General features: G+C 33.7%; 2 protein-coding genes, 1 long non-coding RNA gene and 2 pseudogenes across 5 annotated transcripts; 3 read left to right on the plus strand and 2 right to left on the minus strand.

Moving 5' to 3' along the window:
- The first annotated feature begins 2,063 nt into the window (after positions 1–2,063).
- On the plus strand, positions 2,064–5,805 carry MOL1 (Leucine-rich repeat transmembrane protein kinase family protein). Its single transcript, XM_011080387.3, has 2 exons — positions 2,064–4,894; positions 5,205–5,805. Exons 1-2 carry the CDS (start codon positions 2,326–2,328, stop codon positions 5,546–5,548), a joined length of 2,913 nt encoding a protein of 970 aa, XP_011078689.3. The 5' UTR covers positions 2,064–2,325; the 3' UTR covers positions 5,549–5,805.
- Positions 5,806–52,638: 46,833 nt separating this feature from the next.
- On the plus strand, positions 52,639–59,111 carry LOC105162386 (uncharacterized; annotated as a pseudogene). Its single transcript, XR_016065502.1, has 10 exons — positions 52,639–52,743; positions 52,853–53,245; positions 53,364–53,431; positions 53,782–53,848; positions 53,931–53,982; positions 54,395–54,589; positions 55,201–55,338; positions 55,465–56,050; positions 56,427–56,614; positions 57,731–59,111. The product of XR_016065502.1 is annotated as an uncharacterized LOC105162386 (transcript).
- Positions 59,112–65,704: 6,593 nt separating this feature from the next.
- LOC148788110 (uncharacterized) lies at positions 65,705–68,052 on the plus strand. The gene is made up of 2 exons (XR_016065503.1): positions 65,705–67,363; positions 67,741–68,052. It is a non-coding gene; the product is annotated as an uncharacterized LOC148788110 (long non-coding RNA).
- An 11,315-nt stretch (positions 68,053–79,367) lies between these two features.
- Positions 79,368–98,798, minus strand: LOC105162397 (uncharacterized; annotated as a pseudogene). Its single transcript, XR_016065467.1, has 21 exons — positions 98,689–98,798; positions 98,495–98,579; positions 97,583–97,649; positions 97,449–97,500; positions 96,092–96,229; positions 95,381–95,965; position 95,125; positions 94,822–95,008; positions 90,633–93,707; positions 90,360–90,510; positions 88,772–88,909; positions 86,705–87,826; positions 85,789–85,990; positions 85,341–85,686; positions 83,548–83,881; positions 83,122–83,467; positions 82,712–83,050; positions 82,369–82,437; positions 80,331–80,445; positions 80,040–80,113; positions 79,368–79,698 (listed from the first exon to the last, which is right to left on the minus strand). The product of XR_016065467.1 is annotated as an uncharacterized LOC105162397 (transcript).
- Positions 85,337–87,806, minus strand: LOC148788111 (dnaJ homolog subfamily C GRV2-like). The gene is made up of 4 exons (XM_088880361.1): positions 87,297–87,806; positions 86,709–87,190; positions 85,975–86,036; positions 85,337–85,686 (listed from the first exon to the last, which is right to left on the minus strand). The coding sequence occupies exons 1-4, from the start codon at positions 87,804–87,806 to the stop codon at positions 85,337–85,339; spliced, it is 1,404 nt and encodes a 467-aa protein (XP_088736487.1).
- Positions 98,799–121,896: the final 23,098 nt, after the last annotated feature.

Below are 121,896 nucleotides of genomic sequence, written 5' to 3' on the forward strand. Positions count from 1 at the left end.
TAGCTTAGGGATTAACGTTAAAATTGAGGTCTCATGAATAAATTCGAGGTTATCGGTTCAAGTTCTGACAGGCGTGTGTGTATTTGCCTCATGCTATGTGAGCGTTTATCTTACTTTATGTGGGTTATTGTAATTTATTTTTCGTTGTTAAGTATATTGGTTGAATTAAGGCATTGTTCAATTTATCGAGATAAATTATCGTAATTTATTTACTGTTATTATTTTTTATTTAAAAAGACATTATTAAAATATTGTAATTTATTTATTGTTGTTAAGTATATTGGTTGAATTAAGGTATTGCTCAATCGATCGAGATAAGTTATTGTAATTTATCTACTATTATTTATTATTTTTATTTTAAAAAAGATAATTACACTCCCCTTCCCTGATGTTTGTTGTAATTATACATAGACGTCCTGTAGTTTGCAAAATTATATCTAGCACCTATGAGGTTTGTTTCTGTTTAACAAATAAGTTACTCCGTTAGTTCAAATTCACTGAATTTGCTGGTATTAACAAAAAAATTGAACAAGAATTAATATTTACCCTTGATTAACTGATTATTGACTTATTGCAGGTCAAAAAATTTATTTTTCAAACTAAACTACCCTTATAACGGTGAAAATATACATTTTTACATCCATTAACACGTGAAAACGTGTGAGGGTAATTTATTCATAAAAAGATTTTTAACCTGCAATAAGTCAGTAATCAGTCAGCCGATGATTAATATACATTTTTTTCTGTTTTTTTTTTTTTTTGTAATATCAGTAAATTCGGTAAATATTGACTAATGAAAAAACTTATTTATTAGACAAATACAAGCACAAGAGTGCTAGATACAAAATTTTCAAACTATAAAAAATTTATATATAATAACATCAAATATCAAGAAAGGGTTAGTAATTATCCCTAAAAAAAAAAAAAAAAGGCTTCTATTGAAGGGCACCAAAAGAGGTATAGCTCATGATAAAGCAAACAGAAAGACTACTGCTTTTATCATAATCCTGTCCTTATTTACTCACTCACCCTTTCAAATTCCCCTCATCCCGAAAAAGAAGTTCTACTCACTGCCCACTCTCCTCTGGCTTTGTTTACTGTCTAATTTGTCCGAGCATTACATTCAAATTGAAGGGCAAAATTGTAATTTTTATAATACTTTTTAGATGCCTTAGTACAAGCAGTTGATGAGTGCCATTTTATTATAATTCATACAAAATTATAGCAATGCAAGTTGATATTGAGCAATTGTGGATGTTGAATTTCTTTTTAGAAGTAAATTAGGTTCGCTTTCCATAAAATTTGACATAATTATAAATGCATCACTTTATCTAAAACATTACAAATGTTTTTAAATTTTAAAATCTATTTAGCAACGAATCTATTCCGTTAGCCTCCGTTGTATTCCTTTTGTGAATTGATCAAAATACTCCTTTAAATTATGAATTAGATTCTTATATGTTTTTTAAAACATTTTCATAGATTAATACACTCTACGAATTATTTACTTTATCCCTCATAATTTTTCTTTTGCATTTTTTTAGAAGAAAAATTCAACAAGGTTAAAGCAGTAATTTTCACCTCACTGTTTAGGAGTTACATAATTATTTTTTATTTGAGAGATATTTGTAATATTCCAAACAATAAAATATATTGATAATTATGTCTAATTTACTCTTTGTTTAATTAGGTAAATGTTTTATTTTGAAAATTCTTTTGCAATATAGTTGAAAATGGTGAGCAATGAATGTGGGGAAACTATTAGTTTCTATAACTTAATGGTGAGTGGAATACTTATGAAGGTTATTGTCATTATCATAAGATTTGAATGTAATTATGATGCATAGTTAAAAAAGAAAGGTATGTTTTTGCAGCTTTTGGGTAATGTAATTGGGATTGATGAGGTAGAGAGAGGTATATTGAGATTGTAGAGTGCAGTGTAAAGTGGTTGCGAGTGGGATTCTATTCCCTTTGTTTAAAAGGAGAAAAGGAGATGCTCCTCAAGATAAGAGTGGCAATTATGTTGATAATGGGCAAAAGACATGGGATTCTGGTTAATTAACATTTGTGTCTGGACCCCTCTCTTGCTCCAAAAAAGCACTCAAATGATGCTCTCATTTCAGCTAAAACATCACTCTATTTCTCTCTCTCTCTCTCCATCTTTTTCTTCAATCTTCTCTTTCTCTAGTCCCCATGCATCATTACCACAACAAGAGAAACACACATACACACACATAGTATAAGGTGACACACAGTGTCTTTCTTGGCTCTCTCTCTCTCTCTCTCTCTAGCCAGTTCTGCACTATCTTTCTTCTGCAAGTTCCAATGGGGATTCTTATCCCCCATCCCTTCTGCTTCATTGTACTGATGGTTTCTTTGATGTTGATGGAGCCATTAATCTTGGGTGCTGATCCTCTTTCTGATGCTCTCTTGAGCTTAAAATCGGAGCTTGTTGATGACTCCAACAGTTTGAACGACTGGTTCTTGCCCTCTGAAATCCAGCCCTCTTCCCAAATTTATGCATGTTCTTGGAGTGGAGTGAGGTGCAGTGAGAACTCCTCAAAAGTCATCAGCTTAGACCTGTCAATGAAGAATCTTGGGGGTTCATTATCAGGGAAACAGTTGAGTCTCTTTGTTGATCTTCTTGATCTCAACTTGAGTCACAACTCTTTCTCAGACCAGCTTCCTGCTGCTATTTTCAATCTCACAAGCCTAAGGTCATTGGACATCAGCAGGAACAATTTTTCTGGGCTTTTCCCAAGTGGGATTCCCAATCTCCAGAATCTTGTGGTTCTTGATGCCTTCAGCAACAGCTTCTCAGGCCCTTTACCTGCTGATGTTTCCCAGCTTGAGTCACTCAAAGTGTTGAACTTTGCTGGGAGTTACTTCAGTGGGGTAATCCCATCTGAGTATGGCTCATTCAAGGCTCTTGAGTTCATCCACCTGGCTGGAAATTTTTTGAGTGGGAGTATACCTCCTGAACTTGGAAGGCTGAAAACAATGGCCCACATGGAGATTGGTTACAACTCATATGAAGGTGGGATTCCATGGCAGTTTGGGAACATGAGTGAGCTCAAGTATCTTGACGTTGCAGATGCCAACATTTCTGGCCCAATCCCAAATCAACTCAGCAACCTCACCAAACTTGAGTCACTTTTCTTGTTCAGAAATCAGCTCAGTGGAAAGATTCCATGGGAGTTCAGCAAAATCTTGGCTCTCAAAAGCTTGGATCTCTCGGACAACCTGCTTTCTGGTCCAATTCCAGACAGTTTCTCAGAGCTGAAGAATCTGAGGTTGCTGAGTTTAATGTATAATGACTTGTCTGGCCCTGTCCCTCAGGGTATTGCTAAGCTTCCAGAACTTGATACTCTCCTCATATGGAACAATTACTTCACAGGGTCACTGCCAGAGGACTTGGGAAGATTCTCAAGACTCAAGCATCTTGATGTTTCAACTAATTACTTTGTTGGTAGAATCCCACCTGATATATGTGCTGGAGGTGAATTGCTCAAGCTGATCCTGTTCTCAAATAACTTCACTGGAGGGCTGTTTCCAGCTCTCTCCAACTGTTCCTCCCTCGTTCGCCTTCGGCTCGAAGATAATCAATTTTCAGGTGATATATCTCTACAGTTTGCCAATCTTCCATACATTTCATACGTGGACCTGTCAAGAAACAGGTTTACAGGAGGGATTCCCGCTGATATTGCTCAGGCTTCAGGGCTTCAGTACTTCAATGTGTCTAATAATCCAGAACTTGGAGGGATAATACCAATTAAGATATGGTCTCTGCCTTATCTTGAGAACTTTTCCATGGTTTCTTGTGGTTTATCAGGCAACATTCCGCCATTTCAGTACTGTAAATCAGTTTCTGTTATTGAATTGAGAATGAACAACTTATCAGGAGATATCCCAGAAAGTGTATCCAATTGTAAGCAGCTTCTGAGGATGGACTTAGCTGATAATAACTTGACAGGTCCAATCCCGGTGGAGCTTGCTAGCCTCCCGGTTATTAGCAATTTAGATCTTTCGCATAACAGTTTCAACGGCCCAATTCCAGCAAAATTTGGGAGCTCTTCAAGCTTGAAACTTCTTAATGTGTCCTATAACAACATCTCAGGTTCGATTCCTTCAAACAAGACTTTCAGAACAATGGATCAGAGTGCGTTTTTGGGCAATCCGAAGCTCTGTGGAGCACCTCTGAGACCTTGTCATCATGAAAATGGGATTTCAAATGGGCTGCAACTAGGAAGCAGAAGAGCACAAAAGTTAGCATGGGTTCTCATACTATGTGCAGTCATAGTTTTGTTCATTGTGGCTGCAGTCTTTGGGGTACTATACTTGAAAAGAGGAAGTAAAGGGCAGTGGAAAATGATCGCTTTTAACGGACTTCCTCAGTTTACCGCTAAGGATGTTTTGAGGAGCTTCAATTATGTGGAAGGCCTGGAGACACTGCCCACATTGCCAGACTCAATAAGCAAAGTAGTTTTACCCACAGGAATTACCGTTTCTGCTAAGAAGATAGAGTGGGAACAGAAAGAAATGAAAGTTATGCTGCAAATTTTGACTAGGACAGGGAACACAAGGCATAAGAATTTGACGAGATTGCTGGGAGTTTGCTACAATAACCATGTTGCTTATCTGTTGTATGATTACCTGCCTAACGGCAACTTAGCAGAAAAGATCAGGATGAGGAGGGACTGGGAAACCAAGTGCAAAATAGTAACTGGGATTGCAAGGGCGCTATGCTTCCTTCATCATGACTGTTGTCCGGCTATTCCTCATGGGAATCTGAAGGCAAGCAACGTACTTTTCGATGAAAATATGGAACCCCATTTGGCTGAATATGGACTCACTCTGATCATTGGGTCGAGTAATATTCCTCAAAAGGAGACAGGTAAATGCTTGTGACCATACAACAAACATTGCTTATGCTTCTTGTGCCAAAGAATACCACAAATTTCCATATGCGTTGCTTTGTTGCACGATTCTGATGCACCTGTTCTCTTAATTGCTTGTCTGGTTCTGTGTGAAGGAATGCTATTTCGTTGCTCAGCATATAAAACTTTGGCTTTTCTTAGCTAGCTTACATATTCATGATGGCTTCCTGTGATTGGATTACGACTGACAAAAGTAGTTATCACTTCTAACTAAACCATGAACATTTCTGAAGAAAATCTGCTTATTTTACATTACTACTTGGACAGGCGGATACCGAGCATCCATATCCGTGGAACTTCACATGGATGTATACAATTTTGGAGAACTCATTCTTGAGGTCTTAACAAACGGTAGACTGGCAAATGCATTAGAGACCGCAAGGAACACGCAAAGAGAGGATCTCGTAAGAGAAGTTGCCGTCGAGAATGGCATTGTCCACTCCAGCTTGTTCCAGGACGAGGTGAATTCAGCTATTGAAGTTGCGTTACTCTGCACAAAAAGTAGGCCATCGGATAGACCGTCAATGCAAGAAGCACTAAAGCTGTTATCGACCGGGCTGAAGTCGACGACGAACGGCAGGGCTCTTGGAACACAAGGCCACAAAGCATAAATAGGTGTGCAGCTTCCAATTTCCTCTTGCAAAAGAGTTGGTTTTGGTGTTTGATCGTTTGGTATTTGCTGTAAATTAGAGGAGTATAAGTTGTTTCTATGGTTTTAGCACAGTATTTCTCCTGCTATTTTGTAGTTGATGATCCTTTCTTCTGTGAGGTGAAGAATCACTATGGCTTTGAGTGTATGAACATCACATCAATTATTTGTGATTTTGTAAATTTTTCCCCAAGTATAAAGTTAGACCCCCTTTGATCACATTTTGCAGAAAATGTGAGAGGCTGTTGCTGCAATCACCCACCCCAATAAATGAATCTATCTATGCTAAATATTAGCGCAAATTGCAATTTATCTATATGTGATATAGGAAATAGGCAATTAGTCCCCTTGTGAAAAATAAAATAGAAAATTATTTCTTGAATATTTAATAAAGATACAGAATCCTTCACGTGCACACGTGAATTTTCTTTCTTTTTTTTAATCTTTTTTTTACAACTGTTGGATCTTATATAATATAATATAAATCAACGGTTCATATTTTATCTAATTTACGTTCCAAATCATATGTTACTTAATCTACGTTCAATATCTTATTTTTTCAAATTAGTGATTGAAATTTAATCTCATATTTATTATTTTCATATCAAATTTATAAAATATACAAAAAAATAATTAAAAACGAAAAAGAAAAAAAAGGGCAAAAATCGATCATCTTCCTCACGTAGCCCATCCCCCCCCCCCCACCTCCCCAACTCTGCCACCACCTCTACATCTCCCTCTTGCCACCGCCTCTCCCTTCCCCCTGCCTCCCCAGCCCTGACTTTGTCCCTGCCTTTATTTTTATAATTTTATAAACTTATAGTAATTAGAGCCATTGATCTAATTCAGATGAATGTGAACAATTGATTTGTATATCAAGTATAGACCATTGATTTAAATCACAAATGACCATCGATGTGTTTATTTGATTTGGACCATTGATATATATATAACAAGATATAATGATTTATGATTAAGGGTATAATAGTCATTTTATAATGAAAAATGAAGTAAAATTGCACCCAATGCACGTGCACAAAATCACTCACATGAAGGGGGTGTTTTGTAGCTTTTTTTAGCACTAGAAAATATGACGCGCGATGCACATCTGTAATTATATTTTTACAGGCAAATATATCAATATAGTTAACTATAAAAAATAGTAACTTCATAATATCTGATTTGCATAAAAATAAGTTGGCCCAAATAGACCCAAACGATCCAAAAAGAAGAAAGAAGTGAGAGGCCCGTAACATCCTAGGAGACCCAAGTCATGAGAGATCCAAATCATGAGAGGTTCAAAAACACTTGATAGGTGGCCTTGTCTCACAGGTCGGCTGTGACCTGTGGACGATGTGCGGGTGACTAGGGGATGTCGGCCAGCACGTAGTGATGATGGAGCGCAATCTTGGACGCGAGTAGAAGCTAATGTGCGGAGCAGAGTGCTTATCCTTGGAGATGCGAGAAAAGTGCACTCCTCGGCCCTTTGAGTGTTCTACTCTTGGAACAAGAGATTATTTTCTTAAGCCTATTATAAGGGGGACATGATGCGGTGAGCTCCAGCCAATCCTCCCCGTGCACGACGACAGTAGCATGAGACGACGTCTGCACTAAATGAGCATCTCTTAGGGGCATGATGGGGGTCTTCAAGAACCGGCTCTAGGCAGCTCATGAGAGGAGCGCTAGAGTCCCCGAAGGGCTTGGATACCTGACGGGCAGTGTAGGGCCAGGATGGCCTACATTGGGTGCCGATGCTGCCGAGAGGCTCCATGTGATGCGCAAGGTTGCCCCGCGGGCTGCGAGATATCAGGGGCAACACCTCTCGTGTGAATGGGTGATCGAGGCAAGCATTCGAAGACCTCGTGATCCAACTCATGGAGTGCACTATCGAGTTCTAGCCGTCCATGGGGGTTCTTTGGCTATAGATAGGCGGTCGTGGGATGACGCCGATCTGTAGGCTTATTGAGAAGTCAACGCTGAAAGGCAAGAACGCATGTCGGGAATGCCGTGCGGGAGAACGGCAAGATGTCAGCATATCGATTGGCCTCGGACTTATGATGCGGTCCTACTCGGGCGAGGCATGGAAGGCGGCCATGACGAGTGCGAGCGCCTAGGATGTACCGAGTGAGTGTTAGGCATGAGATGGGCGTTCCGGGCGCATGAGTAGCGCTGTAATGCCAGGCGGAGCGAGGATGCTCCTTGCCATTGAGCAATGCATCGGCAGGTTCCGAGATTGTGTGCGAGATGCAAAGGCACAAGTGCCGAGAGCCTCAGCGAGTGAGTTTCAGTGTCAAGGACACGCGACGGACTGTCGCTATACTCTGATGTGTGAAGGCCGGTCGAAGGTTAGGCGTAACCTTTGAGGCCACACAGGCGAAAAATATATGAGAATTACATTCCGCTGCAATGAAGAAGAGTACGCCTGTGACAAGTGGTATCAGAGCCTCGTTGCCTTCATTGGGGCGAGGTGAGTTGCGAGCCTGGAGGACAAGAACTCCCGGTTGAGAGTTATGCCTATTTGATTGGGCACACGCGTTCTACCTGATGCAGAGGCAAGTTGGCATCAGTTGAGACAAGATCAGTCCTTTTCACAACGTTTGATTTTGGGGGACATCTACTGCAGAGATCATGTTGAGTAGGGTCCTTTGTGCACGTTTAGGCTGCTTCAGAGAGCAAGCGGCTATGGTCCAACTTCGTTGTTGTTGGTTGGCAGATGTGTGACGCAGCAGAAGCGTGAGCAATATGTCAACCGTGGTTCAAAATTTCTTTCGGCTGATTGATATTCAGATTTCAGAGTTCACTTGGCTTCCCTGAGCGAGAGGGGGACATGCCTATACGTCGGGTGGACTGCGAGAGCCATGTTTGTGAGTGAGTGGTAGCAACCATGTGTGCGGCTTGCCGCAAGCCAGGAGGTGTTCTATGCAATGAGGCCGTTTTGGTGGGCGGATACCACCTTGAGTTGAGAGTGGTGGATGAAGGGCCATATTCTCATTAGTCTGAAGACCTTCTAGCAGAGAAGGACTTGCTGAATATTCAGGAGCCGAAGCACAGTGCACATGTGGTGCGTGGAACAAGCCACCCTTGGGGTTGCGAGGAGTGGACGTCGAGACCCCTTACCTTTATGGACAGTTGTGAGTGCGAGCCATGTGTGGCCGAGTATAGTTATGGGATGAAATGCTATTGTGGTAGATGGGGGTGCATTTAGCGGGAGACGACACGCTTCAAGAACCAAGAGCATAGGCCTCCGTTATGTGAGAAAGACAACTTGTCCGGAGCTTGAGTGGGAGCAGCCTACTAAGCCGTGTGTTGGGTGCTCATCAAGAGCACGAGTTTGAGCATAAGTTGGAGAACATTCCTCGACGGGATTCTGACACCATATTATGGGCTCTTTGGTCTAAGGATTTTTGAGAGAGACTACCGTGTGGGTATTCGAGGGGAGCAGCAGGCTTCCTCGATACCAGGAGCAGCGGGCTCCATTGGCACCATGAGGGCATGGTGCGGTCGGCCGGTGTGGAATTCGAGTTTTCAGTACATCGGGATTGGGAGCGAGAAACCCCAACCTTGTTAGTGCAGTCGAGACGGGAGTTGTACATCCCATTCTTGTTTGTGATCGGACCTATGCGAGACTGGCATTTGGAGTTTTGCTGCCGGACAGGGATTCAGAGATCCTATCCTTGCAGTTACAGTCAAGTGCTCAGGACGAGACAACGAGATTGTGTTTTGTGGTCAAGCTAGGAAAGCTTGGTTGTCAACCGGATTGAGGGCAGAGGCCCCATTCTGTGTGGGTTTGAGTGATAACACTTTTTGAGAGACGTTCGGTCCATGAGCGGCGTGGTTCCGACAGCCGGGCATCTGGCCAATTATGTGTTTGCAAGTGTCTAAGTGTGGTCTACCGCAGAGGCAGTTTTGCGTGTTGCCGAGGGCGGCAACACATCGAGTAGGGGAGAGAGTGTGAAGTGTGACGCAACAGAGACTCCACACTTCATCATTCTAAGATCAATTCAAGTGTATTCGAGGTATTGTTTTGAGGGACAACACAGACTCCACACTTCCTTCGTTCCAGATCAATTCAAGTGTATTGAGGCACTGTCTTGAGGAGCATTGGAGATTTCAGAGGCGAACTTGACAAGAATTGGAGCACAGTTGAGAGACTCGGGAAGAGAGTGTAGAGCCAAGCACAGACTTCCGAAGAGAGTGTAGAGAGGCACAAACTTCCGAAAAGAGTGTAGAGCGAGGCACAGACTTCCGACTTCAACAGGCTACATTGAGAAGAGAGTGTAGAGAAGGGCACAGACTTCTAATGTTAGCGACATTGGGGAAGCGAGTGTAGACGAGTACACAGACTTCCAGCTTGAGGCGATCAAGCGGGTATATAAAGCACTGCTTGTTGAGAACTACCCGCCACCATAGGAAGAGAGTGCAGAGAGAGGCGCAGACTTTCGTTCAAGTTTAATGTTGAATGAGTGCATCAAGAGACACTGTGTTTTGTGGAGGAGGAGCTTAGCATCGCTTTGAGGAGACAACGTGTTGTGCTGAAGAGGCACTTCACGATTGGAGCGCTCGAAAGAGCAGGAGATCGGTCTGGTGTCATGAGATACTGAGAGGGTATTGGGCACTGCATACACCTCAATCCTTCGTGTATGTGTTGACGAGGACGTCAACAGATCGAGTGGGTGAGGGTCTCACAGGTCGGCTGTGACCTGTGGACGACGTGCAGGCGATTAGGGGATGTTGGCCAGCACGCAGTGATGATGGAGCGCAACCTTGGGCGCGAGTAGGAGCTTAATGTGCAGAGCAAAGTGCTTTATACTTGGAGATGCGAGAAAAGTGCACTCCTCGGCCCTTTGAGTGTTCTACTCTTGGAACAAAAGATTATTTTCTTAAGCCTATTATAAGGAGGGCATTCAGTGGTGAGCATCAGCCAGTCCTCCCCGTGCACGACGGCAGTAGCATGAGAAGACGTCTGCACTAGATGAGTATCTTTTGGGGGCATGATGGGGGCCTTCAAGAGCCGGCTCTAGGTAGCTCGTGAGAGGAGCGCTAGAGTCCCCGAAGGGCTTGGAAACCTAAAGGGCAGCATAGGGCCAGGATGGCCTACGTTGGGCGCCTATACTGCCGAGAGGCTCCGTGTGACGTGCAAGGTTGCCCCGCGGGCTGCGAGATATTTGGGGCAACGCCTCTCGTGCGAATGGGTGATCGAGGCAAGCATTACAAGACCTCGTGATCCAGCTCATGGAATGCGCAATCGAGTTGTAGCTGTCCATGGGGGTCGTTGGCTAAAGATAGGCGGTCGTGCATTGTGGGCATATTGTGAAGCCAAAGCCGAAAGGAAAGAAGGCATGTCGAGCATGCCGTGTGGGAGAACGGCAAGTTGTCGGCATATCGATTGAGTCTCGGACTTATGATGATGTCCTACTCGGGCGGGGCATGGAAGGCGGTCATGACGAGGGCGAGCGCCTAGGATGTATCGAGTGAGCGTTGGGCATGAGATGGGCGTTGCGGGCGTAGGAGTAGCGCCGTAATGACGAGGCGGAGCGAGGATGCTCCTTGCTATTGAGTAATGCGTCAGCAGGTTCCGAAATTGTGTGCGAGATGCAAAAGCACGAGTGTCGAGAGCCTCAGCGAGTGAGTTTTAGTGTCGAGGACACCCGACGGACTCTGATGTGTGTGAAAGCCGGTCAAAGGTTAGGCGTAACCTTTGAGGCCGCACAGGTGAAAAATATATGAAAATTACATTCCGCTGCAATGAAGAAGAGCACGCCTGTGACACCTTGGCAAGTGCCCCCTAGAAAGTAAATAGGCGGGCGGTCTTAATGGGTGCACCCCTAAAAAATAGATTGGGACGGGGAGGAGGCTGAAGATATTCCCCTACTCGGACCATGATCAAAACCCGACAAACATTCAGCCCAAAAGGCCCACACACATGACATCCCACTTCCCTACGTGGAATCTCGTCAACAGCCACATTGGACCACGTCAGCCCTTGATAGATCACATTTTGTGCTCATTTCATGTGATATTTTGACCTCTATTATGACCAAAATGCTCCTAATTAAATATTATTTTATTAGCATTAGTCTATTTAGGAAAAATAGTATGGAAAATGAAGAAAAGAACCAAAATGGAAATTTGGACAAGACTTTTTGATTTCTAGCAAGAATTTGGAACTGCTTGGACTACTTTTTTGATGAATGAGAAGTTTAATTAGGATAATAATTTTATTTCCATTAGTCTTTTAGTTCAATTAGGAATCTACCTTTTTAATCCTAGTAGAATTAGGTATCTAGTTAATATATATATGTGATGTAATATGAGAAACTTTTTAACTCTTGGGAATTTCAAACCTTGAATTCTCGTTTCTCTATATTATTGCATTTTTATGATATTTTCTTACTTTGCTTTCATGCGTTCTTTCATGAGCATATCTAGCTAGGTCTCTCATCCCGATTACAGACTCGATGAATGCATAGTTTCAACGAGTTGTGAGATCTAACTCATGCTTTCTACGTTCATTAATATCGATATTTGTGTTGTTCTCTGTGCTTTTATTACAAATAGTCTGATTTATGAATGATAGGTACCGTTATTCATTGTCAAAAATATTTTCCTAGCCAATTGAACTTGCAAATCCGTAATTGTTTGTTTAGTTCAATAACTAGTGTTAACATAGCATAATTGATTATGTAGAAGTTTCTGATTATGTTGTAGGGAGTGCACAATCTAACTTAAATAAATTCTCGTAGGAATTTATTGGTTAGAATTTGACCTTTCTAGTTCTTAATATTGTCGGTAAATTAAATCTTGAGAACGTTTCCAAGATTGTTTACTAATTAGGGATTTAGTCAACGGACGTTCCTTAACTATCCACAAGGTAAGAAAAGGTGAGCTCGTTAGGTCGTACCAATTGCCATAACCAATTTATCTATCATGAATGATTGTTATCTTTGCGTCTATGATCGACCGTGGAATTAAGCATGATTCCATCTGTAACTAGAATACTCTTTTCTTATATTTACCTCTTTTAATTTTATTTGCTCTTTAGTTTAATTTAGTTTTTATTTTTATTCTTCTTCACAATCAAAAACCTCCTTATTATTTTTATTTTTGAAGGAATTAATTTGAAACTAATCTCTGTTGATTGTACCCTACTCACACTTCTACAATAGTGTTGTCAGAATTACTTTTGGTGAATTTGACACCCATCAAATTTTGGCGCCGTTGTCGGGGATTAGTGTTTTTAAATTAATTTCTTTGGCTACTTATTCTTGTTACTTGGTTTTTATGCCACATTCTTCTCGTATAGGTGAACTTGAATTTGACCTAGAGATCGAGAAGACCACTCGTAGACTCTGAAAGAAAACCAAGCAATAGAAGGAAGAGGCTTCTACTTCTTTCAAATCAGTAGTAGATTCTGAGTTAGACGTGTCCACGTCTAGCGACTCTAAAGACGAAGTCATGGCCCAAATCCGGAACTAACGATCAAAGAGATGACTTCCTTTGACTTAAATCAACAATGTCTCTGCATTGAATATCCTACTTTAGATGTTAAATTTGAACTTCAATTTGGTCTCATTCACTTACTTCCTACTTTTCGTGGCCTTGTAGGTGAAGACCGCACAAACACCTCAAAGAGTTCCATGTGGTGTGTTCCGGCATGAGACCTCAAGGAGTCACCGAAAACCAAGTCAAGCTAAGAGCCTTCCCATTCTCATTGGACGATAAAACAAAAGATTGGCTCTACCCCTTATCTTCGGGATCTATTGTTAGTTGGAACGAGCTTAAGAAATAATTTCTTGAGAATTACTTCCCCGCTTCAAGGACTACAAACATTCGGAAGGAAATAAGTGGAATACGCCAATTCTCCGTTCTAAGTTTCTATAAGTATTGGGGGAGATTCAAGCAATTGGTTGAGAGTTGCCCTCATCACTAAATTCCCGACCATCTTCTAATTTAATATTTTTATGAAGGGTTGTCTGAGGTAAATAGATGCTTGGTGGATGCGGCTAGTGGAGGTGCTTTGTATGACAAAACTCCTATCAAAGCATGCAAACTAATCACAACCGTGACGGTTAATAACCAACAATTCGGTAGTAGAAATAACAACCTTCCACGAAGGGTAAATGAGGTAAGTATTTCTATTGATGAACGTTTAGATAAACTTACGTCTCTTGTTGAAAAGTTTATTAGGGGAAGCATTCAACAAGTTAAGAATTGTGGGATATGTACATATTCGGACATTGCACCGACGCTTGTCCTACACTTCACGAAGAATCAATTGAACATGCTGACGCCGTCGGTGGATTTTTTAGGCAACAACAAAGGAGATATGACCCCTTTTCAATATCTATAACCCCAGATGGTGAGATCACCCAAATTTGAGGTATGCAATCAACCTCAAAACTTTCAAATGGTTCCAAACCAACAACCACCACCTCAAACTGTATACCTCTAGAGGATATTGTGAAAACACTTGCCTTGAGGACCCAACAACTCCAATAAGAAACTCACAAATTCCAACAAGAAACCCGCTTTAGCATACAAAATTTGGAGTTCCAAATGAGCCAACTGGTCTCCTCTGTTAGCTGTTCGGAGTCTCAAGGTCAGTTCCATTCCCAAACTATCATTAACCTAAGCAAAATGCTAGTGCTATTATTTTACATAGTGGAAAAGAGCTACAGTTCGGAATCAGCACTAAGCATGGGGGCGCACAACAAGGCAAAACAGAGGAAGAACTCAAAATTCCCACCAAACATGCTGAAAAACCCAACCAAGTCAGCAATGACATTCCTAAGGCATTGGTGACCAAACCACCCTTTCCGGAAAGGTTTGCTAAGGGTAAAAAAGAAGAAGAAGCGAGGAAAATCTTCGAAACTTTCCACAAAGTGGAGGTAAACATTCCATTACTTGACGCAATTAAACAAATACCTCGCTATGCGAAATTTCTCAAAGAATTGTACACCAATAAAGAGAAGTTGAAAGGAAATGAAACGGTAAGTATGGGGGAGAATGTGTCTGTAATTTTCCAACAAAAACCACCCCCTAAGTACAAAGTCCCCGGTATATTTTCTATCCCTTGTAAAATTGGTTTAATAGGTATTAAGAGAGCCATGTGTGATTTGGGTGCTTCTATAAATGTCATGCCTCTTACTATTTTTAAATCTTTGAATGTTGGTCCGTTAAAGAAAGGGGTGTTGTGATTCAACTTATTAATCGCTCTATTTTTTACCCCAAATAGATATAAGGGAAGATAACTTCCCCAATTCTACATCTAGTTTGTTAGGAAGGCCATTTTTTAAAACCGCTAGAACAAAAATTGATGTCCATAATGGTACTCTCACTATGGAATTTGATGGTGAAGTTATAAGATTTAATATATATGAATCCGTGCGATATCCTAGTAATGTACCTTCTACTCTCTTTTTAGATGCACTTGACCCTGTTGTGCAGGAATTGGCAAATTATGACAATGAAGACCATACCAAGTTAGTGCTAGAATGGAGCCTCACACCCACACAAGTGAAACTTTTGGAGGACTTTATAGCACTCGATCCAAACATAGGAGAAAGCATCTTCGAATTCGAAGCCCTTCAACCCTTACCCTTCAATCTTGCTTTCATTGAGTCGTCACAATCTCATACTAAACTTGTTCCTTCTATCTTGCAGGCACCTACTTTGGAGTTGAAGGAATTGCCCAAGCATCTCAAGTATGCTTTCTTAGGAGAAAATGACACGCTACCGGTGATCATCTCTAGCAAGTTTTCCACTTTAGAAGAGGAGAAGTTAATCTGTGTGCTTCGAGAGTTCCGAGAGGCCATTGGTTGGGCCATAGCCGACATCAAGGTGCTAAGCCCTTCCACGTGCATGCATAGGATTCTACTTGAAGAAGGAGCCAAACCATCACGAGAGGCACAACGTCAATTGAACCCGCCTATGTTGGAAGTGGTAAAGAAAGAAATCTTAAAACTTCTTGACGCATGTATGATCTTTCCTATTTCTGATAGTGAATGGGTAAGTCCTACTCAAGTTGTGCTTAAGAAAATGGGTATCACTATGGTTGAAAATTCTCTTGAAAATTTAGTACCCACTCGTGTTCAAAATGGTTGGCGTGTAGTGTAGATTATAGAAAATTCAATGCATCCACTAGAAAGGATCACTTTCCACTCCCTTTTATTGATCAAATGCTAGAAACGTTAGCTGGAAGTTCTCATTACTATTGCCTCGATGGCTACTCAGGTTTTCTTTAAATACCCATGGCACCAGCCAGACCAAGACAAAACAACCTTCACGTGCCCCTTTGGCACATTTGCCTACCGACGGATACCCTTCAGTTTATGCAATACACCCGCCACATTCCAAAGATGTATGGTAAGCATTTTTCTGACTATGTAGAACAATTCATAGAGGTGTTCATGGATGATTTCACTATTTATGGTAATTCTTTCAATGATTGTTTGGGAAAATTGACTAAAGTTCTTGAAAGATGCATAGAGAAGAACCTTCTGCTTAATTATGAAAAGTGTCATTTTATGGTTGATGTAGGTTTGATTTTGGGGCGTATCGTATCTTCTAGAGGAATAGATGTCGATCCAGCTAAAATTGATGTCATAAAATCCCTACCTCACCCCTAGTGCGGGAGATTCGCTCTTTTCTTGGTCATGCATGGTTTTATAGACGATTCAGTAAGGATTTCTCCAAGATAGCTCTACCCGTGTGCAAGTTATTGCAAAAGGATGAGACCTTCGAGTTCAGGCAGGTGCAAAAGGATTTTCTCCAAGATAGCTCAAATGTCCAATGTCTGTCACCAATGAAACGCGGGATTCATCCAATGAATACAATACTCAGTGCAAGTCTCAGTAGGAATCTCGATGCCCAATCTTGAGGTCCTCGACTTGGAAGTTTTAAACCAACCCTCAGAAGTTGGTTTCATACATGGGTTATCAAATGATCTGTGGGCATCTATTGTAACATCAAAGCAGTACTTAATGTAATTGGTAAGCACAATAGACACATATACTAGAGACGAATACTTACCATATTCTTTTGGGACAATACTACTTAAATAAAGATTGCTTGAATGATTCTCAATAACCGCAAATCCCAATTGGCTTTTTGATCATGAATTCTAACATGACATCACAACTTAGTTCCTTAAGTAGATATGAAATAAAACCACATAAGTAGAGAAAGTGATTCCATTTTTGTATGATAAGCTATTTCGGTTCAAGCATAATGAATTTATGAGAGGTGCAAAACGAATCATCGAACCAAGCCAATACAAGGGCTATAGCAATCTCACTTAAACTGCACAATGTTCCTTCAAGTGCATAACGTTAACTAGAACGCGTTCACACACACTTCTTCTAATTGTGTGCTCAACGACAACAAACATTTTGGAGACTCGATGTTGTAGTTCTTATGTCTTGCCAGCAGCCACCATTGTTCTCCAAGCACTCAATTGTTTTCACATCAACTCAGAGTTGATGAGAGGTTATTGCTTTTCTTACTTCCTAATTCTATTGAGGTTAGCAGGTTCTCATCTCCCAAGGCATCTTTAAAAAAAAATTATTTTTTATTTTTTTGTACTCTGAATAAATAAAAGAGATCTAATCAGTATCTACGTGAAGAAAAAGTAGAAAGTTAATGACTTTCTCCATAGACAAGAAATGAAAGAAAAGCAATTGCATAGATATAAAATGAACTGAATTCATACAATTTTCTCATTATCAAATAGTCCTTTTAAGTTACATAAGTAAATAGAAATCCATTTATATAGAAATACTATTGAACAACAAAGACTTGAAACCATATTTCCATTAACTTGAAAACTTAATTCTGCTAATGGACATGATGACATATGTAAGTAAACAGAACAAGTCTCTGGGGTTGCATGTGGATATGCTATAATGTACATGACCAAGTGCATGATGTGGAACTTAGAAACATCTTTCAGATCAAAAATTGATGACAACGCTACATGTGTTAGTGAAACAGCTCTCATCCCAAAAACACAAGAGCAATTAGTTAATTTTTCATGGCATAGAACCTGAGAGGATTTCATAACCTGTACCTTATGCACGGACAGAAGGAAGTCTAGTGACGGTCATTATTAAAGGCAAATAGAGATGGTAGGTAAAGAATTATGTAAAACTTCATAATAGGACAAATTATATTTTCCCAACACTCAAAAATAGATTTGTGTTCTCAATTTGACCAAATCAATCTAATTCTTCAATTCATTAAGAATTTATTTGCAACCAACGCAAGCCATTTTAAGAACTTAAAATGTTTCGCCTTCCCTATCTCCATAATGTTAGTGTAAAGATAAGGGAAACATAGTGGAGGTCTATCAAGTTTTATTAATGAGAATCAATGCCATAGGAAGTTAAATAAATCGTAGTTATCAAAACAACAACAAATAGATCTTAAGGTCTCGATTTTGAGCATCAATTGACTTCATTCTTCCACTAATTAAAAAATTCTTTGTGAAACTACCATCACATATTTCATTTGAAGACAAGAATAGTACTGGTTGTTTGTGTCGGCAAAACATGAGCAATGAGACAAGCGAAGCAAGAAAAAATATTGATGGTAATCAATTTCTTTTTCACAATGAATCAACCAAGATGTAAAAAGGAAATGGGTTGTTGGGAATTTGTCAAGTCTAATATTTCAGAAAGCAAAATAAAGGGGGTAACATTTTATAAGAAAGTCTAGGGATGAACAAGTAATTGCAAAGAAAACATAAAGGAGCAATCGAGTAGAGTAAGAGATGCAGTCAGTATTATCTAAAGTGATCAACATGACAAACAAACTAATGGTTGATTAGTTCTCGTAATAAGAATGCAGAAACAAAGAAATCACCTGACATCCAATATATATCTGATTGCAGAACTTGCTCACAGGTGAAAATCTAATACTAACAATCAACAGAACGGAGGTGACACATGCAACATCAATTTTAGACTTGCATTCACTTGGAACATATCAATGCATTGCTTAAAAAGATAAGTAATTAATAATATGTAGCCTTGACCAACTATCCTTCAAGAACTTAGAAGGCCATCATATAACTAAGAAGAGCATCAATTCTTGTAGACACAACAATCAAAAGTGATAATTTTGTAAGCAAGACCCTGGTATTTTTATTGTTAATCGCCCTACTTTAAAATAAATTGCAAAATAGCAGCCTTGGCCTCTCCATCACCTTCCTCTAGTCTTATCAATTTCAAGAAACAGTTTTTTGTGCACCTATCTTTCCTCATAAGTCAACCACAGAAACCACATGATAATTTTTTAGTGGTCTTCTAATGAGGTATCTGAAGAAGGTTATAAGTCTAAAGATTTTCCGAAGAAACGTTACAGTACCACACTATGAAATTACCCTGCCTGAGACAATATCTACAAGCTGTCTATGATGTTTTCCATATTTGTTGATTGAACCAAACTGTTTATATACAGTAACCAGTTTCTGCACTTACAGTGCACTAGATCATGGCTATAAACAAATGGTGCAAGAAATTAACTAAATACTTTCAGCTTAGTTCTACAGTACAACATTGTCTAATAGTTTATGCCATGTGCCCCTCGTTTTTTTGTATCTATTAAGTTAGCAGTGACCAAACATATTCCTCAAAAGGAAACTCCGACACCAGAGCCCTCCCCAAAAGAATGAAGAGTCTTAATTCCAACTACAAGAATGACTTCAGTTGCCTCTGCTCCGTTTATGTCTACCATGCTCACTTCACCATATTCCTCAAGAGACTGAGTGCGAAAAGAAAGCACAAAATTGAAGGTGAATTGCAACATTTAAGAAAAATGATTTAGGAACTCAAAATCCCAGATAACAAACTTAGGGGGAAGTAGTTTGCTTCTTAATTATTATGAATGAAACTAAAATTGTAAAAAAAAAAACTATCAAGACCAAACCCCTTTTTTTTAACTATCAATGGGAAAACCTTCGTTTTACAATTACAGCGTTAGGCAAGATTTCAATAGTTGTGTTCTTCTTACACTTAACAAAGAATAAAACAAGACTTAAAATAGTTGAAAAAATAATTAATCATAGACACCAACTAAGTAATCTCCTAATTTCTAATCCATATGGAATGGAACCATTTTGGTCATTATGTAACCAAACAAATTCCTGTATCAAGCATTAGTGGAACTATGAGCTTAGTTATGTGTTGATTTCTCTGGACCCTATTCATAGGAACAAGTTGTGAGAGATTTAGGAGTTATTAGAGGAGGTTGAAATCTTCCCAAATTTTTTGTGATGTTTATTCTTTTGAGATAGTGTTTATCCTATTGTTGGGCACGAAATATGAAAGATATACCAATGAAAAAAGTCATGTAAGGTCAACCAAAAATCTAAGAATGTACATGCATCTTTGACATGCTGGATCCAGCTGGAAAGGTGTATCTACTAGAGCTTTTTTAAGGTGATGTGGCATAGGATGTAGAATGTGGCTGGTGTAGCCACTAAGGTGGATGGTTTTAGGTCTACTGGTATTGAACTTGGACTTGACTGTCACCTCGTCAGTATGATAGTAGAATCTGAAAGGAGGGGATTGGCCCAGGAAGCGTTGCATAAGCGAGAAAAATAAAAAAATTAAATGATTATAAATAAAATTTCGATCAAGGGGTGTATCCTTAATCTTTTTCAAGCATTCGAAAAATAAAATACATCATGACCATAGAAGCACAAGAAAAACAAAGAGGTAAAAATATAAATAGAAACTACCCTCGTCGTTTTTCTCATATGGCTACAAGCGTTGAATCCTTTATCCGGATCCATTCACGAATAGATTTCAATGATGAGATCCTCTAAAATCACCCACCCTGCCACTAATAGTACATTATCTTCTCGTGCTAGCAAGAATGACCACGAAAGAGACGAGATCAAAACAACTGCTATCAATTAACGTGTTTTGACCTCCTTTCATTTTTCTTTGATCTTTATGACCAAAAGAAGAACTTAGAGATGGAGAGAAGAGAGAAAAGAGAGAGACAACTTTTGGAGAATGTAGAAATTAGTGTGTGTTACGTGTGTGGCTAGATTTTCATGTAGGTATATATATGACCTAGTCACACATATACAAGGTTAGGACTCCAAAAGGGAGAAAGATCATTTTGGTCCTTTAAGTTTCAATGCGGTTAATTTTAGTTCTTTAAGTTTGCGCATTTTCAATTTAATCCTGTAACTTTCAAAATGGCTTAAATCGGGACAATAGACGAATTTTCGAACATTTTTACCTTTGATTTTAAAGAGCTATTTTAGTCCATTTATATTAAAATTTTAATTTTCACACATGCTCGCCTAGAATGGTATCAGAGCCTAGGTTTATTGAAAAAATATATAATTATATTACTTTTTGATATTATTTATCCACTAACCGAAGAGACTCTTTAAGAGAACATAAAGCCGAACGAAAGTTTGAGTTACTATGAAAACAGGGAATATTTTCAGATTCAGAAAATACAAAGAAGAGAATTTCTCATGGAAATTCTTGACAAGTGTTACAACGGTCCCAAGAGGAGTGATCCAAGACTTCTTACGCCAGAAGAAGAACAAGAATGACTGAGAAATTTTGAAGTTCGACAAGAACTATCAGGGAATGCAGTGAGGCGTCTACAGTCCACTGAAATTCATGGTAGAATCCCAGCCAGGAGAAGCGGAACGGGTAAATTCCTATATAGTTATAGTTCTAAAAATTATGATTAAAGGAACCTGACTCAAAAGAGTTCGAACCAGATACATCAAAGATCTATCAAGATCTAAGGGAGATCCAAAAGACAGTTCAAGACTATGGACATAAGTTAATTCATATACCTGAAAATAGAATCTTTGAGCCAAAAGGTGGACGAGATCCTTAAGATCCTTCCCGATCTACATAAGGGTCTTCAGATCTGAAGGTAGAAATTACAGATTTGAAGAAAAACTAAAGGGAGAACCCTGAGACATCAAAATCCAGACAAGAGCAAATCAGTGACGCACTTGGAACAGTACCTCTTCTACACCAGAAGGGGAAGGCCATGGAGATTTCAAATCCGAAGTCCAGAGAAGATCTGATTATTGCATCTATCAGATCTATAAAATAATGGAGGTAATAAGAGCAGATCTATCAATTCTACAAGAATTGGTGGAATCCTTTTCCCAACTTGGGATTGTAGATTTGGTCAATATCCAAACCAATGAAATCACTCCAGCACTACCACCGCCGGAGGGAACTACATGTTCTAATGATCCTCCACAGGATCCAACCAATGAAAGAAAGTGCGGATTTCCACACTAATACCACTCCAACGTTTGTAGAAACCAGGCTAAAGGGAAATGTAGGAAGAAATCCAAAGAGAGCGCCTGAAAATACACCTTGGGCAAGGACCATGCTCCAGCCCTTACATCCATATGGCGCTATACTGAATTTGGATATTATCAATTTTCAAAATACCGAGAAACTGATAGACGAATGGGTTGCAGCCATCAAGATAGCAGCAACTACCCTAGAGCTTGAAAAGAAAAACTTCATAAAGCTTGTGGAGTTGAGCTTAGAGGGATCTGTGAAGATCGGATGGGATAATATCCCAGAAGATACCAAATCCAGAATCCTTGCCGGAGATTCGAAAGGCGCGATAGCAGATCGGCTAGGAGGAAGGCATATCAAGATACACTTCACCAGAGATGGATACTTCGAAGGAAGTAGAGCAGAAAAGGCTAGAAAATATACATAGGCTCTCTTCAGCCTTGAACTAAGGAGTATTTGCACAGTAAATGAATACATCTATTGGTTTCGCAAGATTTCTTCCCGAGTGGAGAGCGACCGAAGTAGCCGCTCCAATGTTCTTTGCAAAAATATGCAGCCCGTGGAGGGAAATGTTAATTCAGTCATACAAAGTACCTGAAGGACAGCTAGATCCAGTTGCAAAGAGAATGTCTTTCTCAAAGACAAACTGAAGGATTGATGTTATCAAGCATCCATCCAGAAAAATATGAAGAAGCTGAGAGGTAAAATTAAACGGACTCCTCTCTGTTGTGATACCAATGATTTTCCGACTGTTATAGGAGAATCAAGCAAACCGAGGAAAAGGAGAAAGCAAAATAGTGACTCCTACCCCAAGAGTTCCAGGAGAACCTTTTCCTGATGAATATCATGGTGGTCCAAGTCAAAAGCCAGATCATACAAATCTAGGTAGAAAACAGGACCAATAAGGTCTTCATCCCAAGAATCTAGACGAACAGATGCAAGATCCACTGAAAAAATCCTCACAAGAAGAACTTTCAGACGGGCCCATACCGAGCCAATAAAGTTTCAAAGACTGTAATTGCTAGACTTGCGAAGCAAAAGGACATATATCTCTCGATTGCCCACAGAAACATGGTGAATTGAGAAAATTTGAAGCCATGGGTAATATTATAGATGCAGTATACTATGGCGATTTGGTACTCATCTACCAATTCGAAGATCTTCCGTCAGACGCAAGCGTCTATGAGGAAGAAATAGAGACTGATTCGGATGGATCTTCAATCGAGTCAGAATAATTACAACGAGGGAGATAAGCTTTAAACTTTCGAGAGCCTATCAGGATTATTTTCCAGAATAACGGTGTCAAATAAAACCATGGAAAGAATCATGCGACAAGATTCCAACCTCAGCCCATACGATGGATTTAGGATTAGAGGAATTGGGAAGGTCCTAAACCAGATAGGACTGAACCAAAGGAAGCATCACATAATCTACAAAGTAAGTTCAGGTGAGTTTGCTATACCCATGGAACTTACTGGTAATGTGATGGAAATGCAACTGATTCCTAAAGAAGAAATTCTTAAAGAATTAAGTAAGCTTAGAGAAAAAGTGGTTGTTACTATGAAATGGATCCACATAGGAACTATTGAAATAGTAATAAAAGCAACTTTTAAAGAAGGAATTGATTCGAAAATACATTTATCGATGATTGATAGAAGAATCAATAACTTTGACTCGGTTGAAGATCCATCTGAGTCAGTTTCTATCTCTTCCTCATAGACACTTTCATCTGAAAGAAGATCTTCCAATGGTATATTGGTACCAAGTCGTCATAGTAGACTGCATCCAGGATGTCATTCATAACTTGAAATTTTCTTACTTCACCACATTTCTGCGGGCAGTCTGGAGATACGTGTCTTTTTGCTCTCCATGTCAGCAGTTGTTGTCTTTAAAAATTTCATTGAGGTATGCACTCTTTCAAAAGTTCTCCTTGTAGGGTTCTTCTCGTGGATCTCGTCTCTATTCATCTTGATCCTTGAGATGAAATCCTTGTTGGTCCGGTCTTTTGTCCAGATTTATATGATTTGGCCTTTAATTTGGACCACCATGATTTGTGCCTAAAAAAGATTCTTCTAGAACTCCTGGAGTAGGAGTCACTGTTTTGCTTTCTCATCTTCCTTGGCTCGCTTGATTATCCTATAATCGTAGAAAAATCATTGTTATCACAATAGAGAGAGTTCTTTTGATCTTACCTCTCAGTCCTCTTCATGTTCTTCTGGATGGATGCTTGATAATACCAATCCTTCAACTTGTCTTTAAGGAAAGACATCATCTTTGCTACTGAGTCCAATTGTCCTTCAGGTACTCTGTATGGTTGGATCAACATTTTCCTCCATGGACTGCAGATCTTTGAAAAGAACTTGGGAGCTGCTACTTCTGTTGGTACTCCACTCTGGAAGAAATATTTGCTAAACCAACATATATATTCATCCATTGTGCAAATACTCCTTAATTCGAGGCCAAAGGCAGCTCGTGCATGTTCTCTAGCTTTCTCTGATCTACTTCCTTTGAAGTATCCATCTCCAATGAAGTATATCTTGATGACCCTTCCTAACCGTTCTACGGCTGCCTACTGACTTTGGTATCTTTTAAGGTATTATCCCATCCAATCTTCATAAAACCCTCCAAGCTTAACTCCAATAGTCTTATGAAGCTTTCATTATCGAGTTTTAGGGTTGTTGTTGTTCCTATCTTCAGGGTTGCAACTATTTGCCTATCAGCTTCTTGATGTTTTAGAAGTCGATAACATCTAGGTTGAGTACAGTGCAGTATGGATGCAAGGGCTAGGCATTGTCCTTTCCCAAGGTGTATTTTCTAGCACTCTCCTTGGTTTCTTCCTAGATTCTCTCCGAGTCTAGTTCCCACAAACGTTGGTGTAGCGTTGGTGTGAAAATTTGTACTTTCTCTTATATGATGATCTTGTGGAGGAATATTTGAACCTGTACTCCACTCTGGCAATGGTAGCAGTGGAGTAATTTTACTAGTTTGAATGTTGACTAAGTCCATAATCCTAAATTGAGAAAATGATACAACCAATACCTATAGATCTAATAGATCTACCCTCGTTACCTCCATTACCTTATAGATTTGATGGCTTCAAGGATCAGATCGTCTCTTGTCTTTGTCTTTGGAATCTCCATCACCTTTCCCTTCTAGTGCAGAAGAGATACTGGTCCGTCGACATCCCCGATTCGCTCTTGTCTGGATCTGGTTGTTGCAGGGTTTTTCCTTTGATTTCTCTTTAGATCTGTAAGATCCTTGTGTAGATTCAGAAGGATTTTAAGGATCTCGTCCACCTTTTGGCTCAAAGTTTCTATTTTCTAGACATATGGATTAACCTATGTCCATAATCTTGAAAGGTTTTTTTTATCTCTTAGATCTTTAGAGATTTTCGAGGTATCCTACTCAAGTTATTTCCAGTCAGTTCCTTTAATCATAAGTTTTAGAACTGTATTGGTGAAGGGATTTACCTATTCTGTTTCTCCTCGTTGGTATTCTACCATGGACTTGATTGAAGTGTAAGCGCCTCATTGCATTCTCTGTTAGTATCTCGCGGACTTAGAAATTTCTCATCCATTCTTGTTCTTCTTTTGGCATGAGAAGAGTCGTGTCAATCCTATACAGGTTGTTGTCAACATTTTCTAAGAATTTCCCTAAGGAAATTTCTCCTTTGTATTTCTAGAATCTGGAAATGTTTCTTGTTATCATCGCAACTCGAACTTTTGATCGGTTCCATTCTCTTGAAAAGTCTCCTCTATTAGTGGACAAATATCTAAATGTAATATAATCACATATAGTTTTTTAATAAACTAAACTCTGATATCATTTTCAAGGCATGGGACTATATCTGTGAGAAATCAAACTCTTTGAGGTTGAAATGATATTTTCAAAAGATAGGGTATGGTATTATAAGTGTCAAAAGATAGGGCATTGTATTAAAAGTGTCAATTCAGAAACTAAGGTGTTATAATTGCAACTTTTGTAAACTATGGTTTCACATCTGGGTATTTTAAGAAGTATGGTACCTAAATCTCAGAGTACGATACCAATTTTGCATTTATCCCATTTTATTGGTTAGAATTTATTAACTTTTTCTACATTCTATGCTTAATATGTTAGCATTTTCACATAAATTAATGTACATTATTAGACATAAGTTTTTATTATTAGTCAATAAATTAAAAATGAATGTTAATACATGAATCAATGAAAAAAATACTTTAATTATTAGTTAAAGTGGAAATAATCGTTATATATTCTTCATTTTACATGAAAACATATAAATTGGATACAAAGTATTTTACAGTGACAAGAATTGAAAAAAATAATTCTTTTTGCATAATAAATGTGTTTTTTTTTTTTCATGACTATAGACTGAAAGCCATAGCAAATAACTATATTAATTAGATCAAATCAATAAAAACTTTTTTTTATACATCATGAAAAATATTTCTTGCCATGGTTATGAGCTATGGCTTTTAACCATAATAAATATTTTAGTCATACTCACAAAAATTATAATTATTTATTATTAATTATTATAATTAATCATAATTAAGTATTATATTTCTTATAATATACGGCAAGAAATATGAAAATTAAACAAGTATGGTTTATAGATGTTCTACATTAAATACAACATTTTATCTAATTCTATCAAACATTAACAAATCATTCATTTATCACATCCATTAATGCAGGCAAACACCTTAAATATACAAATTGTACGTATACTTAAGAGAGTCAGAACACCTTAAATAAAATTGTTTTTTGTATTTAAAATCACTTCAATTATTTAAATTCATTTTTTTACCTAAATTTTAGTTTTTGTCAGTTTGATCCCTTCAACTATTTTCGAGCAAAAATATGGACGAATTTTAACTTTTTGGAAGATAGAATGTTCAAATTAAGTATGATTTTCTCAATTTAATCCGTTTGTAATATTTTCAAACTAGTCCTTTTTTATGAGGAAAAGCAACTTTTTATATTTTTTGTATGCTTTGTAGTTATCTCATGTGAGTAGTAAAAATTTTGAACTTCTTTGAACATAATAATAGATATGTTTAACTTAAGATAGATAGTCTAATTTTAATGTCATTTCTAGAAGTTACTGAAAAAATCAAAATGCTATCACTAAATTCTGTAAAATTTATCTAATCTGCAAATATAATAAAAATATCTAAATTAATAATTTTTAATCTTAGTATTTAAAGATTAAGTATAAGAAAATTAAATCTTAACAATACTTATTAAATGTTAACCATTGAGGTTTCAAACAAAAAAGTTGATGGAATGTACCGTTTTAAGTAAATTGTTTAGTGGATTTCATATATATATCTATCTATATATATATATATATATATACACACACATTTAATTTTAAGATGTTTTTATATAACTTTTTCTAAATTTTGTTCAAAATTACATGCTTATAGACGCTTCAATTTGCATAAGATAAAATATACATTTTTGGATACAAAATTTTAGAAAAAAAGTTATACAAAACCTCTTAACATGAATTATATATATAAATATATATGGATAAATGCTATATTTGGTCCCTTAAGCTTTCGTTTAAAATCACTTTAGTTCCTCAAGTTCATTTCTTAATTTTTAGTATCCCTAAATTTTAATTTTTGTCTTAGTTGGTGCCTCTGATCATTTTCTGGTGAAAATGTGGCCGGAGTTTGATTTTTTTGAGGGTTAAATGGTCAATTTAAATTTGATTTATCACTTTGATCCTTTAAATTTATAAAATTATCAAATTAGTTTTTTTTAGAAAAAAAAAATTTTTTTTATATTTTTATATAATAAATATGATGTAATTATCTTATATGAAAAATAAAAATTTTAAACTCTTGTAAACATAATAATAATATATTACTTAACCTGAATTAAAATAGTCTCCTTTTTATTTTCATTTTCAAAAGTGATCAACAAAATTATGAATAAATTCTATAAAATTATCTAATTTTAAAATATAATTAAAAAATCTAAGTCGGTTTTTTAATATTAGGAGTTAAAGATAAGTTTGATAAACTTAAATCTTAATAATGTTTATTAAATATTAACAGCTACCATTTTGAAAAAAAAAAAGTTGGTACAAAGTACTTTTAACTAGATTATTTGGTTGATTTCAAATATATATAAAATTTAATTTTATGAGATTTTTATAAAATGGAATTATATATTTAGAAAACCCCTTAAAATAAATTATATATATGATGTGATTATAAGTTGATAGCTCGAAATCAAGTCCAATTTGCAGCAAAGAAGGCCTAAGACTAAGAGGAGATGTGGAGGAGGCCCATAGGCATGTCTCCTAGTGGTGGACCAAGAGACACAAGACCTGGGAGAAGGACTTGTGGGCTGGAGGCCCGGAGCCCATGAAGTAAAGGACATTTCGAGAAGATCCGGAAAGGTAGACTCCTATGATGAGAGGACGCCTCTCCCTGGTGAAGTCCCTTGACTGAGATGGACTCCCTTAAAATCCTCCAACCAACAAGATCATATGGTTAGGAGACATATCTGGTGATAAGAATCAGCTCGATATCTGTGGAAGCTAGACTCCCTCATCACTAGGGGGCTTTAGCTATAAAATCAGGTTTCGTCCCCTCTTAGAGGGGAACATTTTTTCTAGCACCCATCTACAAAGTTCATCTTCTACACATACTACTCTCAAATTCTCATCATAATTTGCCATCTTATTATCATGCTATTCTTCATATTGATATTTTCTTTTTCATATTTCGCACTGACTTGGGCATTGGATTGCGAACCTCTTTTTTGCAGATCCCATTTTCATGCTTACAAACACTTGGCCTATCATCGAGCTTGAACCCATACTCAGTTGGACTCCTGTATCTTTTACACGCATCAATAAATATATAAAATCCACCAAAGCATCTAGTCAAAAAGTATAAAGTAACAACTTTCTATTCGAAAATCCAAATATTTAATAAGTTATTTTAAAGTTTAATTTTTTTAGGCTTGTTTTTAACTATTAAAATAAAAACTTACATTTTCATATTAGCTAAGTTTCATAAAATTATTTCATAATTTTGATTCTTTTTTAACTACTAAGAAACAAGAGACTATTTATTTTAAGATGAGCAATTGTTATGTCCACAAGAGTTTAAAGTTTCTATTATCCTAATAAGATAATTACAACATATCAACATAAAAAAAAATATAAAAAACAGTTATTTTTTTGTTTAAGAAAGGATTAAATGACAAGTTTATAAATTTAAGGAACTAAAATGATAAAATTAAATTTATTGACCATTTTACCATCCAAAAAGTCAAAATCTGGCCTTATTTATTATAATTAATTTAAGATTCCAAAATAATATTTATTACAGAATGAGAGCTTATATGCCTTATCTTTTTCTATTTTAAAAGTTTCATTAGTATTATCAAATCAACAATTGAATAAGGAATTGAAAAGTTTTATACAGTTCATTCTTTTATTTGTTTTAGCATACCAAACATGTAAACAATAAATTAAAATTATTTATTTTCTACTTTTATTTTATTTGTAAGTTTGTTCCATCCTCCTTATTAGACATACACATTTTGTTATTGTCCTCTCATCAAATTATTACCATATGACACAATTTTATTGGTTAGAATTTATTAACTTTTTCTGCATTTTATGCTTTATATGTTAGCATTTTCACATAAATTAACGTACATTATTAGACATAAATTTTTATTATTCATCAAAAAATTAAAAAATGAATGTTAATACATGAATCGATGAAAAAAATCTTTTAATTATTAGTTAAAGTGGAAATAATCGTTATATATTCTTCATTTTACATGAACATAAAGTGAATACAAAGTATTTTTACAGTGACAAGAATTGAAAAAAAATATCTTTTTTTTTTTTTGCATAATATATGTTATTGCCTATATTTTTAATGACTATGGGTTAAAAGTCATGGCAAACAACGTAACTATAATTAGATAAAATCGATATAAAAACTTTTGTATTCGTTATGAGAAATATTGTTTGCTATGGTTATGAGCTATGACTTTTAACCATGATAAATATTTAGTCATACTTGCAAAAATTACGACTAGCAACTATTGCGTAGCCGTGATTCACGGCTATTTACCAGAACGATTTATCATTAACCATTATAATTAATTATAATTAAATATTATATTTCTTTTGGTATACGGCAACAAATATGACAAGTAAACAATTATGGTTTATATATGTATTCTACATTAAATACAATCGAACATATTTTTATCTAATTCTATCAGACATTTAATCAGACAAAACCTTAAATATACAAATTGTACGTATACTTAGAGAGACAGAACGCCTAGCATTTTAATAGGTAAATAATATAATTGTCCCTTAAATTTGTATTTAGGAGTTATTTAAGTTTATTTATTGACTTTAAATTTCCTATATTTTAATTTTTATCAGTTTGCTCCCTCTAACTATTTTCCGACAAATATATGGATGAATTTTGTATTTTTGGAGGATAGAATGCTCAAATTAAATTTGAGTTTATCAATTTAATTCCTTAAATTTGTAAAATCTTCAAACTAGTCCCGTTTTATCAGGTAAAACAACTTTTGTATATTTTTTATATGTTGAATATAATGTAATTATCTTATGTGAATAATAAAAATTTTAAACTTTTGTGAACATAGTAATAGATATGCTTAACTTAAAACAGATAGTCTAATTATTATTTCATTTTTCAGAAGTTACTGAAAAATCAAAAAGCTTTGACTAAATTCTAAAAATATAATAAAGAGATCTAAATTAATAATTTTTAATCTTAGTAATTAAAGGTAAGTATAAGAAAATTAAATCTTAACAATAGTTACTAAAACTTAATCATTCAAGTTTTGAACAAAAAGTTGATGGATATCAAGTAAATTCTTTAGTGGATTTCATATATATATATATATATATATATATATATATAACACATTTAATATTAAGATGTTTTTATATAAATGTTATAAATTTTGTTCGAAATTACATGGTTTATAGACGCTACAATTTGCATAAGATAAAATATATGTTTCTCATATCAAATTTTTGAAAAAGTTATACAAAAACCTGTTAACGTGAATTATATATATATATATATATATATTCCTATAAAAAAATAAATTATATATATAATTCACAAATAATGAATTTCTTTACAAGGCTATATCCAGGAGTTGCATGGCTCTGATACCATTTAGTACCAAGATATTACAAATCAAGAATAATTTGAATATTGTAAGGAAACATAAAGATCTTAACAAATAACAATTATAGAAATTGTAACAATAATATATGAAGCAAGAATTAAAGACAATTATAGTTGAAAGAAGACTTATTGGATATCAGAATTTGTGTACAATGAATTTACAGAATAACTGGATGTACAAAGATATTAATTATCAAAGACATCCGATTTTTGTATTCTGGAAGAAGAACTGAAAGAAGAGCTAGATGAAGAACAAGAAGAACAACTTGTGATAAGAAGCAAATGCTAGAGTAGTGACTAGTGAGTGTGTGAGAAAATGCTCTCAAGTGGTTGTGCTTTTTCTCCTTCAATTGCTTCCATTTATAGAAGTGGATGATCCTCCTTTTCTTCATGTGCTCGAGTGATTTTGCTGATCATGGCTGTCATTCAAGTCTCAATATTGCAACTAGTGTGCTGCTAAAGCTGATTTTTTGAATTTTTTATTTTTTTTTCATTTTTAATTCTTTACATCATCATCAATTTTTATGGAATTGGACTAAATATTCCAAAGCAATCATCCTCATTTTCATCTCCAAGGTTGATAGGAGATGGAGAGTCTTCCCCGTCACTCTGTATTTCTTCAAAAAAAATTTGCATTTCCTCTATTCTAGTTGCTTTGGCTATTCTTGCTGACAAATTATTTTTCCCCAGTAGAAATTTCTCTTGCTCTCAATTGATCTCTTTTCCAAGAATTGTTGATATTTTATACATTGTGCGATTTTATTTGAACCATCCAAGAATTGTTCTTGGTTCAAAAGTTTCTTATGTTCATTTTGTCCTACCATTTGACACAATATTTTTTCCCCAAAGAAAATATGATTGTGTCTTCATCAATTTGGAGGGGTTTAAATTATGGTCAATTTTCAATATCCAGGTGAGACTGAATTAAATGTAAAATTTGAGCAAATTGGGAAGGTATTGTCTTGGAAACATACTGATTTTCAGGTTCTTCGAAAAGAATTTGAAGGCTTCTTGAACTGATTTTGGGAGAATTTATGGTTTTGGTCCAAAATAATACCGCATCTAACAAACCAATTTGGAATCTTTTTCAGGGGTAATTTTAACACCAAAAAGGAAATAAAAGGACATTGTATTTTTCTCGTTCTATTTGAGAAAAAAATATTCAAAGACTTTGATATAATCCCAATAAGAAATTAATAGATATTTTTTATTTGGGAAGTTTCTAAGCTCATATGGATTTTTTCCCCAATCCGAGAATGAGAGAATGGAATTTATGAAAATTTTTCTGTAGCCAATTTGTGAGGAGTTGGCTGGGGCTTCTTTGGGAGGCATATTTTAAATGAAAATGGATCTGATTGAGAGAAGAATGTCCTCGTAGAATTGCTGAGTTTTGAGGGGATCTTCATAAATCCTATTATGATTTAGCTAGTTCAATACATTATAGTTTCAATTCAACTTGAAGTAATGTTTCACCTCCACCATTAGTCTTAATACTGTTGCAGGGATTTTCCTATTTGGTGTTGTGGTTCTATTATTATTGTGTTGATGACGTTCATGCCACTTATTTTAGTAGTCTTATTAGTGTAATGAAATTCATTCATTCATCTATAACTTATTTATCTATGTACTATGACGACATACTTATTCAATAGATCAATGATAACAGTTGTTTTACTTGTCTTGAACAAGACTTATGGTGGAATTGGATTTTGTATATAATATTTAATTTGATCTTTTGCTGTGTAATTATTTGTTATTCATGTATTATTAGGGATATTGCCTAACATACAGAAAAGTGTTGTCAATGTTTTTTTATTATTATGTATTGTCCCAACACACTTCTATACACTACATACTTGTGCTAAACATGACAATTTTTGTAATTGCTCCAATATTTAATAGGCTTACTAATGTTGGTGATGGCAACATATGTATTTTGATGGTTGTTGTGGTTTATTTTACATAAGACAAAATATATATTGCTAAATATTTTCATGTGTTTCCAATTCATTTGTGAATCCATACAAGAATCATTGAGCATGAGATTGTGAAGAATTTTCATGTTGGTATTCGTGAAGCGGGTTGGTATTGTGGGCCATGTTGCCATTGTTTTTTTCTTTTTTTAAAAGAATTCGTCTAATATGTTGTTTTCTTACATTCTCATATAGTTTGCGACATATTAATGATGCCGTTACAATTGTATTTTGGCTACATTATCGGTGTTTGGTCGAATCAAGCATGTTTGTAATAATTATCGTTCTATTTTTTACGTAACATGTATTTACATTCATAAGTTCTTTTCGTGATTATACGCTATTTGTAAATCTATAGGGATATTTGCCTATATATTATTGATCCGTTTTTTTGACCTGTTTTGGGTGATTAAATTTAGGTGCTTGCATGTCCATTTTCTTGTATGTCATTTAGTACTATGTTAAACATGGTTAGCATTGTGTTGTATCAATCGAACTACTTAAAAAAAGCCCCTATAGCAATTGTTTTTATGATGGAATATCTAACGACTTGACAAGGCTTTTTCATTTTCAATAGAATTTTTGTCAGCTTTTCGATGGAATAGCATCCATCTAAAAAGTGAGAAAGAAAAAAAAAATCCGACGACATTCCAACGGAATAGCCTTTCATTAGAAAATTCAAAGGAGATTTTTGAATGAGTCTTCTATTGGTAACAACATTTGATAAGTTACCGAAAAGTTTTATATATTTTCCAATGTTGAGCATCTCAAGTTCATCCCTAAAGTTTATCTATTTTTTCATGATTAGGATCGCAAAATTTATCTAAATTTTTTTTTCCCTTATCTTAGGTTGGGAAGGTTTTTCCTGGTGGTCTGTATCCCTAAAGTTGTTGATTATGTAATTATATTTTTAAAAATATATATTATTTGGTTGTATTATTAATTATTTTTTAATATTCTATAGTAAAATATTAGGCATTAAATTTGTATCTACAATTAAAGAAATTCAAGACATTTATTATGGAAACAAATAAATTATAATAAATAAATGTAAAAAAATACATTTCAAAATATAAATAAAACAAAAAATTAAAAAATTCTAATCGAATAGTTTGTTGTCATGCTAGTCAATGGAAGGCTGAGTCTTAGCATGCTTGACCGGTTGCTCAGCTGATTTGTCGGTTGGGGTGTCACTGACGGGATTGGGGACACGGTTGCACATTTAGGAAGAGTGAAGATATACCCATACAAGTGCACATGAAGCTCGAGCAAATGCTTAATTTTTTCGATGTCCGTCTTATGTTTTGGGTCTTGAGGTCGAGGGGAGGGAGGGGAGATGTGGAGATTGGTGGATTTTTTGTCCATAGGTGAGTGGCTTCGAAAGTGTATGCCTAGAGCTAGCCCATGTTTGATAATACACCACGTTTCCTTCCTGTGCAGCCTCGACTCACAACTCTCTTCCTGCAATTGTGAGGTCCTAGAGGTTGATAAGGCAATGTTTGATGATGGTGGTTGTGTGGCACTCTCCTCTATCAGCTTTTGGTAGACCTCCTAAAATAGAGTGAAAGAAATGGTTAAAAATGTACCTAAATCGCCCTTCTCCATTAAATCTAACTATCGGCATTAACTTTTTTATAAAATGATCGTTATACCTTAATATATATTATTTCTCCATTGGATCTTTTTTTATTAAATAGTGATTGCCAGATCTAGTTAATTAATCTCAACTGTTAGATTTTAAAAAAATGAAAGGCCTGAAGTCAACAAACTATTTAACTTATATTATATATAAATAATTCAAAATTATAAAAAGAATATTATTATTAAATATAAAAAAGCAAATGAAAAACAAATCTAACTACCCTGCTGCCTACCCCCTCCCTAATCAACCCCTCCCCCCCCCCCCCCCCCCCCCCCAACCCGGCCTCCCTCGCAGATGGGCAAACGATGTTGGGGGAGACAAAGCAAGGGAGGTTGGGAGAGGGGCGCAAATGGGGGTGATGGCACCCCCATTTTTTCTCAAAATTTTTTAATTAAATTTATTATATTAATTTAAAATAATTTATTTAATTAAGAATAATTTTAAATGATTATAATAATTAAATATATATTAGTTAATTAAAAATTATTTTAGATAATTACAATAATTATTATACTTAAATGAATTTAAATATATGTAAGTAATAAAGAATAATTTTAGATAATTATAAGAAATTTTAGATAATTAATTTATAATTTATAATAATTATAATTATTTAATATATTTAAAAATAAAAGAATTTATATTTTTAGAAGAAAATACAAAAAAATTAAAATAAGTCAATTTAAACATAGTAATTTTAGAAACAATATAGGGATATTTTATTCAATTAATGACAAAATAACATCAAAATACACAAAAGAATCAAGCCTAAACGCACATGAGGTGCGTGCATCCCATTAAAACACAGAGGCCACTTTAACTTATTTCTAAAATATAAAATATTAGTTAAATAATATAAGGACTTTGAGTAGTTAAATATTAGTTAAATAATATATTAATGTTATTTGAGTGGTGAATTTATTAAATGTTACTTCTATTATCTGATTTAATGTTTAAATGATAAATTTTATGAATTTGACTATTTATAAATTTTTGATTGATTAAATTCTCATTTGCTATAAGAATGTTATAGATGATTAATTAAATCACTTAATTTATTAGATTTAAGCACTGCTATAATTTATTTACTCAATTTCATTGGATTTATCAACCAAATGCTTAATTATATGTACTAGTATTTCATCAAATTTAATAGTCGCAAGGAATTGATAGAAAATTTGAAGAAATAAATATTTAAGAAATATTAGAAAATCATTTGAAAAATATTATGGTTATAAAAAGAAGGATGAGATTTTTACAATAATTTAATTCAGGAAAATTATTAAAAACGGTAGCTATAAAAATATAAGGAGTTTGATCAAATAAATTCTTATAAGATAATTAATGAAGGGTTAATTACATGTTTTGCCATCCGAACTAAGACTATTTTTACACTTTGACATCTAAACTTGTTTTTTTTTTTTTTTTTGTCAATTAGCTTACCATTTCAACTTTTCAAAAATTTTCACTTTACTATTTATAATTATTTTTCAATCAAATTTTTTATCGAAAAAATATTACATGTTGTGCACATATGATGTTTAAGGGTTATGTGATGTGATATTTTTGGCATATGCACGGCATGTGATGTTCTTTCGGTAGCAATTTAATAAAAAGAAGATCATATATGGTAAAATGCAAATTTCACAAAGTTGAGATCATAAGTTACACAAAAGAAATTTCGATGGCGAAGGGTAAAAACGGGCATAGTTCGGATGACAAAATATAATTTGCCCATTATAAATTACATATAAACCCAAAAAGTTTAGAATCCTAGTGATTTAGAAGAAAATAGAACGGAGGCTTGAATTTCAATATAAAAGTAACATAAAAAGATTGGCGAAAAATATATGAATATTATTTAATATTTTATTATGAATTTACGATATTTTGAATATATTAATTATACATATTATAGTCTATTATAGGATGCAAAGATAAAATAGAGGGCTGATCAACTCCTGTTACTAAAGTAATCGTTTTGATATTTTGATGTAAATATAGTTAATTGAATTTATATATATGGGTATGCATATACTTGATTATTTATTTGGATTACCTTGTTGATCTGAAAAATCGTTATTATGCATTTATATGTGCTTATGGTGTAAAAAAAACAAATGAATGATTGTGCGATATTGTATTTGATTATTGAATGGAACTGACTGATGAAACTAGCAGGAAATTGATTGGCAAATGAAATTTAATAATGAAGTTATTGATGGGAACATTGTGAATTGAGATAAAGAGATGGCTTATCAACTGGCGGTCATACTTGCAATGACTTATGATGATACGATTGGTGATGAGTTGTGTGCTATCATTTATTAATGAAGATGACCTGATATCATATGAGCTGCATGTTGCGTGATATTATGATAATGTGGCATATCATACAAGTTGTATGTTGTATAATACTGGGAAAAAATGAGATATTATGATTAAAATTATGATAGCCAGCAAAAATCATTGAGTGATGTACTCCAACTTATATAAACAGAACATTAAGAAAATAAATGATAATATCGAATATTATGTTGTGGATTGGAATATGATTGTCAGCATGTGTTAGCTTTAATATTTGTTGTGATTGTATGTTGAATATATGTTGGTTGGTATTATTGCATGAAATTTGTTTTATTGCATGTCTAAAATATATATGTATGTAAGTTGATTAGATATACTTATTGAGTAGACAAACTCAGTTCTTGTCACATATTTTTCAAGGGATAAAAGCAATGATCAAGATGTGCAGTGGGCCGAGCTGGACTAGCCGTGCCCAATACCAAATTGAATCAATAAAAAATGGGTTGGGTTGCTCTAGGCCCTCTTCGATCCCAGCCCAATGCCCCAGGACCACTTGGTCCTAGGTCGGGCCTGATAGACCATTGTTTTAAAAATAATGTATGGTATAAAAGTTTCATTTTATACTCCTAAACTAATTTCTCTAGTAGCATTTTTATACTTTTGAAACTCTAAAAATTATTATTTTTATTGTTCTAATTCTAGCTTTTCTGTACTGTAGTTCATTAATACTCCTTGTTTTTTTTTTTTTTTGTCAAAGTTTATTTTAAATCTTTGTTCAATTTATTATCATCTAATTTTATTATTGTAAGCTTGTTCGTCAAATTATTATTTAACTTCATTATATAATCTTAACTATTATTTTTTTTAATTTTGATTTCTATGTGATTTAATCTATTATTTATTTTATTTCATAATACAACCATAAAGTTAAGTAATTGTTCAAAATAAAACCTAGATTTCATAAAAAAAAAAATAGGCACATTTGGGTTGGATCCAAGCCTCAACCGGGCTAATTTATGGGTTAGTCCTTGGTTTATAAATAAATCCAATTGGGGTCCATTTAAAGGCTCAAAATCGGTATAAAGAGTAGTGAGTTGGTCTTGGGCTGGTATGTGTCGGTCCTAAGTCGACCCGGTCCACTATGCACTTTGCAATAGTGACTAGCCAGATGAAATCGTAAGTCGTGTTGTTAGTCTTATTATGTGGATTACTAGTTCCATCTTATGTTGTATCGAACGAGTCAACAGAAACCTCTAGATGTGTTGTATTGAAAAATAGGATGACTAGATATAGACAATGTCGCTCCAATGTAGCAGGCATGTTTCAAATAAATTTCTCTTGTTCTTGGTTTGTCGACCAATTAGCATTACTATCAAGCACGTCCAACATAATTCGAATGCTAGCTAGGATTGTCATCATTTTGACGCTTTACTTCAATCTCATCTAGTTCAGAGTCCATTGGATCATTATTTAAAAAACTATCAGTTTTAGTCACAATTAGGAGTGGTAGATGAGTCACGAGCCGGCTCAATTTTGAGCTCGACTCGACCTACTCGAGCTCGAGCTCAATTGTTTCTGTTCATAAGCTCAATTGTTTCTATTCAATTAGCTTATGTGCATATTACCTAGGATAATATTGTCTATCTTTCTTCTTCTTCACAGATAAAAAGTAAGCACGATTTTAACATTTTGTCTCGAAATACCAAAGAAGAGATATCAGATTCATGCCACATCATGGCATTGGCTGCATGTTCTTGAACTACAACTTCTTTCAGATGAAGTCCCATGTAGACTACAAATGAAGCACAAATCATGTTCCATAGTCTCATGAATGACAGTCAAGGTACAAAACTATCAAGCCTAGCCTATATTAATTATCTGAACTCGGTTTAAGTGTATGGCAAGTTAACATTTACTAAATGAAACTTAGCAACTTATTTTCTTTTTCCAAGAATGAATCCACCATCATGGCTTTTGTACAATCATCACATTCTGATTTATCAAAATGTAAATGCATGTCATAGTCGAAGGACTTACAAGAAGGCAAATAACTTCATATATTCTGGACAAATGCCCCTATCAATGTGTTGGTTGAGAATGGAGTAATTAATTAGGTATGGTAATATTATTGGCCACTATCAGCAGTTTTTCCTGTTAATGCGCATGAGCACTGATACGCTGGCGTTCAGACTTCCCAGTCAGTTGCCTATTCTTTTATCTCTTTTCTTTACTTCTAAATTAGTTATCCAATTAATTGGTCATGGTGAAGAACCCTTTGTTGTACGCCATTTTGCAAAAGAAGGGGCAAAAGGAGACAAGTTATCTTAGGCACTAGTGTTTAATCAGCTTCGACAGTTGCTGAACCAATCAGATTCTTCATCATTAATCTTGCTAACTTATATTCAATCACAAATATGAAAACTATCACTTAAAATAAACATTTAGTGAGAATTTAACTTTAATAAGAAATGTAAACTAAAATTAGTACCATCTATAAACAAGGATACATATGCAACAACAATCTAATGATAATGCAAATATAAAGGACATTATATTTACTATCATTATAGACTAGTTATTTATCGTTATATTTCTATAACTCTATGTTCCTGAAATATATTGTTAACAATATTGACAATGTTGATATAATCTTGGAATTGTTGACGCATGTTTAAGAATCCAACTAGAAATAGGGCTAGAATCACAACTATCACTGTCTTATCAGTCTATGCATGTTTTTCCTACCTTAAGATAGTTTTATTATTATATAATGATTCTCTTCATACCTAATCAAGTCATCCCACCCGAAAATATGATCCTACCAGGCTACCCCTGCCCCTACCGCATTCAATGGCCATATTTGCCACAAAATCACGAAATATAAATTTAGCTTTGTGTATCCTCGGACTACAATTTTTTTCAGATGATTACACATGGAGCACAAATCATGTTCCATAATTTGATGAATGATATTAAGCCAAGCCAAGCCCATATATAGCATTAACGGCTTCAAAGTCCTGTTAGTTTCCATGTGTATGGTTCCCTAATGCCTTTTTTATTTGGTTGTAATGGTGTGATGGGATATGTCAGAGGTTAATACAGAATTCATCGGACGCCTTGCTTCTCTTTAACTGGATCTATGTTCACTTGCTCTATATTCTAATCTGATGGTGAAACACTTGTTTGCCTTGCCCACTGATTTTTATGGTATAGTATGTTTTATATAACAACTGCAATTGTCCATTACTGAGTTTCAAGTTGTTGCAAACCTGTAAGTTAATGTTACTATAAGAACTTGTTTTCTTAATTTTAGAACAACTACTTTAATCTTGTTTTCCCTAACACTCTGATCCACAGACAAAGGAACAAATGGTATTTCATTACTGTAGCAATTAGAGAATGCTCAAGTTTCCAGAGCACATTTCCCGAGACAGGACCTGTATCTTTAGCATATTCTTAAAGTTTCTTGGATAAAATTATCAACATCAACTCTAATTTCGAGCATAAGGTCCTTTGATTCTGTATAGCTAATTAGCTACTAACAGAGTGGTCTACCCTGCATATACAAGAGTCCATTCATTATTATTTATAGTTCAATCCATATTTAAGACCAGTAAACCATGAATCCAAATCCATGAATACACACAATATTAGTTAGTGTAAATTTGCATAACATGTTAAATGTAGATATAGATGGTGAAGTTTAGAAGAAAAGGCAGACATTTAAATTTTCAAGACAAACCTGAAGGATTGATCTCTCTGGCCAATATGATCATTTTTGCATAACATGGTAAATGTAGATATAGATGGTAAAGTTTAGAAGAAAACTTAGACATTTAAATTTTCAGGACAAACCTGAAGGATTGATCTCTCAGCCTATAGGTTCATCCAGAAATGATCCTATGAGATATGCATTGTCAGAATTCAAGATCTTTGGACCAGGTCCATCGCCTTCATATTTCTCCTCTCACTGAATATGAAAGACTTGTATTCTGACTTAATTTTTACAGGTGGTAGCTTTGGTAAGTCTTCCTTTTGGTTGTCGGATGTAAGATGAATTCTAATGCACCAAGATCTTTTGGCTCACCTCCCTGAGTCTTCACAAAGTACAGAGCTCTTCCCACTTCAGCTACTCTCTCTACGGCTGAATCATTTGACAATTCTTAGATCATACTCGAGCATCTCAGAAATGGCTGCTCCAATGTTTGCACGTGCAGAGGGTAACGAAAGCAGCCAAATACCTTTAGATTTCGTTTCCATTGAAGGATTCTGGTGTTTCTTGATTTCTTTCACGTCATTTTGTTCAAAAGCAGCCAAAATACCTGCTCCCATTGATTTTCTTGAAAGCAGCCAAATACCTACAGAGGGTAATAAAAGCAACCAAGAACAGAAAGAGGAAATGAAGGTAAGAGTGAGGGTGGGAGGTGGGTTGGCAGTCTGATGATGGAAATGGGTAAAATGATGGGGAGAAGACGATGGTTTTGAGGGTTCTTTGGGGGTGGATTTGAGGGTTTTCTCTTATGTTACGTTCATTATAAAATGGGTTTTCTTTTAATAAGAGTTGAAATAACTTATTTTTATTTTCTATCCCTTTTTTTCCTTTACTTTTTTTTTCTTTTCTTCTTCAATCCAATTTTCTATTTCTTTTTGTATTGTTTTTTCTTTCTCTTTATTTTTTTTTCCATTAACCATTGCAATATTACATCATCTTTACCTACATATAATATATAATATTATATTATAAATAAGCATAAAATATGTAAAATCAACAAATCAAAAATAAAAAAACTACTTAAAATTTTATAGACATAAAATATGTGGTGGTTTTAATTGACGTGGAGTCACTTTTGTAAAAAATATATAATTATAATTAATTTTTAAAATAATATAATTAGCAGTATGATTGTCATCTATACTATATTAAAAGAAAAAATCATTTTAACTCAGAAAGAACGGTTACTTATACCGCCAACACCCATTTTTTGAATTTCAATAAATACCAAAAGTACCCTTCTATATTCTTAGAGGTCTTCAAACTCCCTCCCTCTTTCTTTCTTTCTCTTCAACTTCCACATTGCAACTTCCACGATTCGAGAATACACGTTCACCCCATCTCTCCTTGTTTGCACAATCCTACAACGACATCCTCTCAAGAGCATGATAACATACAACCAAGAGCCCATCCCCGTTATTGGAGAAATCGCCGATTCCGAAGACATTGCGAGTGGATACATCTTATAAACCCTCTTTCTTCCACTTCCTTCTAAACCCTCTCTTTTTAGTGTGTGAAATTTATACATATATATATATATATGTTGTTTATATTTTTTGTTGATTTTCTTGAATCAAGAACGTAGCTCTTTGATAAAATTAAAAAATTAAGTACAATATTAACTGTTATAATCAGTTTCAGTTTTCAATTAACTCGATCCCTTTTGCAACTAACGATTCTCCACTCCTTTCCTCATCTTTTTCAGTGCAGTAACCTGCGATGGGGGCACCAACACCGGCAAAATTATGTGTCATTTCTCTTTGGATTCTCTTCATGTTTCCTATGCTTTATGGAATCCTAACTAAAAAATTCATCAATATGGAAGCATGGAGTTTAACTATTGTTGTCAGTTCCAGCCATATTATGACCACTATTAATAGGGTTTTGGGTTTTTTCTTTCTTTAATTTTTTTTTTTTTTTTGGTTGAGTTGTTTAAATCAAGAACATGAGTCTTTTTATTTTCTAAAGACTTGTCGTTTTCTTGATTTCTAACAGTAGACAATGTTAATAAAAAACCATGATGCTCTATCTCGCTTGCAGGCAAGACAATGAACTCTTGCAGATTTTCAAGACAATGTAATCCTAACCTATGCACAGTTTGCTTTTTCTTGGGGGGTTGGTTAGTCTTGAATACTGCTAGATAGTTCAAGAATTCGAATATTTTGAGTGTGATTCATTAGGCTCTTTGAATATTTGGAGTATTTTGAATGTGATTCGTTAGCCTCTTTGAAAGAACCATCTCCTGGAGCTCCATTCATGTCATGAAATCTTGCTCCTCTATTCTGATTCTTTTTCAACCTTCATGAAATAAGATGAGATGTAGTTTTTTCATATCATTCAGTAATCAAAATGTCAATGATCGTTTTTATCGGGCCTTGTACTCAAAACTCTTGCTCCAAGCTGAGATGAATTCTTCCAAGGCGAGTAATATTATCTATCTTTGTGTTCTTAGATCATGCACTTAACAAAATTTCTTTGGTTCCTATAAATACTACTCTGTTGACAGCAAATAGTCTACACTTTGTCTACACTTTCTTTCTTGTCCCCTATGACTAGTTTTCAGTGTTTTCTTGTGTTCATTTTAACTTTTACAGGAGGAAATGTTTATTGCATTAATATTAACGACAATAAAGAATGATATCAATATAAAGCAAGTTTCTACCTACTCCAAGTGTTTGTTGCAAGATTGCATTGAACGTATTTTATCCTTTCTCAGTCATGGTGTGGTGTAGTCTTTGGAAATGTAGTGAAAACCTTTAATCCATCTTGTACACTCATGCAGACATATGTGTTTATATGTCGACCAGACCCGAAATCTAGGTTCTGAATTTTATATAGTGCACTTAAAGGACTATCAATGTTATATATTTATTTAAGCACGATATATGATAAGAATTTCAATAGATTATCCTCGTACTTAAGTTGTTCTTTTTACTATTGCTTTCTGCAAGAGCATATATAGTTTTAGCCCTGGCATGCACCAACGGAAGAAGCAACATGAAGATAAAGTAGACTATAGATGTGTATGTTCTTATTTTGCACTTTATGGAATAGTAATAACGACAAACAATAATAGTAATAGTGGGAGTTTCGAAGCAAAAAAGATAGGTGAGCTGATAGAGATTAACCTTTTATGCCTTAGGTATATCAAGTTGGATGAAGGATAACCTTAATGGTTAGCACTAGCAACATCCATTATTTTGTTATTGGATATTAATTATTACAGACTTGGTTTTATAGTTTAATATTGTCATTAATGCTTATTGTTGTACTCTTCCGACATAATCCTTGCCCCATCGTTGCCTCTACCTCCACCATCCTCTGTCTGGCAGACCTTGACACCATCATAAATTTCAAAACGTGCATTTTTTTCTTTACCTTTTTCCCTTGTTTCAATAGGTCTCCGTGCATACATTGAGGACAATGTATGTTCTTGGTGTGGGAGAGGTATGTTCTACTTTGTGCTTGTAATTGATTCTTTGAGAGATGGTTGGATAGTTATTTTAGCATGATTCTTGCAAAACTGGTTGTTGTTGAACATGTGAATGTTGAAATTTGAATTAATGTTTGGAATATGGATATGTGGGGATTGAAAATTTTTATTTGAGGGTTGACTTCTAGTGAACACCGAAACTTGTGAATCAAATTAGTGTATAAAAAAATTAAGTGCATTATCCCATTGGTAGCACTTGAATTTTCAAATTATTGTCTTGTGATATCCCTTATATTAATAGAATTTTCTGTATATGCCAAAATAAATAGGAGAAACTATCATCAGTGCCATATAAAAATATAAAAAAAATATAAAATTGTGTGCACGTTCCATTGACTTCATCAAATGAGAAATGTACAAGAATCAACACAAAAGCCTTTTGTGTGAGCTTTTTCACCAAAGCAGTTCCATATAAATAGTGCCTCTACATTTCTTCTAATTAAGGACATCAAACTTAGTATGTCCATTCTAGAGCTTACTTGTGCAATACATTTTGAGAATTCCACGAAATTTGACTAAAAAATAAGTCTAGACCCATGCATTTGTATGATAAATTTGCTAAACATAATAATAACTATAAGTTAGTTTGAAAGGGAAGAAACTTTCTTTAATAAAACCGTGCAAAAGAGCTAAATTTTGAACGTTCCCAGAATTCCACGAAACATGACCCAAACGTTGGTCTAGACCCATGCATTTGTGTGGTAAATTTTCTAAGTGTAATAATAACTACAATTTAGTATGAAAGGGAAACAATCTTTCTTTAATAAAACCATGCAAAACAACTAAATTTTGAACGTTCTCACAATTCCACGAAACTTAACCCAATAGTAGGTCTAAACCCATGCATTTATGTGGTAAATTTTCTAAGCGTAATAATAACTATAAGTTAGTATGAAAGAGAAATAAACTTTCTTTAATAAAATCGTACAAAACAGCTAAATATTGAACGTTCTCAGAATTCCACGAAACCTGACTGAAATGTAGGTCTAAACCTATGCATTTGTGTGGTAAATTTGCTAAGTGTAATAATAACTACAAGATAGTATGAAAGGGAAACAAAGTTTCTTTAATAAACCGTGCAAAATAATTAAATTTTGAACGTTCTCAGAATTACACGAAAGTTTACCCAAACATAGGTCAAGACCCATGCACTTGTGTGGTAATTTGCTAAAACGTAATAATAACTACAAGTTAGTATGAAAGGGAAACAAACTTTATTTAATAAAACCTTGCAAAACAACTAAATTTTTGAACGTTCTAAGAAATTTCATGAAACTTGACCCAAACCTAGGTCTAGACCCATGCATTTGTATGGTAAATTTGCTAAGTGTAATAATAACTATAAGTTAGTATGAAAAGGAAATAAACTTTCTTTAATGAAACCGTACAAAACAGCTAAGTTTTGAACGTTCTCAGAATTCCATGAAAGTTGACCCAAACGTTGGTCTTGACCGATGCATTTGTGTGCTAAATTTGCTAAGCGTAATAATAACTACAAGATAGTATGAAAGGGAAACAAACTTTCTTTAATAAACCGTCCAAAACAGTTAAATTTTGAACGTTCTCATAATTTCACAAAACTTGACCCAAACGTAGGTCTAGCTAGACCCACGCATTTGAGTGGTAAATTTTCTATACGTAATAATAACTATAATTTAGTATGAAAGGAAAACAAACTTTCTTTAATAAAACGTTTCGTAGAATTCTGAGAACGTTCAAAATTTAGTTGTTTTGCACGGTTTTATTAAAGAAAGTTTGTTTCCCTTTCATACTAAATTATAGTTATTATTACGCTTAGCAAATTTACCACACAAATGCGTGGGTCTAGACCTACGTTTGGGTCAAGTTTCGTGGAATTATGAGAACGTTCAAAATTTAACTGTTTTGCACGGTTTTATCAATGAAAGTTTGTTTCCCTTTCATACTAACATGTAGTCATTATTACGCTTAACAAATTTACCACACAAATGCGTGGGTCTATACCTACGTTTGGGTCAAATTACGTGGAATTCTGAGAACGTTCAAAATTTAGCTGTTTTGCACGATTTTATTAATGAAAGTTTGCACTAACTTGTAGTTATTATTACGCTTAGCAAATTTACCATACAAATGCATGGGTCTAGACCTACGTTTGGGTCGAGTTTCATGGAATTTTGAGAACGTTCAAAATTTAGTTGTTTTGTAAGGTTTTATTAAATAAAGTTTGTTTCCCTTTCATACTAACTTGTAGTTATTATTACGCTTAACAAATTTAGCACACAAATGCATCGGTCCAGACAAACGTTTGGGTCAACTTTCATGGAATTCTGAGAATGTTCAAAATTTAGCTGTTTTGCACGGTTTTATTAAAGAAAGTTTGATTCCATTTCATACGTACTTGTAGTTATTATTACGCTGAGCAAATTTACCACACAAATGCATGGGTTTAGACCTACGTTTGGCTCAAGTTTCGTGGAATTCTGAGAAAGTTTAAAATTTAGCTGTTTTGCACGGTTTTATTAACAAATGTTTGTTTCCCTTTCATACTAACTTGTAGTTATTATTACGCTTAGCAATTTTGCCACACAAATGCGTGCGTTTAGACCCACGTTTGGGTCAAGTTTTGTGGAATTCTGAGAACGTTTAAAATTTAGCTGTTTTGCACGGTTTTGTTGCCTTTTCATACTAACTTGTAGTTATTATTAGGCTTAGCAAATTTGCCACACTAATGCATGGGTCTAGACCTATGTTGGGGATGGAGGAAAATACTGTATCTCCGCCCTTATCTCCGATCTTTTGTGGATTACCAAAATTGGTAACTGGAGGAGTTTCTATATTTGGCAAGACCCTTGGCATCATCTTAGACCACTTATTGAGCGGTTCCCAAGGGGTGAGAGCCATCTTGGACTTGGAGAATCGGCCAACCTAGCTTGGTGATTTCAGGAGGGGAGTAGCAGTGGCCTCCCGTTACGAATTTTGAATGCTTGGAGATTACTCATAACCTGTCGCGAATTTATGGAGGAGAGAATCGGGTTGTTTGGAAATGTGATAAGGGACAACCCACTATACAGACCCTCTATCGGTTATTTGATTCCCCAGGGCCAAAAGTAGGCTGGTCTTCACTACTTTCGGGCCCTTGAAGATCCCTCGTCACTCGTTCATATTGTGGCTCGCAATTCTTGGCAAGCTTCCCACTATGGACAAACTATGGCTATCCCACCTGGGAGCTTGTACTTTATGCGATGAGGGGGCTACGGAAACCAATTTACACCTTTTCTTCCAATGCAGATTCAGCCGACAGTGCCTTATTGAAATTCGAAGATGGATTCATTTTCATTGGCCCAATAAGGATTGGGCAACAGATATTGAGTGGGCGACGCGGAAATGGAGAGGCAATCACATTGTAAGCATCGCTTACCGTACACTACTGGCATCGTGTGTCTACCACATTTGAAGGGAGAGGAACCTAATGCGATTTGAACACACGGAGTAGCTTCCCAGCACTTTAGGTATCCTGATTGTCGATGATGTCCGACAGAGGATACTTAGCATACTGGTGTTGATATTGTGAATTTCTTGTACAAAAATTGACATGCAAATATATATATATATATATATATATATATGCATGTTGTAGTTTATTTATGATTGCTAGTTGGTGAAATGATTTAATTGAACAATTGATTTTGCATGTTATGAAAATTGATATGCTTGTTGTTGTGAATTTTGATACTCTGATTTAGTCATAAACAATTAAGAAAAATTGAAGAAATTGGTGTTATACTTTTTGCACTTGATGTTTCTTTGACATTTTTGCTCTTAATGTTTTTTCCTGAATTATGTGATAAAAAAGCTTTGGTTCTTGTTCAATTGATCATGAGAAGACTAATAGAAGAAAATTGAGTCTAACTTTTGAAGTTATTATGTTTCTAGATTTGATGTGGGAAATTAATGGAATTAACCGATTTTTCTTTACTGAATATTTCTACTGTGTGTTTTTCGTCTTATTTCATGAATTCAGTTCAGTAGACATTTTTATACAATCATTGTCTGCTCGTACGTTTATAAGCAACCAACAAGCCTGATCACTCTATTACATGTGTCAATTGGCTATTATGTTGCTATATGATTTCATTTGTTGATTATGATGTTTATATTAAAAAGTTTTCGCGTGTTTTATTACCATTTCCATGTATTTATTTATGTCTAAATCATAAAGGGATTTATTTGCTACCATTAATGGAACACATTGTAGCAGTCATTACAACATGAGATTTCCTTTGGTAAATGTAGGACAAGTTTGTTTGTCTTCGTCATGTAATAAAAGCTTCTTATAGTTAATTTCTAATATTTTCAAAGCCTACTGTCCATCTAATATATTCAGTGATTTGAGAAGCTTTTGTTCATTGAGTATATATCGTAAAAGTTATGTTTTCCCTCATTACATGGCGAAAAACTTGTGTTTTTTTTGTACTTATATTTAGAGTTTAGTACAAATTTCAGTCTCATTCCACCTCATTGATCGATTTTGCTTGTCATAACTTAATGATATATCATTTACCTTGGCTATGACAATAGTTTTGTCAGGTTGGTGCATGTATCACTATAAAAATGCAGACCAGATCATTGCAACATAGAATAAACATCTTTGGGTCCAAGGTAGTTCAAAGAGTACCTCTTCTGTCCTTACTAGTGGTATCCTCCGCAACAACAAAACTAAAAGAAATGGTTTTGTTACTGGATTCCAGAAGGTTCTTCCTTCAGCAATCTAAGAGGTTGTAAAGAACGGTAAGGATGATGAAAAGAAAGCCGTATTCAGATTGGTAAGCATATTTTTTTCAAAACTATTCTCATACATTATATATCTAAGTTCTTCACAATGTTGATTTAGATTGACTTAAATTTGCTTGACTGATAATATCTTATTATTCATAGATTTGTATAGGGGAGCGAAAGAAAATTTTTGGCTCTCCTAGTAAGTAGCCTTAAAGATATTATGCTTGGAGAAGGATGTCCTCGGCCTTTGGACCTTGGAAGGAACGTTCTTACTCAGTCAAGATAACCAAAAAGGGACAAACAATCCAAAAGAATGGTGAGTCGATGGTTTTTTCATTTTTATTTGCTTCTATAGCTTAGAAAGACAACTCATTTTCGGTCATTACACTTTGATTCATTCATTTTTCTTGAACTAGAAAATGTGCATTGGAGGTCATGAACATGCTGGTGAAGACAGAGAAATGCGTGAGTGCAAGTTGGCAGTTTATCGTGTTGATGAAGATGAGAAAGATGTCAACAAAGCATTGAAGAAAGGTAAGATGGCCGGAGAGAACAATTTATCTTTTGTCGGTGCAATTCTAAACTAAATTTGTGATTCCAAGTTTTTGCAACTAAGAATTCAATAAAGAGGAATGTTACTAAATGATTGAAGGATGAAGAAGAGAATTTGAAGAAGTCCAACAAACTAAGAATCATTGAAGAATATAGAGTTGCGGTTGTGTTTCAGCGGCAGGATGCAGTTTGTGAGCAGGTATGTGATCATTTCTACATTAGAAGTTGTCTTTTTCTCAATTCTCGGACTTTTTCTGCTATTATATAATGTTCCTATGCTTGTTTCTAATATTTTAGGAATCCAAACTTGAGAACGTTCAGACATAGATATAGGTTTGTGCTTTGTCCATTACCTGTTGCATTTTCCAAAATCTTCATGCATTATATTGCAGTTCCTACATAGGATCTTTGCTGTGGTCTTAGTCTCCTCTATTTCTAATATTTGATCTGCTAAATTCTATTTCATATTACTTTGAAAATCTAGTTGGTTGCTAAAACGTTGTTTGTTATCTATTGAATTGGGCTGATAAGGTTTATTCACAATATGAGAAACTATGAATTGGGGTATAAATGATTCGAGCTTTGCTCAGAGTTGGAGTGTAAACCAATCGAGCTCAAAGCTGAGCTCGTCAAAATTTTTGAGCTCTAGCTCAAGTACATTACAACAATTCGAGCTCTAGTAGATAATAGAAAACCAATATTGTTGAAATGTAAGCTTTATTGATATTAGGGGCCTATATTTTTACGTTGGCATCATATCAGCAACTTGAATTTAGCATCAATCTGATACCTGTGCATCTAAACTATTTTCGGGTAGCAGAGGCACAAACAGAAGAAGTCGCAAATATGCGAGAGTGTGTGAGCTACAAAGAAGATCGTCTAGTTGATGAGCCAGAAACATCAACTGCACTAACATTTCAAATTCAAGACCAACAAACAAGACTATATAAATGGCAATTCTGTTTGCTAACAAGCTTGTAGCTTCAAGATCCTCACAACATATCATTACGTCTGTCCTTCCGAAATCCAAATACACCAAAAAGTACTAGCCTTATAACATCTTTATTCTCTAACTAACTAATTGCAAAGTTCGAAAACCTTCTTACATCAACACACACTGATCCTCCCCAGAACAACCCTTATCAGTTCTGTACAACGTCCTAGCCAGCATTTCACAAAGCTTCCATTGCACAAACCCAACATTAGCTAATTCAAAACTTTGCTCCTTTGAAATTTGTGCAATTGTCGAGCGAATTTGTAAGATTTCATAATTGTGGCAATTATCCTCCTTCGCCGCCTGGACCAACCTAGGTGCTCCTCCTTACATTGAAAACCTGTTGGGACTGTCATAACACCAACCAGTGCAAATGACCACATAGCCATCAGGCATCGTCTTTCAGCAAAAATGAGTGTTGTTTTCTCATCAACTACCACCTCCACCACCTAGCCGTCCTTTAAGGTCAAATTTGATGCTCAGAATGTAGTATATGTCTTATCCTTATTGTCTACAGTGAACATGATAGATGTAAACTGATTAGAACAAACAGTACAAAGGCCTTGTGATTTGTCAGGAACATCACGTTGGGTGTGTGTAGCTATTGTTTATCCATTTCTAGGTTGGTAGAAAGTTTCTATTTGTTTATTGTTATTGGGAAAATAGCATTTTTCGTCCCATAAGTTAGGGCCTTCACGCTCTCGCTTTATTGGTTCTGTGATTATCACATTTGGCCCCTTAACTTTAAAAGTATAACACTTTTGATCCCATAACATATTTTCGTTACATATCTAACATAAAAATGCCACGTGACCGTTAAGTTTTGACGGGCCACTTAATGATCACGTGCCTTTTTTCATTAAATATTTAATTGGAAAGCGTAATGGGACAAAAAGTGTCACTTTTTGAAAGTTACCAACTGAAAGTGAGAATTCCCTAAATAATAGACCAAAAGTGTAAATTACCTAAGTTACATAACGAAAAGTACTATTTCTTCATTGTTATCTCTAATAAAATCTTATTTGTGCTAAATGATATAACTGTATCATGATTGTTGGGAGGAGGTGACTAATTATTCATTATGATACAATTGTGGGTAGGGGACTTAAATAGATATAAAAATGACTATAATCATTATTATTAAGAAATTAATTATAAGAGCACATAAGTTTATTGTTTTTAGATACTTTTGATTATACTGATTATAAGGTGTACGATACGTTGCGCATAGATAATTAATATTTATCTTATTTTTTAATTCATTTTTGTAAAAGATAATTATAAATTCAAAAAAAAATTATAATTCTAAATTGTTAAAAAAAATATAATTTATAATTATTATTTATTAAGTACTAATATAATAATTATTATATGTTAAGCACAAATATAATAATTGTTACATGGCTTATAGTAGCAACAACTATTATAAGATTTTTTTTTCTTTTTTAGGAAATGTCCTTAATGAATGTAGTTGTGTTACTTTGTTTGTGAATTTTGTTGATTCTATTTTTCAATTTCTTTCTCTTGATTGTTTAATTCAGAATGATGTTGATACAATTATTGAGAAATATAGTTCTAATCTTGATTTCTGTTACGAAAAATTTTAAAAAAAATATTTTTTTTAATTGTGTTAATTGTAGTAAATATATATATATATATATATATGCATTTTGCTATCGAACTTATTGTCTTTTTTTTTGCCACTTGATATATTGGGTGTTTGTTTCTCTTTTAGTAACTATAATGATGTTGCATTTACTAATTTGAAGTACTCATTTATAACTTAGTAAATATTTTGAACATTATTGTTTAAATAAAAATCTGAGTAAAAATTTTAAAAGTACTAAAAGTAGTTTTGAGAGAGATCTTTTAATTAAATATATTTAGGAAGTGAAACAAAAAATATAAAAATAAGTTAAAAGGGTGTTTATGTTGTGTTAACATTAAATTATTTGTTTAGGGGGACTTTTGTTATAATAAACATAATTTAGGGGTCAAAATGTATAATAAAAATTTTATAATTTTGTAATAGGTTTATATTTCAACTCTCTCCTCTTTCTCTCTCTCTCTCTAGGGTTTTGTTTTTCATCGATTGCACGAAAAATTCCCCAATTGGTAGTATCTATTCGATCGAAATGGTAAGCAAATGCGCGTTCCTGATTTCCAATTAGCTTATACGCTATTGTTCGCTTAGCCATTTTGTATCTCGTGCTGTGATTTATCGAATGTTTTGGTTTAATTTTGTAGGAAAATGGAGGCGGAGATATGGAGGCGAAAATTGAGATGTTGCTGAATGTGGAGAAGCAGATGAGGCAAGTGGGTGATGTTGCAGGTACGAGGAAGGCCGTCACACCTCTTGCAATTCTTCTTGTTACACCTCAAACAATGCCCCTCATTTTCTCCCTCCAAGAAAGCGAAAGCCGGCGAAGGAGAGACGCCGCAGTTCCGTCCTCCCACCGCCAAAATACCCTCGCCCAACCCCACCATCAAACCATTTCCCTTCTCCTCTTGTTCACTTCTCCGAGGAAAAAAGTTAAAGAAAGCAGGTGAAGTTCATGGTGGTATGGCCGACTCAAGGTTCGAATGTGAGGAGACGCGGGTGCGGATGTGGGTACAAATCCAAGAAAGGAAAACCCCCTGGTAAAAACCCTTAAACCACCGTTTTCTCCCCATCATCAAACTCCGCCCACACTCACATGGTGAAACCCTCTCACCTTCATTTCTTTTTTCTTGTGTTCATTTCTCACCCAAAAAACAGAGTAAAGAAAACCAAGAAAAGCAGTGGGAGGGGGGAGAGACAGAGCGAGAAGGAGGCCTCAAATTATGGTATTGCGAAATGTTACTGCTGTTTGAACAATCCTTCTTGGCCCAATATTTTCTCATTGTTCATATATTGATAGATAAAGAAGGAATACTGGAATACTCTCTGTTGATGTCCTAAGTTTGCTCTCACTTCCTTGCTTGCAAATACTTTCTCCCTCCATCTTACATGTCATCTTTATCTTGCTTTCTAGTGCTTCTTTCATTTAATTTTTGCTTTGACAATCCTAATGTGTTTAACTTGCTCTATTATAATATCATATGGTCAATAATTTTCTTCTACTTAAAATTAGAAAAATGTTGCTAAGGATTGTTGGAACAGTTTACATCTGAATTTGATGAATGTCTTCTTCTAGGTTTGGGATTACACTGGTTTTGGATATACAAGGTACAATGCAGAGACATTAACAAATAAATACTAGGGTAAGCACAATTCTGCAGCTGTCTCCTTCCGTGATGAAACCTGTAATATTCACAGATAATCTTATTTGTGGTTTTCATTTAGGTGAGTTGTGGAGAATAAATTGCTTCATAGATCTTTATTATCATGCTTACAGGTACTTAAATTTGGAAAATGTTTGTTTTTTACATATAGAAATTTGGAAATTTGGATAATCTTATTGTGCATATGCTTCTTAAGTTTCATCTTTCCCAAAAAATTCTAAGCATGTTATCTTAGTCTTGTTCTTCAGTCAGCTTCTCCTTTAATTGCTCATCGACAAAATAGAGCATTCTTTCACGCACTTTGTAATGCTAATCGCTTTTTGAACATCTGATTGTGAAATGTTGACATGCAATCTGCGCACCCTGATCTTAATCCAAAACTGAATTGCTTTTTAAACCATCTCTAATATCACTTTCTGGATATAAATTTTTGTTCAAATGCTATATTAGTTTAACTTTAGGCTTCTGAATTCCTTGATTCTTATCTGTAGAACTTGTTTGTTATACTGCTGTGCCATTTCTTAGGTGTTAGAGGCGTTTTTGGCTCCAGGATCGGAATTATGGATGCTCAACGAGGTTCCTGAAAAGGACCGAGAAAAGAAGTTAACAGATGGTGGCCTTGACATTTCAGGATTGGTTAACTTAAAACTGGTCCATCGTGAAGGGAATGCAGTCATTCGACGTCACTTGGAGAGTCTTCCACTAGAGACATTTGATTCTGTAAGTATTGTCATGCTCCTCTTGAGTTCATGTCCCGACACTAGCAAAACATTGTTACATCTTCACACAGGAGACCAACTATTAAAGCCCAATCCTGTAGTTTCAGAATGACATTCCGATACGCATTTTTGAAAAGATAACAATAACATATTAGCATAACCAGACTGAAAACGGATACACATTTATATTTCTGCAGACTAAGGAGATTAGGCACGGAAATATTGTAAACTTGAAAGGGGTGGAAGGCCTCATAATTGTTTACTTTTTATTTGTTTATTGGTTTATTTAAGTGAGGGTAGTTTGGAACTTCCCTTTTGCGCCTTTTTTTTTACAATGAAGAGAACTTGGAGCTGAGGCTTTGATAATTTCAGAAGAGGGAGGTATAGTCTGTCACTATAGTATCTCTAAGGAGAGATCATCTTCCTTATTATAGAGTAAGATGCTTTCTTGAGGCCTGGAATAGTGTTTGTTGATGAAAGTTTTTTGTTAATTTTCCGCAAGCCTTGCCAATTACTCATAATATTCGCAAGGTTCATTAATTGTTTGTACTTTAATTTGAAGATTTTATTGTGTATCCTCGCTATTTTTGAGTGACATTATACTTGTTACAGAACACAGCTTTCCAGCAGAAAATATATCCTTCCAGATTAAGCTCAATGACCATACATTCAAGATCCGCATCAAGTCCTCATGGATCTTTAGCTAAATTGGAACTTAGTGATGGGAATAGCTTGTACGCCAAATTAGTGGTAAGTTTCATGTAGAACTTAACTATTCAAATTTCTCCTTATATCTGTAAGAAAAAACCATCAATCTACTCTTAATGCTTAAAAGATGTTGAATTAAGGTGTCCTGCTATATGGTGCTCACTGAAGGTTGGAGCTGATGGGTCCAAATCACGAGTTAAGGAGTTAGCGGGAATAAATTCAACTGGATGGAAATGTTCTCAGAATGCAATTATATGTATTGTAGAGCATATGGAGGAAAATCATTGTGATTGGCAACGTTTTCTCCCTAATGGCCCTATTGCACTTCTGCCAATTGGGGACAATTTCAGCAATATCGTCCGGACAATGACCCCTGAAGAGTCATTGAACCGCAAATCCATGTCAGAAGTTGATTTTGTGAGAGAAATAGATCGTGCTCTTGACAATGGCTATGGCCCACATCCAAATTCTCAACTGTTTGGTGGCAGAGCTGCATTCTCTTGGCTCACTGGAGACACAACAGTATCCGCCAATGAGTGTTTTGAAGTTCCTCCCAGAGTGACTAAAGTAGCATCTGAAAGAATGGTGTTTCCACTGTCTCTGAATCACATTAAAACGTGTTGTTCTTATCGGTGATGCTGCACACACTGTTCATCCTTTGGCTGGTCAAGGAGTTAATATGGGATTTGGAGATGCATTCTCTCTTTGAAAGGTTATTGCTGAAGGCATTGCAGTTGGATCTGATATTGGGGAGGTATGCTAACATTCCTTGGCGCAATGAAAGATATCTCTTAAGGTTTGAGCATGTTACAAAAACCCCATCTGGTTTTTAACAATTAAGATGCCCAATGCAGTCCAACTTTACATCATAAATTCACCCACCGTATCCGGTTTTTTATGTGGAATATGTAATGTAAAATATGAGCAAGAGTGGAAACATAATTTTTCAATACGCAGGCCTTTCCCTCTTTTTTTTTTTTTTTTTTCGTTTAATCCGTAATACCCAAACCTGAGGGTACATGTCTGTATAATTATTCCGTAATCTTCCTTTGTTATTCCAGCTCTTAAGATGTGACAATTTGTAGGACGTGAACATTTATCTAAATCATGAGCGTTCCATGGTTGCTTAGGTGTCATTGCTAAGAGGATATGAATCAGACAGGAGACCTGCAAACTTGACAATGATGGCAATTCTGGATGGCTTTCAGAAGGCATATTCCGTTGATTTCAGACCACTCAATGTACTGAAACGCTGCTGCATTCCAAGGGGCTCATTATATTTCACCATTGAAAAGGCAAATAATCTCGTATGCATCTGGTGAGCAGAGATTTCCGCTTTTCTTATGACTTGTAACAGTTAATTTTCAGAACCATGCTAGTTCTTTTTGTGAATGATGAATTCTATTACATGAAGTTCTAATGGAAGCCACTTTTTCTTTTATGATGTTTGGTCCCCTTGACCTGTCCAAATCCAATTTTCATCCCTCTTTATCTTCTAATTCAAGAACCAGCTTCAATTTCTGATGGAAGGGCCTTCACAGTTTATCATTGTTGGTTATTACCACGAACAGTTCAGTCTCCTTTCTAAGTTGATTACATTCATCATCTAATACCATATTGTGAGTGAGAGGGTGTTTCTGCTGTTTGAACAATCTCAAATTAGGATTTTCTGTACAATTTGGTCTTATGTAGACGTTATTCGTGATATTCCTGTATTTAGTCAGTTTGGGTAATATTGATGCTGATGAACTTCAGCTCAAATATTGTTTCATTTGGTAATTTACTGAGTTGTGGAGCTTTGTGAGTACATGTATCATGAATGATTATGCTACTCAAGATTGATTTATGATCAGCTACCCCCAAAACACTTTTATTGTATTTGTTCTCGAAAATACGCAACTTGTTAATAGATCTCAAACTTATGCGAACCAATTCATTAGTTCATTGGTAGTGCTAGCTATTCTTTTGAGTGGATGGGTGGGCTGGTCCTCGTCCTACGTTTATCTTTTTAATGTTGTTCAAGGGTTGAAGGAGTATAATATTTGGGCATGGAGATTGGGTGGTATTAAGTTAAGCGCTAGTAGCACAATGACATTGGGAGGAGAATAAATGGAACATAAGTATTGTCAAAATCTTTTAGGTACCTTTGAGGACTTACGATGCTGGCGATCAACATAACAAAGCACGACGGTCTTGTTTATAAGAGTGTCACTTTTGGCTGTGTTTGTGTTTATGTAATGATTCATGTTGTGCTTAGTTGTATGATGCCCTTATAAGTTCATGATTGATGGTTGGTTAAGGCTTTGTCTTAACAACTACTTATCTTTTTAAGCAATGCTTTGGTTGTTCATATATATATATATATGTGTAGACATTTGCCACATCTAATGCATTTGTCAACGTCTTTGTGTTTCAATGTTTCTGGACCACATAGGTAACCAAGCTTGTACACTCGTTTAAGGAAGGTTCGGAGGAATGGTCCAAGAAGGCGGTAGAGCTTGAGGAGTCATGAAGACTTTAGAAGTAAGTTCTATTTGTAATTTATTTATCCAACAATGGCGAATGATGCACACTACACTAATTCCTCTTCTGAACATGCAGTTTGGTTGTGGAATTTCAAAGTTATCTGTTTTTCTTATGTCCATGCATGCTGGACGCGAATGGAAGATGTATGAGGTGGCAAAGACGGTCTTTGAAAACAATTACACAGAAACTAGAAAGTCTTTGCAAAGTGATAACGGTGGTAAAAGTTGATCATTTTCTTGGCTTTCACTCTTCATTTCATCCATCAAGCATTCCTTTATATGTTTGCATTGTTTGCCTTGAGTTCTTGATATTTATAATCTACATTATGGGGTTGTGATTTTCTTTTAATCTATGGCAAGTTTGTTCCTTTGATAAATAGTGTTGGATGCTTTTTTAGTGGTTTTCAATTACTTTACTACTGTGGTGTGGGGTGTTTCTCATCTTGTTTTATTTGGTTGTGCTTTTATGTTATCTCATTCAAGTAAACGATGTGTATTGTTCTTTGTGGTATATCAAGCTCTGTGAGACATGTTTTGTTGTCGGGATGTCTGTAATTGTTTAGCATTTTAGGATTAGACTCTTGGTTCAATTGAAATTACATGAAACTTCTCATATTCTAATTTTGATTTGAACAGCCCGATTCACCTTCCAAATGAGATAAAACCATTTCAAAAGTAAAGAATTCGGTGACATATATGTAGTGTTAATTAACAGATAGGAACCAGAGGGTAACTTCTTTTTAAGTTTTCATTTATCTTTTGTTATCCTATCAAACTACTTTTGTTTTGTTTTCTTTTGCCAGATACTATCAAACTACTTCCGTTTATATTATTTTTTAGCAATTTGACAAATAAATGTGATTTAGGAAGTCATAAGATTGAGACATGAATGTGCACTAGCATTATGTGATTGTTGCTTTGATTAACTGTGGAGTTGTTGAGGCATAATTTCATGCATTTTGAATTGCTTTGAAAGAGAGTTGGAATATCTTTGCTTCTACTAAATCTTAGGATTCTTGTGAGATCATATTTGTTTGCTAAAACTCTACCTGATTGATCCTTATATCCCTAACATGGCACATGCATCCATTTTGAAAAAATCAAAGGCCCTTCCCCTTCTGGAAAAAAAGAAGAAAGAAAAAAAGGTAAGAAAAAGGAAATTACATCTACTCCGCTGGTTTAGGTCACTTAGTAACTGGGTAACTTCATCACAAATGTTGTTATTCACGTAAAACGGTGGCCGGAGCTATGAGTATGCAAAGCACTTTAGGTAAAACGTGTTTTGGTTGAGTAACCGGGTGCCTTCACCACAAGTGTTGTCATTCGCGTCAAAAGGCCAGAATGCGACGTTTTTTGGTTGAGTAACCGGGTGCCTTCACCACAAGTGTTGTCATTCGCGTCAAAAGACCGGAAAACGGCCTAAAGAACACAAGTCACGGGCAAAAAAAAAGGAAAAAAAAAAGAAAAAAAAGCCGTGACTAAAGCAAAAGGGGAAGAAAAAAGAAAAAAATTCATTAGTGGCCAAAGAAAAGAAAGAAAAGCGAAATCCGTCCCGACTAGGTCGATGTAAGGAGATAAAAGGGTATTGTGCTAGCATCGAGGATGATAACATTTAGAAACCCATAGATTTTGTGGAAGCTTGATTGCCCTCCTCTATACTTGGCAAAACGAAGTGTTGTGATGTGATTGGCCTCTTACCCTTGTTATGAGAAGTTAGCATTTGCGTAATGTATTGCGGCATTTGTGTTTTGAGATTATGTGCACATAGTATTTCATTCTGTTGGAGGCAATAACTTTAAAGACATTGCGGCAGTCCTTTCTTTTCTTTATTGATTTATTAAAAAATTGTCACATTTCTTTGTGCTGAAATTTTTTTGTGTAAAATCCTCTACTTTAGGCATGCCTTTTCTTATGTGACTACTATTTTTGGTTGGGAGGAGGAGGAGATAGATTCTGGCCTTGTATTTATTGTAACAATATTTAAATTCTATATTATTATAGTTTTCTTTAATCTTATGAATTATTCCCTTTAGATTGCCATCCCAGCAGGGTGAGGGTGCAAGTTCAGTATATAGCAGTAGTGCATCTTACATGACCGCCCCTTAAAAGGAAAATGTATGTGCTTGCATGTAAGAGTTAAAGAAGTCTACCATGCTGCATATAGACAAGTATTATAAATTTTTCACTTCTAATCTTTACTTTACTGGCCCATGAATGCGGTGTATCCAGGTATGTGAGGTTGGGAATCATTGTTGACTAATATTGAAAATAAAATCAGATTCCTTTTTTGTGTTCCATGTTTCTTTTAAACTCTTTAATGAAGTTCATCAGATATCTTTCAGTTACATTTGCTACACTTGATGAGAACACCAGATGATGTCCCTGGATGTGCTTCTTAGTGCTGGTGTTCCGTGGTGCAGGTGACTATTTATATGCTATCATATCATATTTATCATTTGTACCCTACAGTTTACAATTGCTGGGGTCTTATGCAGAACCCATTTAGTTCATTGGTAGTGCGAGCTATTCTTTTGAGGGCCTAGGTGTGTTAGTGCTCTCCTGCATTTATCTTTTTATGCTCTTGAAGTGTTGAAGGAGTAAAATTCAAGTCCATACTCGACAATAGATATTGGGTGGTATTGAGTTATGCGCTCGTAGCAAGGTGTTTAAAATGAAAAAAAGATTACATCATGAGAAGAATATATGGAACATAAGTACTGTAAAAATCTTTTAGGTACCTTTGAGGACTTAGCGTTCTGCTAGGGATTTTCTTATCCATTGAAAAATAAACAGATACATTAGATACCATCATTTGTTAATATTAGGTCTGTGTTACTTTCTGTTGTTCTTTATCTTTAGTGATTTAATCTTTGGTTGCATTGTAAGTCACTCTCTTAAATCAATATTTTTCTTGACTACTGGTGCAAAAAGCTCGAGAATTTGTTGTCACTTCCCAAGAGCTTATCACTCGGGGTTCAGTCCTGGTAAGTCACTTGTACTGGCTTAATTCCTATCGATATTTATGTTGATCTATCTAGAGAAGTTATTTAATATCAATATCTGAAATTAAAGTGCTTATTCTGTTTATTCGATCTTATTGTTTTAGGATATTATTGTGGAGATGCTGCTGATATGGCTAATACTGAATCGTCGAGTGTTGCAAGAGAAGCTGCAATACATAGTGCAGCTCTTAGGTGTCCTCCAATGGTGTCTCGCTTCCATTTATCATATGATCTTGCAGTCTCGTTATGCTATAGGTTTGTTTTCTTTTCTTATGTGTGATCCTCTTCTGGTATCACGCAGAAATGGTCTCTTGGAAATTTAGTATTTAACCGGCATTCCTCTTCTTGTTATGCCCCTTTGCAGAAACCTATGGTAAGATAATAATTATTATTTAAAATTGAAATATATGCAAATAATTGCTTCGTTTATGGAATACATGACTTTTGATCACAATGGGAATGCTAATTATTGTGTCGCGCTATAGAATGATGCATGTTAGTTGGAGCTAAATGAAGGTAATTTGGTGGATATCTCTAAGTCATAAAGTATCATAGCATTTTAGAGGATGCTTGATGGTTTTGATTTTTTGAGTGCAATAATGGCAATATACTATAATTGTCTACAACAGTAGACATACTGTCCCCATATTCTTTTACTATTCCTTTCTCGAATTATGATATGCCTATTGCTATGTAAATTGTTGAACTTATGTACATGAGCATGCAATTGCAATCTCTGGGATTTTGGCATCGAACTATTTGGACAATGCTCTGGTCTGTTGTTGTGGGATGGGATGTTTGATGCTACATTTAGGATATTCTATACAGTTTGGTCTTATGTAGACTTTATTAGTGATATTCCTTTTTTAGTCAGTTTGGGTAAGATTGAAAGTGATGAACTCCTGCTCAAGTATTGTTTCATTTGGTAATTTACTGAGTTGTGAAGCTCTGTGAGTACATGTATCATGAATGAGTATGCTACTTAAGATTGGTTAATGATCAGCTACCCCCAAAACCCTTCTATTGTATTTGGTCTCTGAAATATGCAACTTGTTAATAGATCTAGATCTGAAACTTTGAAATAATTAAGCAGGCTGTTCAATTTGAGAATTGGAATTCATTGGGTTTAGGGCTTGAATTGGTATCCTTTTGTCTATACCTGTATCATCCAGAATGGTACCGTGATGCCAATCAGGATCACCATGAACTCTGTGCTTCCTGTTTCCATCATGTCATCTGTACTTTGTGCTAACTTGTATTGAACTACTGTAGCTCTTTGCGGATCTTGGGGATCTTCAATAGCACTGAAGTGTTGTTTATATATCAAACTACTGCTGAACTGATGGAGTTGAATTAGTATCTAGTTTCTATAGAGACTAATTACTGGACTACACACTATGATCATGATCATTCTGTTGCAGTTTTTCGCCACAGAATATGAAATAAAGTAATTTCTACTGTGATAACGAAGAAAATTTCGCTCTTATGATCATCTACATTTCTTAGACTAAATATATTATAAATTAGTTACTGAACAAGGTTCTTTCTTATTTACTTTGTTGTTTAAATAGGAATCTATGGTAGCGAAATTTCTGTTTTTTCCTGCGAAAGGGACAAATAATGACATGGAATGGAAGGAGTCTTTACTTGATACACCTACCTATAGTTGGGTATGCTTGTTTTACAATGTTCCTGAAACGGGCGTGTTCTTTTTCAGGTAGGAGATGTGGCAGTGTCCATATTGCACAGTATGGTAGCCGCTCATTCAGGTATATATGATGCTGGAGAGATTGTTACACCAACCCCCAGAGTAAAGAGGATCTTGTTGAGCTCATGCTGTCTTCCACATATTGCACAAGTAATATTTTTAAGTGCCTGTCCTTCTATTGGTTGTCTGTGCTCTTGTCCCAAATTGGCCAACTGAAAAATCTACTCATACTTATTAGAATAAAAAATTGCTAAAAACGCAGAAAGTTATGCTTATTATTGTAACTTTTGTTTATTTACCTGGAGAGCCTGAAAAATGTGAAGGTTGATATGTGTTTCAAATGAGTTCCATCAACCTTTGTCCTCAAATATTTGAGATTTTCAATCTGGCAGTTCTACTATTTGTATTCGCTTAGGGATAGTAAGTCGAGGATTATGTTGATGGATATGCGTGGGTGGGGTACAGCATTTCCGACTTATGTTAAAAGAGTTCTCTACCAACTAAATTTTGCTTGTACGTAGATCTGGTACAAGTTGGTTCAAAAGAATTATGAAGGGCTGTTCATTTTGTTTTTCCCTTCCCTCAATCTTTACTCGCTTCAACGAGCAGGCCATTCTTTCACGTACATAAAGCACTGGGCCCCTTAAAGCATTCCTTTGGTTATGAGCTTGGTACATAAAAGATTGATATGTGGCACGTAGAGTAAAATAGGATCAGAGCTTTATCCTACAATAAACCGGTTGCCTTGCAAGCCATTTAAAATGGGAGTCAGTTGTCAGGTATTTATGCTTATTGTCCCATGGGATGCACATTGGAGACTGATTGAGCAAACAATTGTAGAAGGGTCACTGGAACTGTTGCACCTCCTTAAACTAAGATACAGTTTCCGTGTAATATGACTTAGGATATCCGCGTGTACTAGTATCCTTAAACTCCTGGTGTTTTAAAGATGCAACTTTTCATATTCTCTTGTGCCTTTTCATGGTAATTATATTACAACACTTTCACTTTGGAAGTGGGGTAACTTTTGTTCCTTTCTTTGCCTTCCACAGAGGTTTGAGATGATTTCGTTATTTTTTCTTTTGTTTTTAAGCTGAACTAGGCAGTGGCTGGATGGTGGCTCCATCATTGCACATTTCAGAGCTTTGGTTAATGAACCAAACTCTTTCCTCTATTTCTTATGTGCAGGCAATGCTTTCTGGTGAACCGACTATTGTTGATGCTGCTGCTGCTCTGCTGAAAGCTATAGTTACTAGGAACCCAAAAGCAATGATCCAATTATACAGTACAGGCGCATTTTATTCTGCTCTGGCTTACCCTGGATCTAATCTTCTTTCAATTGCCCAACTCTTCTCAGTGACTCATGTTTATCAAGCTTTTCATGGTGGTAAGGAAGCTGCAGTTTCCTCTTCTCTACCTTTGGCGAAAGGAAGTGTTTTGGGCGGCCTCCTACCTGAGTCATTGCTTTATGTATTGGAACGTAGCGGCCCAGTTGCTTTTGCCGCAGCAATGGTTTCTGATTCTGACACTCCTGAGATTATTTGGACACACAAGATGCGAGCAGAAAATCTGATCCGTCAGGTAGCCCTGAATCTGCAACTGGAGTTTGCTACTTGTATTTCACCCCAAGCATCTTTTGTAAACATTTAGTATTTACATTCTAAAACATGGTGGTACTTGAGTCATCCTCAATGCAAATAAGTGCTGCATTTAACTCTCCGTTTTATTTGATTAGGTTCTTCAGCATCTTGGTGATTTCCCTCAGAAATTGTCACAGCATTGTCATTCCTTATATGACTATGCTCCAATGCCACCAGTGACATATCCAGAGCTGAAAGATGAAATGTGGTGTCATCGTTATTATCTTTGAAACTTATGTGATGAAATTAGATTTCCTAATTGGCCTATTGTTGAGCATGTTGAGTTTTTGCAATCATTGCTAGTAATGTGGAGAGAAGAGTTAACTCGAAGGCCAATGGACCTTTCTGAAGAAGAAGCTTGCAAGATACTAGAGATTTCCATTGATGAAGTATCCAGAGACGACTCCCCTAAGAAACCAAGTTTTGAGTCAGTTGAGGAGATACCTAATATATCAAAGCAGATTGAGTTTATTGATGAGGAAAAGCTCAAGAGACAGTATAGGAAACTTGCAATGAAGTATCAACCAAACAAAAATCCTGAAGCGAGGGAGAAGTTTCTGGCAGTGCAGAAAGCTTATGAGTGCTTGCAAGTATGCCAAATTCCTTTATCCTGTGTGAGGATCTGTCGTTACTCATAAAAAACGGAGACTATATGATTAAGCTTGAGGGAAAAAAAAGGAACATATAGACAAGGGATCTTATAAGCTGCCAGATCTTATTTCAAATGAATTAGTCGACTTGTTTAGGACGCTGTTTTCACAATTAAACTGTTTATTTGACTAGTAAAAAGGTGCTCTAAAGGTATTTATGCTGTCAAGATGAGCCAAATGCTTTTTTACACACATAAATGGATATCAGTATTGGTTTTAAATATATCTTGGAACTAGGAAGGACATGGGACTATATATATATATTTAATTCTTAGATATGATACTACCTCAATTTAAGGTGTGGACCAAGAAATAATTTAAATATATAAATTTAAGTGGCTTTTGCGGAAGAGTGAAGATGTAAATCATAGGGCTTTCCTATGAGGTTTGGACTACTTACATATGTTTCCCTTTGGTTTTGTTGCCTCCATCTCATATTTCATTCTGCAATCAGTAAATTCTTGGAATATGATCAGCAAAGTTGGACAAAATTCCTAAACTGGATCCCTACATATGAGGGTTTTTATGAGGCATGTCTTTGGCCGGAATGCAATCCTCTTTAATTGGTTGTATTTCTTCATATTTGAGTTCCATGTTTCATATTTTCTTTTTAGTGATCTACTGCTTTCTCATTCCTCTTCCTTAGGTGACCATGCAAGGATTGCAAGATCCCCAGACTTGGAGGTTGTTGCTTCTCTTAAAGGGCCAGTGTATTCTATATAGGCGATATGGGAATGTATTGATGCCATTCAAATATGCTGGATATCCTATGCTCTTAAGTGCCATTACAGTGGACAAGGATGATAACAATTTTCTTTCCTCTGATCGAGCACATCTTCTAGTTGCATCCTCGGAGCTTGTTTGGTTGACGTACATTCATCATCTGCCTTTAATTTCGATATCAATCTTCTTTAGATAAGTACTTTGTAAATGTACTTTTGCTTATGTAAGTGTGAAAACTTAAGCTTTATGAACAATATGAATTTTGAAGCCACTGCATCAGCTGGCACATGACTGTTACATCTTACAAAAACCACTCCGATGTTTCTCAAAAAATTGCCGTACCTTGATGTTGTAGTTTTCTCTTGTGGTCTGTTACTTGAATCGAGGTCCATTTACAAACTTGAGGGTTCATAGAGTTAATGTTTATTTGTTCAGTACCTTTTGTCGAGTCAATTTGCTTGCGAAGAGAGTCCAACTTTTATTTTAAAATTGAACAAAATCTTGGAACTATTGTGTTGAAGGTACTTTATGGTGACTATTCTTTGAAAGACAAAATTTCTTTATTCTACGGCACTGTGGAAGTTTATGGTTTATGAACATTGTGAACTGTGCATCAGCTGCTATGTGCCTGTTATATCTTAAAAACCACTCCACTGTTGCAAACTGCTTTATCATGATGTTATGGTCTTTCTCAGGTGGATTATTTTGTTTGAATCCAGGTCCATTTCAGAAACTTGTGGTTTTATAGGGTCACTTTTTGTTTGTTCAGGTACCTTATACCATTGTTGCTCCAATATGATTCGACGGCGGAGGAATCAGATAAGACGGATGCACATGGTGTTGGAACTAGCGTTCAAATAGCAAAAAACATACATGCTGTAAAAGCATCTCATGCCTTGTCAAGGCTTAGTGGTTTGGTTGACGAGGAGATCCCGACACCCTACAATCAGGCTGCAGCTGATGCCCTTAGAGCTTTACTAACCCCTAAACTTGTAAGCATGCTGAAAAATAAATTAGCAAAAGACCTCCTATTCACATTAAACTCAAACTTGGAGTCCCCTGAGGTAAATGCTGCAGATTTTGCATTTTGACAAAGAAAAAACATATTGGGTGCTACTTGAGCAGTGCCTCATCTTCTTGCATCAGTATCTGCATATTTTCTTTGAATGTTGTGAAACTCAGAGCACTATAACAGGGCAGGCTTCTTAACATACCTTTTCTGATATGTAGGCAATACTTGCTGCTTCTTCTTTTGTAAGTACTTTGTTGGTTCTATTAGATGTAGATAACTGAGGGAAAAAAGAGAGGAAAGCAATATGTTCTACATGTTTGTGTTATTAAAAGGTTTCAAATTTACGTCCTTAGATCTTCTTGGCTTTAACTACTTGGTATGTAGTTGTCATGAAGATTCTATAACTGATTCAAGTTTCACTTTTTTTTCTTTTCCCGATTTTCTTTTTTACTAGCAAACCCGGGTGTGGTGGTGGCATGGATGTTTTCTGGACGTTCTGCATTTAAATCTAGAGAACTTAATTTTCCTTTGAACTGTCTTTTGCACTGGACATAGTCTTTAATTCAAAGAATCTCTTGTGGTTTCTCATCCACATATGTTATGGTACCCGTCGCATGTGCAATTTCTTCAAATTTGTACTGTAGCCCTCTAATTTATAGTTCTTTCTTTTTTGTCTTCCATCTTTCTTTTAAACTCTTCTAATGAAGTTCATCACATAATTTTCTTTCAGTTACATTTGCTACGCTTGGTGAGAAGACCACGGTGATGTTCTCGGAAGTGCTTTAGTATTGGTGCTCCATGGTGCAGGTGACTATTCACAGGCTATCATATCATTTTTATCATTTGTCCCCCAATGTTTTGTGTTGTTGGGTTCTCATTTTCTTGAATTTTTGACTAATTGGAGCGTATTTCTTCATTGTTTTTGCTGCTCTGATTTAATTTATCTAGTAATAATAGCATTTGTGTTCTACCACCTTGCATATTTGCTTCTTTGCTGCTGAAACTCTGTTGTTCTCCATTTTCAACTTTCTTGTTCACAGTATATAACAGCATATATACTCAACTAACATATTGTAGAACTCTTGTAAAGTTAATCTGCTCTTGTGGTAGAGATTGTGTACTTGCTTGAGTGCTTGGACTCACGTTGAAGTAACTTCCTCCTCGCTTATACAACTTTTTGACAGCATAAGAATTGGCGGATGAGGAATACAGTTGTCGAACAAAACCTTCCAGCCAAAAAGGTGAGAATAGATCCATCCTAATACGCTTTCATTTATTATTTAAAAGGGTATATAATTGAAATAATACATAAGTGGTGTTCACACTTTTATTATAGTATAATATAATAATATATATAACTGTAAATGAAAAGCATATTAAGTTATTGTGTATATTATAAATTTGTGAATGATTAGCTATTCTATTTCTTCATTTATAAGTGTTATTAAATAATTTTATAATTAATTTTTAGTTTTTAATTTATTTGCATAGGATAATGGAGATAGTATTTGTTATTTTTTATATTTCTTCTTTTTCGTGATGACAATTATATCTCTTTCTTATAATAATAGATTGTTAAATTATGTAAGTAACTTTGTGTAATTAGTTAATTTATGTAAAATCAAGTTAGTAGTTGAATTCTAACTTGGATGTTATATGATAATTGGATTCTAACGGAAATGGTTTATATGAAAATTATATTACATAATAAGAATTATTTATGATTTATTATATATTAAAAATTATTTGTAATGAGAAAGTCACCATTATTTCTTTTATTTTATATTTGTTTCACTTATTAATTAAACTTTTTATTTTATTTGTGGTGTTGTAGGAAAAAAATGTTTTAAAATTGATGAAACGAATTGGACTGCTACAAATTAAAATTTTAATTGATTATTTAATTTAAAGATTAATTAAGAATTTAATGATTTAGAAATTACATATTGCTAGAAAAATTATTGAGCAAACCAAATATTTTAATGCAATATATATGTTAAGTAGTAAGACATCAATTATCTATAGGCTTGTTACACACATACACATATATATATATATAATTATATTTGTTATCATTATTTATGGTTTAATGATTTTGAATTTTAATGTGTATAAATTTTACAAGCTCGATTTGAAATTTGACCAATTTTTTAAGAATCTGTTAACGTTAAAGATAAAAAAAAAAAAAAATCACATCAATGGCTAAATAAGTCGAAATTAATCTTATATGTAAATATTTGGAACCACGTGACCAAGGCATTTATTTGTACTTTCTGTCTACATGCATATTATATTATACAATTATATTAGTATTTTTGTGATTTATTATATATTACTAATAATATTTTCATATTATTATATTATTATATATAGGCTTTTTGTTTTATTCTCTGTGTACCAATATTATAGGGCAAATTACATGTTTTTGATTTCTTAATGTCGTATAATAGGACTTTTAAAGAATTTACATGCCTTCTATAATTATATTTGTCATATCGTTTATGAATTACCTTTATTCCATATTATTAGATAGATATTTATTTGCTTTATTAGACAATAAAAAAGGAAGAAAATTGAATTTATTGTACGAAATAAATAAATAGTTCATATCGTTATAATATTTGTAATTATAATTGAATTTATTGTATTTATAGTTCTCATATAGGATTAGGAGTTAGGATATAAAATGATGGTCTTATAACTGATAGTAGAAAATTAGAATTACGTCATTTAATTAATATTGATATGTCATATATATATATATATAGGATGATGTTAATATTATTATATTTTTATTTTTATAAGTGTAAAATTTTTTATCAATATCTTTGGATCAATTCATAACGGAAAAGGGTTAAGCCTAAAACAATGAAAGTTTCAATGTGTGTAACTTAGAATTTTTTGGAGGAAAATATATTTTTTTTAATTTTTAAGTTAATCCTAAATTTATTCATTAATTATGTCAAATTAGTTGCTTATTTTGTTAATGATGTTTTAGTGGCAACTTAGCTATTTCTTTAATTGTTAATTCATAACAATAACTAGTTAATTTTTATGGATTAGTCGTCATGTACATAATTAACATTAACATGAATGTTTATAAATTTTTAGAGATTTGGTTTGAATTTGACCAAATCCGTAAGAATTTGCAAACATTAGAGATCAAAAATCATATTTAGATAAAACACAGTAGCTTGTGGAAAATATATAATAAAAAAAGTCAAAAATAATCCTATATGTAAATATTTGGACCATGTGACCATGGTATTTATTTTTACTTCTTGTACTCTAAAAAACAAATTCAATTTAAGATAGGATTTTTAAAAAAAATTATTTACATGCATATTATATCAAAGGCTAAAATAACAAAATAACTTTTTTTTTTTTTTGGTGCACTTTCTTTACTAAAAAAAGTAATTGGTTAGACTAAGAATAATTTATGTACTAAAGTTGTCTACATACATATTATATAATTATATATGTTACATTGTTTATGAATTATTATTATAATCATACTGTTCATATTATTATATATTTATTCACTTTATTAGATGGAGATCGAATTTACTGTACAAAATTAAATAAATCGTCTATATGTGGATAGTTATTTTTTTGCACTAGTTGTTCCTTGTTTTGTCATTTTTCTTTTAATTGATTTTATTAATTTATTCTGTGGGTAGTTATTTTTTCGCACTAGTTATGGTATTTCTACGTGTATATAATAAATAAATTTTATAACTTAAAAAGTAATAATTTGTTAGGTAGTGGTTTTAATAATTAAATGATATCTTTGCATTAATTTTTAATAGAAAAAAAGTTAGATGGATAAGTCAGTTTTTTAATTTTATATGTAAGCTAATATTATTACTTTAAATTTTGATTTTGAATAACATCAAAAATTAAATAAAAAAACTAATTTATTATATATATTAAAATAAAAACTTCAATAAAAAATTATAATATATGGTCAGAATTTATTATTAATGTATATAACCAAACATTATGAACATATCCTTGCTGTGATGTTTCGCAATAAAGTTAGTAAATAAAAATTAATTTTTAATTTATTTGATCTTAATTGTCAAAGTTCATTAAAATATTTTCAATAATGATTTAATTCAAATAAAAGTTTTATTTCAAATTTTACTTAAAAGTTTATTTATTTCATATTAAAATAAATAATTTGAAAATAGGAGAAAGAATATTCCATGATTTTCAGTTTTTTATTAAATTATGGGCAAAAAGAATATTTATCTGGCTGGGCAGTGGTCTTAAAAATTAAACTTTATGAAACATAATTTTACTTGTATATTATTAAGTTTAGAAATTATACTTATATGTTCTGTCAAAATTCTCCATTTACATTTTACCTTTTTCGATGTATGATTTTACCTTTTTCGATATGATTTCGACGTAAAATGTTGACTTTAGCAAATAAGAATTATATAAATTTTGAATTTCGTCAGTCATTATATATTTTTATGTATATTTTTGTACTTAGGATGAATATAGGTTATTTATATGGAATGGAGTTAATATTATCATATATTCTTTTTATAAGTACAAATATTATTACATATAAATGTGATTGAGGGGGTAAAATTGAAAATTTGTGTAACTTTTTTGCTATCGTCAATATTTTTCGTCCAATCCTTAACAAACAGGGTTAGATTAGAATTTTTGTTTTTTGAGAAAAAGTGTAATTTCCATTTTTAAAAGCGATATAAGTATAATGAACCTTAGATTAACCATTTCTCAATTATCTTCTTTAATCATATGATTATATTATTTGAAACGTTGAGGTGGATAAGTTATTTGGTCCTTATTTTATATTATATTTAGATTTAATGGTGACTTATTATTTTCATGAGTAGATTTGAATGTAGTCTAATTATTCATAATTTCTTTAATATTATGCTTATATATTCCTATTTATATGGTAGGTATTAATTAATTTTGTTAAATTTATAATTATAATCATATTATCAATCAAACGATGGGACTTCATACCTAACTTAATTTTTCTTTTTTTTTTTCACTTATGTACTCTAAAAAATAAAATTAATTATTTACAATTAAGAATAATTTATGTACAAAATTAAACTTAAAATTAAATGATAATAGGACTTTTTAAAAAATCTACATGCATTTTATAATTATATCTTTTGTACTATTTATGAATTACCATTATAATCATTTCTATTATTAGATATATATATATATATATATTTATTCGCTTTATTAGGAAATAAAAAAAAGAACAAAATTGAATTTATTGTACAAAAATAGTCCATGTTTTAGTATATCTGTAATTATATATCATATTTGTGTTTATATATTTTTATGTATATTTATAATTTTCATATAAAAGTAGGAATTTGGACATAAAATGCTGACTTTAGAAGTGATCTTAAAAATTAGAATTACATGACTTAATTAACATTCTTAGTCATATATATATATAGAATGAGGTTTATATTTACAGAAAAGTTCAGAGACACCCCTGTAAATAATAGGAATGTTGTAAAAAACTCTCCATGAAAATTAAGGTATCATATACTCCATAAAATAAAGTTCAAAAAATTCCATCTGTACAAAAATTGGACCACATGTGCTTAGATTGTAATTTTTCTATGAAAGTATCTTTATTTTTTTTTATATCGTTGCCATTCTCTCACTTGTAATATATTTAATATTATATATATAAATTTAATAATTAAATATTATTTATATAATACTCTTATTTAATTATGTTGTTATACATTTTTAATAATAATAAAATATTCTTTTATATAAGAATTAGTTAATTATTTATATAATAAAATATTATTTTAATTAAATTAAAATTATATTTATATATATATAATTAAAAAAAAAACAACAGACGTCGCCCAACGCAACGAGGGCGATGCCGGTCGGCCAGATCTGGGCAGTTGATAGTGCCCAAATAAACGGTGGGGGAGGAAAGGTCACCGGAAGGAGGGGGGGGGGGGGGGGGCTGTTCGGAGGCGAGAGGGCTGGGGGGAGGGGGAAGAAGACGCGAGGGGTTATAATTGTTGTTTTGAATTTTTTTTATAAATTATAATTATATACATTATAAATGTATTTTAATAATCATAAATTATATATATTATGAATTAAAATAGTTATATATCAATAAGTCTAGTTTGACCGGTTGATTAGAAGGGGCATTTTAGTCATTATTTTTGAAAAAAATAGACTCAAATTAATCAGGGGGCGGTGTAATTATTTATTCGTGACATAGAGGTGATTTTGGATATTTTGTTATATCACAGGGGTCAAAATAGATTTAACACTATATTTTTATTTTTATAAGTGTAAAATTAAAATTTTATCAATATTTTTGGACAATTCTTAATGGATTAAGTGTGAAAGTTTGAATGGTGTGTGTAATTTCAGAACTTTTTGAATAAAGTGTAATTTTTCATTTTTAAGTTAATCTTGCTTGTTGTTATGTTGTTAATTATTATGTAATTTATTAGACATAGGGGGTGTTTTGCCTATTTTCAAATCAGAAGGGGGGCTTTTGCTGAGTTTTTAAATCACATGGGGGTTTTATACAATTTGGCCCAAATAATGACACTGTTTTTTCCTAAATTTTGGTATAACTATACGTAGATCTCCTATGGTTTGAAAATTTACATTTAGTACTCATGATGTTTGATTCTGTCTAATAAATTTACCTGGCCATCACTTAAAATTCATAAAAATTGCTAATATTTTTTTAAAAAAAGGATGACAATTCATAGAGGTCCTGATAGTGGTCCTGATAATTAAACATTATAATCATAAACACAAAAACGAAATAATTATTTGGATTCTATAAACATAATTCTATCTAAACAAATTTAGTAATGTCAAAGTGTAAGTATGTAACATAAGAGTATATCATATCAAATTATTTTAGGTATAGAATGGCTTGAATATTTTATGGGTAGAATTTGAGTAAAACAATAAATAATATCAATGAATATTTAAGGAGTCTAAATTCGAATAAGATAATAAACCCCCTCTGTTGGTGATTAATTGTGTCCAAATAATAATAATGCCACGCTCGGGCCACAAGCCCAGGCCCTAACACTCAAAGTAAACAAGAAACAAGCTTTTATTGAATTAGGCTATTTATCCTAACTCCAAGTGAACGGCCCTAAGTCGAATGACAAAGTGAGAAATTTCAAAATTTTAGAAAGTAAATTGTGATAATTTAATATAATTTGACCATCTAAAATAAAATACTTTTTTTGAAAGAAAACGTGTACTTTTGAATTAATTTGAAGTAAGAACAATAGAGTAAGCACAAACGAGCAGCAACCACATTTATTTATGTGACAGCACAGTTTTGAGCAACAGGATTCCAACACTGGAGACAGTCAAAAAGTCTTGTGCTCCTCCGTCTGATGTGTTGGTCCTTGATGAGACCTTTTTCCCCATAACATCAAAGAGCTTCAGAGTAAGCATTATACAATCTCCAAGATGATTTTTTGGGAAAAAAAAAAAAAAGAGAGTAGATCTTCCATTTTTCTACCGCATATCCTATTTTGACACCAAGAAATGAGGTTTTTTTCTAGAAATAGAAATGAATTATCACAAATTCATTTGTTTTTCATTAAAATTTTTTTTTTTGAAGAAGCCTGCTCAAATTGTCGATTTGATGCATGATTTGACGTTGTCCTCGAACAATACTTTTTTACAAATGAAGAATTGATTGATGGAGATCATTAGCAAAGAACAGAATTTGACATGTCTAATACTAGACTTATGTGGCCAACTCATTGAGATCATTAAAATGAATCTTTTGGATACTATAAGATAAATGAAATTTAATTATTGAATTTATGAGATTATAAGATAAATGAAATAGTTGTAACTTTCTCATTACAAATAATGATTTCTGAAATATAATAAATTATAACTAATGAGAATATAATATAAGTATAAACTGTTAGAATTCTATTATCATAAAACATCTAAGTTGAAATCCGACTAATAAATATGTTCTAACTTACTACACATAATTTAATAATCTAGTATAATACGAAAAAATGTATAATTGTTAAAAAAAACAAAGTAATATGAAATATGCTAAATTATTCACCTATGTAAATAAATTAACCTATGTAAATAAATTAATTATAAAATTATTTATCTTCCACGTTTTTATAGTACTATCAAGTATCTTGAGGTGAATATAAAATTTATAAGATTTGAAACAATACAAATTTTTTAAATACAAATAATATAAAATATTATTAAATTATAATTTAAAACAATAATATTAACTTAATTAATTTTATTTTGAATATTATTATTGTTGGTACATTTAAAATTAAAATATACTAATTGTAATCTAAAACATAATTGCAAGTTAAGTACATATATATAAAGAAATTCATTACTGTAATATAAGATAGAGAAAATTAATTTGTACATCTCATCTTTATTTTTATATTAATTATAAACTTATTTTAATTTTATACTTTATTTTTAGAAGAATTTCAGTCATAGTTTTTTCTCTTTTGTAGTTAATTTTAGAATTAATAAATTTTGTATTTTGTAGATATAATTATATCTTTTATAAATATATAATAAATTTATAAAAGATATAATCATAATAAAATATATCTATTTTTTAAATAAACTTAGTGATTTTAATTTATATAAATATAAATTAATCCTAAATTTTACATATAGTTTACCTTAGGTAGTTTTTTTGACCAAAATTATAATAAATGGTGAGTACTTTCAATTTCGTTGATTTTTTTTTAATTTCTCATCTTCCATGATAGAGGCTATTTTTAGTAAAGTTAATGCCAAGTAAATAATACAATGTGAATGTAAAAAATAATTAGTACAAAAAAAATAACGATGACATTACTTTTTTATCATTTCAATTTGTTTATAAAAAAAAATAATAATATTAATCTGACTCCACATATGTAGATTGTATTTTATTCTTATAAGTACAAAAAAATATATAAAAAATATTAAAATAGTGACAAAACTAAAAATTTATGTAATTTTTATTTGCTAAGGTCAGTATTTTGCATTTAAACCATGAACATAATCAAATGTAAAATGAAAAATTTATAAAATCACGGACTAACCAAGGAACATGTTCTTTTCACCCATGAAAAAAGAAAAGCACCAAAATATTCTTTAAATTATTTATTTTAGAAATTGAGTTATTATTACGTTTTTTGGTTTATAATTATAATGTTTAATTATTAGAACCACTATCTAGATATTCAAATAAAATATTATTTCTTATAATATTTACTATGTACACGACGACTAGTTCTAAAAATTAAATAGTAATTAATCACATAATAATAAGCAACATTAACTTAAAAATTAAATTAGATATGCAGTTCCATCGTTGGGTTTTCTTTATAATTTTTCTTTTTCCTAAATATTTAAAGAATCTTCCAAAAATTTGGCCATACTATCAACTTTGAAATAAATCCATATAACATTCGTCAATATCTCGATAGAAATCCTAAATAATCATTTGTTGGTGTATTTTGTTTTCAAAAGAATTTCATAAGCTATATTTTTTGTACATATAAGATTTTTAATTTTAGTAGTTATTCAAACAAAATATTATTTTAGAGTTCAAGACATTTATAAAAGAGAAAAAAAAAACAAAAACAAAAAAAGTCTACAATAAACTTAACGACAGGACTTACCTGAGTGGCAAAACACCCAATATAAAATTATCCCATTTTCAAATGATTCATATAACAATAAACTGCAAAGACAAAAATGATTTTTAGTTCTTATTATTTTTTTTAATTTAATTATTATTTGTTTTGAAAATATCTTAATAAATTATTATTATACATAAATAATAAATTGTTTCATAAATATGTACCACAAATAATAATAAATAAATAAATTTAATTTTTTAAAAAAAATCTTAAGAGCTTTGTTTTAATATAAATAATAAATTAATTTTTTAAAATTATTATTTTTGTTTGACATAATATAAAATAAAATAAATTATAAGCAAAATTTGAAACCAAAATAATAATATTGACTTACATAAATGCCCATTCACAATACTACAAATATTGGGGTTGTAAAAAATTTTAGAAGTATTATATCCATAATTTTATCAAGGAGCGATGAGAAATAATAAATACATTTCAATTTATCTGATTTTTCATATTTGATAGAGGCATTTTTAGTAAATATTAAAAAATAATTAGTAAAGAAAAATATTAAAAAAAATAAAGAACAATAATTTTAATCGTTTGTTGAACTACAAATATTATTTATTATGTGGACATAAGAAAAACGTGCAACAATAACTAACTAAAGAACTGACGAACATGGAATATTCTTTCTCCTATTTTCAAATTATTTATTTTAATAGGAAATAAATAAACTTTTACTTGAATTAGAGTATTGAAAATATTTTAATAAACTCTGACAATTAAGAAATAAAAAATTAGAGACATAAAAATTTAGAATTTAATACGTATTTACCACAAATTTTAATAAATAAAATAAGAATTTTATCTTCACATAAATTAAAAATTAATTTTTATTTACTAATTGTATTGCGAAATATCCAAAGCAAGGATATGTTCGTAATGTTTGGTTATATACATTAATAATAAACTCTGCATATATTATAATTTTTAAATAAATTGATGTTTTATCTTAATATAAATAATAAATTAGTTTTTTTAATTTTTTTATGTTATTCAAAATAAAATTTTAAAGTAATAACATTAGCTTACATATAAAATTAGAAAATTGAATAATTTTCTATTAAAAAACAAAGATATCATTTAATTATTAAGACCACTACCTAACAAATTATTACATTTTAATTATAAAAATTATTTATTATATACACGTAGAGATACCACAACAACTAGTGCAAAAAATAAACTACCCACATAATAAATTAACAAAAACAAAACAAGAAGTACAAGAAGCAAAAATAAATATTATGGTCACGTGGTACAAATATTTACATATAGAATTATTTTTTACTTTTTTTATTTTATTTTCCACAAGCTACTGTGTTTTATATAATATGATTTTTGATCTCTAATGTTTACAAATTCTTACGGATTTGGTCAAATTTCAAACCAAATCTATAAAAATTTATGAACATTAATGTTAATGTTAATATGTACATGATGACTAGTCCATACAAATTAACTAGTTATTATTATGAATTAACAAAATTAATTAAAGAAATAACTAATTTTGCATTAAAACTTTATTAACAAAATAAGCAACTAACTTGACATAATTAATGAATAAATTTAGGATTAACTTAAAAAAAAAATTACATTTTCCTCCAAAACGTTTCAAGTTACACAAACTGAAACTTTCATTGTTTTAGGCTTAACCTTTTTCGTTAGGAATTGGTCCAAAAATATTGATAAAAAATTTTGTACTTATAAAAATAAAAATATAATAATATTAACATCATCCTATATATATATATGACATATTTCTAAAAATATTGATTAAAAATATTAATTAACTGACGTAATTTTAATTTTCTACTATCAGTTATAAGACAATTATTTTATATCCTAACTCCTAACCCTACATGAGAACTATAAATCAATAAATTCAATTATATTTACAAATGTAATAACCGTATGGACTATTTATTTATTTTGTACAATAAATTCAATTTTTCTTTTTTTTTATTGCCTAATAAAGCAAATAAATATCTACATAATAATATAGAATAAAGGTAATTCATAAATGATATGACAAATATAATTATATAAGGCATATAGATTCTTTAAAAGTCCTATAATACGACAACATTAAGAACCAAAAACATGTAATTTGCCCTATAACATTGGTATACATAGAATAAAACAAAACAAGACCATAAATATAATTTACCCTATACATAACAATATGAAAATATTATTAGTAATATATAATAAATCACAAAATACTAATATAATTATAAACAATTTATGTAGAATTAATTCAATTTTCTTATTCTGAGTACGCAAATAAATATTCTTTTTTGTTTCTATAGTAAATTATATATAATATAAAAAAATATAATTGTATAATATACCATGCATATAGACAATTTCTTTAAAAATAATTATTTTAAAATTCAAAAAGTACAAATAAGTGTCTTGGTAATTACATATAAGATTAATTTTGACTCATTTAGCCATTGATGTGATTTTGTATCTTTAACGTTTACAAATTCTTACGAATTTGGTCAAATTTCAAACCAAATTTGTAAAAATTCATAAACATTAAAATTCAAAATCATTAAACCACAAATAATGACAACAAATATAATTTTATATATATAAGAAAGATATATAGTTATCATCGCAAAAATGAAGAAATATAGAAAATGACAAATACTATCTCATTTATCCTATGCAAATAAATTAAAAACTAAAAATTAATTATAAAATTATTTAACGACAGTCATAAATGAAGAAATTTAATAGCAAATCATTCACAAATTTATAATATACACAATAACTTAGTATGCTTTTCATTTACAGTTATATATATTATTATATTATACTATAATAAAAGTGTGAACACCACTCATATATTATTGATACCGTTTTAAAAAATAAATGAGAGTATATGAGGATGGATCTATTCTCACCTTTTTGGCTGGAAGGTTTTGTTCAACAACTGTATTAATCACCCGTCAATTCTTATACTGTCAAAGAGTTGTATAAGCAAGGAGGAAGTTACTTCAACATGAGTCCAAGCACTCAAGCAAGAACACAATCTCTACCACAAGAGCTGATCAACTTTACAAGAGTTCTACAATATGTTAGTTGACTATATATGTTGTGAACAAGAAAGTTGAAAATGGAGAACAACAGAGTTTCAGCAGCAGATATGCAAGGTGGCAGAACACAAACGCTATTATTACTAGATAAATTAAATCAAAGCAGCAAAAACAATGAAGAAATACGCTCCAATTAGTCAAAAATCCAAGAAAATGAGAACCCAGCAACACAAAACATTGGGGGACATATGATAAAAATGATATGATAGCATATGAATAGTCACCTGCACCACAGGACACCAATACTAAAGCACTTCCGGGAACATCACCGTGGTCTTCTAGCCAAGCGTAGCAAATGTAACTGAAAGAAAATTATGTGATGAATTCCATTGGAAGAATTTAAATGAAAGATGGAAGACAAAAAAGAAAGAAAAAGAAAGAACTATAAATTAGAGGGCGACAGGATAAATTCGATGAAGTTACACATGCGACGGGTACCATAACATATGTTGGATGAGAAACCACAAATGCCAGTACTTTTACAAAGTTACAAACACTATGTTAGTCTGCAAATAGTGAATCTCATTTCAATTCATGCTAAACCAAATTTACAATGGCCTGTTGAAATAAAGATGGTTTATTATATGTTTGTCATTTTCAATAACATTTACCACAAACGTTAAAATTCCTTAATTGGTGTACCTCCTAGATTCACAAGACGAGCTCACTGTTTCGGACTCTTATCTGCACTTATATCTGCATCGCCAGCTGAGTAGCTGCAGGAGATGGTAGTTTCAAAATCTAAGCCACAGCCCAACAATATAGTTTAACATAGAAAGTGTATGAGATTACGTAAATGGTCCACCAATCAATGCAAATTTCACAAACTATAAAATATTGTCCATAGTTTTGCCATTAGCGAAACCACAAACAGAAGAAAATCCCAGAGTTGAACTCATTTTGGATAGCATCCTATCCCATAGAATATATTACCTAGAAGGAAGATGGCTTGGGGTACAAAAGGAGTATCCGTTGTCTCCCTCTAAGCAGACCTTCAAATCTGCGTGAAAGTCTTTCGCAAGTTTGGCAGTGTAATTTTCTTGGTTGCCTGCAGGAAACAGCTTGGAAATCAGACCGTCTAGCACGGATCAGAGATTGGTGCAAAAAATAGATCAAACATCATTTTATTGCCCCATAAATTTTAAACAAAAAAACTACAAACAAAGTCTATTTGCATTGTTTGAGTTTCAAGAGATTGCAAGATTTCTAGGACACCACAATTTGCAGGCAATCATGACACATAAATTGGTTAAAATAGACAGAATAGATGAAATATGACAAAACACAACTGCCGGATCAACTGTTAAGCAAAGAGACAAAATGACACTAACTTCAACTAGATATTATGTTTCACTAGCTTGCTTAAGTTTAGCTGATGTATCCTTCACCTTCACCAACTGTGCAATATGTAGCCGAGTTTTAAGCCTCGATTGAGTAAAACCAGCGAAAACTTCCAACAATTTTTATTACAAGATGATTAGCAACTGCCTATAGAAATTGAATAATGTATTAATTCAAATCCCCAAGATACGCAAAGAGCTAGAATAGTCAATACAAGTCAGCACAAAGTACATATGACATGATGGAGACAGGAAGCACAGAGTTCATGGTGATCCTGATTGGCATCACGGTACCATTCTGGATGATACAGGTATAGACAAAAAGGATGCCAATTCAAGGCCTAAACCCAATGAACTCCAATTCTCAAATTGAACAGCCTACTTAATTATTTCAAAGTTTCAGATCTAGATCTATTAACAAGATGCATATTTCAGAGACCAAATACAATAGAAGGGTAATCAATCTTGAGTAGCATAATCATTCATGATACATGTACTCACAGAGCTTCACAACTCAGTAAATTACCAAATGAAACAATACTTGAGCAGGAGCCCATCACTTTCAATCTTACCCAAATGGACAAAAAAAAAGGAATATCACCAATAACGTCTATTGGAAGATTCGTTACAACAAAATATGACATCTTTTTCTGAATATTAAATTACTAAAAGATTCATTGAATTCTAAAAACCATCATATGTGTCGATTGTGTTTCACATATACTTGGAGTGCAAATTAGTTTAAAAAAAATATGCTTTTCAATATTTAATTCATGTATCACATACATTTGGCATGTAAATTATTTCAGAACAATTCATGCTTTTCAAAAATTCATTTGCACTCCATGTTTCTTGATAATCTACAGTGTCACAACATTATCCACTAAATGTATTAAAACTCATGCACTATGCCTGATCAACCCACAAATTCAGAGCATATGATCATTATCCTGGCGGTTCTATTACCTAGATCCAAACTAGACCCACTATTAGCTGACCTTATCCTGCCCATCCTATGTGAGAGTATGGAAGAACTCCTTAATAAGCCTACATCTACAGTGCAAAGCAGATCAAAGATACATGTGAAACGAAGATACAGAAATCTTCTCAGCAGCTTTAATTTTCTTAAGCCTAAATAAATCATTATTCACTTAGCATTCTCGCATGCTAATCAAAAAACTCACGAAACAATCATAATACCTCAAGAAAAGCTTTTAACAAGGACTTGTAAACTACTAATCCTTTTAGAGCTTTTCATTTTGGTGTGCATATTGTTTTTCCTTGTCCTTTTAAAGGAAACATGGAAGATACCACGGCTGGAAGTCATCTTTGTTGAAAGACTGACTGCTTATAATTTTTTAAAAAAGAAAGGTTAAAAGTAACAAGATTTGATGCAGCTAAATCTGATGGAAAGTAAAACCATGATTAAGTCAGTATCACATTATGATCTAGTTTAGCAGGGGATGGGTCAGCTGACCAACCACATAAAGCTGCCAGCAGTTGACCAATTCATGCAAAAAACACAAACTCAAGGGTTTTAGCTACTAGTTGTTCTAAAAATTTCAGGAAAAACTCACTCAAGAATAATAGGTCAGATAAAATGCAACACAGATTAAAGAGTCATGACTTACATCAGAGGCACTCAGTATGTCACGTACTTTGGTACAATAGGCCCCTACTGTTGCAAATGCATGCAAAACCTACGCGAACACAGCAAAGGGATTATGACCACAAAGAGATTATGAACACAAATATATTTATGGAGAAATTAAAAAAAATAGAACTCAGACCACCTTGAGCAACTTATCATATGAATTCAGAACATAATTTCTTTTGCTAATTATGCACCACTTCTGTCCCACAAGTTTGGTCTGGCATTTTATGTTAGTTCATTGCAAATGTTCCATACTTGGATATAAAGACATTTATCAATCAAAAACAAAAGAGTAAATCTGCAGCACACAGCAACTATACCTGAGGTTCATTTCTCATCTCCTGTTGGCCAGAAGCCTGCTCAGGTACATCCCAATCAACAACACGTCCTTTCACCTGTTCACGGTACAGATCCGAAGCCATAGTTGCTATTTGTGCAGACAACGATCATTGTTGGAGTCCAGACAAGTTCAGGAGTTTCTGTTGTTTGTTCAAGAGCAGTCACAACTGCTTCACCAGGATCATCCCTGATTACCGAGACAAGGCCATCAGGCAGAAATCTTGCCAGAGTTATCGCCACTCTAGGCCCATGCATAGTCTGGCCAACAAGCTTCCCTAATGGCGAAGCTGCTGCGGCTCTTTGCTGCAACGGAATCTCTTCTACACAAAATTTCCATTTTAGAGCGCAAGATAGAATTCTTAAGAAACCGCTATCTATGAGATCAGCATACCTTGTATTGGCAAGAGAACTTCAAGAATGAAAACCACCCCTCCATGCTTTGCAGCTGCCCAAGCTAGCTCCGGCGTGCTAGCCAAGGCATAGAGAACATGCAAAGCTCCTTCACGGCAGCTGGGAGATGAGTGAAGCAACTGTAATAAAATAAGCAGACAAGAGCTATCTGCGACCATTGCTTCCACACAAGGTGCATATGTTGTCAACCGTGACAAAACAAGTAGACATAGCTGAGGAATGTTGCTTGATGAAGAAACAGGAAGAGAAAAGCATTCGAAGAGGGGCAATAGCTTCTCCTTTGTGGAGACCACTGAAGCTAAATCCGGATTCTTTGTCAACAAGCGCTAAAATTACAGAAATTACAGAAAAAAAGGTGTCAAGGGTGACTAAAAAAGTGTCAGACGAAAAACCACCAGACTTCTACCTGAAGGGATAGCAGACCGTATTGAAGAATCTTAACTAGTTCCAAATCCTCCCTCTCCAAGCTTTTCCCATCAAGTGACATGAGTATCCATGCTTGCAGCGGGTGCATTATGGACTAGATGTGATATAAAATCAACAAGGGCAAGACAGAAGTCCTCAAGCTCAGTAATTTGAAAATCTGGTTGATCATTATAGACTCTCAAGTATACGTTTCCAATATAGAGCTCCTTAAATAATACTCTCAAGTCATATGAACCATGATGACTGAGGCTTGCACGCTGCTCTTCCACAAATTTCAAAAGTTCTGCTCGAGTGGAGGAAATTCCAGATTATCTCTAAATGAAAGATCAAGTGAAACTATGTCATGATATCTGAGAGTCCCACAAGGTCATCAACTATGGCATAGAGCATCTACATATGGCCATCACTTGGAACTACAGTATATGTGTTTAAAACATTTTCAATCTAGATAGTTATGGAAAGTAACACCCACACCCCAATTATTATCAGAAAGACAACCTACATATAGATTAGAATTATAGCTTGCACATAACAGATACCCTTTTCTTAATCATTATGCAAAAAATAAAACCTTCAGGCTTGTGAAAAGAACTTCTGGTGCTAAAGCTTCTTCTTTTGTTTTTTTGTTTTTTTTGATGGGGTGGGGAGGAGGAAAATGTGCAAATAGAAACCATATCAAACATAAGAAATGCATGGAAACTTCAAAACTAGTCATAGATAGGAAGGGCATAGATTTTAAGGCCAAACACCAAATTTCTTTGATCTGACAAGATAAGATATACGGAAGAAGATACTCTATTAGATGCAAACAAATAACCTCTTCCCTTAAAGAACCAATAGTTGACCTGCAAGAGATCCTTTGAATTAAATACTATGTCCAGTGCAAAAGACAGTTCAAAGGAAAATTAAGTTCTCTAGATTTAAATGCAGAACGTCCAGAAAACATCCATGCCACCACCACACCCGGATTTGCTAGTAAAAATGTAAATCGGGAAAAGAAAAAAAAATGAAACTTGAATCAGTTATAGAATCTTCATGACAACTACATACCAAGTACTCTCTTCGCAAGCAAATTGACTCAACAAAAGGTACCGAACAAATAAACATTAACTCTATGAACCCTCAAGTTTGTAAATGGACCTCGATTCAAGTAACAGACCACAAGAGAAAACTATAACATCAAGGTACGGCAGTTTTTTGAGAAACATCGGAGTGGTTTTTGTAAGATGTAACAGTCATGTGCCAGCTGATGCAGTGGCTTCAAAATTCATATTGTTCATAAAGCTTAAATTTTCACACTTCACGTAGAAAAGGTACATTCTGCCATTCAAAGAATAGTCATCACAAAGTATCTTCAACACTAGAGTTCCAACATTTTGTTCAATTTAAAAAAAATAAAAATATGAACACCTTCACAAGCAAATAAGTTTTCTATACAAGCTCAGACAGACACAGAGAAAATGCCAGCAACAAAGTCATCCACATGAGCACAAAGAGCATTATAAACAGACCAATATGGTGTAATTACATTATTCAACATCCATATATGAGCTACGAAGAATTATATGGGCAAAAGAGTGAAAAGTAATGAACGAATAGAAGCTAAGTCACTGAGCAATATGTCACTTGGAGCCAGGTTAAGCAATAAATATAGAAGGACAGTCAAGAAATCCATAACAGAAACAGCAGTGTTCTGCAAACTTCCAGATACTAGAATCTCATGCTAGAAAACTGATGAAAGCATAATCATAACAATATAATGATCTATCTTACCACAGTACACCAGCCTTCAGAAGGGCATTTTGAATTTCAGAGGAGATAGAAAGGTGAGCAATGGTCTGCAGGTTAGCATCAATAGCAGCAGGAACAAGCTCAAGTTCAGTGCAATGAACAATGTCATCAACTAATCCCGAAAAATAGAGCATCTCAGTTCTCGCACTTTCAAACTGACTCAAAACCGAAAAGGTTCGCATTATGCTAGCAACAATAGTAGCGGACGGTTCAGTGGCAGGAGTTGTTGGTTGGACCACACACATGCAACAGGAAAGAAGGGTTGCAAGAAGAGGTATTCCACCATCTCTCACAAGCTCTTCACCATTCAATGATGAAGACTCGGCACCTGAAAGTTAAATATGTGGAAATAGCATAAGCAAAAGTACATTTACAAAGTACTTATCTAAAGAAGAATGATATGGAAATTAAAGGCAAATGATGAATTTACGTCAACCAAACAAGCTCCGAGGATGCAACTAGAAGATGTGCTCGATCAGAGGAAAGAAAATTGTTATCATCCTTGTCCACTGTAACGGCACTTAAGAGCATAGGACATCCAGCATATTTGAATGGCATCAATACATTCCCATATCGCCTATATAGAATACACTGGCCCTTTAAGAGAAGCAACAACCTCCAAGTCTGGGGACCTTGCAATCCTCACCCAAGGAAGAGGAATGAGAAAGCAGTAGATCACTAAAAAGAAAATATGAAACATGGAACTCAAATATGAAGAAATACAACCAATTAAAGAGGATTGCATTACGGCCACAGACATGCCTCATAAAAACCCTCATATGTAGGGTTCAACTTAGGAATTTTGTCCAACTTTGCTGATCATATTCCAAGAAGTTTACTGATTGCAGAATTAAATATTAGATGGAGGCAACAAAACCAAAGGGAAACATATGTAAGTAGTCCAAACCTCATAGGAAAGCCCTATGATTTACATTTTCACTCTTCCACAAAAGCCACTTAAATTTATATGTTTATATTTATTTCTTGGTCCACACCTTAAATTGAGGTAGTATCATATCTAAGAATTAAATATATATCTATATATAGTCCCGTGTCCTTCCTAGTTCCAAGATATATTTAAAATCAATACTGATATCCATTTATATGGGTAAAAGAGCATTTGGCTCATCTTGATAAATACCTTTAGAGCACTTTCTATCAGTCAAATAAACAGCTTAATTGTGAAAACGGCGTCTAAACAAACCGACTAATTCATTTGAAATAAGATCTGGCAGCTTATAAGATCCCTTGTCTATATGTTCTTTTTTTCTCAAGCTTAATCATATAGTCTCCATTTTTTATGAGTAATGACAGATCCTCACACAGGATCAAGGAATTTGGCATACCTACAAGCACTCATAAGCTTTCTGCACTGCCAGAAACTTCTCCCTCCCTTCAGGATTTTTGTCAGGATGATACTTCATTGCAAGTGTCCTATACTGTCTCATGAGCTTTTCCTCATCAATATACTCAATCTGCTTTGATATATTAGGTATCTCCTCAACTGACTCAAAACTTGGTTTCTTAGGGGCGTCGTCTCTGGATAATTCATCAATGGAAATCTCTAGTATCTTGCAAGCTTCTTCTTCAGAAAGGTCCATTGGCCTTCGAGTTAACTCTTCTCTCCACATTACTAGCAATGATTGCAAAAACTCAACATGTTCAACAATAGGCCAATTAGGAAATCTAATTTCATCACATAAGTTTCGAAGATAATAACGATGACACCACATTTCATCTTTCAGCTCTGGATATGTCACTGGTGGCATTGGAGCATAGTCATATAAGGAATGACGATGCTGTGACAATTTCTGAGGGAAATCACCAAGATGCTGAAGAACATAATCAAATAAAACTGAGAGTTAAATGCAGCACTTATTTGCATTGAGCGTGACTCAAGTACCACCATGTTTTAGAATGTAAATACTAAATGTTAACAAAAGATGCTAGGGGTGAAAGACACGTAGCAAACTCCAGTTGCAGATTCAGCGCCACCTGACAGATCAGATTTTCTGCTCGCATCTTGTGTGTCCAAATAATCTCAGGAGTGTCAGAATCAGAAACCATTGCTGCGGCAAAAGCAACTTGGCCGCTACGTTCCAGTACATAAAGCAATGACTCAGGTAAGAGGCCGCCCAAAACACTTCGTTTCCCCAAAGGTAGAGAAGAGGAAACTGCAGCTTCCTCACCACCATGAAAAGCTTGATAAACATGAGTCACTGAGAAGAATTGGTGAATTGAAAGTAGATTAGATCCAGGGTAAGCCAGAGCAAAATAAAATGCGCCTGTACTGTATAATCGGATCATTGCTTTTGGGTTCCTAGTAACTATAGCAGCAGCAGCATCAACAATAGTCGGTTCACCAGAAAGCATTGCGAGGAAAGAGTTTGGTTCATTAACCAAAGCTCTGAAATCGAGAAACAATGTGCATATTGATGGAGCCACCATCCAGCCACTGCCTAGTTCAGCTTAAAAACAAAAGAAAAAATAACGAAAACATCTCAAACCTCTGTGGAAGGAAAAGAAAGGAACAAAAGTTACCCCACTTCCAAACTGAAAGTGTTGTAATATAATTACCATGAAAAGGCACAAGAGAATATGAAAAGTTGCATCTTTAAAACACCAGGAGTTTAAGGATACTAGTACACGCAGATATCCTAAGTGCATATTACAGGGAAACTATATCTTAGTTTAAGGAGGTGCAACAGTTCCAGTGACCCTTCTAGAGTTGTTTGCACAATTAGTCTCCAATGTGCATCTCATGTGACGATAAGCATAAATACCGGACAACTGACTCCCATTTTAAATGGCTTGCAAGCAAACGGTTTATTGTAGGATAAAGCTCTGATCCTATTTTACTCTACGTGCCACACATCAATCTTTTATGTAACCAAGCTCATAACCAAAGGAATGCTTTAAGGGGCCCAGTGCTTTATGTACGTGAAAGAATGGCCTGCTCGTTGAAGCGAGTAAAGATTGAGGGAAGGGAAAAACAAAATGAACAGCCCTTCATAATTCTTTTGAACCAACTTATACCAGATCTACGTACAAGCAAAATTTAGTAGATAGAGAACTCTTTTAACAGAAGTCGGAAATGTTGTACCCCACCCTCGCATATCCATCAACATAATCCTCGACTTACTATCCCTAAGTGAATACAAATCATAGAACGGCCAGATTGAAAATCTCAAATATTTGAGGACAAAGGTTGATGGAACTTATTTGAAACCACATATCAACCTTTACATTTTTCAGGCTCTCCAGGTAAATAAACAAAAGATACAATAATAAGCATAACTTTCTGCGTTTTTAGCAATTTTTTATTCTAATAAGTATGAGCAGATTTTTCAGTTGGCCAATCTGGGACAAGAGCACAGACAACCAATAGAAAGACAGGCACTTAAAAATATTACTTGTGCAATATGTGGAGTACAACGTGAGCTTGACAAGATACTCTATCTGGGGGTTGGTGTAACAATCTCTCCAGCATCATCTATATCTGAATGAGCGGCTACCATACTGTGCAATATGGACAATGCCACATCTCCTACCTGAAAAAGAACACACCCGTTTTAGGAACATTGTAAAACAAGCATACCCAACTATAGGTATGCGTATCAAGTAAAGACTCCTTATTTGTCCCTTTGGCGCAGGAAAAACAGAAATTTCTCTACCATAGATATCCTATTTAAATAACAAAAGTAAATAAGAAAGAACCACGTTCAGTAACTAATTTATAATATATTTAGTCTAAGAAATGTAGATGATCATAAGCGCGAAAAATTCTTCGTTATCACAGTAGAAATTACTTTATTTCATATTCTGTGGCGAAAAACTGCAACAAAATGATCATGATCATAGTGTGTAGTCCAGTAATTAGACTCTATAGAAACTAGATACTAATTCAACTCCATCAGTTCAGCAGTAGTTTGATATATAAACAACACTTCAGTGCTATTGAAGATCCCCAAGATCCGCAAAGAGCTACAGTAGTTCAATACAAGTTAGCACAAAGTACAGATGACATGATGGAAACAGGAAGCACAGAGTTCATGGTGATCCTGATTGGCATCACGGTACCATTCTGGATGATACAGGTATAGACAAAAAGATACCAATTCAAGCCCTAAACCCAATGAATTCCAATTCTCAAATTGAACAGCCTGCTTAATTATTTCAAAGTTTCAGATCTAGATCTATTAACAAGTTGCATATTTCAGAGACCAAATACAATAGAAGGGTTTTGGGGGTAGCTGATCATTAACCAATCTTAAGTAGCATACTCATTCATGATACATGTACTCACAGAGCTTCACAACTCAGTAAATTACCAAATGAAACAATACTTGAGCAGGAGTTCATCACTTTCAATCTTACCCAAACTGACTAAAAAAGGAATATCACTAATAAAGTCTACATAAGACCAAACTGTATAGAATATCCTAAATGTAGCATCAAACATCCCATCCCACAACAACGGACCAGAGCATTGTCCAAATAGTTCGATGCCAAAATCCCAGAGATTGCAATTGCATGCTCATGTACATAAGTTCAACAATTTACATAGCAATAGGCATATCATAATTCGAGAAAGGAATAGTAAAAGAATATGGGGACAGTATGTCTACTGTTGTAGACAATTATAGTATATTGCCATTATTGCACTCAAAAAATCAAAACCATCAAGCATCCTCTAAAATGCTATGATACTTTATGACTTAGAGATATCCACCAAATTACCTTCATTTAGCTCCAACTAACATGCATCATTCTATAGTGCGACACAATAATTAGCATTCCCATTGTGATCAAAAGTCATGTATTCCATAAACGAAGCAATTATTTGCATATATTTCAATTTTAAATAATAATTATTATCTTACCATAGGTTTCTGCAAAGGGGCATAACAAGAAGAGGAATGCCGGTTAAATACTAAATTTCCAAGAGACCATTTCTGCGTGATACCAGAAGAGGATCACACATAAGAAAAGAAAACAAACCTATAGCATAACGAGACTGCAAGATCATATGATAAATGGAAGCGAGACACCATTGGAGGACACCTAAGAGCTGCACTATGTATTGCAGCTTCTCTTGCAACACTCGACGATTCAGTATTAGCCATATCAGCAGCATCTCCACAATAATATCCTAAAACAATAAGATCGAATAAACAGAATAAGCACTTTAATTTCAGATATTGATATTAAATAACTTCTCTAGATAGATCAACATAAATATCGATAGGAATTAAGCCAGTACAAGTGACTTACCAGGACTGAACCCCGAGTGATAAGCTCTTGGGAAGTGACAACAAATTCTCGAGCTTTTTGCACCAGTAGTCAAGAAAAACATTGATTTAAGAGAGTGACTTACAATGCAACCAAAGATTAAATCACTAAAGATAAAGAACAACAGAAAGTAACACAGACCTAATATTAACAAATGATGGTATCTAATGTATCTGTTTATTTTTCAATGGATAAGAAAATCCCTAGCAGAACGCTAAGTCCTCAAAGGTACCTAAAAGATTTTTACAGTACTTATGTTCCATATATTCTTCTCATGATGTAATCTTTTTTTCATTTTAAACACCTTGCTACGAGCGCATAACTCAATACCACCCAATATCTATTGTCGAGTATGGACTTGAATTTTACTCCTTCAACACTTCAAGAGCATAAAAAGATAAATGCAGGAGAGCACTAACACACCTAGGCCCTCAAAAGAATAGCTCGCACTACCAATGAACTAAATGGGTTCTGCATAAGACCCCAGCAGTTGTAAACTGTAGGGTACAAATGATAAATATGATATGATAGCATATAAATAGTCACCTGCACCACGGAACACCAGCACTAAGAAGCACATCCAGGGACATCATCTGGTGTTCTCATCAAGTGTAGCAAATGTAACTAAAAGATATCTGATGAACTTCATTAAAGAGTTTAAAAGAAACATGGAACACAAAAAAGGAATCTGATTTTATTTTCAATATTAGTCAACAATGATTCCCAACCTCACATACCTGGATACACCGCATTCATGGGCCAGTAAAGTACAGATTAGAAGTGAAAAATTTATAATACTTGTCTATATGCAGCATGGTAGACTTCTTTAACTCTTACATGCAAGCACATACATTTTCCTTTTAAGGGGCGGTCATGTAAGATGCACTACTGCTATATACTGAACTTGCACCCTCACCCTGCTGGGATGGCAATCTAAAGGGAATAATTCATAAGATTAAAGAAAACTATAATAATATAGAATTTAAATATTGTTACAATAAATACAAGGCCAGAATCTATCTCCTCCTCCTCCCAACCAAAAATAGTAGTCACATAAGAAAAGGCATGCCTAAAGTAGAGGATTTTACACAAAAAAATTTCAGCACAAAGAAATGTGACAATTTTTTAATAAATCAATAAAGAAAAGAAAGGACTGCCGCAATGTCTTTAAAGTTATTGCCTCCAACAGAATGAAATACTATGTGCACATAATCTCAAAACACAAATGCCGCAATACATTACGCAAATGCTAACTTCTCATAACGAGGGTAAGAGGCCAATCACATCACAACACTTCGTTTTGCCAAGTATAGAGGAGGGCAATCAAGCTTCCACAAAATCTATGGGTTTCTAAATGTTATCATCCTCGATGCTAGCACAATACCCTTTTATCTCCTTACATCGACCTAGTCGGGACGGATTTCGCTTTTCTTTCTTTTCTTTGGCCACTAATGAATTTTTTTTCTTTTTTCTTCCCCTTTTGCTTTAGTCACGGCTTTTTTTTCTTTTTTTTTCCTTTTTTTTTGCCCGTGACTTGTGTTCTTTAGGCCGTTTTCCGGTCTTTTGACGCGAATGACAACACTTGTGGTGAAGGCACCCGGTTACTCAACCAAAAAACGTCGCATTCTGGCCTTTTGACGCGAATGACAACACTTGTGGTGAAGGCACCCGGTTACTCAACCAAAACACGTTTTACCTAAAGTGCTTTGCATACTCATAGCTCCGGCCACCGTTTTACGTGAATAACAACATTTGTGATGAAGTTACCCAGTTACTAAGTGACCTAAACCAGCGGAGTAGATGTAATTTCCTTTTTCTTACTTTTTTTTCTTTCTTCTTTTTTTCCAGAAGGGGAAGGGCCTTTGATTTTTTCAAAATGGATGCATGTCCCATGTTAGGGATATAAGGATCAATCGGGTAGAGTTTTAGCAAACAAATATGATCTCACAAGAATCCTAAGATTTAGTAGAAGCAAAGATATTCCAACTCTCTTTCAAAGCAATTCAAAATGCATGAAATTATGCCTCAACAACTCCACAGTTAATCAAAGCAACAATCACATAATGCTAGTGCACATTCATGTCTCAATCTTATGACTTCCTAAATCACATTTATTTGTCAAATTACTAAAAAATAATATAAACGGAAGTAGTTTGATAGTATCTGGCAAAAGAAAACAAAACAAAAGTAGTTTGATAGGATAACAAAAGATAAATGAAAACTTAAAAAGAAGTTACCCTCTGGTTCCTATCTGTTAATTAACACTACATATATGTCACCGAATTCTTTACTTTTGAAATGGTTTTATCTCATTTGGAAGGTGAATCGGGCTGTTCAAATCAAAATTAGAATATGAGAAGTTTCATGTAATTTCAATTGAACCAAGAGTCTAATCCTAAAATGCTAAACAATTACAGACATCCCGACAACAAAACATGTCTCACAGAGCTTGATATACCACAAAGAACAATATACATCGTTTACTTGAATGAGATAACATAAAAGCACAACCAAATAAAACAAGATGAGAAACACCCCACACCACAGTAGTAAAGTAATTGAAAACCACTAAAAAAGCATCCAACACTATTTATCAAAGGAACAAACTTGCCATAGATAAAAAGAAAATCACAACCCCATAATGTAGATTATAAATATCAAGAACTCAAGGCAAACAATGCAAACATATAAAGGAATGCTTGATGGATGAAATGAAGAGTGAAAGCCAAGAAAATGATCAACTTTTACCACCGTTATCACTTTGCAAAGACTTTCTAGTTTCTGTGTAATTGTTTTCAAAGACCGTCTTTGCCACCTCATACACCTTCCATTCGCGTCCAGCATGCATGGACATAAGAAAAACAGATAATTTTGAAATTCCACAACCAAACTGCATGTTCAGAAGAGGAATTAGTGTAGTGTGCATCATTCGCCATTGTTGGATAAATAAATTACAAATAGAACTTACTTCTAAAGTCTTCATGACTCCTCAAGCTCTACCGCCTTCTTGGACCATTCCTCCGAACCTTCCTTAAACGAGTGTACAAGCTTGGTTACCTATGTGGTCCAGAAACATTGAAACACAAAGACGTTGACAAATGCATTAGATGTGGCAAATGTCTACACATATATATATATATGAACAACCAAAGCATTGCTTAAAAAGATAAGTAGTTGTTAAGACAAAGCCTTAACCAACCATCAATCATGAACTTATAAGGGCATCATACAACTAAGAACAACATGAATCATTACATAAACACAAACACAGCCAAAAGTGACACTCTTATAAACAAGACCGTCGTGCTTTGTTATGTTGATCGCCAGCATCGTAAGTCCTCAAAGGTACCTAAAAGATTTTGACAATACTTATGTTCCATTTATTCTCCTCCCAATGTCATTGTGCTACTAGCGCTTAACTTAATACCACCCAATCTCCATGCCCAAATATTATACTCCTTCAACCCTTGAACAACATTAAAAAGATAAACGTAGGACGAGGACCAGCCCACCCATCCACTCAAAAGAATAGCTAGCACTACCAATGAACTAATGAATTGGTTCGCATAAGTTTGAGATCTATTAACAAGTTGCGTATTTTCGAGAACAAATACAATAAAAGTGTTTTGGGGGTAGCTGATCATAAATCAATCTTGAGTAGCATAATCATTCATGATACATGTACTCACAAAGCTCCACAACTCAGTAAATTACCAAATGAAACAATATTTGAGCTGAAGCTCATCAGCATCAATATTACCCAAACTGACTAAATACAGGAATATCACGAATAACGTCTACATAAGACCAAATTGTACAGAAAATCCTAATTTGAGATTGTTCAAACAGCAGAAACACCCTCTCACTCACAATATGGTATTAGATGATGAATGTAATCAACTTGGAAAGGAGACTGAACTGTTCATGGTAATAACCAACAATGATAAACTGTGAAGGCCCTTCCATCAGAAATTGAAGCTGGTTCTTGAATTAGAAGATAAAGAGGGATGAAAATTGGATTTGGACAGGTCAAGGGGACCAAACATCAGAAAAGAAAAAGTGGCTTCCATTAAAACTTCATGTAATAGAATTCATCATTCACAAAAAGAACTAGCATGGTTCTGAAAATTAACTGTTACAAGTCATAAGAAAAGCGGAAATCTCTGCTCACCAGATGCATACGAGATTATTTGCCTTTTCAATGGTGAAATATAATGAGCCCCTTGGAATGCAGCAGCGTTTCAGTACATTGAGTGGTCTGAAATCAACGGAATATGCCTTCTGAAAGCCATCCAGAATTGCCACCATTGTCAAGTTTGCAGGTCTCCTGTCTGATTCATATCCTCTTAGCAATGACACTTAAGCAACCATGGAACGCTCATGATTTAGATAAATGTTCACGTCCTACAAATTGTCACATCTTAAGAGCTGGAATAACAAAGGAAGATTACGCAATAATTATACAGACATGTACCCTCAGGTTTGTGTATTACGGATTAAACGAAAAAAAAAAAAGAGGGAAAGGCCTGCGTATTGAAAAAATTATGTTTCCACTCTTGCTCATATTTTACATTACATATTCCACATAAAAAACCGGATGCGGTGGGTGAATTTATGATGTAAAGTTGGACTGCATTGGGCATCTTAATTGTTAAAAACCAGATGGGGTTTTTGTAACATGCTCAAACCTTAAGAGATATCTTTCATTATGCCAAGGAATGTTAGCATACCTCCCCAATATCAGATCCAACTGCAATGCCTTCAGCAATAACCTTTCAAAGAGAGAATGCATCTCCAAATCCCATATTAACTCCTTGACCAGCCAAAGGATGAACAGTGTGTGCAGCATCACCGATAAGAACAACACGTTTTAATGTGATTCAGAGACAGTGGAAACACCATTCTTTCAGATGCTACTTTAGTCACTCTGGGAGGAACTTCAAAACACTCATTGGCGGATACTGTTGTGTCTCCAGTGAGCCAAGAGAATGCAGCTCTGCCACCAAACAGTTGAGAATTTGGATGTGGGCCATAGCCATTGTCAAGAGCACGATCTATTCTCTCACAAAATCAACTTCTGACATGGATTTGCGGTTCAATGACTCTTCAGGGGTCATTGTCCAGACGATATTGCTGAAATTGTCCCCAATTGGCAGAAGTGCAATAGGGCCATTAGGGAGAAAACGTTGCCAATCACAATGATTTTCCTCCATATGCTCTACAATACATATAATTGCATTCTGAGAACATTTCCATCCAGTTGAATTTATTCCCGCTAACTCCTTAACTCGTGATTTGGACCCATCAGCTCCAACCTTCAGTGAGCACCATATAGCAGGACAGCTTAATTCAACATCTTTTAAGCATTAAGAGTAGATTGATGGTTTTTTCTTACAGATATAAGGAGAAATTTGAATAGTTAAGTTCTACATGAAACTTACCACTAATTTGGCGTACAAGCTATTCCCATCACTAAGTTCCAATTTAGCTAAAGATCCATGAGGACTTGATGCGGATCTTGAATGTATGGTCATTGAGCTTAATCTGGAAGGATATATTTTCTGCTGGAAAGCTGTGTTCTGTAACAAGTATAATGTCACTCAAAAATAGCGAGGATACACAATAAAATCTTCAATTTAAAGTACAAACAATTAATGAACCTTGCGAATATTATGCGTAATTGGCAAGGCTTGCGGAAAATTAACAAAAAACTTTCATCAACAAACACTATTCCAGGCCTCAAGAAAGCATCTTACTCTATAATAAGGAAGATGATCTCTCCTTAGAGATACTATAGTGACAGACTATACCTCCCTCTTCTGAAATTATCAAAGTCTCAGCTCCAAGTTCTCTTCATTGTAAAAAAAAAGGCGCAAAAGGGAAGTTCCAAACTACCCTCACTTAAATAAACCAATAAACAAACAAAAAGTAAACAATTATGAGGACCTTCCACCCCTTTCAAGTTTACAATATTTCCGTGCCTAATCTCCTTAGTCTGCAGAAATATAAATGTGTATCCGTTTTCAGTCTGGTTATGCTAATATGTTATTGTTATCTTTTCAAAAATGCGTATCGGAATGTCATTCTGAAACTACAGGATTGGGCTTTAATAGTTGGTCTCCTGTGTGAAGATGTAACAATGTTTTGCTAGTGTCGGGACATGAACTCAAGAGGAGCATGACAATACTTACAGAATCAAATGTCTCTAGTGGAAGACTCTCCAAGTGACGTCGAATGACTGCATTCCCTTCACGATGGACCAGTTTTAAGTTAACCAATCCTGAAATGTCAAGGCCACCATCTGTTAACTTCTTTTCTCGGTCCTTTTCAGGAACCTCGTTGAGCATCCATAATTCCGATCCTGGAGCCAAAAACGCCTCTAACACCTAAGAAATGGCACAGCAGTATAACAAACAAGTTCTACAGATAAGAATCAAGGAATTCAGAAGCCTAAAGTTAAACTAATATAGCATTTGAACAAAAATTTATATCCAGAAAGTGATATTAGAGATGGTTTAAAAAGCAATTCAGTTTTGGATTAAGATCAGGGTGCGCACATTGCATGTCAACATTTCACAATCAGATGTTCAAAAAGCGATTAGCATTACAAAGTGCGTGAAAGAATGCTCTATTTTGTCGATGAGCAATTAAAGGAGAAGCTGACTGAAGAACAAGACTAAGATAACATGCTTAGAATTTTTTGGGAAAGACGAAACTTAAGAAGCATATGCACAAGAAGATTATCCAAATTTCCAAATTTCTATATGTAAAAAACAAACATTTTCCAAATTTAAGTACCTGTAAGCATGATAATAAAGATCTATGAAGCAATTTATTCTCCACAACTCAACTAAATGAAAACCACAAATAAGATTATCTGTGAATATTACAGGTTTCATCACGGAAGGAGACAGCCGCAGAATTGTGCTTACCCTAGTATTTCTTTGTTAATGTCTCTGCATTGTACCTTGTATATCCAAAACCAGTGTAATCCCAAACCTAGAAGAAGACATTCATCAAATTCAGATGTAAACTGTTCCAACAATCCTTAGCAACATTTTTCTAATTTTAAGTAGAAGAAAATTATTGACCATATGATATTATAACAGAGCAAGTTAAACAAATTAGGATTGTCAAAGCAAAAATTAAATGAAAGAAGCACTAGAAAGCAAGATAAAGATGACATGTAAGATGGAGGGAGAAAGTATTTGCAAGCAAGGAAGTGAGAGAAAACTTAGGACATCAACAGAGAGTATTCCAGTATTCCTTCTTTATCTATCAATATATGAACAATGAGAAAATATTGGGCCAAGAAGGATTGTTCAAACAGCAGTAACATTTCGCAATACCATAATTTGAGGCCTCCTTCTCGCTCTGTCTCCCCCCCCCCTCCCCCTGCTTTTCTTGGTTTTCTTTACTCTGTTTTTTGGGTGAGAAATGAACACAAGAAAAAAGAAATGAAGGTGAGAGGGTTTCACCATGTGAGTGTGGGCGGGGTTTGATGATGGGGAGAAAACGGTGGTTTAAGGGTTTTTACCAGGGGGCTTTCCTTTCTTGGATTTGTACCCACATCCGCATCCGCGTCTCCTCACATTCGAACCTTGAGTCGGCCATACCACCATGAACTTCACCTGCTTTCTTTAACTTTTTTCCTCGGAGAAGTGAACAGAGGAGAAGGGAAATGGTTTGATGGTGGGGTTGGGTGAGGGTATTTTGGCGGTGGGAGGACGGAACTGCGGCGTCTCTCCTTCGCCGGCTTTCGCTTTCTTGGAGGGAGAAAATGAGGGGCATTGTTTGAGGTGTAACAAGAAGAATTGCAAGAGGTGTGACGGCCTTCCTCGTACCTGCAACATCACCCACTTGCCTCATCTGCTTCTCCACATTCAGCAACATCTCAATTTTCGCCTCCAAATCTCCGCCTCCATTTTCCTACAAAATTAAACCAAAACATTCGATAAATCACAGCACGAGATACAAAATGGGTAAGCGAACAATAGCGTATAAGCTAATTGGAAATCAGGAACGCGCATTTGCTTACCATTTCGATCGAATAGATACGACCAATTGGGGAATTTTTCGTGCAATCGATGAAAAACAAAACCCTAGCGAGAGAGAGAGAGAGGAGAGAGTTGAAATATGTTTTACCAATCGACCTTCTTACAGCTAATAAACATTTTACAAAATTATAAAATTTTTATATACATTTTGACCCCTAAATTATGTTTATTATAACAAAAGTCCACCTAAACAAATAATTTAGTGTTGACACAACAAAAACACCTTTTTAACTTATTTTTATATTTTTTGTTTCACTTCCTAAGTATATTTAATTAAAAAATCTCTCTCAAAATTACTTTTAGTAATTTTAAAATTTTTACTCAAATTTTTATTTAAACAATAATGTTCAAAATGTATAGCACATATTTATTATAACAAAAGTCCACCTAAACAAATAATTTAGTGTTGACACAACAAAAACACCTTTTTAACTTATTTTTATATTTTTTGTTTCACTTCCTAAGTATATTTAATTAAAAAATCTCTCTCAAAATTACTTTTAGTAATTTTAAAATTTTTACTCAAATTTTTATTTAAACAATAATGTTCAAAATGTATAGCACATAAAAAAAAATTTACAAGTTCAATATGAAAATATGTTTTACAAAGAAAATTATTTACAAGCTCAATTTAATTTTATAAGAAAGTATGTTATATAACTTATATATTTTTATATTAAATTATATGCACAAATATTTAAAATATAGCATATCATCACTCATAAAATAATAAAATATTATAGATTAGTTATATCAACATATTTGCATATTTTATAGTACGTATACATAAATGTTCAAAATAATTTTTTAGATGATGTTGACAATTCCTCTAGAAAAGAACTTTACTATATATAACAATACAAAATAAAAATTATGTAAATCTTTTAGAAATTATATAAAATAAATGAATTGAAAATTTATAGAGTTTATTCAAATTTTCATACTAATTACAAAAATTATAACTTTTGGATAATATTTATTTTAAATAAAAAATTATAATAATTCAGATTACGTTTTTTGGTGATGACTATAATAAACATAGTTTAGATGGTGCAAACAATAAGGGTATTTTTGTTATAAAGTTTTTGGTCCATATTATCAGGGAGTTTGTTATATTTTATAGTTAAAAGGGGTATATATGACGATTTTATATATACTTTAGGGGTGAAAAGTGCATTTGACCCAAAATTTTATTTTATTTTATTTGACATTTTCAATTGAAAATTTTTACAATCAAAACTTGTATAGTAAGTTCCTTTTACTAAAATTTTTTTATATTCAAACATTTGGTTGTTTTTGTTATAAATGTTATTAATTCAAGTTTTTTATATATATTTTTTATTTTGTGTGAAAATATGGCATAGCAAAACAATATTGCTATTGTTATTTATTTTAGAGGTTAACAGATTGATTCATATGATTGTGTGAGTTATGATCACTCTTTAGTCATATTTATAAAAATATATTATAGTACTACGTTTGTTGAACTAGAGTCGATTTTGTATGAAAAACTTGATCTTTCTAGGAATAATTTTAAGTTATAGATATATTTTAAATATAAAATATATAAGTTGTTGAAGACGGAAAATGGTGTTGCCAATTAAGATGGATCGGGAGTGCAATTTTTTTCACTTTGGTGAATAAATATGTGTGTGTTGATATTTTGGTTGAAGCAAAAAAAATCTCTAATATTATTGTACCAAATATGTGTATGTTTTTCTGTTTTTCAATTTTTTATATAATATATATATATTTATATATATACATAATATAAAACAGACATGATTTGACAATAAACAATAATTTTTGCCTCCCAAAAATACAACATTAAAATAAAATATTTATATATATACATATTTATATATAAAAATATATGATTTGACAATGAACAGTGATTTTTGTCTCCCAAATCCCAACATCAAACCTACACCACTTATTTTAAAATATTTTAAATTATCCCAAAATATAAATCCAAACATATCATTTATTTTCAACACGTACTTACTTATCTCTATTTTTCTCTCTCTATTTTCAAAACACAAAACAAAACAACTAAAACACAAATCCAAACACAATGAATATTCTTCATCATCTAAAAAAAGAAAAACATATTTGCAAATCACCTGAAGAACTTTCTTCGCGGTTTCTTCATCCAAAGACGTCGTTGGTGCCATTGTGGCAGCAGTGAGTTGAGAGAGAGAGAGCAGAGAGGAGAAGGAGAAATAGCAGTTTAGGGTTTTTGAAAATTAGGAATGAATGAAGCTTCTTATTATTGTGAAAACACTAAGCGAACACTATTCTACTCTGCCTTGTACTGCTAGTGGTGAATAAAGAGAAAAGAGGTAATTAAATAATTTTTTTACAAAATAATATGAAATATATTTTTCTCAATTTTTTTTCTATTTTTTTTTTATGAAATAATGAATTTTCCAAACCCTAAACGTGAGGTACGGGTTGGGAGTTACTATGAAAGCCCATCATCAATGTTCTAACTATTTTGAATGTTGTGGGACTGAATTTTGCTTTGTGGGTTTAATTTATATCGTTTGCCTCATAAAGAAAGAAGTATGTGAGAAAAAAGAAATGTGGGTTCATATATAAAAGAGAAAAAAATTATAATTGTTGGTTTATTAAAAATATGAAAGTTTGTAAGAGAAATAAATATAGAGAATGTGAGAGAAAAGAAAAATTAATTGTAATAGACTTTATTAAAATTATAAAAATTTGAGTATTTTCAAAAAACAGTTTATATTTATTATTTTATGATACAAAATTGCTTATAATTTTTAACTTTGAAAAAATTTAATTTAAAAATAAAATTTATAAAATAAAATATTTTTTTAAATTTATTTTCAATAATAAGTTGATAACACATACACACTAGTTCCAACATATACTTATTTATTTCTATTTTCTCTTTTTATCTCCACAAAATAGAATAAAACACTTTAAAAATGAATCCAAACACCATATTTAAATTTTCAACATAACGAATGCATTACTCCACAAGCAAACACCCTCATAACATAGTCCTCACAAATTGCATGCAAACCACTATAAATTATTGGGGTGACTATCTCGACACTTGCATAACGCCTAAATCTTTAGTTATATATGTATACACAAAATTAAGTGTGATAACATATATTTTGTGGGGATAATTACATCGGTCATTCTTAATGTTTGATACAAAGTTATGTGTGATAACATATATTCTATGGGATAGTTACACCTCCCATTCTTAAGGTTCAGTGTAACTATACGTAAATTTTATGTAATTTGAAAAAAGTTAAATTTAGTATTGCTAAAGTTTTTTTATGTTACTCAAAGTTCACAAAATTTGCTAATATGAATAAAAATTGAATGAAAAACCATTATTACCCCCAGTTCACTTATTATTGACTTATTGCAGGTCAAACAAATCTTTTTATAGCCAAACTACCCTGCATCTTCACATATTAATGCATGTAAGGAAGTATATTCTAATTTAGTCAGAAAGTATTATTTTACTTGAAATAAGTCAATAATAAGTCAATTGGACGTAAATATGAATTTTCATCCTTTTTTAAAAAAAAATATCAGCAATTTTTATGAATTTTAAGTGACGGGTGAGTAAATTTATTAGACGGAAGCAAACCTCATGAGTAATAAATGTAAATTTTCAAACCACAGGAGATCTACGTGTAATTATACCAGATCTCAGGGAAAGACAGTGTAATTATTTGGCCAAATTGCATAAAACCCCCATGTGATTTAAAAACTCAGCAAAAGCCCCCCTTCTGATATGAAAATAGGCAAAACACCCCTTATGTCTAATAAATTACATAGTAATTAACCACATAATAATAAGCAACATTAACTTAAAATGAGAAATTACACTTTCTTCCAAAAAGTTCTAAAATTACATATACCATTCAAATTTTCACACTTAATCCATTAGGAATTGTCCAAAAATATTGATTTAAAAATAAAAATATAGGGTTAAATCCATTTTGACCCCTGTGATATAACAAAATATCAAAAATCCCCCTATGAAATTTTTAATGTAGAAAATTACCCCTATGTTCGAATAAATAATCACACTGCTTCTTGATTAATTTGAGTTTATTTTTTTAGAAACAATAACTAAAATACCCTTTCTAGTCAATCGGTCAAACTAGGCTTATTAATATATAATTATTTTAATTCATAATATATATAACTTATAATCATTAAAATATGTTTATAATAAATATAATTATAATTTATAAAAAAATTCAAAATAACAATTATAACCCCCCCCCCCTCTGGCCTCCAAACCCCCCACCCCCCTTCCCTCTCCTTCCTCCCGGTGACCTTTCCTCCCCCTCCCCTTCCCTCCCCCCACCGTCCATTTGGGCGTTGTCGGCCGCCCAGATTTGACTGACCGGTGTCGCCCTCGTTGCATTGGGCGATGACTGTTGCTTTTTTTAAATTATTATATAAAAAGAATATTTCATTATTATAAAAAGTATATAATATTTTAATTAAATAATTATTATATAAATAATATTTAACTATTAAATTCATATATATAATATTATATATATTACAAGTGAGAGAAGGGCAAAAATATATAAAAAAAAAAGGTACTTTAATAGGAAAATCGCAGTCAAAGCGCGTGTGGCTCAATTTTTTGTACGGAGGGGGTTTTTTGAACTTTATTTTATATCATAGGGGGAGTATTTGATACTTTAATTTTATATTAGGGACTTTCGTGAACATTCCTATTATTACAGGGGGTGGTCTCTGGATTTTTTCCTAAAAACAGATAATATAAACCTTATTCTATATATATATGACTAAAAATGTTAATTGAGTGATGTAATTCTAATTTTTAAGATCACTTCTAAGGTCAACATTTTGTACGTATATCTTTTTTTCCTTGAAACTAGTATGGTATACGTGCATGATTGTAATATTTATCTTATTTTTCAGAATATAATTATAAAATTACGAATATGTTACAAACTTTGAATAGTCATAAAAAATTATTACAGATATTTTATGATAAAACCTCAATAGTTTTGAATTGTCTTTTGAATCTCTCTTAAATCTTGAGACAACTTTGAGGTATTCATCTCTAATTCTTTTCAATCAGTTCATTTTATCATAATATGAAGAACTGTAACATTTCAAAAATTTACTATTATATTTTTCTTACAGGGTTTCTACCCTAGATCTTGGTGGTAGACATCTCACCACATTTGTGGTTGAATGAGTCAACTACATGTGAACCATCTATTACGATACGTAGTATAGTGACCCGTAAAATCAAGGGCTTGGTTTACTAAGTTATAAATGAGTACTTCAAATTAGTAAATGCAACATCATTATAGTTACTAAAAGAGAAACAAACACCTAATATATTAAGTGGCAAAAAAAAAAGACAATAAGTTCGATAGCAAAATGCATATATAGATATATATTTACTACAATTAACACAATTAAAAAAATTATTTTTCTTAAAATTTTTCGTAACAGAAATCAAGATTAGAACTATATTTCTCAATAATTGTATCAACATCATTATGAATTAAACAATCAAGAGAAATAAATTGAAAAATAGAATCAACAAAATTCACAAACAAAATAACACAACTATATTCATTAAGGACATTTCCTAAAAAAGAAAAAAAAATCTTATAATAGTTGTTGCTACTATAAGCCATATAACAATTATTATATTAGTGCTTAACATATAATAATTATTATATTAGTACTTAATAAATAATATTATAAATTATATTTTTTTAACAATTCAGAATTATAATTTTTTTTTGAATTTGTAATTATCTTTTACAAAAATGAATTAAAAAATAAGATAAATATTAATTATCCATGCGCAACGCATCATACACCTTATAATCAGTATAATCAAAAGTATCTAAAAACAATAAACTTATGTGCTTTTATGATTAATTTCTTAATAATAATGATTATAGTCATTTTTATATCAATTTAAGTCCTCTACCCACAATTGTATCATAATGAATAATTAGTCACCTCCTCCCAACAATCGTCGTAAAGTTATATCATTGAGCACAAATAAAATTTTATTAGAGATAACAATGAAGAAATAGTACTTTTCCTTATGTAACTTAGGTTCTTTATACTTTTGGTATATTATTTAGGAAATTTTCACTTTCAGCTCGTAACTTTCAAAAAGTGACACTTTTTGTCCCATTACGCTTTTTAATTAAATATTTAATGAAAAAAGGCACATGATCATTAAGTGGCCAGTCTGAAAACTTAACGATCACGTGGCATTTTTATGTTAAATATGTATCGAAAATATGTTATGGGATCAAAAGTTATACTTTTAAAGTTAAGGGGCCAAATGTGATAATCACGTAACCAATAAAGCGAGAGTGTGAAGGCCCTAACTTATGGGATGAAAAATGCTATTTTCCCAATAACAATAAACAAATAGAAACTTTCTACCAACCTATAAATGGATAAACAAAATAGCTACACACACCCAACGTGATGTTCCTGACAAATCACAAGGTCTTCGTACTGTTCGTTCTAGTCAGTTCACATCTGTCATGTTCACTGTAGACAATAAGGATAAGACCTATACTGCATTCTGAGCATCGAATTTGACCTTAAAGGACAGCCAGGTGGTGGAGGTGGTAGTTGATGAGAAAACAACACTCGTTGTTGCTGAAAGATGATGCCTGATGGCTATGTGGTCATTTGCACTGGTTGGTGTTATGACAGCCCCAAAAGGTTTTCAATGTAAAAAGGAGGAGCACCTGGGTTGGTCCAGGCGGCGAAGGAGGATAATTGCCACAATTACGAAAGCTTAATCCGCTCAACAGTTGCACATATTGCAAAGGAGCAAAGTTTTGGATTAGCTAATATTGGGTTTGTGCAATGGAAGCTTTGTGAAATGCTGGCTAGGACGCTGCACAAAACTGATAAGGGTTGTTCTGGGGAGGATCACTGTGTGTCGATGTAAGAAGGCTTTCGAACTTTGTCATTAGTTAGTTAGAGAATAAAGATTTTATAAGGCTAGTACTTTTTGGTGTATTTGGATTTCGAAAGGACCGACGTCATGATATGTTGTGAGGATCTTGAAGCTACAAGCTTGTTAGCAAACAGAGCTGCCATTTATATAGTCTTGTTTGTTGGTCTTGAATTTGCAAATGTTAGTGCAGTTGATGTTTCTGGCTCATCGACTAGACGATCTTCTTTGTAGCTCACACACTCTCGTATATTTTCGACTTCTTCTATTTGTGCATCTGCTACTCGAAAATGGTTTAGATGCACAGGTATCAAATAATGCTAGATTCAAGTTGCTGATATGATGCCAACGCAAAAATATAGGCCCCTAATATCAATAAAGCCTACATTTCAACAATATTGATTTTCTATTATTTACTAGAGCTCGAATCGTTGTAATGTACTCGAGCTAGAGCTCAAAAATTTTGACGAGCTCAGCCTCAAGCTCGATTGGTTTACACTCTAACTCTGAGCAAAGCTCGAATCATTTATACCTAAACTCATAGTTTCTATCATATTGTGAATAAACGTTATCAGCCCAATTCAATAGATAACAAACAACGTTTTAGCAACCAACTAGATTTTCGAAGTAATATGAAATAGAATTTAGCAGATCAAATATTAGAAATAGAGGAGACTAAGACCACACCAAAGATCCTATGTAGGAACTACAATATAATGCATGAAGATTTTGGAAAATGCAACAGGTAATGGATAAAGCACAAACCTATATCTATGTCTGAACGTTCTCAAGTTTGGATTCCTAAAATATTAGAAACAATCATAGGAACATTATGTAATAGCAAAAGAAGTCCAAGAATTGAGAAAAAGACAACTTCTAATGTAGAAATGATCACATACCTGCTCACAAACTGCATCCTGCCGTTGAAACACAACCGCAACTCTATATTCTTCAATGATTCTTAGTTTGTTGGACTTCTTCAATTCTCTTCTTCCTCCTTCAATCATTTAGTGACATTCCTCTTTATTGAATTCTTAGTTGCAAAAATTTGAATCACAAATTTAGTTTAGAATTCCACCAACAAAAGATAAATTGTTCTCTCCGGCCATCTTATCTTTCTTCAATGCTTTGTTGACATCTTTCTCGTCTTCATCAACACGATAAACTGCCAACTTGCACTCACGCATTTCTCTGTCTTCATCAGCATGTTTTTGACTCCAATGCACAGTTTCTAGTTCAAGAAAAATGAATGAATCAAAGCGTAATGACCGGAAATGAGTTGTCTTTCTAAGCTATAGAAGCAATTCTTTTGGATTGTTCGTCCCTTTTGGTTATCTTGACTGAGCAAGAACGTTTCCTCCCAAGGTCCTAAGACCGAGGCAATCCTTCTCCAAGCATAATATCTTTAAGGCTAATTACTGGGAGAGCCAAAAACTTTCTTTAGCTCCCATATACAAATCTATGAATAATAAGATATTATCAGTCAAGCAAATTTAAGTCAATCCAAATCAACATTGTGAAGAACTTAGATATATAATGTATGAGAATAGTTTTGGAAAAAATATGCTTACAAATCTGAATACGACTTTCTTTTCATCATCCTTACCGTTCTTTACAACCTCTTAGATTGCTGAAGGAAGAACCTTCTGGAATCCAGTAACAAAACCATTTCTTTTAGTTATATTGTTGCGGAGGATATCACTAGCAAGAACAGAAGAGGTACTCTTTGAACTACCTTGGACCCAGAGATGTTTATCCTATGTTGCAATGATTTGGTCTGCATTTTTATGGTGATACATGCACCAACCTGACAAAGCTGTTGTCATAGTCAAGGTAAATGATATATCATTACGTTATGACAAGCAAAATCGATCAGTGAGGTGGAATGAGATTGAAATTTGTACTAAACTCTCAAACATAAGTACCAACAAAACACAAGTTTTTCGCCATGTAATGAGGGAAAACATAAACTTTTACGATATATACTCAATGAACAAAAGCTTTTCAAATCACTGAATATAATAGACGGACAGTAGGTTTTGAAAATATTACAAATTAACCATAAGAAGCTTTTATTACACGATGAAGACAAACATAACTTGTCCTACATTTACCAAAGGAAATCTCATGTTGTAACGACTACTATAATGTGTTCCATTAATGGTAGCAAATAAATTCCTTTATAATTTAGACATAAATAAATACATGGAAATGGTAATAAAACACGGACAAACTTTTTAATATAAACATCATAATCAACAGATGAAATCATATAGCAACATAATAGCCAATTGACACATGTAATAGAGTGATCAGGCTTGTCAGTTGCTTATAAACGTACGAACATACATTGATTATATGAAAATGTCTACTCAACTGAATTCATGAAATAAGATGAAAAACACGCAGTAGAAATATTCAGTAAGGAAAAACCGGTTAATTCCATTAATTTCGCACATCGAATCTAAAAACAAAATAACTTCAAAAGTTAGACTTAATTTTCTTCTATTAGTCTTCTCATGATCAATTGAACAAGAACCAAAGCTTTGTTATCATATAATTCAGGAAAAAACACTAAGAGCAAAGATGTCAAAGAAACATCAAGTTCAAAAAGTATAACACCAATTTCTTCAAATTTTCTTAATTGTTTATGACTAAATCAGAGTATCAAAATTCACAACAGCAAACATATCAATTTTTATAACATGCAAAATCAATTGTTCAATTAAATCATTTCACCAACTAGCAATCATAAATAAACTACAACATATATATATATATATATATATATATATATATATATATTTGCATGCCAATTTTTGTACAAGAAATTCACAATATCAACACCATTATGCTAAGTATCCTCTGTCGGACATCATTGACGATCAGGATACCTAAAGTGCTGGGAGTCTACTCCGTGTGTTCAAATCGCCTCAGGTTCCTCTCTCTCCAAATGTGGTAGATACACGATGCCAGTAGTGTACGGTAAGTGATGTTTACAATGTGATTGCCTCTCCATTTCCGCGTCGCCACTCAATATCTGTTGCCCAATCCCTATTAGTTTCCGTAGCTCCCTCGTCGCATAAAGTACAAGCTCCCAGGTGGGATAGCCATGGTTTGTCCGTAGTGGGAAGCTTGCCAGGAATTGCGAGCCATAATATGAACGAGTGACGAGGGATCTTCAATGACCCCTAAAGTAGTGAAGACCAACTTACTTTTGGCCCTGGGGGATCAAATAACCGATAGAGGGTCTGTGTAGTGGGTTGTACCTTGTCACATTTCCAAACAACCCGATCCTCTCCTCCATAAATTCGCGGTAGGTTATGAGTAATCTCCAAGCATTCAAAATCCGTAATGGGAGGCCACTGCCACTCCCCTCCTGAAATCACCAAGTTGAGGTTGACCTATTCTACAAGTCCAAGATGGCTAGGACCCCTTAGGAACTGCTCAATAAGTGGTCCAAGATGATGCCAAGGGTCCTGCCAAATATAGAAACTCCTCCCGTTACTAATTTGGTAATCCACAAAAGTTTGGAGATAAGGGCGGAGACACATCATTTTCCTCCATCCCCAAGAACCCCCATGCTCCTGGATTGTCCAAATCGATGTGTCCCGTAGTCGATCAAAGTAAAGCTACTGTACCCAAATGAAGGTCTTATCACATCGGATAACATCACAAGTTTCTTGCTTATTAGTACACGATTCAAGGTAGTAATATCCTTGAACCCAAGCCCCCCCTCATCCAACGGTCGACACACATCATTCCATACTACCTTGGCGTAGCCACTAGTCAACGTGCCCTTCCAAAGGAAATTTCTCAGCTTCTTCTCAATTCCTTGATGATTTTCTTCGGTAAGATAAAAGTAGAAGCCCAATATAAACTCAATGTTGAAAGCACGTATTTGATTATTTGTATTCGCCCAACATATGATAACAAAATCCCTTCCCAACCAGTAATTCATGCATCTATTTTTGATAATAATGCTTCACAGTCAGAGATAGAAAGTCTAGAAGAGATTAAAGAAAGACCCAGATACCTCATCGGGAGGTGCCCCTCCTAGAAGCCCAAAATCACCAACATCTGGTCTTTCAAATCATGTGCGGCTCGGGAGATAATTAAATGGCTCTTTTGTATGTTCAGGTGGAGGCCCGACAACTCCGCAAATCGGTTTAATCCCACCTTGAAGACTCTGATGGAGTCCAAATCAGCTTTGCAGAAAAGGAGAAGGTCGTCTGCAAATCCCAACTAGAAGACTCTAGATGGCTCACACTTCCAATGGAAATTGAACTGCATATCTTGCTCAATCAATTGCAGAAATCCCAAGTGCAAAACTTCCATAACAAGTACAAAAAGACAGCAAAAAACCCGTGAGGTTTTCATTTAAGCCATATCGCGAATGATGTCGTCGATACACATTCGTCAATCCACATTGTGAAAGTAGGAGGAAATCCGAAAAGCTACAGAGTTGCTAACAGAAAAATCCCACTCCACCGTGTCGTAGTCCTTCCTTATATCCACTTTAAGGGCGCATCTCGGAAGGAGGTGCATCTGATTGTAGCTCGTGAACAGTTCCTGAGCTAACATAATATTGTTCCGGCATGAATGCTGTCTGACAGGGACTAATAATTTTATCCATTACCCCACTTAATCATTGGACAAGTAGTTTAGCAATGATCTTGTATAAAACATTGCAGCATGAGATAGGTCTGAAATCATTAACCGACATAGGAGTGTGTACCTTTGGGATTAATTCCAAAAGTGTGGAGTTGACATGCTTCTGAATTTTTTCGGTAGCAAAGAATTCTAGAACCGAAGAGGAAACAAATTTTCGTTAATAAAGTGCAAAACAGCTAAATTTTAAATGTTCTCAAAATTCAATGAAACTTGACCCAAACGTAGGTTTAGACCCACGCATTTGTGTGGAAAATTTGCTAAGGGTAATAATAATTACAAGTTAGTATGAAAGGAAAATAAACTTTTCTTAATAAAACCGTGCAAAACAGCTAAATTTTGAACGTTCTCAGAATTTCAAGAAATATGACCCAAACGTAAGTCTAGACCCCTGCATTTGTGTGGTAAATTTTCCAAGCGTAATAATAACTATAAGTTAGTATGAAAGGGAAACAAACTTTCTTTAATAAAACCGTGCAAAACAACTAAATTTTGAACGTTTTCAGAATTTCATTAAACTTAACCCAAACATAGGTCTAGACCCATGCATTAGTGTGGCAAAAGCGTAATAATAACTACAAGTTAGTATGAAAGGGCAACAAACTTTCTTTTATAAAACCGTGTAAAACAGCTAAATTTTGAACGTTCTCAGAATTTCGGAAACTTGACCTAACCATAGGTCTATACCCACGCATTTGTGTGGCAAAATTTCTAAGCGTAATAATAACTACAAGTTAGTATGAAAGGGAAACAAACATTCGTTAATAAAACCGTACAAAACAGCTAAATTTTGAACTTTATCAGAATTCCACGAAACTTGATCCAAACGTAGGTCTAGACCCATGCATTTGTGTGGTAAATTTGCTAAGCGTAATAATAACTACAAGTTGGTATGAAATGGAATCAAGCTTTCTTTAATAAAACCGTGCAAAACAGCTAAATATTGAACGTTCTCAGAATTCCACGAAAGTTGACCCAAACATTGGTCTTGACCGATGCATTTGTATGCTAAATTTGCTAAGCGTAATAATAACTACAAGTTAGTATGAAAGGAAAACAAACTTTATTTAATAAAACCTTGCAAAACAGCTAAATTTTGAACGTTCTCAGAATTCCATGAAACTTCACCCAAACGTAGGTCTAGACCCATGCATTTGTATGGTAAATTTGCTAAGCGTAATAATAACTACAATTTAGTATAAAGAGAAACAAACTTTCAATAATAAAACCGTGCAAAACAGCTAAATTTTGAACGTTCTCAGAATTCCACGAAATTTGACCCAAACGTAGCTCTAGACCCACGCATTTGTGTGGTAAATTTGCTAAGCGTAGTAATAACTACATGTTAGTATGAATAAACAAACTTTCGTTGATAAAATCGTGCAAAACAACTAAATTTTGAACGTTCTCATAATTCTACGAATCGTGACCCAAACAAAGGTATAGATTCATCTATTTGTGTGGTAAATTTGATTTAATATTAACTGCAAGTTAATATGAAAGGGAAACAAACTTTTTTTGATTAAACCGTGCAAAACAACATAATTCTGAACGTTCTCAGAATTCCACGAAACTTGACCCAAACTCAGGTCTAGACCCACGCATTTGTGTGGTAAATTTGTTAAGCGTAATAATAACTTCAAGTTAGTATGAAAAGCTAAATTTTGAACGTCCTAAGAATTCCACGAAACTTGACCCAAACATAGGCCTAGACCCATGCATTTGTGTGGTAAATTTGTTAAGCGTAATAATAACTACAAGTTAGTAATAAAGGAAAATAAACTTTCTTTAATAAAACCGTGCAAAATAGCTAAATTTTAAACGTTCTTAGAACTCCACAAAATTTGACCCAAACGTAGGTCTAGACCTATGTATCTATATGGAAAATTTGCAAAACATAGTAATAACTACATGTTAGTATGAAAAGGAAACAAACTTTGTTTAATAAAACCGTGCAAAATAGTTAAACTTTGAACGTTCTCAAAATTTCAAGAAACTTGATCCAAACATAGGTCTAGACCCAGGCATTTGTGTGGTAAATTTTCTAAGCGTAATAATAACTACAAGTTAGTATGGATGCAAACAAACTTTCTTTAATAAAATCGTGCAAAACAGCCAAATATTGAACGTTTTCAGAATTCCAAAAAATTTTACCCAAACTCAGGTCTAGACCCATTTATTTGTGTGAAAAATTTGCTAAAGGTAATAATACCTACGTTTGGGTAAAATTTGTGGAGTTCTAAGAACGTTCAAAATTTAGCTGTTTTGTATGGTTTTATTAAAGAAAGTTTATTTCCCTTCAATACTAACTTGTAGTTATTATTATGTTTAACAAATTTGCCACACAAATGTATGGGTCTAGACCGACGTTTGGGTCAAGTTTCGTGGAATTCTTAGGACGTTCAAAATTTAGTTGTTTTTCACGATTTTATTAAAATACGTTTGTTTCCCTTTCATACTAACTTGTAGTTATTATTACGCTTAGCAAATTTACCACACAAATGCATGGGTTTAGACCTACGTTTAGGTCAAGTTTCGTGGAATTCTGAGAACATTCAAAATTTAGCTATTTTGCATGGTTTTATTAAAGAAAGTTTGTTTCCCTTTCATAACAACTTGTAGTTATTATTACGCTTAACAAGTTTACCACACAAATACATGGGTCTAGACCTATGTTTTGGTCAAATTTCGTGGAATTCTGAGAAAATTCAAAATTTAGTTGTTTTGCACGGTTTTGTTAAAGAAAGTTTGTTTCCCATTCATACTAACTTGCAGTTATTATTATGCTTAGCAAATTTACCATACAAATGCATGGGTCTAGACCTACGTTTGGGTCAAGTTTCGTGGAATTATGAGAACGTCAAAATTTAACTGTTTTGCACAGTTTTGTAAAAGAAAGTTTGTTTCCATTTCATACTAACTTGTAGTTATTATTACGCTGAGCAAATTTACCACACTAATGCATGGGTCTAGACTTATGTTTGTGTCAAGTTTCGTGGAATTCTTAGAACGTCTAAAATTTAGCTGTCTGGCATGGTTTTATTAAAGCAAGTTAATTTCCATTTCATACTAACTTATTATTATGCTTAGAAAATTTGCCACACAAATGCATGGGTTTAGACCTACGCTTGGGTCAAGTTTCGTGGGATTTTGAGAACGTTCAAAATTTAGGTGTTTTGCACTGTTTTGTTAATGAAAGTTTGTTTCCCTTACATACTAACTTATAGTTATTATTACGCTAAGCAAATTTACCACACTAATGCATGGGTCTAGACCTGTGTTTGTGTCAACTTTCGTGTAATTTTTAGAATGTCGAAAATTTAGCTGTTTCGCACGGTTTTATTAAAGAAAGTTTATTTCCATTTCATACTAACTTGTAGTTATTATTACGCTTAGAATATTTACCATACAAATGCATGGGTCAAGTTTCATGGGATTTTTAGAACGTTCAAAATTTAGGTGTTTTGCACGGTTTTATTAAAGAAACTTTGTGTCCCTTTCATAATAACTTGTAGTTATTATTACGCTAAGCAAATTTAACACACTAATGCATGGGTCTAGACATATGTTTGTGTCAAGTTTCGTGGAATTTTTAGAACGTTCAAAATTTAACTGTTTTTGTTTCACTTTCATACTAAATTGTAGTTATTATTACGCTTAGAAAATTTACCACACGAATATATGGGTCTAGACCAACGTTTTGGGTCAAGTTTCATGAAATTTTGAGAACATTCAAAATTTAGCTCTTTTGCACACGATTTTATTAAAGAAAATTTACTCTTTTCAATTTCATACTAACTTCTAATTATTATTATGCATAGCAAATTTACCACACAAATGAATGGGTCTACACCAACGTTCGGGTAAAGTTTTGTGCAATTTTGAGAACGTTCAAAATTTAGCTGTTTTGCACGATTTTATTAAGGAAATTTTGTTTCCCTTTCCTACTAACTTGTAGTTATTATTACACTTATCAAATTTTTCACACAAATGCATGGGTCATGACCTACGTTCGGGTCAAGTTTCTTGGAGTTCTAACAACGTTCAAAATTTAGATGTTTTGTACGGTTTTATTAAACAAAGTTTGTTTCCCTTTCATACTAACTTGTAGTTATTATTACGCTTAGCAAATTACCACACAAATGCATGGGTCTTGACCTACATTTGGGTGAAGTTTCGTGTAATTCTGAGAACGTTCAAAATTTAACTGTTTTGCACGGTTTATTAAAGAAAGTTTGTTTCCCTTTCATACTATCTTGTAGTTATTATTACGCTAAAAATTTACCACACAAATGCATGGGTCTAGACCTACGTTTGGGTCAAGTTTCGTGGAATTATGAGAATGTTCAAAATTTAGCTGTTTTGCACGGTTTTATTAAAGAAGGTTTGCTTCCCTTTCATACAAACTTATAGTTATTATTACGCTTAGAAAATTTATCACACAAATGCATGGGTCTAGAACTACGTTTGGGTCATATTTTGTGAAATTTTGAGAATGTTCAAAATTTAGTTGTTTTGCACGGTTTTATTTAAGAAAGTTTTCTTCCCTTTCATAACAACTTGTAGTTTTTATTACACTTAGCAAATTTACAACGCTAATGCATGGGTCTAAACCTACGTTTGGGTCAATTTTCGTGGAGTTATGAGAAAGTTCAAAATTTAGCTGTTTTGTACGGTTTTATCAAAGAAAGTTTATTTTCCTTTCATACAAACTTGTAGTTATTATTAAGTCTAGCAAATTTACCACATAAATGAATAGGTTTAGACCTACATTTGGGTCAAGTTTCGTGGAATTATGGGAACGTTCAAAATTTAACTATTTTGCACGGTTTTATTAAAGAAAGTTTGTTTTATTTTCATACTAACTTATAGTTATTATTACGCTTAGAAAATTTACCACACAAATGCATGGGTCCAGACCAACGTTTGGGTCAAGTTTCGTGGAATTTTGGGAACGTTGAAAATTTAGCTCTTTTGCACGATTTTATTAAAGAAAGTTTGCTTCCCTTTCGTACCAACTTGTAGTTATTATTACGTTTAGCAAATTTACCATACAAATGCATGAGTCTAGACCTACGTTTGGGTTAAGTTTCGTGGAATTATGAGAATGTTAGAAATTTAGCTATTTTGCACGGTTTTATTAAAGAAAGTTTGTTTCCCTTTCATACTAACTTGTAGTTATTATTACGTTTAGCAAATTTACCACACAAATGCATGGGTCTAGACCTATGTTTGTGTCAAGTTTCATGGAATTCTCAAAATGTATTTAATTAGAAGAAATGTAGAGGCACTATCTATATGGAAGTGCTTTGGTGCAAAAGCTTACACAATAGGCTTTTGTGTTGATTCTTGAATATTTTTCATTTGATGAAGTCAATGGAACGTTCACACAATTTTTTTTTTATATTTTTATATGCCACTGATGCTAGTTTCTCCTATTTATTTCGGCATATACAGAAAATTCTATTAATATAAGGGATATCACAAGGCAATAATTTGAAAATTCAAGTGCTACCAATGGGATAATGCAATTATTTTTCTCAAGACACTAATTTGATTCACAAGTTTCGGTGTTCAATAGAAATTGTCAACTCTCAAATAAAAATTTTCAATCCCCACATATCCATATTCCAAACATTAATTCAAATTTCAATATTCACATGTTCAACAACAACCAGTTTCGAAAGAATCATGCTACAATAACTATCCAACCATCACTCGAAGAATTAATTACAAGCACAACGTAGAACATACCTCTCCCACACCAAGAAAATACATTGTCCTCAATGTATGCACGAAGACCTATTGAAACAAGGGAAAAAGGTAAAGAAAAATGCACGTTTTGAAATTTATGATGGTGTCAAAGTCTGCCAGATAGAGGATGGTGGAGGTGGAGGCAACGATGGGGCAAGGGTTATGTCGGAAGAGTACAACAATAAACATTAATGACAGTATCAAACTATAAAACCAACTTTGTAATAATTAATATCCAATATCAAAATAATGGATGTTGCTAGTGCTAACCATTAAGGTTATCCTCCATCCAACTTGATATACCTAAGGCATAAAAGGTTAATCTCCATCAGCTCACCTATTTTTTTGCTTCGAGACTCCCACTATTACTATTATTCTTTGTCATTATTAGTATTCCATAAAGTGCAAAATAAGAACATACACATCTATAGTCTACTTTATCTTCATGTTGCTTCTTCCGTTGGTACATGCTAGGGCTAGAACTATATATGCTCTTGCAGAAAGCAATAGTACAAAGGACAACTTAAGTATGAGGATAATCTATTAAAATTCTTATTATATATCGTGCTCAAATAAATATATAACATTGATAGTCCTTTAAGTGTACTATATAAAAATCAAAACCTAGATTTCGGGTCTGGTCGAAATATAAACACATATGTCTGCATGAGTGTACAAGATGGATTAAAGGTTTTCACCACATTTCCAAAGACTGCGCCACCATGACTGAGGAAGGACAAAATACGTTCAATGCAATCTTGCAACAAACACTTGGAGGAGGCAGAAACTTGCTTTACATTGATATCATTCTTTATTGCCGTTAATATTAATGCAATAAACATTTCCTCCTGTAAAAGTTAAAAAGAACACAAGGAAATACTGAAAATTGGTCATAGGGGACAAGAAAGAAAGTGTAGACAAAGTGTAAACTATTTGCTGTCAACAGAGTAGTATTTATAGGAACCAAAGAAAATTTTGTGAAGTGCATGATCTAAGAACACAAATATAGTTAATATAACTCGCCTTCGAAGAGTTCATCTCAGCTTGGAGCAAGAGTTTTGAGTACAAGGCCTGATAAAAACGATCATTAACATTTTGATTATTGGATGATATGAAAAAACTACATCTCACCTTATTTCATGAAGGGAGAAAAAGAATCAGAATAGAGGAGCAAGATTTCATGACATAAATGGAGCTCCAGGAGATGGTTCTTTCAAAGAGGCTAACGAATCACATTCAAAATACTCAAAATATTCAAAGAGCCTAATGAATCACACTCAAAATATTCGAATTTTAAACTATCTAGCAGTATTCAAGACTAACCAACCCCCCAAGAAAAGCAAACTGTGCATAGGTTAGGATTACATTATCTTGAAAATCTGCAAGAGTTCATTGTCTTGCTTGCAAGTGAGATAGAGCATCCCAAGCCCATTCATTAAGTTGGTGGAAATGGTTGGAAAAGGAAATTTGTGACTAACAAAATCATTTTTGAAAAATGCCATGCTAGTCATCCTTTTATTTGGAATAAAGGATTGTTACCTTATGGATGGTTAAATGAACCTAAACATGTTTTAATGCATCCATTCAAGGTGTATATATATATGTGTATTAGTTATTTGGAATAACTAATGAATGAATACACAAAAATAATTTCATCCCTCCCAATCATTCCACTCGGCCGAACCCCCCTCTTGTGCAAACTTGGTGTGTTATATTCCTGAATTCTTTTCTAGAAAATTGAATTGAGAAATCCCAAGTTTCAGTGTGGTGTAGATGACTAACATGGCACTTTTCGAAGGTGAATTTGTTAGTCAATAATTTTCTTTTCTAATCATTTCCATGGGGCTTGAGCCGATTTTAATTAATTAAAATACAAGACCAATTAACATTAATTAAATCCAATTTAATTAGAGTCAACTTAATAAGACCATTATATATTTGATTGAATTAAATATATGAGCCCAATAAGCCTTTATTAATTAATAAGTCCAACTTATTATTGAACTTATTAAATAATAAGGGCCAACCCAATATAACATTCATCCTATTAATTTATCCTTGGGCCTATCAACCAATGGATCCCTCTAATTTATAAGTAATCCAATTACTTATGGAATTAATTCACCAATTAATTTGTCGTCCCTTCTTGGTGATTTGTGTGTGACTTTTTAGGTACACCATTTAGCTAGATTTGGACTAGTGTCAAATGCTATTATTAATTAAATTAAACTTAATTAATAATTCATGATCAACCCTTGATAAAGAAAGCCGTCACCATGGGTGGCCGGCTAGCAACTGTCCATGGCACTAGAGATTAGGCGAATATCCATGTGAACTTTTAGGCTCTCGAGTCCATATGGGTACGGTCCTTCCATCTACCATCTCCCGACCTTAGTCTAGGATATGGAACTGGGTGTCAGTTCCCATCCTAGACTAGGCGTCTATGCTTAATAATTGAGATCGCATTACGCCAAATTGCTCGATATAGGAACCTTATTTTCCTATTCGACTATTGACTGTGGCCACTATTTTATAAAGCGTTAACGCATCTCCAAGTGCATAGGAGGTACCTCTGTCATGTTTTGACAGGGGATGGATCCTTTTCTTTGAAATAATCGTCTTCGCTACATACTTTGACTGCACTAGGTAAGGCTTATGATGATCGCATCTGTGACATGGTCACCTCTCGCATAGACTCAAGATATAGTCATCTTATGCATGTGACTGTCGTGATTCCTCAAGTTTGAGGACTACTCTCAGATCTGGGGACTCAGGTCATAGAGATTAGACCTCCATAGCTTTCATATGACGATCCCTACGAGTCAGCTAAGTCGATTTGACACCTAGCTAACAGACCACTAAGATTGTATAGACGTCCCATGTCTGTCGCCGATGAAATACGGGACTCGTCAAATGAATGCGGCTTTTAATGCAAGTCTTAGTAGGACTCTCGATACCCATTCTCGAGGTCCTCGACTTGAAAGATTTTAAACCTAACCCTTGGCAGTTGGTTTTATGATCGCCAACCAATGCGCAATCCAACTGTTGCATGTTGTTAAAGTGGTCTGTGAGCATCTGTTGTGATGTCAAAACAGTGCTTGATGTAATTTGTAAGCACAACAGATACGTGTGACGGAGAAGAATACTTACCATATTCATCGGGATAACATTGTTTAAATAAAAATTGCTTGAATAATTCTCAAAACTGCCAATCTAATTGGCTTTTGGTCACCTATTCCAACAATTTCTCACTTGACCTTAAAGCCAATTACACATGTTTACAGATTAATCTGATTATGAGCAACCTCCGATACCGGCTAAGTCGTATGGGTCTACTTTTATTTCTGCAGATGTCCTACGGTCCAATCGCACGCTACGTCTTTCTATCATTACTCCAAGTAGATGATGGTGTCTAAGATTTTTTCTTGGACTGTTGGCCGGGCTATGTTAGGTAGCCCATCCAACAACTGGGTGTTGTTTTGTGGTCCTAACCATTTTCCGATATAACTTTAAAATTTCCATACATTCAATTTTCTATGATAAGATTCTTGTGGTATTTCATTTTGCACCTTTCTAATGTCACCATATTATCATAAATCTCGAATGTACGTTTGTTTTGAGATTAAATATTATTCATATTATCCCGAAAACTATTGTCGCTATAGCCATCCAGAATCAACTCTCTATTAATGTGTATCAAGGGCTCTTCTTTAATCATTATACAGGTATTAAAGATAGCCTCTCAACAATTGTTTGTTGTCTCGTCGGTGCACACTCGATATCCATTGTTATGCTAAAAAAGCATAAGAAACATTAGCCTCAAGGCACCGAACAACATTCCATGCTGCTTAGAGCAAAGACATAGGAGATGTGAAATATCTAAGCTCCTCATCAGTCTACCATGACTGAATCTTGGACAGCTTATCCATAGATAGGAATCTAATTCGCATTATGGAGAATTTTATGAACAAAGTTCATGTTTTAGACTTCTACAACATCTTTATATCATTCCAAATGATCAAAGACGTTTTAATATCTAAAACTCTTGGAACACAGTTGAGTTCCCAATGACTTTCTACCTTGTTCTTGACCAAGTCATGTATCTCATGATCTTGTCAAAACAAGTATGTAGCGCATTTAGACCCAGTTTGAACTCCATAGCGGATTTTATGGCTCCATGCCATTTATCCGGATCGATGTCCTAAATTGCTTCTCCTTGTCCGATTTTAGAAACTCGTACCCATTGGGTAATCAGAGTTTTCTGATCGTCCTTTGTAGAACTTAGACGTGATCAGTTAAAGTTTTGATTATAAGAGATGTTTGCATTATTCCTTAATGCACCTGTATAAATTAGACTATGAGTATAATTTTCCTCCCACTAGTCCTTTGACGTATGCAGGACCATTCCTCATACTCAAGAATTTTGTAAGGCATAGGTTTGCCATTCCATATCAAATATAGTGTCTGGATTGCGATTTAAGAAAACACCATATCTTACAACTGGATAATTTTCCAAAAGTCCATATACAGATGGCCAAACTAATTTAGTGAAGTATTGATCGAACCATGTCCACCTCAGAGACAGTTCAACATCGTCTCTTTCGGATGAATTTGACTGAACGAGAATTCCATTATCATTTTTGGACGTTTCAAGAACTCTCACTAAATACGCACCACCACGATCCCATTGAGGGTTTGTCTCCATAACCAGTTTGGTTCTCCACCTCAAGTTTAATTTATCCGAACTTTCTAGAAGTCCCTAGACTTGTGAACCCTCTACTAGTATTTGCATATTTAGTAACTAACTGATGCCTATTTTGGATCCAATCTAGTAGATCGTTTTTTACAAGCATTCTTTGTCCCACAAAGTGATTTCATGGCTTTCTTCCTTCTCATATAGGATTCATAAGTTTGTAAACTCAAATCATCTATTGCTAGACTCTTTGAATCTACCAACCTACTCATCCTCACTAGAGGGATATGGCCCTAGCTCATGCATGCCATTCTCTATAAGTTATATTCTTGACCATCCATTTTTAGTCATTTGTTTCGAGCATGCATAATCTAATGATATAGTATGACTATTTAATAACTCATCAAAAGAATCTTTTATTGATCAAACATAATATAATTATGCTTCAAAGCCATAAAACATGCCCTCCAGAAGCAAATTAGACATATTGGTCATGATCAACACATAATAACATGTTAATCCTAAAGCCACAACACCAAAATCGGGCTTTGATACCGCTAAAAGAATTGGTATGGCCCTGGAATATGATGGAAGCATGAAATAAAAAAATATTTAAAACTGGTCCAAAGGGGTGTTGCCTTTGAAATTCTCGGGCATTAGGTGTTAGTCAATAGCATAATAATAAATATATAAACATGTTAGACAAGTGACTAGAGGATGAAACAAAAAGCATAGAAACATAACATGAAACTTTACCTTTTTATTTCTTTAGAAAAGCAACAACGTGCGTTGTTCCCTTTATGTTTTTCCGTTATGTTCACTTGAGTTCAAACTAGTAGTCCTCTAAGTTGTCTACACCACAAAATAGAAAAGATATAGTTCTTTTTATATAGTTAGATAGAACAAAGAACAAGAAGAAAAACAACTCCAAATAAAACACTATTGTTTAGTGCTTTTGGATTGTTTTATGTTCTAACTTGGATCCAATTCAATATAGAAGAAAAGAAAAATATTCTTGGAGAGAAAATTGAGAGGAAATTCGTGGCTTAGGAGGAGGTTATGCTGAATATGTTTGTAGTTTTG

Source organism: Sesamum indicum, linkage group LG5, assembly GCF_026168435.1.
Source record: "Sesamum indicum cultivar Baizhima isolate 11 linkage group LG5, ASM2616843v1, whole genome shotgun sequence".
NCBI classification, from domain to species: Eukaryota; Viridiplantae; Streptophyta; class Magnoliopsida; order Lamiales; family Pedaliaceae; genus Sesamum; species Sesamum indicum.

Bases quoted from the DNA above. Each gene is read 5' to 3' on its own strand.
- MOL1 (XM_011080387.3), top strand. From the start codon at position 2,326: ATGGGGATTCTTATCCCCCATCCCTTCTGCTTCATTGTACTGATGGTT. The intron at 4,895-5,204 runs GTAAATGCTTGT...CTACTTGGACAG, and splicing joins TATTCCTCAAAAGGAGACAG to GCGGATACCGAGCATCCATA.
- LOC148788111 (XM_088880361.1), bottom strand. From the start codon at position 87,806: ATGGTGGCTCCATCAATATGCACATTGTTTCTCGATTTCAGAGCTTTG. The intron at 87,191-87,296 runs GTTAACATTTAG...TATGTTCTTCAG, and splicing joins TTTCACCCCTAGCATCTTTT to CATCTTGGTGATTTCCCTCA. The intron at 85,687-85,974 runs GTTGTTGCTTCT...TTTAACTTTCAG, and splicing joins CAAGGTCCCCAGACTTGGAG to GTGCCGAGTCTTCATCATTG.